The following is a 144,179-nucleotide window of genomic DNA, read 5'->3' as shown; positions in this document are numbered from 1 at the left end:
GAAAGTTTTTCCGGGTTCGGTTTTGGAAGAACCAAGGGATTAGTCTCTTGTCCGACTATCCATGGGCGAGACCCCGAGTGAGAGGCTCTACCCTGCGCCAAGAAGTGCTATTTTCACTGCTAGTATCCCTAAATTCATTGCGCGGAGGAGCAGGGATCTTTCAATTGGAATAAAAAGAAGACTCAAGCTAACATAATGATCAAAGCAAAAAACAAATGAAAGGACTTCCTATAAAGGAGGCATAAAGGCCCTCTATCCAATGGATTATCATATGTGGACTAAACCTCTTGTCTTGTCATTATGCTCTAGTTTTGTCTTTTCTATTATGTCAGGATGTTGATGCTAATTTATTTCTACACACCCTAATTCTCTCTAGGCATGAAATTCAACTTGCTCTAAAACATTCACAAGCATGTGTACATCAGTACTTATTTTGCATATAGCTACAAAAAGGAATATATTCTATAATCTAAACGTTTAATTTATATAATATATTCTATAATCTAAGCATGTAATTTATTACATGTAAGTACTATTCTAAGCATTAAATTTTATTGCAGATAACCTTAAACTTTATCAATGTTTTACAAAGTACCACATGAGATAGGAAGTAAGGCAAAAAGTGTATTGCGAAAGAGAGTTGTGGAATGACAATGGATTAGTAGTTATTCTGAGTATGGATACACATAAAATTGACTAGGATATCTGCCTCAATTGTGCCACCAAGGCCATTATTTATGTGTAGATTATTAAGAGCTCGTTTCATCGGACATGGGAGAAGAAAGGGTTAAGAAATGCGCATGCGAGCAAAGCCACAACTATTTTCCATCAAATAATGTGAATCTACTCGCAATTATGCACGATAGTAAATGGCCTTGAAAACCCCTCTATCTCCCTTGTAACTTGTGGGCACCAAAAAAAAAAGCACCTAGTATAGCTAGGAGCTATAATGCTGTATATACTCAAGACCAAGATAAAAAGTAACGAGATAAGTGATGGATACTTTCCTTTTGAGAAAAGTGCACCACAAATAGCCAAGAGCTATGGTGCTGTGAATATACATTATCTCAAAGCCAAGGCTGTGTTATAGCTTTGCCATTTCGATTTCAAGGCACGTTCTTCTTTCTAGCTCCTCTTGTGGGGGGAAGAGATGAGCCAAAGCAGGAGGAGGGACATGGGAACCACGCCGTAGGCGGCCGCGCGCAACGCCGACTCCGCCTCCTCAGACAGCACGCCGATGCGGGACCAGTCTCCGCTGTAGCTGCACAACACACACACGCACGCACGCACCCACCCAAACGCACCATGCCTGTCATGATCCACGAGAGCAAGGTGCCTGCCTATTCAACAGCAAAAACGCGCGAAGGACGACTCACCCCGCGTCTAGGAAGCCAAGAGTGAGGACAATGGTGAGGGCTTGTGCTCCAAGGCGAGTGGGGAAGAAGCCCGGCTGCTCGCTCTCCTCTCCTCCGCCAGGTCCTTTGGCGCTCGCTACTGTGATAATTCCGCCGTGCTTCGTTAGGGAGCCTCGCGAACACCGACAAGATCCAAGGCGCGGCTTCCAGAATGAGCCAGAGTAAGGAAAGGAGGACGTAGTGGCAGAAGATGTTGGCGATAGTGGCGGAGAACAGAAGGCCCCTCGGGCGAGGAGAGAGGACATCGCTCCCGATTCGCGGCAATCTAGATAATTCCCACATTTTATTTAACTACCAAATCGAGTCCCAATAAGTTTTCTTCTTTTTTTTTTTGTTACCTAGAGCAATTAGTGAAACAGCATGTGTGTGTTTGGGGTAAGGTCTTGTGATCGAGTCTTACTTCCAGTTCTCATCCGTAAGGACACTGTTTGGTACAAATTAAAAAAACTCGCATTACCAAAAAAATGTTACAAACTCTTAATATTTTTTATTGCCCTTATTTTAAGGAATCATTTGTTATATATTTTAGTTATAACAAATCGACACGGCATGTATATGTTTTGGGAAACCAAAATCGGATAGATTGAGGACTTTTCCTTATTTTGATTGGTTGAAAAATTTGTTTTTATCAAGCTCGGGGGAGTGGGTTTTTGGTTAGGTCAACCCTCCTTGTGGTCAATCATCAAATGATCTAATGGTGTAGGAATTTCCATGTTTTTCATTCAAGAATATTTTTAAGATTTGGTTTTAGTGGCAATCAATAATTTGTGTAAGTGTCCATCTCACTATTTGAATGTACCATCACAGGTGTCATTTTTTTACACGTTGACACAACCCTGTGTATATTTTCTCAATTATAAGCTACTATTTTTAAATATTAGAATCTATGCCACCATTATTGGTTATGCTTTCATAGCTAGGCTATAACGTCCCAATATCTATATCTTGTTAGGTTGCATCTGTGTATTTGCTACTATTGTTACCGTTTTATCTTGTAACATTTATATGGTAGTGATGTGTAAACATAGACTAATAATGGGTCGAGACACTTTTTCCCTCTTTAAGAGGTTTTTTTCCCAGAGTATATCTATGCACTCTTATGAGTGTGTAGTAACCTTATTTTGGAGCGATGAAGACATCATTGTGGTATCTGGTACTCAAACCCATGGGCTTTATAGGTTGAACAAGTATGAGAGATTGGCACAAAATGCTTGTTCAATTACTAACATGCGTGCTATGAGTGATGCAGAGCTACGGCATGCTCGCTTTGGTCCCTTGAATTTTGGTAGTTTGTTGCACCTTAAAAGGCAAGAGATGGTGTCGGAGTTGCCAAAGCTTAAGACCCCTATCAAACACATATGTGAGGGATGCATTTTGGCCAAGATGCAATGGACATCATTCCCGAAAGATGGATATGTGGTCCCATGAGGACGCCATCGATCGGGAGATATCTCTACCTTGTGACTTTTATTGATGGCTACTCCAAGCACACGTGGGTGTATCTGTCGAAGGAAAACTCAGAGGTTTTTACATGCATTAGACACTTTGTTTCTATGGCTGAAAATGTGTCTACATGTAAAGTTAGCATCTTTCGTACATATTAAGGGACGGGAGTATATGTCAAAGGAGTTTCATGTATATATGGTTGAAAGAGGCATAAAACATCAATGCATAGTGCCTTATAAACCTCAGCAAAATGGTGTGAATAAGAGAAAGAGCAAATCTCTTATAGAGATGACACGTTGTATGGTTAAAGGCCAAGATTTGCCTCATGTTTTTTGGTTGGAGGTAAATATATGTACCAGAGATGTGCTAAATAGATGCCCCACACTAAGGCCTTATAGGCAATTACCCCCGTTATGAATCTTGGAATGGCAGGAAGCCCTCTGTGGCTCATTTGCATGTTTTTGGTTCTCTTGCTTATGCTCTTGTGCCTAAGCAACAATGTAATAAGCAGGATGATAAGGCGATAAATTGTATTTTTGTGGGATATAGCTCAGAAATCAAAGGGTATAGACTCACAGGGAATTCACCCCTACCTTATAAGCTTATGCCTCATTTCAAAAAAAAACCCTCTTGTACACTTATGTGATATCATAAGTTTTTTAGGAGTGAATCCCCCGAGTATAGACTCTACCATCTGGCCACAAAGTGGATTTTGGTGAGCAGAGATGTTGTCTACCATCCAGCTGCTTAAAAAGCAAAGGGTATAGATGGGAAGCCCTCACGCCATAGAAAGAATGCAGGGATGAACCAATATCGTGGGGCTTTGCCCAACCACATTCGAGAGCACAACAACTCAACCAAGAAATGAAATTACTATGGCTTAGCACACAAATCCACGGTCAGGATGTGTCACTCACCTCGTGAAAGCTTGTTTTCTGGGATTCTTGTAGGAGATAATGTTGCTGTGCAGCCGCACCTGAAAGCTCCACTCTACCGCCGCCGTCACACTCTAAAGGAAGCTCAACCCTCCTCACAGCTTAATCTCTCACATGCAGGCAAGCAAGTACTATTAAGAGCTCAAACAAGCAAGTAAGCAATAGCATAAGATAGTAGATAGAGAAGAAGAGCACTCTATTGAATTAGCATAAAAGAATGAGTGGTGAGAGTTACAACACAACATGTCATCATTAGATAGCTATAACTCATATGTTGGGCCAGACTCAGTATCACTAAGCTCATTGTCCTCATGGTTTGATTCTAATATATATGCCTCCTCTGTTATATGAGGCAACGAGGCTAAGTGCATCCTCACTGTGATATGGCATGGTTACGATAGGCAAGTGAGCTGAGTAGCTACCGCTAGCTAGGATATCTAGAAAAAGGACCCACCATGCTCCAAAAGGGACAAGGAGTCGGTAACATTATTTCATAGAATGATGGTGCAAGTGCATAAGCTCTTGCCCTCCTCCCTTGCTCTATAAGCTCTTCCTGTACATTTCTTACTTGATAAGGTCCTCCCACTAGGTAAAGTACACTTACGTTATCATGTCATTGTAGTGTCTCTCCTACCATGGACTGCAAGAGTCCTATCCCATAGCACCTAAACTAAGTTGCACAATGCCAGCATAAGTAGGATGTTATGGACAACATGCGATGCTCACAACTAGACATGGTGCAAGGGGATGAAACTTTAGGTAGTAGAACAAGTCCACAAAGGTGACTCCACAACATCGCTCCCCTACTGGTGCATAAAAATAGTGTGAGTGTGTTTGGAAAGGAGAAATACGTAGCTGCCCTTAATACTACGAATCTAGACAATTTGTATCCAAGATAGGGTTACTCGTATCAATCCATGAAAAGTCCATCCATGCTTACGGCCTATAGTAGTAATAGCACAGTCGTACTTCATTCTCTTATTTTGATATGGGCTCTTTCTCATCATCTTTTTTTTTAATATGGTTAGTCAAATTTTTAGTATGTGTATAGGTGCTATATTGCTATACATGTTGGTACACGGTATATTGTCATGGGTTAGTGTTTTCCAATAGGACCCCTCTTGATATGGACATGAAATTTATTGGGGAGACAAATGTGGGGGGTAAAAGTAATGAGATTAGCATAAGTCCCCCCTTCTTGCTTTCTATCATACCTTGACCTCAGAAGGTATTATAGGTTTTTTGTAACCATCCCTTCCAATTGTGCTCCATCAGTGTTTTTTGGCTAGAAGCACCCTTTGTTACCTATTGTGGCATGTCAATTTCCATCTTTAATGGTGGTAAAGGGCTCTCATAAGACTAGATGGAGCTTATGTGTTCTCCCTTAGATGAGCAATGGAGTTGACACTTTGTGGGCGGCAAGGCAATTTGTACTTGCGTAATGGGGTCGCTCTAGGGTTGTAAGCATATTAACTTGCTCTAAAAATGTTGTTTGGGACATTGCTAACTAACAATGCTTGTTAGCTGTGTTTTACAATGTCCCACAGTCTCCTTTTGCAATTTCAAATGTATTTGCAAATGTTATTCCCTCCCTTTCCAAAGTTTGAAAATAATGTCATTATAATATTATTGTTCAATTACACACCATAATGTGGACACATGAACTAAGATCCATCTCTCTCTCTCTCTCTCTCTCTCTCTCTCTCTCTCTCTCTCACACACACACACACACACACACACATGCACACACACACTGTTATATGTACATTATGTGTGCTATGTTATGTACATTATGTGTGCTATGTTATATGCACATTATGTGAGCATATACTAGGAGGCTAACACATTAGGCTTGTGAGCATGAGAGCATGGGAACAAGCTCTAGTGGAGCATGGGTTAGGACTAACCTTAAGGGTTAAGGTTAGGGTCAGGCATCCAAGGGTCACACATGGGAAATGGAAAGTCAAGAGTCATTTGAGGGCCCTCCTATATAATAGGGGCATGGGGCTCACTCAAGGGAGGCTTGGGGGTTTGGAGGCTTATGCTTTTATGCATGTTTATGCATAGCAATTATCTAGAGAGATCTTAGGGTTTTAACACACACACACACACACACACACACACACACACACACATCCTCACACCCTGACACCCTCTCCCCCCACCCCGTGTCGCCCTCTCTCTCAGCATCCCGGTAGGCTCCAAGACTCCCTCCTTCCCTTCCTCCCACATCCTCTCCCTGTTCTCCTCTTCCCTTCTCTACAAAGATATGGAGAACCATATAGTGGCATCTAATCAAGCCAGTGTTTTTGCGATACAGAGAATGTCTTCAATGGAGGTAAAGAACTTTAACCACTATTTGTATGAAGGAATGCCTGATATCTTGGCAATTCTTTTGACTAAGTATCATTATGCATGTATGTTTGTGGTTAGGAAGAGAAACTTACAGAAGGGATCCATTACGGATGATGGATCCCAACTTACAGGACCCAGCTCTTATCGTCATTAGGAAGTATGCGAGAGAAAGGAAGAGGAAACAACAGGAGGAGCATAAATGCAAGAAGGGTGAGGATGGAGTACATGCTCTTGATGAAGAAGAAAAGGACAAAATATCTTCTGAGATAGTGAAAGTTTTCAAGTAGAGGACCGAAGGGTTTGTTACAGAATTGAGACGAGAAATCTGGAATCTAGTCATTCAGCATCCTGCCATGCAAGCAATCCAAGAACAGTCCGCACGAGAGGAGGTTGTTGTTCAAACCACAATCATTTCCAATGTGCGGAACACATTGACGCTTGTCAGCCATGTTGTAAAGAGGAGTTGTTTTTAAAGAATACAACATTGTCCATGATATATAACTCAAAGGAGAATATGCCTATTGCAAAATTCTCAAGGGTACAAGGCAAAATCATGGGTGAAACATGCTGATGGACTGTTTTCATTAGCTGCATATCATAAGCAACATCGCCATAGCCCAATCACAGATGAAATAAAAGAATTGGTGTACATATTTTGGAGAGATGAGACACATGTATCCCCTAACAAAAAGGATGTTTTTTGGAAGAGAATGGGAAGGAAAAGTTATATAAGGCACCCCATGCACCTGCTCGATGAGCCTCAGGTGATCAGTCTAACTCAAGTGAAATAAATCAAGTCTCTATTAATAGCACCAGTGATTTATGTTTTACTCTACTTTGAACTCTATGCTAATTAGTAGTAGTAACTCCTTTTGCTATAGTTAGTCCTTCATCTCATAATTAAAGTTTCCTATGATAAATAGTACTACAAAGTGTGCTATCTAGTGTCACATCTCAAAACCAACATGGTCTAATAAATAGATGATGCTAACTAGAATGGTCTAATAACAAGCATGGTCTGATAACTAGCATGTGATAATAACTAGATTGTGCTAATTAGCATGGTCTACTAACAAGCACGATCTGATAACTAGCATGTGATTCTAGCAAGTAGATGATGCTAACTAGCATGGTATGATAACTATCATGGCCTAATAACTAGATGATGCTAACTAGCATGTCTAATAACAAGCAAGTTCTAATAACTAGCATGTCCTAATAACTAGATTATGCTAATAACTAGCATGTCTAATAACTAGCATGTCTAATAACTAGCATGGTCTAATATAACAAGCATGTGATACTAGCAAGTAGATATGCTAACTAGCATGGTATGATAACTAGCATGGCCTAATAACTAGATGATGCTTACTAGCATGGTCTAATAACAAGCATGGTCTGATAAGTAACATGTGCTAATAACTAGATTATGCTAACTAGCATGGTCTGATGACAAGCATGGTCTCGCTAGCATGTGATGCTAGCAAGTAGATGATGCTAACTAGCATGGTTTAATAAGTAGCATGTGCTAATAACTAGATTATGCTAGCTAGCATGGTCTAACCAGCATGTAATGCTAGCAGATGATCTATGCTAACATGGTCTAATAACTAGCATGTGCTAATAACTAGATTATGCTAACTAACATGGTCTTATAACAAACATGTGATGCTAGAAAGTAGATTATGCTAACTAACATGGTCTTATAACAAACATGTGATGCTAGAAAGTAGATATGCTAACTAGCATGGTATGATAACTAGCATGGCCTAATAACTAGCATGATAACTAGCATGGCCTAATAACAAGCATGCTAATGACTAGATTATGCTAACTAGCATGGTCTAATAACAGCCATGCTAATGACTAGATTATGCTAACCAACATGGTATAATGACTAGATTATGCTAATGACTAGATTATGCTAACCAACATGGTATAATAATAAGCACGGTCTGATAACATTTACTATTAACTAACATGCAGATATGTTACTTAACATGTGATGCTATGAAAGGCAAAGTGCTAACTAGCACTCTCTGATATAACAAACAAGACAGTGCTAGTGCTAACTATCATCTGCTAGTTCTAGCACTTGCTGTTAACTTTTAAAGCCAAATCAAGTGATGAGTGCACATGTCCATCTAGACCTAAGATTAATGCATTATTGTTTGAGTTCTTCCACAAGTTCAAAGCAAAATATCCATATTACAGCATTGGGATGAGATCCTTTGAGATACTGAAGCCATTTTTCGTACATCGGTTGAAGGACATATACACATGCTATTGCGAATACCAGTGCAAATGTTCTTTCTAAAGGACACATTGAAACACATGCGGTCTCATACCTTCAGGATCCATGAAGCGAGATGCAATTGTACATGGGGCATTTGTGCCACAAGTGTTGGCACGAGCATTGGTTGCTCGACTTCACTTCACATTTTCAAACGTGTCACCCAAGGACGTGGCCATCCGCCGGGGTTCAGTGGGAGAGGACGCCCATGCGGAGTCATGGGCGGCCAGGCTAGTGTGGACGACAGGCCACACACTATATAGCCTGGGGGATGAGGGGCAATCCTCATTCTTCCTCTATGGCTGGGGTGGTGAGCCAGAGGCCGTCCCCTCCTGTGGTAACGCCCGTAGTGGTGTTACAGCGATCTAACATTGGTATCAGAGCGGTGACGATTTGCTTTGTTTTGCTTCTCGCGCAGGAATTTTCTCCGGAATCATAAGAGCTAAGTCTTTTGATTTCATTTTTTTTAACACATATTGTTTATCTTGTTTTTTGTGTGTAAGAAGCAAGAAGAAGGAGATAAGAGTGTGTGGAGTATTATCTATCTTTCTTGGATTCAATTTCTTGCATTAGAGGAAGATAATGTCATGTTAGCAAGATATGTATTGCTTGAGGCAATGAAGTTGGTGTGTATGCACCAAATACTTGGTCTTTTGGGCCAAGGAGTAGATAGTTTGTGTGTGTGTGCTACAGTCACACATGGAAGCCCTTTGGAAAGAAGACAACGTAGGTCATGGATTAGTGTGTGTGTGTGAGTGAGTGTGTGTGTGTGGAGCATACACACAACTCCTCTTCTAAGAAGAAGGCGTTGTGTGCGTCTGTATGGTGGCGCAGCCCACCAACTCGCACCAAAGGCCATAATTGCCTTAGCAGCGTTTTTGGGCAGCATGGAGGCTAGACCCATGACGAGCAGGTCAGTGCATAAATCGCACACACAAAGGCTAATCGGTCTCTCCCTTGGCCTCTCTGCCATAGTGATGCAGAGAGGGGAAGCTGCTGGAGATGCAGAGAATCCATGGTCAAATAGCACAAGAAGAAGAGGGGAAGCTATGCCCAGCACAAGTGCGCAACTGTGTGGGGTGGTGTGTTTGCAGCAGAGCATGGTAGACAAGCTTGGATAGCGTTGCTCTTAATGATTGTGGGCTGCAAAGCCTGTAGGGCAGTTGTGGTCTGCAAGAAGAACCCATTTCTCTCTCTCTCTCTCTCTCTCTCTCTCTCTCTCTCTCTCTCTCTCTCTCTCTCTCTCTCTTTTCTCAGCAAGGGCTGCGTGCAATAAACGTAGATGCACTAGCTGGTTTAGAAGAGAGAGCATTCGCTGCGAGGGCACCTTGGGTGCAGGCAAGCGAAAGTAGGGGAGAAGGGGCAATAGGCCTAGAGCTACATAGACGTTGGCCATAACATGGCAAACACTAGGGCTTGAGAGGCGACCTCCACCTGGGAGCTGGTGAAAACAAGCAAGCAGCTCACATGGCGGGCACGCAGGTATCGTGTTAAGTAGAGAATGGGCAAAGGGCACTCAGCCCGCATAGTTGTCACGCTGAAATGAGCATGGTATGGCTTGCCTTGAAGCTGCGCATCACTGCCAGCAGATGCGCAATAGCAGGAGCGAAGGTTTGTGGCTGTAGGCTGTTTGGAGCAGCGCCCTAGATGAGCTGAAGGACCCCCAAGCTATGGCCATGGAAGAGACTAGCAGAGCGGAGAGCCGTGCAGCAGTAGACCGCAGCAGTAGGTAGCAGGTCGGGAGCAACAGGAACACCACGCAGCTCGTGAGTAAAGGCAGTCGAGCAGGTCAACACATGTGCGGACATATTCGGGGCTGCAGGAAGTGTCCCACCTGTGCGGGCTGATGTAGATAAGGAGAGCTAACGCAGCTTGCCACCGTGTGGTCGTAGAAGACCCTCAAGGAGATAAAGCTGGCGTGGCGCAGCAAGAACATAGGGCCCATGAACCTTGGTTTAAAAAATAAATAAATAAAATCTTTTTATTTTTTTAAAAAAATTGTAAATCTTTTGTGAGGAGTTCCCATGGGTCAAAGATATAAAGAGAGGAAGATCATGTGCTGCAAGCTGCTGCCTAAGTCCGATCACAATGTGCCGTAGAGCACTTTTAACAACGTGGGTGTAGCCCATTTTTGCAACAACTATTCTTGGCGCCCGATTTTTTTTTTCTTCTCTCGTGTTGGTTTAGCTCTTTTAAGGGCAGTTCACGTAGTAGAGATGTGCCGTTGCGCACATAAACTAAGGGATCGGTAATGCACGGCTATGATGTGACACGAGACGTGGGTGTGATACGACTAGAAAGATGCTATGCTTTCTTAGTCTTCAATTTGCGATCTGTGTGCGTAGTCGAGCATTGATGCTCATGCAGTGTTGTAGCACACTCGGTTTGCTTCCATTGGATAGCCCACACCTATTCGATGTTCCATCCACAGTGTGTTTCGTCTATGACGGAGATAGGCCAAGCTGAACCATGCAAACCCATGCGCCATGTCGCATGCATCTCAGTGGTGCCATAGAGCACCCCCATTTGACGGTGGTGCCATAGTGCCCTTCCGTTTACAAATTAGTTTGTGCCATAACACATTCAGCTGTGCAACTCTGCCATAGAGCATATTTACCTATCTGCTTGTATTTGTGTCGTAGCGCACTCGTGGCCATGCCGCCATAGCGTACGCATGCCTGTGTACGTGTATAGGGGTCAAGGGAATATACACAATCTTATTTGAATGCAAACAGTTCAAATCTGTATGGCACTATAGATGGCCGTAGAGTCACAGTTTTTATTGATGATGGAGCTAGCCACAACTTCTTGAACTACTCATTAGTCAAGAAGTTGAGGTTAACTGAGACCCGGAGTGATCATGTTGCATACTTAGGATTCATTGGGTAGTAGGGACGTTGCTGGACTGGTTTAACAGTGCTACTCATTGGAATTGTGTGTTGCACCACAGAGGGTGGAACACCCTTCATATCATGGTATGTCCAAGTAAATATGTCCTTGAATTCTTTAAGAAGCATCTTAAGTGTAGCTTCTTCTGTCTTGGTGAGGTCTTGAGCAATAAAAGCTGGTTTAGACTCCTCACCTGGATCTGCTAGTTCTATCTCCTTAACTACCACCGGGCCATCGTAGACACCGTGCTACTCCCATTGATAGGCGTTCATTGGGCTTTTGTGTAGACGACTTTACGTTCCCCCATGGTAAAAGATTTGAAATGCTCGGGTGCGGGGTGTAAGTCTACCGGTTCTTGTTGTGCCATGCTTTTTTCTTTAAATTCCGCTTCCTTTTGTTGCTGAGCTAACTCTCGGTTTTGACGCCTTCTCGCAGTACGACTTAGTTTCGGCTTCTCTTCGATTTCTAATTGGGCAATGTCATGAGGTTGCGGACTACACCACATGACACTTTGGAGGTATTCTCCCCAATTATCCACTAACTTCCGATGAGCGTCATATGCTCCTACATAACTAAGCCATTTTGCAGTGGATCTCTCTTTGTTTATTCTAGCTCGTACATTAGCTCGATAGCGTTGTTGCTTATGTCTCGTCTTCTTCTTACCTAGTTTCTCATTTTTGTTTATATCAGATTCAGACTCACTTGATCGATCTTCACTTGTGCCCCCCTCACTCTTGGATGAACTGCAAGAGGTTACTGTCCTAGGCATTGAGCACGTGGCTTCCACACTTGGGTGAATATTCAATTCATACCCCCTATTAGGCTACTCAGAGTCAATTTCTTCTTGAGATTCATACTCGGAGTCGCATTGGTTAGAGTCTTCGCTACTTTCAGTGTCAAGGGAGTTTGCTACTTTCTTGCCATATCAGAAGTCAAGTGCATAACACCTATCATGTTTACTGGCACTAATGGTGGCATATCTTGTGCCTCTATTTCCCCATGTGTCTGTGGTTGCTGCTAGGTGTACCCAATCTACGTTATCTGACTCAGTCATGCCCGACAGGACATCCATATAAGGAGAATCTTTCCCATCATCGGTCTCTTTTTTGCATGTATAGCAATACTTTAATGGGGCTAAGTGAATAGTGGTATCCGATCGATTATCAATGATAACCTTGCTTCCTAAAGGATGCGCGCAACCATTCTCAAGATCAACTCGAATGACAGAGTCCTGGAATTGTAAGTAGACATGGTTTTTCGACCAGTCATACACCATTTGTGCTTCCCTCATGAAAGGACGTCCTTAGATCATTTGATATGACATAGAATGCTTAGAGAAATCCATTAAAATGAAGGTATGCCTTACCTTGTATCCCAGAACCTTGATCTTAAGGTCCCTTAGCATTCCATAGGTTTAGTTATAGTTCCGTTTGCCATCTTAACCACCCACTATGTTTGTGACTTCTAGGTGAGGTCTTCCCATAGATTCCCATAGCAGTTTTTAGTCATAATGCTCACTCCAGCACCACCATCAAGGATTTCCTTTAGAGTCAATCCCTTGGTAGTAATGGGGAGGATTGCATTAGATTCGTCACCTTCAAAGTATTGTCCCAACTTGTTAACATGTATTTCAACGACCGAGTCTTCATCTAGGTTGGTGGGCTATAGATCCAAATGTTCCTTCTCATCTTGAAGCATGTCGGGTCTATCCATATTTGCAAATTGTGGTAACCCCGCCTTCAGTTCTCCATTGAGAAATACCCGAAGAGCTAAGAATAGCTCAGGATCTCCGTATAACTTGGATATGATCGTGGTTTTGATTTCAGAGGACATGAAATCCATTAGTTTGGACACATTCAACGGTACTTTTTGAGATATCGGCCCTTGACTAGGGACTGGTGAAGATGGAATCACTTCCTCTTCGATGGGGTCAGGCATTCCCTCACTAAACATTCTTTCAAGCAAGAAGGGTGTCTGCCCACTTCCTAATGTCCTATCCTCACTTTGTTCCCGAATGATTGTTCAATCTCCTCTACTGGGTTTGGGTAAGTCCCAATCTTTTTCTTGAGGGTTTTTGGCCCACGTGGCTTGTCTTTGAGAGTCTCAGTCAGTCTGGGTAGCCGAGAGGGCATTAGCTGACTTGGTTGTGGGGCAGGAGGAGTTTCCTTTTGTTTCCCTCGATTTATGTCTTTGCTTGATTCTCCTTCGTTGCGCTCTCGAGTGGGTTCCTCCCTTAAAGTAGTGGCTTTGGTCCCCATGGTTTCTATTGAATCAAAATCATCTTTAGGATCATTCATATACACAGGGTCGTCTCCTATCCCTATATTAGACTTTGAACTAGGTTTAGAGCTTGTGGCATTAAGCGATCTCTTCCATCGCATTTTCTTTTTCTTTGCTCGAGCAATTGATGTAGTATCCCTCTCTTCAAGAATGTAGTTTTGATTTTGAAGCATTGACCGTGTGACTACATTTGCGAGTACAACAGGTGTGGTTCCTAGTGCCTCATTGGTGACCTCAACCAAATTCAATGGCGTAATCTTGGGTGCACTTGGATTATGTGGACATTGAGCAATCAAATGATCTATGCCACAACGATTACATGTAAGTACCGGCATTTCCGACGTGCTCCCTTGATTTGGTTGCATTTGAGTAGTGATCTTCTATAGCCTATTAGGGCACTCTACTACACGATGTGGTCCACCACAATTGTAGCATTGAAGAGGTGGTCTCCTGGCAAAGGTATTAAGGTTTTGCCCTCTTGTGGGCGAGAGCAGCCGCTTGATATACAGGCTTGACTTGCCCGAAATAATCCTCCATGTAATACTGGTGGGGAGTCATTTCAAACGTATCAATCCCATATGGAACAGTGGGGTTTATATCCTCTTCATAATCCCCACACGCACTATGTGACTCACAACCTATCTGGTTTATAGGGGTAACCCTCGGCGGATGCGGAGGTTGTGGTCCTAGCAGCACTGGTGGTGGTAACGGCACAAACTGGACTAAATTTGGGTTCCTTGGAACTATGTGTTGCGACGGTTGCTCGACAGGTGGTGCAGGCATCAGTGCAGGTACTTGAGGTGTGTTTGACCAGGCTAGTGGTGCCTGATTTGCCAACATACGCTTAAGTACTAGTAGGCAATCCTTAGATTGATGGCCATACTTACCACATGTATTGCAAGTCCCATTGAATTTAACTCTGGATGTGGGACATTCACTCGTGCTATGTGGTCCTAAGCAAACTGAACACCATTGTTGCTCTCTTCTTAGGTACATATGGCTATTTTGAGGAGCTCAATTACCCCTAAAGTATTCTTGGAGAGCCTTAGTAAGGTCAGCTATAGACATTTTGGATATCTTGGGCTCCTTGGAAATAGGTTTTACAGTCATTGGCTCGTGCCCAGATACTTGCGAACTAACAGACTTTATCTCCGAAGACACCTTTTTACCTGTAATCATCAAGTTGTCTTCTAACTGGATTACATTGGGGCAGACTGCTTCCCACGTCGTAAGACCTCTAATAACTAGGCCATTGTATATGTCCTCGTGGCGCAATCCTCGGATGAATCTATCAAGAAATTGGTTGTTATTGAAGCGCTCATCGAGAATACAGCGAGAATTTAGATGCTTTAGTTGACTAATAAAGTCTCTCACTGACTCTCCTTCCTCGCATTCAGCTTTTTGGAGTTGAGATGCTACACCCCAAAGCACACCCTCACGTATGTATTCTTTCAAGAACAATCTCTTGAGAGTGGGATAGTGAGTATGCTCTTCAACCCTTAAAGCTCGATACCAATCTCCGGCTTTTCCACTCAAGGTTAAGCCTAAGGCTTTACACTTATATAGCTCATTGTGCTCTTCCAAGGAATCACACACGTGTTCAAAAACTTCAATGTGCTTCCTAACATCTTCGTTACCCCACTGAAGTTTTGAGTGAGCTTGGCAACTTGTACCGCCTTGCTTCTAGGCTCTCTCTCAGGTATGCCACGCATGTTTTCCACAATAGATCGTCCGATCGTTTGAGCAAACGCTGCTAGATCACCTAAGTGAGCAGGCATAGCTGGTGGAGGCACTTCTGGGATGGCCTGGTTGATAAGAGTTGGCATTGGTCTTGGTATGTATGTAGCTGACGTAGGATATGATATGTGACTATGCATAGCTCCTCTTGGATAAGGGTTCTGATAAGGCATTCGTGGAGCATACGCCATTGGCATAACAGGAGAGGCGTAGGAGCTACATGAGCATGAGTAGCGATAGGTACATATGGTCGATATGCATTGGTACGCACTGTTATAGGTACTGTACCACTAGGTAGCGGTGTTGTACTAACTACAGTGGTAACGGGTGCACTTTCCGTCATACTCATCATCAGAGTAGGCATTCTGGATTCCCTAATGGAAAGTTGAGCCAAAGTTGGAAAGCTAAAGTTACTGCTCGTAGGCTTAACCTGCATTGAGACTCCAGGCGAAACAATATACGAAGGATCTACGAGACTCACCGACGGAGTCTCCAATTGCGACAACAGGGTTGGTTGTTTAGCCTTGCCCGTATCCAAAAATCTCATAGGGCCAGTTGAAACTAGGTTCACTCCCCTATTCTGCCTCTCGAATTGGATAATTCTATGGATAACTTCACATATCATTTGTTGTTGTTCATCTAGATTGGTGGCACTAGATGTAGATCATATGACTTCTAACCAACCTACATGGTATGTGTAACCCGTGTATAGGTCAGTCAGAGTCTCTCTGTGTAGATCATATTCCCAATTTTCATTGAGAAATATCCCATCTAAACTTGGCGTGCCAAAAGGTTCTCTCGAAGTGGACACAATGTCACTTCTTGTGGTTTGACTTCTAGAGGCATCTACTTTAGGGGAAGAGCGTCAGAAGGTGGTAGCTTAGTAGGGCCTTCATTAAATGAAGTGGGTAGAATATCCACATGGACACTCTTTGGGAGGGCAGGGTCTACATGAGATATGAATGGTGAATCTACTTTCCCACCTCCTTCGTTTACTTCACTTGTCGCAGGTTCAGAGCGCGTAGCTCTACTAAAAGTCTCTATTAGACGACTAAACATGCTAGATCCGGGTTATGGGGCCCAAACTGGCATGTTTTGGCTTGCTTTCTCAGAGTTATGGGTAGGATGCCCTTCCATGACTTCAGAGTCAGAGGACGAGTCACTAGCTACTATTCGTGGATCTTAGGTTATACTTCCTTGGGTTCCAACTGAAGACCAAGATGCTAACGTGGAGGGATGGTGTGAGCCTACGTAAACTAAAACGCTTTCTAGTTGCTCAGACTCTAGCACCCGACCAGAGCGTAGATGCATGTGACATGGGTATCCTACGGGCGTTGGTAACTACCCTTGAAGCCCACACAAGTGGTTTCTCAGGTGTTTCGCACCCCGTTTTTACTTGTTTTTGTCTTATTTTCAACCCATTTTTACCCCCTTACTTATGGTCAAAACTGGACTAAGGTGTGTGATAGCTCAAAAAAACGAGTGTATCGTTCAAGGGATCCTAGCGTGCTTTACAGCACAGTGTTCGCCTATCCGGAGCTCCCATGGCCCTTAGAACACTCTATTTGTGCCTGTGGAGGGAAAGGTGAAGGCTTTGTCCCACATGCCCACTCCACTCCTTAGGGGGTAGACTACATATAGAGCTTCACTCCCCTTAAGCTTTCACTTGAGAGAAAGCTATGGAGGTTCACTCTCCTATATATATATATATATATCAACAAAAGACCAAGGCCGGGAGATCGATTGGGGGTTTTTTCTTTTTTAATTTTTTTTCAATGAAAAATTTCTTTCCACGCGGGTTGGGTTGATTTAATTTTTTAAATTTTAATTTTTATTATTTTTTTCCTTTTTTTCCAAAAAAAACTTAAAAAATGTTTTTAGAGAACAATAGCACTAACTAACTTACTAACTTATTGCTCTAATAGCTAACACACAGAACTAAAATGTGCAAAAAATGAAGAAAACATAACAGAAAAATGACTAAAGAACAGCAGCAAACACACAAACACGCCTCTCTTTGTCTTTCCTGCAGGATAAAATAGACTTCAAGCAGCAGCCCGAGCTGCATCTGGAGCTTGGTGCAAGGCGATTTTGTACCAAAAATGTGCACTTTTGTCGTACGTGTCGAAGCTAGGGACTTACCAAGCACCGTGTGCGAGCCACGAATGGCTGCAAGCACACAACCAGGAAACTAGCAAGCTCAAAACAGGGAGCAATGGTGTGTCACTCACCGCTCAGATCGCTGTCGTCGTGAAGGATTCTCGCGCCGCGATGAAGAAGGAGCCGCCGTCACCGCTCTGCTGCCTCGCCGCCGCAACCGTGCTGCCGTGCCGCCACGCAATGCTCGATTGCTACACTCTCTCTCTCTCTCTCTCTCTCTCTCTCTCTCTCTCACACACACACACACACACACACACACACACACGCTGGAGAAGGAGATGGAGAAGATGAAGCAAGAGCACTCCTTGTATTCAACACTTACAGAATGAGAGGTTTTAGGTTACATTTGACTTTTATATGTGACTTGGCCGTTCACACATGGGCGCCCACACATGGCTGGTCGATCCTAACCCTTATCCTGATGAAATTCGAGGTGCGCCTCTCATCGGCGATCACCCAATCCCCTTACCCTTTACATGTGGTGTCGACAAGCCCGGCCCATGACTCAGAATACGTAAAATAATTATATGACATAAAAAGTAATACGTCTCAATGTCTGCCACCATAGGTTAACAATAAAACTAACACCAAGGCACGAAAGATTCAGTCGAAGAATGAGCTTCATATTGTGGAGAAGAAAAACATGTATGTGAATGATTATGACTTGAAGATCAAGGGCATTGTGGAATCCCTTGCATCTATTGTGGTGTTTCTGTTAATGATGATGATAAGGTGGAAGTATGTCTATGTGGTCTTGGGTCACAATACAAGGCATTCAAGATGTCTATTCAGACTCGGGAGAGCATTCCTAACTTTACAAATTTGGTGTTAATGCTGATCATTGAAGAAAAGAGTTTGGGTGAAGACTAGTCTTCACAAAACAAAGGCAGTTCGGAGCAACATGCCTTCTACACAAGTGCAGGTAGAGGGAGAGGTAGAGGCCAAGGCCGAGGCCGTGGCCGTGGCCAAGGTGGTGGCCGAATAGGTAATCAAAATTATTATCATCAACAACAACATTCCCATGAATCACAATAACAACACACAGGTGGAAGAGGCCAATTTAGAGGCAGGGGGGAGTCAAAGAGGTCGTCGAAATTGGCAAAGGCAACAAAATCATGCACGAGGCTATTTTTATCGTGGCAAATCTGGGCATGTGCAGGCAGATTGTTATAAGAAGCAAAATGACATGAGAAGTGGAAAAGTGCAGCAAAATAATTGTGTCCTCCTCTAGCCGAAGTAATGAGGATAATGAAAGGTTATTTGTTATGCGACATGTGCTTAATGTTGTGTCGAAAAATGATGTATCCTCATGCAATGATGATGTATGGTATGTGGATTCAAGTGCTTCGAACCATATAACTAGTCATGGTGGCGAGTGGTTCAAGGATATCAAAAATCCTGAAAAGCTAGGTTTTGTTGAAACAAGAGATGATACTACTCATCCAATTGCCCATGTTGGAGATGTGGCATGCAAGATGATAAGGTGAAGTATCTTGCAGATGTACTTTATGTTTCGAACATTACAAAGAATCTGGTTTCTATTAGCCAGATGATTGAGTAGGGTTTGCACGTGCGATTTAACCCTAATGGTTGTTATGTAGAAGACTTTAAAGATAAGTGCAGGTTGGTTGCAAAAGGCAATAGAGTGGGAAAAATGTTTACATTGAATATAAATATACTTGAAGTGAGTGTTGCAATGTTATCAAATGGATCAGGAGTTATTACAGATACAGACATTTGGCATGAGAGAATTGGGCATGTAAATATGCAAAGAATGAAGTCTATGATGCAGACTATGATGCAGACTAAAGAAATTGTGACAAGGTGTTTAAAGTTGATAGTATGCAAAAAGTATGTGAAGCATGTCAATTTGTGAAGCAGACAAAGCATATGTTTCTACATGATAGAAATGTGAGCAGGAACGTACTAGATGTGGTGCACATTCGGATGTATGGGGTCCTACAAAAACTACGTCTATGGTGTATTTCATGAAAGAGAAGAGTGAAGTTTTCACTCATTTTCAGAATTTCAGAGTGATGGCTGAAAAGCAAATAGGAAAGCATGTGAAGTGCCTAAGGTCAAATGGAGGGGGGAGAATACTTCTCCAATGAGTTCTTTGATTTCTTGCGTAAAAATGGCATTCAGAGATAGTTTACATGTAGATACACTCTGTAGAAAAATGGAGTTGCTGAGTGGAAAAATAGGCACATTGTAGAGATAGGACAAGCATTGATGACAGAGAAGAATATTCTGCATAGCTATTGGACTGAAGCTATTTCTATAGCAGTTTATATCATGAACATGACTCCTACTGTAACCATACATGATGTGACGCCAAAAGATAAATTCAGTGGCAAGAAACCTGATTTGTCTCACTTGAAAGTTTTTGGATGTATTTCCTATGTGCATATGCTAGATGAGTTGCGTATGAAGCTAGATCCAAAGGTAGAAAAATGTGTGTTTATTGGTTATTACCTTGAGCAAAAGGGATATAGGTGTTATAATCGTGTTATATGTGAATTGAGGGTAAGCAGGGATATTGTATTTGATGAGATGAGTAATGCTGTTGAAAAAGATGTTATTGGGGATGATATAAATGAAAATGTGGTTGCACAGAATGCAAGTTAGCAATCACAGTCATTGAGTGGACCAGGAGAGTCTTCATGCAATAGTGTTGTTTGATAAACCATGGAGTGGCAGGCTGCGATATAATACCAGTCTTGGAAATGTAGTTAGTACACCACATAAAGGCAAAGAGAAAGTGTTTAAGCCCCTTGGTATGCCTGATATTTCTGCAAGGCATTCTTTTATTGATGGAGAGTCTAGTGGCTCGGAGATGAGCCTTGATGAGGAGCTTGAGATTCTAGCAATAAGGACACCTGGTGTAAAGAAGGCCTTGGAAGCCATGAATGCAAAGTTATAAAGATCTCAAAGAATCAAAAACCCTATGTAGAGGTTGAGTTATGATGGTTATGTGGCACATCACTATGCTTATATGGCTAAAGTTGGGTAAGATGTTGAACCCACATGCTTTGAAGAAGCTATTGGGAATTAAGATTGGGAGAAAACCATGGATGAAGAAATAGTTGCATTGAATGGGAATGAGACTTAGGATTTGGTGTCATTGCATGAAGGCAAGAAAGCTATTGGATGTAAGTGGGTGTATAGGGTGAAACATAACAGTGATGGTAGCATAAGCAGGTACAAGGCTAGATTGGTAGCTAAAGGATATGCACAGACACATGGGATTGATTATGAGGAGACGTTTGCCCCGGTTGCAAAGATGGCAACAATGAGAGATGTGATTGTGGTGGCTATAGCTAACGGCTAGGTTTTACATCATATGGATGTAACAAATGTGTTCTTGCATGGTAACTTTCAAGAAGAAGTGTATATGGATCAACAACCTGGTTTTGAGGATACAAGTTACCCAAAGTATGTATGTAAGCTTTATAAGGCCTTGTATGGGCTGAAGCAAGCTCGACGAGCATGGCATGACAAGATTGCTGAGTATCTTGTCACTATTGGTTTTCATATGGCAAATGCAGATCCCTCTTTGTATGTGCAAGAGTGATAAGGGTATTATGATCATCACCATCTATGTAGATGATATTATTATTATTGGGGGTGACAACTTGGAAGAGATTGATCATGTGAAAAGTCTTCTCAAAAGGAAGTTTGACATGAGGGATTTGGGAGATTTACGTTACTTTTTGGACATTGAGGTCATTCGCACACCTAATGATACTTGGCTGTTAGAGACAATATGTATTGGACATGTTGTCCAAGTATGGGATGGCTAGTTGTAAACCAATCTTGGTGCCATTAGATCAAAATGGTAAGCTCAGTGTGGATGCAGGTCATGTGTTGGAGGACCCCACTATGTACAGGAAGATGGTGCGGAGTTTAATCTATGTCATGATCAGCAAGCCAGATTTGAGTTACACTGTTGGCTTAGAGAATCACTTTATGCAGGTTCTACGCAAACCACATCTTTACAGTGTGTGACACACACTTTGGTATTTGAGGGCCACTATTGATTATGCATTGTTTTATGTAGCAGGTGTACCATTAGAGCTATATGGGTACATAGATGCAGATTAGGCAAGTAGCATCTTAGACAGGAGATCTACTAGTGGATTTATGTTTTCATTGGGAAGTGTTGTTATGACATGGAGCAGCAAGAAATAGTCCATAGTTGCCTTATTGAGTATAGAGGCAGAATACAGAGGAGCTGTCATGGCAGGGTGTGAGGTAGCACCGTGTGAGGTAGCTTGGTTACGCAAGCTACTGATTTGGGGTTGCATGTGGAGAGAAAGGTCGTCATATATTGTGACAATCTTAGCAACATACAGTTGGCCCCAGGAACCCAGCTTTCCATGCACACGGACGAAACACATTGAGGTACACTATCACTTTAGCAGGGAAAGAGCCTTGGTATAAGCAACATTGACTTGGCCTACACCAGTACACAGGATCAGGTCGCTAACATCTTCACGAAGGCCTTGGGAGCTGAGAAGCTCCACAAATTTCGAGATATGCTTGGAGTTCACGAGCTAGAGTTAAGCTTGAAGCTTGAGGGGGAGTGTTGAGATGTCAAACTCAACATGAGCTGACACTCACGATGCGTCTATGTGACCGTTCGACATTTACATCACTGGAGGGTTTGGTAGCTGGCACCGACATATCTTCGCTAGAGATTCTACAGCTATGGACTACACCAACTAGTCCTCACCTACCCACTCCACTTAGCATGTTCCCATTATGGACCGCATGTACATAAGTACTTTAGTACTTATGTTGTATTTTCCTTATCTTTTGTTAGAACCCTTTTTGTTGTGTTAAAGAAGAAGAAGAATTTTTAGCCTCTCATCTTGTGTGTTCTCTTCTAGGGTTTGTGAGAGTGTGTGTGTGCTTGCAAGATCTCAAGATCTCTTCCTCCCTACATCTTTTCATTTATGACGTCCTGAATGGCTATGGGTCATTATACGATCCATGAGCTCTAGCATGTGCAGTACAAACATGTCATGTCTCACACCTGTCATCCTAATAATTGGAATTCCCAACTCATCATCATCAAGACTCCCCACATCAGATGAGTCATATCATGTATTCCTAATGCCAATGCCTTCAAGCATGGCAGCCGCTCTGTTAACAAGGGATAATAACAATTACCATAAAGTGGTTACATAGGGATTTATAAAAGGGGCCTTGAACGCACGTGATATAGATATCTTACACTAAGTGACCCCCCCGAGAGTGCGCTCCAAATGAGAGCACAAAGAGTTTTTACACAAATTCCCTCCACATTTTCTAATCCTCACAACTCCATCAAATGATGTAATGTTACTAGTGAGCTCATCTATCTAGATATGCCCATCATATTTGCTCTCAATTCCTTCTCCTCTTTGATACATGCCTCTTTGAATGGAAGCTCAAATAAAATATTGCCATCATATGTTGAAGGAATATTTTCAACTTGTCTAACTTGTGAAACCATTTCAAAGGCAGACCTCCGTGAACTCCTTGGTGGCATTTTCTTAATTAAGGCACAACCACACTTTATGAATCCTTATAGCTCTTTGCCATATCTTGTATCTCATCTTTTAATAGTATATCACCTCTAACAAACGTAACTAATTGAAAATCAAAATAGAACACAATTTCATCCCCCTTGGTATAGCAAGAATCTCAAAAGATAAATCATCATACACTAGATCACCATATAGTTGATGCACCTAATAGAGAATTCCTTCATCAACTATATGGTAAGATTTACTAACCTCTCTGCCACCCCATTTATTGTTACTAATTGAGTAGTCACAGATCTATCCTCACTAAACAAGTATGCTTACTCCACTGTTGTAGAAAATTTTTTGAAGCAACCATGGTTATGAACCACATTTTTTGTAGGTAGTGCAATGGTAAATATTATATTCAAAAGAAATCTTACATTCATCAATGTCATTCTTGTCTTCTGCATTCACATGATAATATTTATCTCTGAATTTGTGAATGATCTATAATAAAGTCACCTAATAATAGTAATCTCTAATCATGAATTTATGAGGCATCACACATCATGTTCAAATATCAATCAATTGTATAGCTTCAAGATTTTGTGGCTAGGAAATGACCATTTCCTGTTATTATGATATTGGGAGATGAGAGAATCATAATCAAACACTTCTTATACCCTTTTTTGACAATGTGCTTTAGCCCAGATCTAGTGAAACACATGAAGAGCACGCCCAAAATTGCACACCACCCTCCAAAATTGGACCCTACATCTTAATCACCACCACATAGTAGCATCTTCTCTCTCTCTCTCTCTCTCTCTCTCTCTCTCTCTCTCTCTCTCTCTCTCTCTCTCTCTCTCTCTCTAACATAGCATATGGACTTTGGTTTATAGAGGACAATAGAAAGGACAATAAAAGATTCCCCCCATTCATTTTAAATATCCCTAGAATGAATAATAGCTTGAGACGGTTGCGAGACAGCTACGTGACATATGGGTGGCATTGGCAAGAGGAGAGTTAAGGCTTGGTGTTTGAAAGAATTTTGCTCGTTTAGGTGCTTTTGTGACCCTCCAAAGTCACAGATGTCCTGTTTTACGAAATTTTGTAGATAGCTAAGGTGCTATGATGCACACACAAGTCTGAAATGCTAAAGGTGCTATAGAACACAATCCGTGTTTGGAATGTTTCTAAAAATGAGGTGGTAATGACCCTATTACATCGTGGTAACCACCACCATAGCCAAAGAGGGCCAAGAGCTCTAGTCACCACCCAGCCACATAGAGGAGAATGTAGATAGCACCAAACTCTCAGGCACTTATAGGGGCCTACCCGGCCTCCCAACAAGTGCTTCGACTTGGGTGCCCTCACCCCCCAGATGCACCAACCATCCGCGATTTGGTATACGGACTTCGCATTTGGTTAAGCTCCCATGTGCTATTATACAAGCTACGTGACATTACCTCCTCCCCCCCACCCCTTCTAAAGAGTTTTTGTCCGAAAAAACAAATTGGGGAAAGTTGTTGGTAAGCATATATAGTTGTTCTCACTTGAGACCTTCTCTGACTTATCCTTCCACTTAACAATTTCTCATTGGTACATAGTATACCTTGTGTTCAGGTCTTTGAACCTAAGAATTCTCCTTGGTTCATGTGGAAGTGCGACAACTCTAAGGACTCAACTACAACTTTAAGATAAGCTACATTGTCTTGGTGATACATTGTTTTCACATGCCACTAACATTGAAAACTAGGTGTACTTGAGAGCTCTCCGCCAACTCAAGTTTGTAGACTACGCTACCATGCTATGCTACCAACTTGTTGACTCTTCTTCTTGCATAGCTCTACGGCCATAGAAGATCTAGACTAGAGTTCATTAAATAATGTAAATGGAGAAAATCTAGTCATGAACAACAAAAAATAGAGTCTAAAGTTAGAGGTACTCCTCTCGACACTAGATTATTCATCTATGCACAAGCATATGCTCTAGAACCTCGTTGGGTTTTTAGTTTGACCACCATCAGTCTACAGATGGTTAACCTCACTCTTACTTAGAGTGATATTCAACCTTTGAAGATTTTCCTTCAAAGATTACCATTGAACTTTCTATCTCTAACCAATACTATATTTGCGGGCAGGTCATATAGTTTGTAGAGATGTTTGATAAAGAGCCTTTCAAACTCAGATGTTTTCACTTCTTATTAGTTGGTTAAATTTTGTGCACATGGCTACGTGTGCTATGACTTGTATCAAATGGGGTGATAAATTTATCGGAAGAAAGGGATAGATTCATTTAATCGATATAGGTATTGACTTCCAACAAGCTCAAATTTTAATCGATATAGGAAGAAAGGGATAGATTCATTTAATCGATATAGGTATTGACTTCCAACAAGCTCAAATTTTATGGAAAGTCACAAACCTTAGGTGCTTGTTATTCTAGATAAAGCCCTAAACTTGTCAATTTGGTGTGCCCAAATTGCCAAGAGTGTCAGTATGTATTTTGGGTAGGCGTGGAAGTGTTTTCACGCTTTTCTCAGGCATGGCAGTTGGCCATGAGGTGGATCCACAAAATATTTATGGCAAGTTCATAAAGAACTTTGCTATTTGTATTCACATTGAAGCTGAGTTTAAGGCCTCTATCACTGCCTAGTGGGACTCATAGTTAGATATTGAACCATAGAGTTTAGAGATTGGCATAGTTGTAGATTAGATGTTGGATCAACAATAATTTGGTATCGGAATGCCCCATACTTTGTGCCGTAGTACCAAAGGTTTTGAGTCAATCTAGATGAGCACTTTGTAGTAAGTGGCTCGAGCTTCTTGTTAGAGACGGCTCAGTGGATATTCCAACTCAGGAAGAGTGTATCCACAAGTACGGAGTTGCTTGTAAAGAGTACAGAGTTACTTAGCCAAATTGAGAAAGAATTTGGTATTTAAGATAGACATGATAAGTGGCGGAGTCCATCTTTACCAAAAGTCATAAGAGGATTCAATTGTACAAATTTGTGTTTTGTAATATCTTTATGAAGTGCATACAGGACCCGTTATTTTTTGTCGTCATCGGTTACAGTTGGGTAGTATATTGCCACCTACAAGTAGGTAGTGCATTGCCACTGTAATGAGGAGGCAACAAAGATTTGTTATACGCCGAACTTCATATTGGTATTGAACACAAATTGAATGTTGTGTTATTTATGTCAAAGTAGTCTCAAAGTACAGAGATTAATTTTGTTTGTCTATCAGTGTAAGGTGTGTAGAAGGCATACCTAATCCACATATTGTTTCTCATAATTGAAATGGTTTACGATATTGTTCATATAGTAGAGGTGTCCAGTGAGACCACACTTATAGAGGTGTGTTTGGATGGTGCCATTAACTTTTGGATATGACCATAGATAGCCCATAAACATGTCCATAGAGACATGGTTGGCCATAGAGACATAGATATGTATTGCCAAGCAACCAAAGTGGTTGCCAAGCAACCAAAGTGGTTGCAAGAATAGACATGTGGATAGGGATGTATCTACTCGCGGGCTGGGAGTGGTACTCTCATTACATTCCCATGATGTAAAGCTTACAATACAGTTACATGGCTAACTAAGTTTGTGAAGATATTTATAACTGCTGCGCTGGAGGTTTATCTCTAAGGCCCCCTAGTTACAATGTACATTTCTAAGGTTATGAAGCATTTATGTGCATTAAATGATAAATTACCTCTTAGACACTATGAAGCTTGCACATGGCTAAGTTTGTGAAGAGACTTATACTTGTGTTGATTTTCGGCACAAGTTTGTGAAGATATTTGTAACTGTTGCGTTGGAGGTTCATCTCGAAGGGCCCCTAGTTGCAATGTACATTTCTAAGGTTATGAACCATTTGAATGCATTAAATGATAAAGTACCTCTTAGACACTATGCAGCTTGCACATGGCTAAGTTTGTGAAGAGACTTATACTTGTGTCGATTTTCGGCACAATTTTAGGAAATGCTTGGTCAAGTTTACACATGAGCATATGACAAATTCTCAACCAAGTAAGGCCGTGAGAAAGTGGAATTAAAAGGCACAAAAAAGGTCTGAACTTAAGCTACATGGGTTTGTCATGTAGCTTGTAAGCACGAGGGAGCTCGATCGGATGCGGAGTCCGTATGCCAAAGAGCAGACGACAGGTGCATCCGGGGTCTAGAGGTGAGGGCACCCAAGTCGGAGCACTTAGGCAGTCAAGCAGGCCCCTATACGTGCCTAGGAGTGTAGGGTTATCAACATTCTCCCCTATGGTTGGGTGGTAACTAGAGCTCTTGGCCCTCTTTGGCTATGGTGGTGGTTACCATGATGTAACATTGGTATCAGAGCATGGTTGGATCGACAACTCGCTTCTTCTCGCACGTGACCGAGCTTGGGAAGAGATAAGCCTTATCTTATCTTTGTTTTTTTCAATGGTCTATTTTTCTCTCTCTCGTTTTTCAAAGCATAGCTAGCCAGAGCCATAGCTAAAGGAGAGAAGCAAAGCGGCAGGGTGAAATCGATTATGTATGTGCACACATCAAAGGTGTGTGTAGTCCGTGACCAAAGAAATAGATGTTGTGGCGGCTTTGTGTACTGGGAACAGACATGCAACCTATAACGAGGCTTTACCCGTCACACATCTTGGTTCATACTACCACTCAACCTTCCCACAATGGCTCCCATGCCAACCCTACATCGGCCTTGGCCTCCCCTTCCAACATCAAAGAGTTTCTTGATGCTGGTGCTTTAACAATACCCCTGGAGATGGTGCTTTAACAACGCCCTGGAGATGGTGCTCAACCAACACCCCGACCTCACATAGAGCCCCTTAATGGCATCACAAACAGCGATTGCTTCATAAAATCTCTTCAATGAGTTCCTACTTTAAGTGAACTCTGTAACAAATGGCAATGAATTCCTTAATCCCTCAATTGATAAAGAACCTTTCAAACTTAGATGTTTTCACATCTTGTTAGTTGGTCAAATGTTGACCTTTTTACTTTTCCCTTCAAGAAGAGTTTTCGTCCACGAAAACGGTTCAAAAAATTGTAAACAAGTGTCTGTGTGTAGACCATATGGTCATCTACGCATGTAACTTTCCTAAGTATTATGACAAGGAAAGCAAGACACACAGCACATATTTTTCTTAAGTACTACGACCAAGGAAACATGTAACAATCGTGTTTCATTTGGAACACCAAACCATAGTTGCCACTTGCAACTATGAAAGATGTCAATAAAACACAAATTGCTGCTAAGGCATCGAATAACATCATATCTTTACTATATGCCCAAATCCTCAAGAACCTTATAATGAATGTGCTCCGACATTCAAGGAATTCCTTTGCATGTTATATGACATAAAAGATGTTTTCCTCTTGTTTGGTTAGAAACCACATGGACTTTAATTGAACAAATTTGTGCAACTATTACAAGTCTTTAGCAAATTGTTCCAAGGAAATCTACACTTTCCTCTCTCCAAAAGTTCTTGCGTTTTTCCAAGAATAGTTTACACATCTTGCAACAAAGATGATTTCCACATAGATAGCATCTACGTGATGTATAGTGTCTATGTACTACTAGAAAATCAAGAGTAATGGGAATGTAAGGAGCAGCTCAACATTTAATGCATATTTGAATGCATCATAGCCTAGTTAACTAGGTTGTCAAAATCTTTAAAAATGTATGTTGTAACTAGGAAACACCTCTAGAAGCCATTAAAAAGTTAACAAAGATTCCCTTGTTTGGATGGGCACGAGCAGTGCGCTGATAAAAAAATATATTTTTCAACCAATCAAAATAACGACAATTCTTAAATCTATCCTGTTTTCGTTTCCAAAATCTCTAATGTATGCCGGTTTTATAACTAAAATATATGAAAAACCATTCCTTAAAATAAGTGCTCAGTTTTTCTTCATTTTGGCTGGGCCGCATGAGCGATGTTGGCTGGTTCATCATCCTACTAGCGGCCATGCTCGCGGGGAAGGCCCTAGGCAGCAGACGAGACCATACGCACAATTTACACACGTAATCGGGGGTAGACGTCGACTTTATAACGCAACCACCGTGACAAGTGCATTATTGTGAAGGTGTATAAGGGGGAGGTCCGCGGGACCCATTTTTCACGAGGACGACGAAGAAAAGGTTTTTTTAGGTCCATTGGGGGGTCCACAAGAACAATTTATGGAGTTAAAAAAACAAACCATGATCCGTGCACAGGCGGAATCCTGTCCTTGGGAACAACTTTGTCGAGAACGAAGGCCATGACTGCTGTTGCATTTCTATCATCCATGAAGTCTGGCTTTGAAGTTTGGACAGGCATTCACAACCATAATAGCTTCTGCGCAGAGTGAAACCCTACTTTTACACCCATGCCTGCACAACCATTCATGCTTTGAAGTGGTTTCAAAACCCTAACATTCCATGCATTTCATCTGCAAAAGCTTGCAAGACTTGCAAACGTTCAATCCATCATCTCTGCAAAGCTTCCAAGGAAGAAAAAAGCCACCTGCTGGCAGTTTCCGGTTTGCAGAGTAAAAGTCTGCACTCTGTAAAGTGAAAAGTTTCACTTTAGGGCCTAACACAGACAAATGTTCCAACACCATGAAAAAGGAGCACTTTCACAGATAAAGCAAGAAAAGAAGGACCATGTTGGAATCTTTGCTGTGTCTCAATCACACACGAAAGGCTACACTCATTCCATGGCTGTAGTCTGAGAAGGATAATTTAGCTCTTCCATGGCTGTATTCTGAGAAGCAAACTCTTCCCTGTTTTCTGCCCCAAAGTGAGCAGAAGCATCAAGTAACTTCAAAGCTTACCATTGCTTTTACCTCCTGGGTGTTCTCTCTTGACAATCCATGGTGTCCTTCTGCCGTCCCGTCATCGGAGGTGTGTGGGAGACCAGACTCCAGAGCGGCTTCGGAGCTTTCACGCCATGCATAGTTGAAAGTGTCATCATCGGCATCTCACAATGTGTGCTGGTGTGCTTAGTTTGTTATAGGATTTGGCTTCTCCTTAGAGGCCACCATTTGAAGAGGTTCCACTTGAAGCAGTTATACATGCATTACTTCATGATCCTCTTGGCAGCAAGCCTAGCTCTATGGCCACTCATGCAGATTCTGCTTGGCATCTCGACGGTCAATCTCGATGCAGAGATGAGCTTAGCTCCCTTTGAGGTAGGCATATACGCAAAGAACACATGGATATGGGCACATAAACACACACTATGGCACTTAAAAGTACTGACAAGACGTTTAAACACCATTTCAATTGGTGTGGTACCAAAAACAGTTTTTTGAGGGCTGGATACAGAACATTCGATGGGCGGGGACAAGGTTTCCTGTCAAACCCACAAGTAGAATGGAGTTGAAACGGAAGGATGCATTCATAAATTATTTGCTATGTGCTCACCTAAAAGCATGCCTTGATTAATTTTCAGGTTCTGTCACTACTTCTTGGGAGCTTCACATGGCTTTCCATGTTGTGCATGCTTGTGATCGAAACAAAGGTTTATGTGAGGGATTTTAGATGGTACACACGGTTCGGAATAATCTATGTCTTGGTTGCGCAAGCAACTTTGTACAGATTTATCTTTGTCCTCAGGCCTTTGTACAGCAGGTAATATAGCTGTTTGGTTGCATGAAACTTTATTTCCTTTACAGATGACATGTTATTGAAATAAATTCAATGCTTGCAGGCTCGTGTTTGAGATATGCACAGCTTATTTTGTGTGTCAGGTACTCCACAACCTCAGAATATTTTCTTCCCTCTCATTATAAACATGGTTTTATTGTATCTAATGTTCCAGAGGGGTACTCAATAATGCCTAATCCACAGCATGAATGGAGTGCTTAGTGGCTGCCCATGCTATATATAGCCTTGATTTGGATGCTCATTTGCGTTTCTTGAGTGTTTTTACAAGCCATTTGGGCTTGTCTTCGTTGTTGTTTGCATGTGGTGACTGATATAATAGAGCGGAAACTACTAACCACCACACGTACACAAAGTCTAGCTGTATAAGATATAATTTATGGCTGGCACTGTTACAAGCTGCTGCTGACTGGTAGCCAAATGTGAATGCATGAAAAGCTTAAATAATGGGGGCCCTTTAAAAAATACCAAGGTCTGTATATGGATGCCAAGATCTGCCGGTATTATCTGCCACACTTGCTTACCTGCACCCGCTGTGTTCCACAAAATTAAGGCTGCCAGTGAAGGAAAATTTGTCAGGCTTACTGCCTGTCCGCAATAGCTCATAGTGTCGTTAAAAAGGGGAGGGGTTAGTGCTATAGCATGGAGGAGTCTATGAAAAATATACCAGATCGAAAGGAATGCCTGCTGGTGTTCTAGAGCAGCTCTTGATTCATCCTGGCACAGTTCCCAACATATCTAGAGGGTGTGAACGTGATCAGTCCAAATCGTTTGAACTTCTCATTATCTCCTTTGGTGAGGCGTGTGTGCCCTCAATAAACTCAGTTTACTTTGCATGCTAAATATGCCATGTAATAAGATTGATCAGCCCTAGCTGTGAGAAGGTGCAAGGATGGCAATGCAAGAAAAAGCAGCTTTTAACGTATAAATAAGTGGGCAAGCCTACTTTCAGCACATAGAAGGAAGCAACCTCTCTCTCTCTCTCTCTCTCTCTCTCTCTAAGCAACCTCTCTCTCTCTCTCTATGTTACATGCACTTAGTGTGAATGTGATCAGTCCAAATTGTTCGAACTTCTCATTATCTCCTTTGGTGAGGTGTGTGTACCCTCAATAAACTCAGTTTACTTTGCATGCTAAATGTGCCATGTAATAAGCCTAGCTGTGAGGAGGTGCTAGGATTGCGATGCAAGAAAAAGCAGCTTTTAACGTATAAATAAGTGGGCAAGCCTACTTTTAGCACATAGAAGGAAGCAACCTCTCTCTCTCTCTCTCTCTCTCTCTCTCTCTCTCTATGTTACATGCACTGAGGTTGATCGTGGTAATGCACAACAAGCCTTCTTTAAACCTTTACTTTGGTGAGATCTTTAGCATCCATTCTTTGAGTAGAGAGAGAGAAGAGAAAGTAGACATCCACCACATGACTCCATCGTAGAGGCTTGAGTTCCTCTCCCCATCATCGCGGAATCCACAGCCACTCATGGTGTCCTTCTTGCACTTGAGGCAGAGGTGAGAAAGAAAGAAAGAAAGAAAGCTATATTAACGTCTACTAGAGGCCGAACTCGACCTATGAGACAAATCAATGTACAACTGTCAATGTCTTCTGGATGTCCAGAAAAAAAAAGGACAAAATGAACATGAAATAAACTATGAAAGTACTGAGCTAGTGGCGGGGTGTGATGGATGGAGCACTACTACTAGAGGCTCAGTATGCAACCTATATGCGCAGGGTATACAAGAATGCAATGGAGATTTGTCTAGCTCCAACCAGTACCATAATGGGGGTGTAATATGTGATACATAGGCTATGGCGAGGCAAAAATACCTCAGAGCATGATCTCCGGGTGTGAGTGTAAGTGAGCTAGCCGCTCCTAGATATGGTGCTGATGTCAAGCCCGTGTGTGGTCTCCCTCTGATGTAGGCTGGGAGTCTTGTAGCCTGGTGCTCTCGGTCTCTGTTTGGCTCGGAGGTCCGCAGTGCGCTGAAGTGTAACCCCCTCCTGTGTCAGGATAAGCACTAAGATAGATCTTTGGAATAAATCAGTGAGTTGGAGCTGTCGCCCACCTCTCCCTGTGGTATGAGTCCGTAGCAGTGTCTCTGTGTGGTGCTATGTCTCTAGCAAGAACTGGCCAAATCTGCGCTGGTCTGCGGATTCCATGATCCGGCGGAGTGAGGGATGTCCACTGAAGATGGTGGCGTATATCTCTCTAATGACACTATATGCTGTGCATATGCATACATAATGTTCCTCACTCAACCTCCTCCTGGCATAGTCTGCATATCCTCTCTGCTCTGGGGATCCGTGCTGCCCTACCTGCCTCAATCTCAAGTTGGTGTGATGACACTCTGAGCTGGCCAATCATCACTTGGGCAGTGTGAGGCATGTACACATCCATGTATCCAGGTCTCTGTATGAATCCATCCGCTGAGATATGCATAAACTGATCTCTGTAGTATAGCATCTTCGGCGGTAGAGGCTGACTGGGTGTAATCCAAGTCTCTTGAGTGTATCGTTGCCATAAATCCTGCCGAAGGACTCTTTTCCTCTCACTGTGAGAGAGCTGGATGTGTGGTGCATGTATATCATACTGGAAAGCTGGCAGGTGATCTATGTCAAGACCATGCTGAGTGAGCCACTGTATCATCTGTGAATACCATGATCTCCTATCTCCACTCTCTTCGAGCTGCCTGGACGCCTCAAAAGCTCTATGTGAGAGTCGATCTGATGGCATCTCTCTGATCCTTTGTATGAAGCAGATCGTCTGGAAGAGGGCCTCTACTAGCATAGGAGGTGGAGCAAACTCCGTTCGGACAATGTCATGTGGGATGGAGGGTTTGCTGCGGATCATTCGTGAGAGCATGAGAATCTGAGGCCTCTCTATTTGAGACCATGTGGAGGTGGCGAGCCCAGGTGCCCATACTGTTGCAGCATACATCAAAGCAGGGGTGACTAGTGTGTCAAACAACCACCCCTTCGTGCGGGGCTCCTGGAAGTGTGCTTGGTGACACTGTCTCTCTAGCATGGCCAGAGCTGCATACCCTCGTGTGAGTCTATCCCTGGTTGCCTAAGCCATAGTAAATCTTCCTGGCGGAGTCGTAAATGTAATCCCCAGGTACACATATGAGTCTACCACCTCTACCTGTCCTCCTGCTAGTGTGAAGATGGCCTGTCGTCGAACCGGCCCTGAGGTGTGGAAAATCATGGCCTTGGTTTTCCCAAGGTTCACTGTAAGCCCCCTCTGTGTGCAGAAGTCATCGAGTGCATGGAGATGGTGCTATAGTCCCATCCGCGACTCAGAGACCAGAATAATATCATCTGCATATAGCATAATGTGGACTGTGGTACTTGAGATGTCTACCCCGTCCCCACCACCGTGACCAATGAAGTCAGCCACCTCATCGATGAATAGCCCAAATAGTGTAGGAGAGAGTGGGCATCCTTGCTTCACACCTATGGTGCTAGCCCAAATAGTGTAGGAGAGAGAGAGAGAGAGTGTAGAGAGTAGAGCCTTGTGTGAGAGGCTTGGAACTTGGAAGTTGGAAGAAGCTTGAGTAGAGAGAGTAGATACACTCATAGAGTGTGGCTTGCCGCTTGAAGCTTGAGGCTTGAGCAATGAGCAAAGTGCCAAAGACTCAAGACTCAAGAGACTAGAGAGAGAGAGAGTTGCTTGAAGGTGTGTGTGTGTACTTGTAGCCTTGTTCTTATATAGATAGGCAAGAGAGAGACGCAAGGGCCAAGCCTCAAAGGCCAAGGCAAGAGAGAGAGGCAAGGCCCAAGCCTCAAGGGCCAAGGGCCAAGGGCCAAGGCCCAAGCCTCAAAGGCCAAGGTCCAAGTGGCAAGAGGGGAAGGTGTCCCCAAACGGCCACCTAAACGGCCAGAAACGGCCAGAAAATGGCAAAAAAAAGGACCGTTGTAGGGTGCAACGGCTCCCTGTCGTCCCCCCCGCAGGTCCATCCCCCACAACGTCCCCTGCCAGCAGCCGTCCCCGTCCCCCGTCCCTTGTGAGGGACGCCTCCAGGGGGACATCCGACCATCCCCTTCTGTCCCCGTTTCTGACACGTCCCGAGACGGAGTCCCAACGTTCCAAGCTGCCGTCCTTACGTCCCCTGTGACTGTGTGTTCACCAATAGAAGCCATTTAGTGGGTAAGGAAATCTCATCAAAAGGCATATCAAAGTACAAACCCAACCAAACCGGCACATGATCAGAAAGGTTCAAAGAGTAATCATTCCACATACGACATGGAAAAGTGTTAACATGATCCGCATGCAAGAGGTACCAGCGATCCAATCTTGCACATAATCCGAGTGCGCATTAAGGTGAAAAGTAAAACCTCTTTTATTAGGAGAAGTGGCTGTCCATAAATCTTGCCATCCAAGATCAACCAAAACATTTCTCCAGGCCATTTTCTTAGAAGCAAGCATATGTGAAAATCCTCACAGATAAGCAACCAAGGATACCGACTCATAAATTGCCACAAATGAGGTCGACGGGCTGAAACTGTAGGGGCATATACAGAGCCAAACTCATAGAGCTCCCCACTGAGCATGCCCTGCACAATAATCAGTCTGCAATCAGGATCATTATAAGCCACTGCAAGCTGTAAAATTTGCTTAACCAACACACAAACACCAAAAAAAGAACTCAAGCCAGCATAATATATATAGTAACCACCAAAGAAACTTGTCTTGCCAACAAATTCATGTTGGTTATGTTCTTGAAAAAGCATGATATCAGGATACACAGTTTATAGGTGCATATTCCCAAACAAGTCTCCATTTGTCAGAGGAACACAAACCCTATACATTGTATGATACACATTTTATAGGTGCATTCATCATCATGAACATGAGAAAAGAGATGGTTAAGTAACCATCGTATCTATATCACCTTGCAAAGCCCGAATGCCACCTTTCACAACATTAGACCAGAGCATACCATCATCTATCTTTGTAGAGGTAGATGTAGTGCGAGAAGAAGAAGCACGAGTATGCGTAGAGGAAGGGTCAGACCAATGACGGGGTTGTAACCGACATGGCCGTATAATCTTTTTGGCATTAGGGGTTTGCTAGCCGTCCTTATCCAAAGTAGGTCTGCGCACATCTATAGCAGCTTTGTCCTTAGAAGACATGTTTTTTTGCACTGCTACTTGTTTTGTGTGTGTTGGGGTGCTAATTGTGGTTGCACAAGGACTTTTCCTCTAGTTTGTATACCAATCATGAGTCCTGTTTGACCTATCTTAGATGGAGGGGCATTATCATTAACCAACGCTACCGGGGGCAATGAATCAGCAGGCGGGTGTAATTTGAGGGTGGGGTAGTCATATGCAAAGTGTCCAATTTTATGACAACGAAAACAAGCTCCTGCAAATGCACCCCATTTGAGCTCAAAACATTTTTCACCCATATGCACCATCAACTTCCATACTTATCGATTTAGGGGTTGGTTTATCCGTTTCCCACAAAACATATAACTTATTACGATTACCCATGACATTGGGAGGGCAGATAACCGTGCCAAGACTTTGTGCTAGATATGGAAGAGCATCACAGAAAATCATAGGAAGCCAACAACTTCCACCCAAACCGACAACGATGCCGCACAAGCGCTTGATAGTTAGTAGTAGGGGTCCAAGGTAGCACATGGACCATCTGCTTTACCATAGAACAAAGGAGACTTTTGAAATAACTGCTGCTTGAGCACCACTTCATAAAAACCACGGGCTGCATAGCAAACACCTTCTACATGTACACCTGCAAGCACTGTGTTCAACCATTGTCCAACATCCTCCGCAGAGGGCACCCGGCCTGGAAAGAAGCGGATTACAGATTATTTAGAGAACTTTTTTACTCTGGGGAGAATTACATTCAAATAGAGGGTTAAGTATGTCCACATCTATGCATGTGACATCCCCTCCTGCCAAGCTTGATGACGGGAATCCAACTGATCTTGGATGATTGACATCATCCCTTTACTCCATATGGACTCCATCCTTGGCTTCTTTTGGAAGCCCCGCCCACATTAGCAACATGCATGCTTTTTCCTCCTAGGTGGCATGTTCTGTATGTGACCAGCCAACCACACATGCCCAGCTTTGAAGCACACACCTGCTGGTCATATGTGAACCCACCAAAAAAAAGAGGCTGCGTGTGTACGCTTTTTTCCTCCTCTGCGCACACCTCTCTGCTGCCTGCATGTGGCTGCCCATGTGTGCCATTTTCTGCCCCCTCTGTTGCACATCATCACAAGCTATGTGCTGTCCTGTATGAGGCCGGCAGCCATGCTTTAAAGTTTAAATGGGTCTCATCTCTCTATCGCCCACATATCAGGTCCCATATATACTGTGCACAGGCTGTACCACAGCCCTCTGGCCACAGTCACAGCCCATCTGGGAGCAAACCCAAGAGAAATCAGGGTTCTCTTGAGGGTTCTTTCTGCACACCTCTTACACTTGCGATTCTCACATCTTTCCCCCTCTCAGAGAATCTATGTAACCTACATGTAGGCAGAACCCTAAAAAGCATAAACTTTTTCCTGAGATGGGAACTTAGGCATGGTGTAGAGAGATACCTTCATTGAGAATGCATCAAGTCAACCTTAGTACAAAAGCATAGAGAATACTTGGATCTTGCGAATCCATGGAGAAAACGGAAATGCTAACTGAGACCTCCTTCCGTGCATCGCGATACCTTCCGCGTTTAGGTCGCTTTGATACCAAGTGTTACAACCCCATGGATCTCCTAAACACAAAACACAAGTGATTAGTACAAGACTAGCTAACCTCCCAACTGTAGGTTTTATGCTTCGAACCAGCCCTGAGCTAGGGGCTATGGTCTGATCCCGTAGATCCATGCTAGTTTGCCCCATAAAGGCCTTTGGCATGCCGATCTATGCTCTGCCACATGCGTGGCCAGAGTGTTGGTTGAACTGTGACCAATAGTGAGGTTATGACAATAATAACCCATGTTTCACTTATATAGTGCCACTGTTGCTATAAATAACCATCCTGTTATAAATAGCCAGTATACATGGACTTATTAATAATAACCTTAGCCGCACGTATTAGCTTGCTTTCTCCTAATCCCAGGGCTTCCCTAACCGTGCCGGATTAGGCCACGAATCCCAAGGATCAACAATAGGTACGTAACAGCGAGCAACATACTACACATGTTTTCCTTTTATTGGGATGCTATGAAACCCGCACTTTCCTCTTGTAAAAAGGAATACCAATCCCCTTTTGCCTTCATTAGAAAGTTACTCTAGCACCGGGAGGAACTTATGCACTAGAACCTTTCTTTAGACCGCTTCCCATGTCTATATCTTGGAAAAATGCAAATTTGTCTCGTTAGGAAAACACAAATCTGAAGTGCTGGTTACCTACCAAGACTTCAACTCTCTCTATAAGGCTTGTTCATGATCTGTCTTCTCTATTCTTGTATGTGCATGACTGGTCATTGATTGGGTCTCATAGGCTTCAGCCGTAGACAGGGATATGATCTATCCATTTATCTTCCATCACATTGATTGCTTTTTTTGCCAAGCTTCTGAGATCACTTGAACTAATTTGTATTTGGTACTTGTTTTGTTTTTCAGCGTCAGACATGAGTGGAAAAATGTGTTTTTCTATCTGTATATTGATCCTCAGTTTGTTCAAACTGATTACCGCAGAATGTGTTCAAATAAACACAATGTTCTTTTACTTTTTCTTGTAGTTGTGATTAATTCACTGTTTTTTTTATAGGTAATTTTTGGCGTACTTTCTGTGCTCCATCTTCCTGATCTGGTTCCTTATTCAAACTATAGTCCATTATCTGATGATGATGCTCAAAGCTCAATGGGCTATGAAGCTCTTCCTGGAAAGGAGCAAGTTTGCCCAGAACGCTCTGCCAATATATTTTCAAGTGAGTCCACATGATTAGGTTACTTCAATACAGTTGGTTGTTATACTACCATCATTATTAAGAGTTTCTTGCCATCACTTATTATGCCAGTTTTTCTTGTCCTTCCCAAAGGAGTTTATTTATATGAATGTAGGGTGCCCTGCTGGGGGAAATTGACCTTAGTCGTTGCTAGTGGATAGCAAACAATCACGTGTTACACATTAGGCATAGAAGCTTCAAGCAGACTCCATTCATTTCAAGCACATCTTTTAATTCAAATGTGCAGGGGCGGGTGTGAGAGGGCATGCATGTGCGTGTGTGGATTCTCGCCATCTTTAAATATCTCTGCTGTTACTGTTCACTTTCTTCTTGTCAGTTTTCAATAGTATCCTAATGGAACATATTCACAAGATATGCTTGCGGGACATTGACCAAAGTTTGATAGGTAAATATAGAGGAGAACACTCCTGCATCACGATTTACATGCATGAGCTTTTATTTTTAGATGTAGCAGTGTGTGTACGTACACACATACACACACGCATGTGTATGTGGGTGGGTGGTGATCTAATCTTGGCATGACAGTTATCAGCTACAATAGATTGATCAAGCTCAGTTTGATATGTTTTAGATGTATATCATAGTGAAGATTGTTCTTCACTATGTTTTAGATGTATATCATAGTGAAGATTCTTCTTCAGGGCTTCACTCTGTACATTAATATAGACAGTGTTTTTACAAAAAAATATGTGGGTGCGTGGCTGGGTACCGTGTGTGCGTGCATGTGTGTGTGTATGTACAAACATGTATGATATTCTACTCTTGAACCGTGAGACTCAAATGGCAAAGACACTTTTAAAGCTTTTTTTTGCCATGCCATTGTAGGGATGCTTTTCAGTTGGATTACACCACTAATGAAACAGGGATTCAAAAGGCCTATAGTGGAGGCAGATATCTGGCAACTTGATTCTTGGGATCAGACCGAAGAACTTTATAAAACGTATGCAAAATATGAAGCAAGTTTTCTATTTTTCAGAGAGATTGGGGGGATATTACATGCTGTCAAAGCATTGCAAAAATCTCTTGATGTGATTGCACATCCATCTAACATCTACCCATTGCACAGTTTTCAGAGGTGTTGGGAAGGGGAATGTGGCAGAGAAAAGCCCTCATTGTTGAGAGCCTTGAATAAAAGCCTTGGAGCAAGGTATCAAGTTTTTTTAAGATATCGGCCATGCTTTGATTTGTAGGTAACAAATTGTATGCTGATTCTGTTATTTTTCTTTGACTTAATTTGAAAGTTGACAGCATGCTCTTGAATGGGTTTCCTGGTACAGGTTCTGGTTGGGTGGTCTTTTTAAGGTATGCAAAAAACTTTGCTTACTTGTGTTAAGATATTCCAACTTTAAGGTATGCAAAAAACTTTACTTAATTGTGTTAAGATATTCAGGCTTTACTAAATTTTTGCATGCACATGGACAGCGCCATACCAGGAAAAGCTTAAATTTTACATATTGCTGATATGGGAGCCAATAAATATGCATGTGGGACAGCGTGATGGGACCAGAATCATCTTGTGGGTCATTCAAATTTTGTTTTAGATAGATGAGGATCTTTATTCATGACCATCATATGCTTGTAAAAAGTAAAATAAGCTTTTAGGAGGTTTTTTTTTCTAGGAAAGAGACTTCTATTAAGTATGAAAAAAGGCATACAACAATCATGGCTATAAGCTGGAATAGAATAGAATCACCCCAATATGTAAGGTGATTTCAACCACTAAGGAGCATCATGGTGCCATGAAAGACCTGTGGGACTAGAGGAAAAGAAAATGCCATGGTCCCACTCTGGCATAAATATAATGCACTTTGCTTGCGCGGAACGAGAGGACCCCTTAATACGAGCCCAAGTAGCCATGAGAGTATGGATGATATCATCCCATATAGTGCTAATGCACTGAGACTCAAAAATCTCGACACCCTCAATAGACTCCATGCATCTAGCTCTCCAAATTTGCCATTCTGTAATACTGGCAACAATCTCCCAACTAGTGTCAATCCTGTGTCTAGGGGGTGTATAATGGGAGTGAGGGAAATCGTGCAACAAACCATGCTCGGCAATACCTCTACGAATGAAAATAGCAGTGTCTATATTATTGCCCTCGTAGAAAAGCTGCGGACTAGACTGGGAAAGCCAAGCAACTGCCCCCCAAGTAGCATGCATGGCGTGGCTACTCAATTTCCCCATAAGTTGGGCTATAGAACCCCAAATACGCTGTGTAGTGTTGCATCCCCATAAACAATGTTATACAGTCTCAGAATTTGCCGCACATCTCGGGCAGGTAGGTGCTACACCGAAAACCGATCTTCATTGATTGGTGGGGAGACCACCATGTAAAAATAACAAAAAGAAATGAGAGATCTGGCTCCTTTTGTTTGAATGCCAAAGCCTATGTCAATATCTGCGCTGTATCATTGGAGAGATGTCATAACTCTCCCAACGAGGCTTGAGAGTAGGGATTCTATGCATCTGTCGAGTGATGAGAAGCCTGGCATTCCGGACTATGAAACTAAAAAAGGGAAGGCTTTTCAATGGATCGGAGGCATCAATCCACTCCCACTCACCTAGATCCCACTGAAGATATCTGATTGGACTGCCACCGTACAACCACAAACATCAAGAGCCATGAGTCACTATCTGAGGAGATAGATCAATGAACCAGTGCTTCCCCGAATGACCAACAATCCTCACTGGACTAAGCTTGGTATTTGATCCCCTCCATGCTACATCTCCTCAATCTCCCTCTAGGCATGATAGAATAGATGATGAAATCTGCAGCCTCCTGGCCTGGGAGAGCAATGACCTGCAGAGGTATGCCTATTCTCGAAAAAACTCCCAGCCATCTCGGATGATAATCTTCATGAAAGGTCCCAGAGAGCCATTGATGTGGTATAGCTGCATCAATTTGATCAATATGTATGCGAGAGCCCCTAAGATGCTAAATGGATGTAGCTCTCCGATCCACCGACCTTAACCCTAAGGCTCAAGATCTGGGGAGGGGTAGTGGTGGAAACTCAACCCCTCCCCAGCAGGATCACCAAAAATCTGCCCTACCTGTAGTAGATCTAAATGCCTGCAACTAGAATATGAAAATGGAGCAAATAAGCTGAAACGTATTGATTCCTTCAAGGTGGGGAAGTCCCCTTTTATGCAAAAATGCACCAAGGCCTTGCAATTACTTGGACTTTTGGGCCGTCTCTTCCTCACTTTGCCCATTCACACTCATGGGCAGCCTAGCCCTCTACAAGCAGCCACCATATAGCCATAGATGCTAGGAATCACATGCAATAGACTCAACAGGAGGGTCAATGTATTAGTGTCTCCTTAAGCGGCCTACTATCCTGACGAGGTTGAGAGAAGCTCCAAGGATTGGTTGTTGCTTAGCCTGCATTTTGGTCTCCATTGCAAGTGAACAGAAACTGAATGGAAGATGGATGACCCATCTTGGCCTTAAAGATTACTAACCACCTGAAGAGGTACTACAATTTGAGGAATAAAGCCCATCCTACAAGGGCAAGCATCATAGACAGTGATCCACTCAAGAAGAATGGCTGCATCAATTTGCTCAATATGTCTATGGCTCCCATGAGGTGTCACGTGCACGCTTGTGCCATGGCTTAATCTTCAGCATGAACATTCTTAATCCCTGATTAGCCAGTAGTTAAGTACCATCAAATACGCATCCTCATCATCATCAGTAGCATATGAAGCATCACCATTAGCAGTAGCGGCATCAGCATTATCTACAGCATCATTATCTTCATCATCATCAACATAGCATCATGGGAAGGTACAGGGAGCCTGTCGGCTGGCAGCAGACCCTGTACAGCAGGCAGCTGGAAGCTAGGCAACAAGCTGCAGGTGTGGGCAGGACCAGCAGTTAAGTGCAGCATTTATCTGTGAATATTCAGGGGTTTTGTCCATATAACATGCCGACAGAAGCATGCTGCTGGCCGACTGCATCCCAAGTGAATATATAAGCATAAGAAGCGTAAGTCATTCCATCAAGTTCATAAATCAGTTCACTCATCTAGAAGTCAGTATAAGTCATGTAGAAGGGCCAGGGTCACCCTCATGGGGCTGACCATAGGCCTAACCCATGTAAAAGCATTAATGCAACCTTTTTGTACCATATGAATAAAGAAAACCTTGACACCCAATCTCTCTCTTCTTCTTCTCTCCTTTGTGTTAATTATGTTTAAATCAGCATCTTGTTATTAATCAAGCTTAGGGCTGTGGATCAGTACAGCAAGGCTTCCACGCATGCAACATTGGCATCAGAGCAGTCAGGCTCAGCCCACTAAGCAATGTCCCAAGGAAGGTGCACAGTTTCAAGCAAGAATGTAGCAGGGTAGTAGATGGAGTGGTTTGCAAAAGCAGGTGAAGCTAGAGGAAACATTCTTTGAGGGTATGTACGCATAACCAGTACATCATTAAGCTCTCAGATCAGTCCAAAGGCCTAGCAACAGGCAGTGGATGTGGGTAGAAGTCCATGGAGGAAGGATGACAGACTGTCTACCCTGTCATCAAGTTTAGCAAAAGGGAATGTCACGTGCACTTTCTTTGGTTAATGGCACACAAGAGCTTGGTGGTTGGCACGTGGTTGGCCATTGGTGGTCGACCAGTAGCGTCCGAGGTGCGGCCACCCTCAGGAGTCACAGTGACACTGTCTTTGGGATTGCCCGAAGGCTCAGTAGTTTGGTAGCGGATTCTCCGCATTTTCACGATGGACAGGACCTCGACCCATATCATTTCTTGGGGCACTGTCGCTTGGGCCAGAGAGGTTGCGGTTGTCATGGCTTATGAGGAGGAAGGTGGGGGGCTAGCCCTTCAGGTCTCTCACCTTCGCATTTTGGCAGTACCAGTCCCAGTCCCAGTCCCATCTATTGATCACTGGAGTCTGGGCTCGTGCTAGAGATGGGAGATTTGCAGTAGCATTGCAGCCTGGCACATATGGAGAGCTAGATGCAGCGAAGCCATCGAGAGTACCCACACTCCGCTTGCGGAGTCCATCAGGAGCATTTGGGTCGACATCATTCATATACTCCACGGTCAGTGGGGGAAGTTGTAGGGTGGTTCTGACTGCATGCGGAAGCAGTGGGAAGCCTTCTTGAGGCTGTGGTGGCCTGGCCCTTTTCTCATAGATAGAGGTGGTGATCCCACTTGGCACTACAGATTACCTATGTGGTTCTCCCCTCCCCCTGTATGAGATGGTCTTCTCCTCATAGAGTGGCCAGCTGGAGGAGAAGTGCATCTTTCTCCACCTTTTGATTCTTTGATCCCCGCCCCGTACATGGAGGTGAGTTTTGTATCTAGCCCTTCGTGATTGTATTTAGCCCCTCGTGGCTGGTTTTTTGTTAACTAATAGAAGGATCTTTTTCTCGGGGAAAAAAAATCACATAAAATATTGTTTGAGATAGTGCACACATGCACATAAATTAGTGCTAGGGGCACATTAGATGTTCGGATTGAATAAATGGTACACCTAGATGCACACATGGCATGAGAGCATTTAGTTACTATATCTTTTGTATACAAGTGGCATATAGTTGCTATATGGGCCTCAGGCCATAACTTGTAATAAAAGGAGGCATAAACATTAATAGAAATCATGCTCATGACACCTGTGTAATTCCCCTAATGCCCTTGTATGCGTGATGATTATCTCTTGGCTAGTCTCTCCTGTCATCATTGTATGGGACCAACAAAACTTCTTCTGAATCAATGGTGTAATACCAAAGTGGTTTGAGGGTAGGAATCCTTTGAATCTATCCAAGTAGTAATAGTTTGGCATTTCTCAGAGTGTATCTGAAGAAACACAAACTCTTCAAGGGATTGGTTGCATCAATCCATTCCCACTCACCGGTTTCCTCTACAAATAGAGAAAAATCTCTAATTGCACAGAAGCCAAGGGTTTGCTTTTTTCAAGGTTCATGCTTTTCATGAGTGTTAAAAATAACACTTATAATTGTCCAAAGTCATGCTTTTTAAACATGGTTTCCGTAACATGCTTTCCAAAAAAACATCTACGTGCTTCAAGGCTATGCTTTAAAAAAAAAAACAGGAAAGAGAGAAGCTTTAATCTTAATGTCTGTTTTTATGTAAGTGTCTTAAGATAACACTTTCACATGCTTTTCTTAGGCGCTAGGCTATGTTTGGAAAAAAAAACACTTTTCCCTACATACATGCAAATTACCGCCTCCTGTACAACCAGATCTGCCATGTGTACTGCCTACCTGCTGTGTGTATCCTGCTGTCCAGATAGACCCAGGTCCCACACGTGGCAGTACGACCTGGTACTGTGCATGGACAGTAAGATCTGTATGCTTTCTGTACAGTGTGCTTGCTGCAGTACTGCCTGTTTAACCCACACACCCTACACGTCCGGTGCACGACCTACAGACAACTGTATGGGCTTTATTATTGCTGTGCACCAACAGGCTGTCCACTGTACATGACCTCAGAAAGCTGTATGGGCTTTATTGCCCCTATTGCCCACCTGTATGGCCAACTGTGACTTGCCCTCTCGCACATGTCATCAAAAGCACCTACATCCATATTCTCTTCTCCCTGTACCAACATGCACATGTCTAGCATGCATGGACACACAAGCATACACACATTGCCAAACTTCTGTTCTGCCTTGCTTTATGCTCATAAAGTCACTCTATGTCCAGGCGACTTCAAAAAGCAACAAGCGAGTACATAATACCTTCAACCAGATCTGCCATGTGTACCGCCTACCTGCTGTGTGTATCCTGCTGTCCAGATAGACCCAGGTCCCACACGTGGCAGTATGACCTGGTACTGTGCATGGACAGTAAGATCTGTATGCTTTCTGTACGGTGCGCTTGCTGCAGTACTGCCTGTTTAACCCACACACCCTACACGTCCCGTGCATGACCTACAGACAACTGTATGGGCTTTATTGCTGTGCACCAACAAGCTGTCCACTGTACATGACCTCAGAAAGCTGTATGGGCTTGATTGCCCCTATTGCCCACCTGTATGGCCAACTGCGACTTGCCCTCTCGCACATGTCATCAAAAGCACCTACATACATATTCTCTTCTCTCTGTACCAACATGCACATGTCTAGCATGCATGGACACACAAGCATACATACATCGCCAAACTTCTCTTCTGCCTTGCTCTATGCTCATAAACTCACTCTATGTCCAGGCGACTTCAAAAAGCAACAAGCGAGTACATAATACCTTCAAACGTGAATATGCATCAAACCCTAGCGATATCCTCATGGCATGTGACATATGTCAGAATAGGTACCCAGGCTTCTGAATGAAGCCATGAGTTGTGAGCCATAGGAAAACCTCTCTGTGGAGTTACATCTTTGGTCCCAAGATGCTCGGGTGCATGCCATATGATATGGGTTTCCAGTCGTGAGAGGTCAGCTCGTATGAGGCGGTTAATCTCGTGACGCGTGAGAGGCAAAAAGGGCGCATCCAAGCTATAGTTGAAGGGTGGAAGGCGGTCAATCTGGAAACCATGTATATGGAACCATCTTGACACCCTAGCATACCATGAAGTGGGCTGACCACCTGTTGTGAGTCTCCGTGATGACTCAAGTGCTAAGCGTGGGAGTCTATCATGGCTTAGGCTGTAGATCCGCTGTATGTATGTCACTGTTTGGAAGGGAGCCTCTACTACCAAGGGGAAAGCTCCAAACTCTGCTATGACAGCCTGGTGTGGTACTGATGGTTTGCTTCTGATCATCCTTGAGTACATCATGACCTGCAGCCTCTCCACCTTACTCCACTCCATCCGCCCAAGATCTGGTCCCCAGAATGCTGCTCCATACATAGCTGCCGGTGTCACCAGAGTATCAAAGAGCCACCTTTCGTACTGGGCTCCTGGAAATGGGCCTGAAAGCACTGTCTCTAGGTGGGCTACGGCTGCATATCCTCTTGTGAGGCGGGCCAAGGCAGCTGGTTTCATGTTGAAAATGGGTCCCGTGAATGTGACTCCAAGATAAACATATGAGTCCACAATCTCCACTGTCACCCCCATAAACAAAACTCCTGGCACTCCTCATGGCTTTCACTGCAGGCCTGGATGTGTTAAAAACCATAACCTTGGTCTTGCAGTGAGATCCCGTTGCTCACAAAAGGCCTGCAAAACCTCTAGATGGTGCTGCAATCCAGCCACCGAATCTGAAATCAGCACCATGTCATCGGCATATAAGACGAGAGGTATCACTGTATCATATAATGTGGCTCCCGGCCCCCCCTAATCTGTCTATAAAATCACTAAACTCATCAATGTACAATCCAAATAGAGTGGCTGAGAGAGGGCATCCCTGTTTCACTCCGATAGTGCTTGTCACCATGTCGGACAGCCCTCCTGGCACTCTCACTCTTCCTGTTATAGACTCATAAAGTGTCATGACTCCCCAAATCATCTGCCCTGGCAAGCGGAGCTCTTGGAGCCTGTGAAAGAGGCGGGCCCTTCGTATAATGTCGAAAGCCTTGCAGAAATCTACAAAGCAACAGTAAATCTTGTGCCCTCCTCCTTGGGCCTCCTCAATAATAGCCCTCAGAGTGAAGATGTGATCAAGTGTAGAGTATGCTCTCCGAAAAGCAGCCTGTCCCTTGGCTCCAGGCTTACTTCGTACGAAAGGTACGATACGGTACGGTACGATAAAATACGGTACTAATTGGTACCTTAAAATTTTTTGAGGTACGGTACGATATTAGTACGTTTTTTAAAAAAAAATACTTCCTAAACTTAAAAATTGTAGACAAGAAGTTCCAAAATAGTAGAACCATGAACATAATGTCATCATGCCATTAGGGTACAAAAGGATAGGCCAAAAACTCATGGCATGGGCGACCGCCAACATGCGTACATACATGATACCTACATACTACAGTACATTATCAATGGGCTAGAAGGAGATAGATGCCCAATGCCTAGAGAGCTATAACATATCAAAAGTCTACATCATCACCAACATCTGCATGATCATCAACATGATCACTACTAGAGTGTCCATCAAGAGAGTTCTCTGAAGAGGACTCTTCGAAGGTGAATGAGACACTCTGGGGATCATTCTCGCTAAGTAGGTTGCCATCATCAGCAAACAAGGGCTCTCTAGGCAGTGGGGTATCATCATGAGGGGGCAATGGAATATCATCATGAAGGCGGGGATTGGAGCTCGAGGATCCCCGCCTCACATATGTGCGAAGGCCACCCTCTGCCGATGTCGAAGGCGGAGGCCTATGAACTCCAACTGCTTGGTCCCGTCCATGCTGACTCTTGGTGCTGCGACGAGTATCTGCTGCCACAAGGGGCTCTCTTGGCAGTGGGATATCATCATGAGGGGGCAATGGAATATCATCATGAAGGCGGGGATTGGAGCTCGAGGATCCCCGCCTCACATATGTGCGAAGGCCACCCTCTGCCGATGTCGAAGGCGGAGGCCTATGAACTCCAACTGCTTGGTCCCGTCCATGCTGACTCCTGGTGCTGCAACGAGTATCTGCTGCCACAAGCTCACTATAGAGCTCCATGAAGATTGCCTCCTCCTCCTCATCAGGTTGTTGATTGACACTTGCAAAGTTTTCACTCGTCAACGTGAAAGTGTCAACATTGACCTACACATTAAGGCACAAAAGTTCTGTACACAAAACTTAAAAGTTATGAGTCATGACAAGTTAGAGTCTAGACTTGTCACTTACCGGCTTGGGACTACCCATACTAAGAATGCCCTGCATCATGCGCAAGTTAATGTGGCAGTAGACCAACCGCTCCAACTGTCGTGTGCTCAGTCGATTGCGTATCCTCGTGTGTATGAGAGAATAGGAACTCTAGTTCCTCTCACATGCACCCGTAGAACAATCCTGGGCTAGGACCCTTAAGGCTATGGGTTGGAGATGCTCTAGTCCATACCCAAAATTGTCCCACCAAAAAAGGGGCTTCACAAGTGACTCCCTCCTCCAGCAAGTGGGAGACGAAAAGGAGGTTTGTCCTCTCTGATCAACATAGCAGCCCAACTCCTCTAGAAAGGCATTGTGCTCATCAATTGGCACAGCTCGAAGCATATATGCATCCCGATCTTGTCGAAGCTCCCTATCGGTGCAAACTACTGGAGACTTGTAGGCTGGATGTACCAATGCTGCTTCTCTTCTGTGCAATCTCCATGATTTGTGCTCGCTCGTCAAATGTAATGTCTGTGCAAGCCTCCAACTCCACAAGGGCAGCTCTAAAGAAGTGGACAAGAAGGCCCATGGTGGACCCCTCGCAATCTGTCATCCGCAAGAGCCTATAGAATGGAGTCATAGCAATGACAATTGCTCGGACTCTAGTCCAAAATCTCTCCTCTAGGCAAAAGCGTTGCATGGCTTTGGCCTCTTCAGTGACGTGCTCATCCCATTCGTTCCACATGGTGGAAACAACTATCTGGCGAAGGGCGGGCCTCACATCGTATAGACGCTCCAAAATCAGCTACATGTAGGCAAAGCGGGTGGCCGATGGCTTCTTCAAGTCAAGCCTGCTATGCTCACGAAACATAGCAAGCACCTTCACCTTTAGCATGAAGAAGTTGACAATAGATGTAGCTTGTTGCACAATCCTCTTCACCCACCCAAGCTTCACCACATCCTCCATGAGTAAGTCAATGCAATGACTCACACATGGAGTCCACACAATGGTGGGGAATTCCGCCTCAAGCAAGCGGCCCATGCGTCGACAATTTGATGCATTGTCGGTGATGACTTGCACCGCGTTTTGAGCCCCAACCTACATGGTAGATAAATCATATGAGTTGAGGGCTTTGAACAAATGACAAAATCAGCCACACTTAAGTAAAATAATGCTTACCTCTATGATCGCTTGTCTAATATGGCGGTAGATGAAACTCCCGGTAGTCTTTCTCCCCCTTCTCCCAGTGTCAACCGCACGCAAGAAGTATGTGCCAAGCGGGCAAGACACAAGGATGTTGATAATGCCACGCTTCCTTTGATCACTCCATCCATCTGTGAGAATAGAACATCCATACTTCGTCCATGCGGCTTGAATCGGGTCAAGGGCTCGATCAATTCTCTCCTTCTCTTCATCAATCTTCCTCGTGCGCATAGCCGTGTAAGAGACTCCCGTCCACCCCTCACATGGGCCCACATTCGCAATCGCCGTCACCATCTTCTTCCATTGCTCCTTTTGGAGTACATTGAAGGCAAGATTGCATTCAATAATGGTGCGAGCAATCTCTATCTCTGCAAGGCGTTGCCGCTCCTTAAGGAATGCAACCGAATCTCTCACACTACCCGTGACTTGGTGGAGAGAGGGTTGCACCCCTTCACGCTCCACCACCCGTGACTTGGTGGAGAGAGGGTTGCACCCCTTCACGCTCCACCACCCTTTGCCTTTTGCCCGATGCGGAGGCGGACCGTGAATTCGTGGAAGTGGCAGTGGAGGATACACCAATGAAAGAGCCGGTGGCCACTTCATCATGTGCCGATGGTGGTGCTAGTGGTGGTGCTAGTGGTGGTGCCGGTGCATGTGTTGATGATGCTCCTCTACTTGAATTTGAGCCGCCGCTCATCTTCCACGAAATGTCATCGGCAATGCTTTGTGGAATCTCCTTGCATGGGGCAACTTGTCCCCCAATCTTTGAAAGGTGCTGGTGAAGCCTTGTTGCACCACTGGTGTATGACTTGCCGCAATATCGGCATGTCCAATGATGGGAGTTGGACTTCTTGGTGTATCCATGTATGCTGATCAGTTGAAGTGTTGCCCTCTCCTTAGATCAAGTATCTCCGCCATGGAGCTGCCTAGAATGGAGAGGTCGTAGAAGCGAGGTAGGCGCCTTCGATGCCGAGCAATAATGGCTCTGATCTGGCAATGGTGAGGATTCCGTGGTCGGGATCCTGGTGGGCGTGGCCGACGAGCACGACATAAGATAACTACTCTGTCAGTGGTGACTCCCTCGGAGCATGGTCGGACATGTGATGGGCGGGTGGATATGCTCGTGGAGTTCTCTCCAAGTCTCCTTGCAGTTAGGCCTAGGAAGAGACAATATAATTCATCCTCTTTCCGAGTGTAGAGATCTTGTTTCTTGCATTTGGTAGTGTGTCAGGAAATCCATTGCGCTAAGTGCCTCGAGATTCGCCCAACGCATTTAGACAGGAATAGGTGGCTCGGCATTTATCGTCATACCAACCATTCTAGGGCATGGTAGATCGCTTAAACCATGTTAACAATGACAAATAAAGTAGTCATGTCTAGCCATCTCGCTAAATCTGACCATAGATATATACTGTAATGTTTTTTCCACCTAGTCTAAGCAAAGCCTCACGATGTGGAAGGGTCCATCCAATGTGTGGTAAAAAGTGGTATCTAGCGCTGCTAACGTTAACACAAATTAACCAGGCAAAAGATTAAGAAATGCATCATCTATGTTGGGGATGATTTACTCAAATTTTTGAAAGAGAAGAGTTCGTATTTTGTACTGAGGGACAAAATAACGAAGACTTGAAAAGTTCAGTTGTGTGTAGTTTTCTGATCATGGATTGTTTGTTTCAGATTGGTAACGATGCTTCTCAATTTGTTGGACCAATTATGTTGAATTTTCTTCTACTGGTTGGTTAGACGTGCCACAGTTGTCACTTTTTATTACCTGTTTTTTCGGAATCATACACTAATGTTTTAATAGTTGTCAAAAAATATAATGTCATGACAAATACAATAAGCTATAGGTATTTTTTGAGAGGGTTCTTTTAGTTTTAGAAGTTCTAGAGACACAAGATAAATGTGACATGACGTTGCTGCATGCAATTTTTTCTCAAACTCATGGCTTTGCTTCTCAACTTTTGGCTTCTTGTGTTATGTTTCTTTTCCCAGTCAATGCAAAGAGGAGACCCTGCATATATTGGCTATATTTATGCAGCATCAATTTTTGTCGGTATTGTAAGGAAACTTTTCAAATACCCCTTTCTTCCTTCCTCTCTTTGAATTTATAACCATATGTTCAAATAGGCATGTAAGATTTTTGTTTAGATGAGAACGTTTTAATACATGGAGGATGCATTCCTGATGCTCAAGAATGGATTTTGATGGAGTAAGCACAGATGTTCTAATAAATATTACGCTTTTTGTCATGTAAATCAGTTCAAATGTGCATCTAGTAAATTTTTGGCTGTCTATCTATAGAAGCAGTCTTTATTATTAACAAGAACAAGGCATGCTTTTGGTGAGCGTTGGTGATTTTAATAAGACTCACGTAAGTTTAGTGGGGGGTTAGGGTCTTCTGCTCAATTAAACACAACATATCATCACATCACTGGTCTGGGACTGAAAGAAGTGGGATCCTCCCTTCTAATGCGATTCAATGCAGGGAAGGCTGCTTAAATGGGGACTGAGATATAGCCATACAGGTGGTTGTTGGTAGTGCTGGTTGACAAACAATTTTGATTTCCCAGATTGTGTGATTAAGGCATATAATTTCCAAGAAAAGAACCATCTATTAGTAGAAAACAAGACGTCCACTTGTGAGCTGACTACAACCTTCCAAGGAGGTCACATGTACAATGCAGAAAAGGAGGGGGGCTCCCTCTATGGCTGGCTGCTCTTGGAGGGAGACGACATTGGGGGAGTGGGGGGAGGCCACATTGGGGGGCCTAAAATGCCAAGTGATGCAACCGTCCCCTTGGGCAAGGAAGGAGTTTGGGGGAATGGCTGTGCCTGAGAGATCCACTTAAGTTGCAAAGGCTCTTAGGAAAGTTCACATGGCTAGGGGAAAAGGTTTTACCGGCCGTGCTCGAGACCCCCTGGTTCATGTGGCTTTTGGAGCAAGTTTGGACGGGGACAGGTTTGTAGGTTGGGCTTGATGCCGGGACCCTCTAGGGGGGGCGGATGGGATCTCTACTCTTGACGGGTGATCCTGAGATAAATGCTCCAAACGGTTCTCTCTGACACAACCGTTTCGGCTTGGGTCCGGTCGTGCTCTCTCGCCTAGCGGCGGTGTGCTGCTCCCTTCAGCCGTCTACCCCCATCCTCATCCTCAGGGGTAGGGTGCTGGAGCGCTCAGTCCGCCCTCTCCGCTCTATGGTGGGAAGGTGCTGGACGGGTGTGCGGAGCTCACCTAGACTGGCGATAAGGGCAAGCTCTGGTGAGGTGACCCATCTGTTAGCAAATGAAACACTGGCCAAGAAGGCCTGAGTACTCCACCCGCTGAAGGATGGGATCCCCCTGGAGGCATTGAAGAGAGATGACATGCGGTACTGTCTTTGGTGAGGAAAAGCTGATGGGAAGTGAAGAGATGCCAGCCACATGCGCCAACATTGAGGCTGCTGTGTCGCCAAAGATTTGGGCACTTGCCTTATTGTTCTCCCAATGACAGGGAGAAGCACAAGGAACTCTTTCCCAAGGCCTTGAAAATAGACTGTGATGGAAAGGGTTGGAGGTGGGATCAAAGCCGTGCTGCCAATGTGCGAAACACACCTCGGTGCTCAGCTGAAGCATGCGGCCCGAAGCTGCTGGGGGTGTTGAGCTCTGCTAGGTAGTAGCTACACCCGAGGATATGGATATGTATGATCTTGCCCGGCTCGCCAAGGAGGCTAGCTTGGAGCAAGTCATGAAGTTTGCTGCACGCTGGACGGCTACCCACAGTATTGCATCTTGCATACAAGTGTTGAGGCTTTGAGGGAGGCTATTGTTGATTCTAGGAGCTGGAGGTCCGCTTCAGAGAAAAGGCAGGGGGCGGCAGCCTTGGTTGGGGTTGACGGAGCAGCTGCCATGGAGTCCTCCTGAAGGGGTGAGGACCAAAGGAAGCCGACAGCTGCCGAAAGGAAAACAATCCAAGCACAAAACCCTGCTGAGAGGGAAGCGGAGGGGGGGGACGGCAAGAAAGGGGGCGACGGGAGGAGGAAGAAGGGGGGTGGAGAGCGAGAAATGGGGAAGGACTCCCAGCCAGCAAAAGGGGGGGCAGTGAGCCAGGGGCACAAGGAGGAAGAAAAGATCTACCAATTCTACTCATGCAATTGTTTGAGTAGCGATGTGTAGTCTTTGGAAATCCAAATTTCCCCAACGTGCATTGAATCTATGCTTAGTGGGAAAGGCCAATCGATGGTTCATCCATGTTGCAATGAAAACTCTAGAAAACCATGATCGCTTGAGGACGGCCTATCTCCCCGAACCCTGACCTGCATCCTGTTAGAAGTCATCTCCTGTCTAGATTTATACACCAGGGCCTTTGTTGTGGGTGTGCCCGCCCTTATCAGGTGTTTTATTATTTTTCCTCACTCCCCGCATTTTTCCCCTATTTTTTCCCATTTTTTGTGGCTTGGGAGGTAGCCCATTTGCTGGCCGACTGCTGAACTGGTCCACGACTTCATGCCAGAGCTGGCCGACTGCTGATGATCTGGCTGACTGGAGTTGATGCTGGTCGTGGAGTTCTCAGGGCCAGTCGGCTGCCTACAGCAGGCCGACTGCTGATGTGGGGGCATATAAATAGGCCCCCAGCCCCCATACCACACTTGTATCATATTCGGGATCTTCTTGTGTATATCAGTGCAGAGTTACACGCCTACATCTCTCTCTCTCTTGTGCTGTTTTTCTGCATGCGTTTTTTGCTCTTGTGTTCCCAGATCTGGTCATCATCTCCGCTGCGTATTCTGACATGGTATCAGAGCCCTAGGCTCTAGATAGGTCTTGGGATTTGTGTGAGCAAGAGGGGGACTGTTGTGTGGCTGATTGGTGGACTGTTTTGGGCTGATTGGAAGAGAAGGTGCAAGAGGAAGGCGGGCTGATTTGCTGGACAACCACTTGCAGGTATTAGTTCTTCTTTGTTCCCACCCACCCACCCTTTTCAGAGTACATCCCCGCAATGGCAGATCTGTTTGAGATGGCCGAGAGACATGTGAAGATCCTGACACTCCCCACGTTCCCAGTGGACCGTCAGTTGGACGGGAGCAACTACGGCATATGGAAGGTGATGATGGAATCTGTTCTGGAGTCTTACGACCTCGCCGATTTCGTCGTTGTTGGTGTTCCACGGCTGGAAGTAGAGGAAGGGGAGTTACCGTCAACCCAAAAGGACTGGGAGGCTCAGACACAGATGTGGGATCGTGTCAACGCTAGGGTCCGTTCGTTTATCTTTCTCAACTATACACCACAGGTAATCAATCATGTAAAACACATGACGCTGGCCAGAGGTATATGGCAGCATTTGGCCTCACTTTACAATAGGGTATCGCCCATGAAGAGGATTTCCTTGGAAGTACAGATGCGGGTTATGAGCTTTGCAAAGTCGTCGACGATGCGGGAGCATATTAACAAGCTGCAGGCTCTTCAGCAGGAAGTTCTTCAGGCTGGGAAGGAGATATCGTCAGAGGACATGGCCATCACGTTGCTGTCACATTTGCCCTCTTCGTACTCAGCATTTTACTCGTCTTTGATTACCAGTGGTGGCAGGCTCAGCACCATCACGTGGGAGGAGCTTGTGCCCATGGTCCTGGACCAGGAGGAACGATTCACGAACCCTCCTCAGGGTGGAGGTTCGGAGGCCTTAACTGGCCAACGGTCGAAAGGCCGTAACTCGGGCAAAGGGAAGGCTTCATCGGAGAAGTCTTCTGAGAAGAAGTCCGACGTTGATCGTGAGAAACTGAAGGCAGAGAGGACCTGTAATGATTGTGGCGAGAAAGGCCACTATTGGAGGCAGTGTCCCAAGCGGAAGACCGAGAAGGGTGAAGATTCCTCAGTAGCAATCATGAAGACTCCGGCTTTTGTGCACCTGGAGGTGGTGGACACCGCTGTTTCATTTTCTTTAGGCAGGGAGGAGATTGGAGGACTCTCCGCAGCGGATACTCGGGAGTGGATTCTCGATAGTGGTGCTTCCAGGCACATGACTCCTTCTCGTTCCGGATTACAGGATCTCTGCAGGCTTTCTGGTCATATTCTTACTGGGGATATGTCCACTATCCTAGTTCACAGTGAGGGCAGGATGGAGATAGTTCCCGATGGCAGAGGGGGGAAGCATTCCTCCCAGGTGTTGTATATTCCGGCACTTGGTTTTCATTTGTTGTCAGTGCATCAGGTTTGCAAGACTGGCGTACGGGTGGAGTTTGATGAGCATTTTGTTGCTCTTCGGGACAAAGCAACAGGCCAAGTGGTTTGGGAAGGTTGAGTGGAGAATGGAGTTTACAAGCTTTCAGCACTCTCTCTCCCAGGTCCTCAGGTTTGTGATGAGTGGCAGTCTGGTAATGGCCACTTAAGTGTGGGTACACTGCAGGTGCGGGCTTTCCGGGACCAGATGGTGGACAGCTTGCGAGTAGATGGCAGGAACTTTCCAGTACTGATGTTGGTAGTTCTTGTGTTCGTCAGTCAGAGGAAGCTGAACAAGTCACTTATGCTCTGATGTCTCGTAGTGTTCGGGACATAGAACTTCTAGTAGTTGAGGATGTTCTTTCCACCGGGACCTTTCGGAAAGCCAGGCAGGTGGTAGGTGCTTACTTGTAGAAGGAGGTGGTTTCTCCAGGCTTTGTGGTTCCGGATTCAGAGGGGGTGGTTGATAGGTTTCATCAGGTTTCCAGGACTTGTTTGTGCACCGTAACAGGTGTTGATCCTTGTGAGCAGTGTGATGCCTTTTTTTACTCAGCTGTATGGTTCATTGATCTGGTTGATGGACACCAGATTGGACGGGAGCTTCCTGATGAGGCAGTTGAGCTCATGGTTGCAGATGTCTCTTTGGGAGGCAGGATTGCGTTTCCTGTGGTTTCTGCGGCATGCGAAGGATCATGGACTCTTGTACATAGGAGGGGGATTGATTGATGGAGTTCGACTCCACGGTTGGAGTGACTCGGTTTGGGGAGGAGATTCGGACACGAGGAGATCTACTTCAGGCCCAGGAGCAGTTTTACGGAGCAGTAAGAGGCAGTCATCTTTTGCCTTGTCGCAGACAGAGGCAGAGTACCGGGCTGTTTGTGATGCTGTTTGTGAGGTGGTGAGGATGCAGAGGTTGCATTGCAGGTTTGGGCTTCCACTGGAGGAACCCATGGTCATCCAGAGGCACTTTGTTCGTGAACAGATTGTTGCTGATGACATCTTGCTAGAGTTCTGTTCGACGGAGGACAATACGGTGGACCTCTTCATGTAGTCGCTCTCTCAGGATTTGCTCAGGCGGCACCCCAGCTCCATGTGGTTGGTTTCACAGCCAGGAGCTGAGAGGGGGTGTTAGAAGCCATCTCATGTCTAGATTTATACACCAGGGCCTTTGTTGTGGGTGTGCCCGCCCTTATCAGGTGTTTTATCATTTTTCCTCACTCCTCGCATTTTTCCCCTATTTTTTCCCATTTTTTGTGGCTTGGGAGGCAGCCCATTTGCTAGCCGACTGCTGAACTGGACCACGACTTCATGCCAGAGCTGGCCGACTGCTGATGATCTGGCCGATTGGAGTTGATGCTGGTCGTGGAGTTCTCAGGGCCAGTCGGTTGCCTACAGCAGGCCAACTGATGATGTGGGGGCATATAAATAGGCCCCCAGCCCCCATACCACACTTGTATCATATTCGGGATCTTCTTGTGTATATCAGAGCAGAGTTACACGCCTACATCTCTCACATGGATGTATCTGATGAGTCCTATAGGTCAGATGTGGCCTCTAAAGGACGTTAATATAGTTTTCTTTCTTTCTTTCTTTCTCTCTCTTGTGCTGTTTTTCTGCATGCGTTTTTTGCTCTTGTGTTCCCAGATCTGGTCATCATCTCCGCTGCGTATTCTGACACATCCCTCCGCCTCTGTGGCTGCTTCGCCCCCTCCTTCCTCCGCCCCCCTTCCTTCCTCCATCGCTGCGCCCCTCCGCCTCTGTGCCTGCTTCGCCCCCATCCACACTCTGCCTCCCATCCTTCCTCCATTGCCATTCGCCCCTGCCTCTGCCTGCCCTTCTTAGCCTCATCCTTCTCCTCTGTTCGCCCCTGCCTCTACCCGCCCTTCTTTGCCCTCCAATTTGCGCTGTTTCGCCTCCCCTCCTTCATCCGCCTCTTCCCTCTGCGGAGCCTTGTTGTGCTGCCCTTCCCCCGCCCTTCTTCGCCTTTGCGTCTAGCCATCTTCAACACACAGGCCTTCCCATAGCAGGGATTCTGTGAGGTACTTGCAGGACTCATAGGGTGAGGTTCAGATTGAGCCTGATAAGGTGAGGGGTATTGCTTCAGAATTTTATCGGTCTTTGTTGACTGCAGAGGTGCCCTCTCCTCAGAGAGATGTGGCACAGCAGAAAGTTTGGGAGTGCATGCCCAGGCTCATTACAGATGCTATGTGTTCTCCCCTGGATGCCCCTTTCTCGAAGGATGAATTCCTTCACGCACTGCATGCTCTTTTCAGTGGTTCATGCCCAGGGGATGATCGTCTTTCTCCCGCCTTCTTTATTCTTTTTTGGGATCATATTGGAGATGCTATCATTGATGCCCTTCAGGAAATGTGGTTGTCGGGTATGATGCCTCCATACCTCACGGAGGGGCTGATTCACCTTATCCCCAAGAGTGGGGACTAACATCAAGCAATGGAGGCCCATCACCCTCCTTGGATCTACATATAAAATCTTAGCTAAAGCCTTGAGTATAAGGTTGCAGCCGATTCTCCAAAGGACTATCCATGATACCGAGAATGGTTTCCTCCAAGGAAGGAGTATATTTGATAACATTTTTTCTTTCTGGGAAGCTGTCGAGTGGGCAAAGTCTAGTCAGCAGCCTCTTGCCATTCTTTTGCTTGATTTTGAAAAAGCTTATGACAGAGTGGATTGGGATTCTTTGGAGGGCACTATGGCACACATGGGGTTTTCCCAAAATTGGATCAGGGGGGTGTCTTGCCTATACAGGGAGGCTCATAGCACTGTTTTAGCGTGTGGGGGGGGCGGTGAGCGTTTTCAGATTTCCCGTTCAGTGAGGCAGGGCTGTCCCCTCGCCCCTTTACTGTACCTCATTGTAGCTGAGGCTATGAGCAGGTTTCTTCGGGCTGCCCTTGGTGTTGTGGGTCTCAGGCTACCTTTATGCACGGAGGAAGAGTTTTTGGACTCTGAGTTAGCAGATGATACGGCGTTGTTTCTTGAGGCTTCACATGCTTGTTTATGTTCTTTCCGGACAGCCTTGGAGGCCTTTTGTTTGGCAACAGGAGCTACTATCAATTGGCATAAGTCAGTTGGTTTTTGGATCAGTGATTCTCCTCTTGCAGATTGGGGTACAGATGTTGGTTTTCTTGGATTGAGAGAGGATGCTTTGCCAGATACCTTGGTTGTCACGTGGGCGTTGAAATCTCCCTTGCACAACAGTTTGCTCCAGTGCTCTTAAGCACTAAAAGCAAACTTCATCACTGGAGTAGGAGGAAGCTCGACTTGGCCTCTAGAGCTTTGGTGGTTAACCAATTTTTGCTAGCCACGACTTGGTTTATCGCTTCATGCTGGATTTTTCATAAGGGCTGCATTGGCCAGCTTCGTCGCCTTATTCGGAACTTTCTTTGGTCAGGGCTTGATGGAAATGCACACACCAGGGCTAGAGTTGCTTGGGAAACCATTATCAGGCCTAAGCAGGAAGGGGGATTGAATATCATTGACCCTGAGGTGCAAGGTAAGGCTTTGCTTTGTAAGCTGGTTGTTAGGGGCTTTCGTCCAGGCACTGAGCCGTGGAAGGACTTTCTCATGCAGCAGATCACGAAGTGTGTCCGTGTTCGCGGAGTTGACTGGACTTTCAGCTCACGCTTTATTTTTTCGGATGTAGTTCACCGCTCCCCTTCATCCCCCCTAGTTAGGTCCCTCCTACGGGCCTGGGACTGCCTGAGGAGTTTTTTGGTACACAGCGTTCAGCGGAGGAAGTTAACCGGCAGCCCATTCTGTGGAATGATTTGATCTTAGATGTGCATGGTAGGTCTCTTGGGGCAGCTATGCATATTCTTTGGGCTGGCTGGGAGACCCTATGCCCCAGAGTGCTAGCTTGGAAGAGGTTTCAGAGCCTCACCGAGGTACAGAGATTGGATTTCACGCAGCATTTGAGAGGCGCTAGCCGGAGGATTGCACAGATTGATGTAGCCATTCCCAACCATTGGATTACTGGATCTTTCTTGGAAGGCCGTCATCATTCTTGGTTTGGGGTTTTTTCTGGGACAGGTGTTCCTCTTCAGGTTATGGGTCTCCCCTTGCCTAGGGAGGATGATGTACCGGTCTTTTTTTCTGTAGAGGATGGATGGCAGCTGGAGAGATGTGACGTGCAGGACCTTATTGAGGGCCCCCAAATTCGTCGAGTCAGAGTTGTTGGGAGGTTAGGGAAGCACGTCTTTGTTGACACACCCCCCTCCCCAGGGATGATCACAGAGACTGTTAGCCTTTGGTTGTATGGTGGCTGCCCTATCAGACATTTGCATTGGGACCCCGGTGAGTGGGAGTGGAAGGATGCTTGTAACCCTTTGAAAAGCATGCCTTTTTTCAATTATACGGTGCGGAATGCCAGACATCTTATCTTGGGACACATTCAGAGTGTCCCTACTCTTAGACCCCATTGGGAATCTTACGGCATCTCGACTGACATTCAGAGGGTTTTTTGGCAGAGATTGTGGCATTCTTATAGGAAGCCACAGATTTCCTCCTTTATCTGGGTTTCTCTTCATGGTGGTCTGGCCACCAATCAGTGGAGGTCTGTTACTGGTGCTTGCCCAACATGCCCTAGATGTGCAGGAGTTTCGAAGTCAGTTTACCATTGTTTATGGGAATGCAGGGAAGCATAGAGGGTTTGGTCTGCGATTGCACACCTCTTTGGTAGGATTAAGAGGGATGCTATCATTTCTTTTGGTTCTATCATTTGGTTGACACAGTCTGGGCCTCAGTTGAGATTCGAGGGGATTGACAGGAGCTTGGCCATTATGGTTAGGCATGGAGTTGCTCGGCAGTGTTGTCTTCAGGATTTGCCACTTTCACACTTTGTCCCTCCGGCATAGAGGTTAGACAGCTCTTGGGAGATTATTGCTAGCATCTCAGCCTGGAATATCTGGAAGGCTAGATGCACCGAGGCCATTGAGGGTACTCCCGTTCTTGTTTCTCAGTGTCTTTGCAGGATTTGGAGTGATATTTTTCACACCATCATGGCTACCTGGGCCAGAATCTAGGGATCTTCGAGGGCTGCGGAGAGGAAGCGAACATTGGTATCTTTTTCACGTCCTCTCATTCGGGACCCTATTGGCAGCACAGGGCTCCTGATTGGTTGAGATCTCCACCTTACTTGGTGTGAAATCTCCATTTTGCAAAATTTTTTCATACTTAATAGAAGTCTCCTTTCTAGAGAGAAAAAAAAAAACTCTAGAAACTAGAATAGATTACATCTTACACAAAAACATGAACTCGCAATGTGAGGACTGGTGCGCACTGGAGGAAGGGAGTAGGTGATGAAGAGGCGGGAGAGGGTGGAGAGGAAGGGCGGTAGGAGGGAAGCGAAGGAGGAGGCCAAGGCAACTTGATGGCGAGGGTGCACAAGAGGCAGATGGGCAGAAGGGCGGAAGGCAGGGGCGCACAGGCGGCAAGGTGCGGGCAGAATGACGGAGGGCTGCGCATAGGAGGAGGGAAAGGTGAGGCGGGCAGGTGCGCTGAGGCCGAGGGAGGCGGGGGCAGCACGAAGGAGGATGGGGAAGAGGGGAGAGGAGCGATGTCCCGCGGGGGGGGGGGGGGGGGGGGGGGGGGGGGGGGGGGGGGGGGCGGACATGGGATGCTCCACTTTTACAAATACAATAACTTATGATTCTAGTGGTTCTTCTCTTTTGAGTGTGAGGAGAAAATCTTCTAAAGAAGTTTTTAAGCATGTCAGCAAAAATCTTGACCAGCTAATTGAAACTCTCTACAATTTATTTGGGGTGACCAAAATGACAATGGAGAAAACAATGATGCTGGATGGATGTTTTGATTTTATTCCTTTTTTTCCCCTTCCTAAATAAGTCTTTATATGTCAAGCATGTGGTTTGAAAACACGAAATTGAGATTGTGTTATTTTCAGATGGGAGGTGTACTTTGTGAAGGACAATACTTTTCAAATGTCCTCCGTGTCGGCTTCCGGACTCGTGCAACCTTGGTAAGGGGCACTTTGCCTAACATAACAGTACACATTTTTAATCACTTCATCTACTGAAATTTTGACAACATGCATTGCTTATTATATTGCATAGGTTGCAGCCATCTTTCGTAAAACATTAAGGATGACTCAAGAAGGTCGTAAAGGGTTTACATCTGGAAAAATTCTGAATCTTATGACCACTGATGCAGAGTCACTTCAGGTAAGTGCCTCTCACTTTTGACATTGTGCATGATTGTCTTTTACTGGTTCATGGGCTACTTATTCTTAGAGGTGCAAAACGAGATTGGGATCTTGAAAAACTGCACGGCGGGCTTTGAGGCAGAGATCAGGAATCGTGGGAGCAATGTACCCCAAGGGAATGCCAAACCCTGAGCAGGTTTACGAACTACAAAGGGATGTACATGAAAAAGCGGTTAAGGGAGGGTTTTTTTGTAGCACGCAATCAGTATGCTCGTGTAACTCATAGCAAGGCCTTTTATACCTTAATGTTTAACGAGTGAGTTTAAGCAATTCTTTGAACAAGGAGATAGAGCTGTAGAGAGAGAAGATGGAGAGTCAACACCGGATTGGGTCCAACTACCCACTTAAGTGCCCTCTCCCACAAGCAAGAGTATTTGCGTTTATTATTTGGAGAACTTCTTTACAATGCAGACTTTACCATGTCACTTACTTGATGATGGCTGACTGTGGAATGCAAACGCAAGGATGAGGCAGACCAAACGTCAGCTGACCATCAATCGCTCTGTAGACAACTTAGAAATCACTTCAGGAGCCAATATACACACCTAGATCCGCTTAGGGGATGTGGGGCTGATGGCTGAATGCTGAAGAGGACTTCTGGCTCCCTTGGACTGTAGCACACTGAGGTGCTTTGCTGCAGAGACGTATGCACAAGTCAAAAGACTCAAGCACACATGATAACTGTGATGTTTCACTGCTGAATTATGCAAAGAATGAGATGATTTTATGAATGGACTGAGGGGTGCCATCTATATGACCATCTATTACAAGTCGGCTGCCCTACATGCTGTTGGCCTGTTTATAAATGCCCACGACTTACTGAAAATGTGATTCATGCAGCACTTTTCGCACACATGTGGCTTGTGGACTTATTATGCTGGTCGATTGGCCTTTCCTAAGCAGCTGGCCATGCCGGTCACTCTGCCAAGGGCTCATGGCTGGCCCCTTTTGTGGCTCTTGGGCATCCCATATGGGAGCCCACCTATGGCTGGCCATAAGGCTAGCCTAAAGCCTCTCATACCTACATGCTTGCTACATGCATCTACCCTAGGATGACCTACATGCTTTGTTCTCCAAGTGGGTCATGTGACACATACCGACACCTAAGGCATCAGATGTGACCTACGTAGCTCGTGCGTGACATATCCTTGGACTAGGGCTCACAACGGGGTCACAACATATGACAAATAAATCCTAAAAAGGTTCTACTGATGTACAAATGTAGCATTGATGATGAGCCAATGTGTTGCATATTCCATCTGTGGAGGAGGATTCGCTCGGGCTCAATTACTTATGCCTCGTTGACCACTTCAGGCTGCTGCTCATCCTCAACCTCTTGCCAAGATGGTCCAACATAAGGCTTCAACCATGGAAGACAACATGCATAGTACAACTTTCTGGTAACTTCAACTTCGTGGAGACATCACTAATCATCTTTACAGTGGGAAATGGGCAAAAGCTTCAAAAAGAGAGCTTGGGACGATGCTTGCGCACTTGCTTTAACCGTTGCTTCATGATGTGGAGAAACACCCAATCTCCCTCCTTGTAGTTGACATCTCTTCTAGACTTGTTGGCTTGCGTGGTGTAGGCTTCTTGTGCTCTGGATAGGCATTGCTTCACGAACTCGATAATCTCGAAAAATGTCTATGTAGCTTTTTTGGCCTCCAACGATGGTGACACTATCCTCATAAGAAGAGACGAGAAACGATGTCGAAATGCTACCTCATATGGAGTCCGACCAATATTGGATGAATGAGTATCGTTCAAGATAGTCTGCACCAATGGAAGATACTGTTCCCATTTCGACTGTTGGTTATGTCAATATGAATAAGGCAAGTTGATTATAAATCTGTATCTGACCATCTGCTGGTGGATGAAATGCATTGTAGTCCACACATAACCATGCGGTCTTAGCTACCTTCTAGATGAACCATTGTTCCAGCTTGCTCTCGAATGCCTTGGACATGTGATAAACTTACTAGGAGGTACTGTCCCTAGGACCGACATAATCCATTGGTCCTTAGGATGAATGGGTGGGAGGTCGTTCCTCAACCTGATGGCCTAAAGTTGCGGAAGGAGACCTACCATCCATTTCTCTAAAGGTTTTGTCATCTCAATAGTAGATTGGTGATTGTGGACATGGATCAATGCACCCTCAACTCCGTTGCTTGTTGCTCGTTGGACGTGCATATGAGAAATGAGTGGAATTCTAGGAATGCTCCTATCCCCATGAATCATGGCAGACTCATGGAAAAAACCATCAACAATAGTGAAGTTGTCCTATCTCCAATCAGGAATGGGGCAGACTCTCTAAACCATTGGATGCTGAGAAGCATGTTACACCCCAAGAGAGGTGAAACAATGAAGTCTCGCTGGAATGTGGCCTTTTGAACAACTTGGAACTGATTTTTTTTTTCCCCCCCGAAAAAAGATCCTTTCATTAGTTATATAAAAACGTCCGTAGGGCTACAAAAGATCCTCTCCTGCTCACAAGAAAAACAGAGTAGTGAACAAAGCAAGGCAGCCCGGGAGACTCTCCCTAGGTGCTGAAAAGTACAAGCATCAGTACAAAGAACTGAGGGGCTAAATCATACAATAGGAGGGGGGAAAAGCCAAACAAGTGGCTTGTAATGCCAACGGGGGGACCCCGCGTGTAGGGTATAGAAGGGGCCGTTGCGCCAGGTGGTGTGAAAGGCCTGGCGCCGCAAGATCGCCTCATCCGAGTCGCCCTGGATGCGGTCATACTGTCCTCGCAGGGTGTGGATCAACTCCTGCCAAATCCCCCGTACAGTCTCTGCTGGTGGCTCCAGTCTCCCCTCAAAGGCCCTGAAACACCGGGCCCTCCAGGTGAACCAGATGGTGAGGCTGTTGAGGAGCTCCCATCGTAAATCCCTCTCCTGTGTCCAGCTGGCGGACGAGAAATCCGGTGACGGAACAACGCGAGGCTGGCCCCTGATGAATCTGATGGCCTGACTGTCCTGCTCCGTCTCATAGCCCATAGCAGGCCCTGACGAAGTCGACCAAGCAGCGGCACCCCACGTAAACATTCCCTCTGGAGAGAGGGGGGCCAGAATACACAGCATCCGCAGCCAAATCTACTGCGCCTGAGGGCAATCCCATAGGCAATGTCTCTGTGTCTCCATAGGGTGGCCGCATCGGACGCAGGCCGCCGAAAAACCGCTGTAGACAAGCCAGGTGCCAACTGCTGAGCCCCTGTGGGCGACCAGCCACTGGAAAGTCGAGATCCTGCGGGCCTCTCGACTAGCCCAGAGCCGGGCCCAAAAATCCTCCAGGAACTCCTGTGAGAGTCCCTGTAGCCGCTAGTGCCCCGCTGCAGCTGGAGAGACCATCCTCCTCACCGTCAAAATATGCCGCCCCAGCCGAACAGTATACTGGAAAAAGGTGATCTCTGTGGCCTCAAGGGATGCATAAGGATCATGCCACTCGTACTCCCCAGGGTCCCACTGTAGCCGGGCCAAGGGGCGCGCTGCATATGCCCATATGCGCCAATCCGGGAGCACATCTGCAGGGTCTGGGTCAATATGCCACTTCCGAGAAGCGGCGGCCACTACCCGTATCCTCTGAAAGGTGCACTCTGCAACCAAAGGCAACTCCACCTCCACTCTCTGAAGTCTGCCCTCATCCTGAATCTCATAGTAGAGGCATCTGCCATCCTCAGTGCAAGCTTTGACAGCAATCAGGATCTCCAACTGTGTAAAGGCTCCCATCCACCGTGGGGCCCCTAGCTCGATAGGCGTGAACCACTCCTCTGTGAGTGCCTCCTGAATGTCATCCCTCATAATCAACCCTCCTCTGAAGTGACTCAGCCTCTCCACCTGGATCTCCTCTGGGAGACTGCAGAAGGCCTGCCAGTCTCCAAAGCTACGTGCTGGGCCTGCCCGCCAAAGGTCCCCAGGCTAGACGAGGCCGAGAACCCAGCATATGACCCTGCTCTGTGCGAACCGCTGGGCTCCAGATGAGCGGCTGTCTGGCCCGCTCCTCAACACAAGAAGGAGGTCGCTGAGAGAGCCTCAGCAGCTCCCAAGCTCTCAGGATGCTCAAAGCAAATCTGTCCTCCCATCCTCTACTGAGGCCTGTCCTCCTCATCTCTATGAAGATCCATCGAATCTCTGGTGCCCAAGTGCTCCCTGCTGGGGGAGCTCGAGCCTGTAGCCGCTGCAAGAGAAGCTCTTTCCAAGGCTCAGCGCCTGGAAGTAGCCCCCGAACAATAAGCTTCCCCAATAAGGCTCTACTCTGATCGACTGGATCTATAATGCCCAAGCCTCCCTGAGCCAGCGGAAGTGTAATAACTGCCCATGCAACCTTTGCCCGGGCTGGCTGACCGTCCCGCCCAGACCAAAGAAAGTTCCTGATCAACCTCTGTACCTGGCTGATGCAAGAGCTCGAGAAGATCCAGCAAGACGTAATGTACCACATGGTCGCCAACAGCACTTGATTTGCTACCACCACCCTCCCAGCCAAGGAGAGTCGAGCTGTACTCCAATACAAAAGCTTCTTCCGAATGCTCAGAAGAAGCGGGGCAATCTGCTGCTCAGGTGACAAATCTAGTCCAATCTGGCATCCCAAATACCGCACTGCTGTGCCAGGAGGAATCCATCTAAAACCGGGGTCCGGGCTTCATGCCGGAGTGGGAGTGCTACTGATCCAAAAGGCCACTGTCTTGCGCCAATTGATCAATGCTCCTGAAGTTGCACTTAAAACCTGGAGCGACTGCTCTGCCCGAAGAAGATTGGCCTCCTGGCCATGCAAAAATAAGCCCGTGTCATCAGCAAACTCAGCATCGAGCAGGTCCTCCCCCCGGACTGGGAGCTGAAGTCCTCTCAAACCAACCTCCTCTGCTGTCAAATACATGCTCATAGCCTCCGCAAAGAAGAGAAAAAGAAAAGGGGCGAGGGGACACCCCTGACGGACTGATCTGGTCAGCTCAAAACTCGGCCCCCGTCCTCCTGCAATCAACACCTGGGCGGTCCAGGCGCCCCAGGATGAGAGGCCCATCTCGACACCAGCGGAGACTACAACAGAGGATCAGGACCATACTAGCACGGCATGGGAGACGCCTAGTCAGAGTACTCACCATGGAGGACATTGAGGATATCCGCCATCAACCGATGAGAGACATCTTTGGATAGTGATGTATATGATGCTTACCTTTGTTGCTGGAGTTTTCCTCCCAGATGTTATCCATTAGGAGCTCCTAGTACCTTACTTTTCCTCATAGTTGTTTCAGTTTTAGTTAGTTGTTTAGTTGTTTTTAGCTTTTCTTACACAGACATTGTATCAGATCCACCAATTGTTGTAACCTTTTTGGTCTCATAGGTCATTTTGGCCTTCTGAAGACGTTAATATATCATTTCATTTTCTCTCTCTCTCTCTCTCTCTCTCTCTCTGTCTGTCTCACTCTCTCTCTCGTGAAAGAAGTACTTTCAGTCATTAAAGAGAAAGAAAGGACAGAGAGCTTCCAGAAACACATTAGAGTGGGAGCTCTCCCCCTTGGATGGGATAGAGAAGGCCTTGATACAGCTCACCAAACAGATTATATTCTGGAAACAGACATACTAAAAGAACAGCTGACCAAGGTTGTACCTTTTGTAGACCTGGGGGACCCAATGTTTATTGAAGTAAAAGGAAAGCAAGCAAAAATTAGCTATTTTGATATGAGAGAGAAGATTGATGTCATGAAACAAACAAAATCTCTAAAAGGGACAACAGTGTGGATAGTAGATGAGCTGACTCCACTTCAACTCAAGAACAGATCAGCAGAGTTAACTAAAGTCAGAGAAGCTAGGAAAGAGGGAAAGTGGGCAGTATACAGAGGAGGAAAGCAATAATCAGAGAGTTTCACACTACACCCCCCAAGGAATGAGTACATATATATGACACATTTAGTCTTTCTTATGTAATGGATCATCCCTATTGTAATCACAACTCTTATGAGTCTCATAGGTCACTTTGGCCTTTTGAAGACGTTAATATAGCATTTCATTTCATTTCTCTCTCTCTCTCTCTCTCTCTCTCTCTCTCTCTCTCAGTTTATTGTACTTTTTAGTCTCATTTAGTTGTTCTCTATGATGAGACACCAACTTTAGATGTACTCTCAGTTTTGGTGTCATAGGCCATTATGACCTGTTAGAGACGTTAACATATCATTTCATTTCTCAATCGGTCTTGGTGAAGATAGAGATTGAGGCAAGGATGATGGCTGCTTTGGTCACACGCATGCAAGCCTAAGGAGTACATAGCTTCTCTTTCTTCCAGTTAGAGGGTTGTTCGCGGGTTGTCTCGGTTCCTTGTGAGAGGAGGAATTTGCAACCCCAGAGGGCAGAAACATGAGCAACAATTGAATGTTTCAGCAAGGGTTCATGGACTGTTTCATGGCTGTGTTTTTGGCTACGTGCATGGGCAAATTGACCGTGTTTACAGGGCCTCATGGATGTACTATCTTGGCTGATTAGAGGTGAATAACAGTGGTGTTTTGGGGCACAAGGCTGTGTGAAACCTCTATGCTAAGAGGTCCAGAGGACTGGCAGTTTGGACATGCATATGTATAAGCCATGAATGGCCATGATGTATTCATTTAAACTCTTCCATTGAATTTGAATAAAGAAATACCAAAAGGGGCGCCAAGCTTTGGGGCCAACAGGTGTCACTGTTCATTTTGTGTAGGAGCACTCTAGCTTCCTTTATCTGTCTTATTTGCTGGATTACAACTGTGTTTGGGTGACTGCTAGTCTACCGCGCTTTGGTTTCTACTAGAGGCTGGTTTCAAGGTTCCGTTGCCGGGACCATCACCAACTTTCTTAAGGAGGTGAGCCCGTGGTTGTCTTGAGGAAAGTCATTGCTGAAAATTTCAGCAAGAAGTCGGACTATGACTATGATAATGAGGAAGAGTAGGAGACCACTCCTGAGAGGACTGAGTCTAAGGATGTACTTGTAGGAGAACAGGCTGCAAAAGATGCCCGTTATGAGGCTGTAACGGGCATCTTCTGGCTATAACGCAGCCAGAAGATATGCCAAGTAAAGAGGAAGATGATGCCCAATTCAAAGCCCATTTGGCAGGGGCAGTGGATGTGCTCATGCAGCTCACGCAAAGTGAGAAGTTTGTTGAATTTATGAGGGCCCCTTCTGAGCCTAAGAAGAAGAAGAAGAAGGTGCGTTCTAGGAACCCACCTCAAGGCAATAGTGGTGCCTTCCCACAGGATCCTGCTTTTGGATAGTTTTCCAACATGCAGAACACTTATGGTGCAAAACCACAGAGTTCCTTTTTAGGGCAGCCACCTATTCCGCAACAATCGAAACGTCCAAGCTATTTTGGCGGTGGTTCCGTGTTCCAATCTATGACTGGGGGTTGTCCTCAAGGGGGCATGGGAATGCAAGAGAATTTTGGAGCTAGTTTTCAGCTTGGCATGCAAGGCAACATGTATGGTGGTATGCAGCCCGGAATGAAAGGGAATACGTATGGGGGCATGCAGCCCGGAATGCAAGGAAACATGTATGGGGGCATGCAGCCCGGTATGCATAGTGGTATGTTTGGAAACATGGGAGGATCAGCAGGATTGCATGGTATGCAAGGTGTGGGAACTGGCAATGTTGACCCTAGTATGGGCATGAATGCAGTGGGTAGCAATCTTGTGAAGCTATAACAAGAAGTTTTGGGAAGCTCTACTCCCAGTTACTTCTTATTGTGCAGTGCCACTGTCTGAGCAAGTTGAGAAGTATTGTTGTGGGTTGCCCAAGGAAGTGCGTGACTATTGCATTAGGACTTGCGTAACAAATATGTCGCAGATGATAGAGAATGCCATGACGGGAAATGCCTTACTCACTCGGGTTTCAACTGGATTTAAGGGCAGCAAAAGCACTGGAAAGAAACCTGAGAAGTCAGGGCATGCATCTCGGGATGCAACAGTGCCTGCAGAGAAGCGGCGTAAGATGTTACCAAAGCCCAAGAGAACTCCCGAGGAGAAGCAGGTTTTGTTGGATGCCAAGAAATGCTTTTTTAGTACTGAAGAGGGACATGTCTTTTAATTGTCCCAAGCGTAAGTCCAACAAGGACTCTGACACTAAAGGGGAGCCCAAGTCTAAGAAAGCAAAGCCTTCTGCAGGATTAGTTCCTGATCTTGTTGGGGAACAGCCAGGTGGTGAGGAGACTAAGTTGTGGAGAGCATGGGGCAAAATTAGAGATCAGAATGCTTTGATTTTCTTTGACACAGGTGCTAGAGCCAACTTTATCTCACCAGATTTGGCTGGCAGATTGGTGATCCGTGCAGAGGAGATGGGGCTTTTGTATAAGGCTAATATGGCTTGTCCTGGGTATGCAGAACCCATTACCCCTATTATTGGGAAACTTAGGCTTCATGTGCAAGGTTATGTAGACAGTGAGGAATTCTATATCATGCCACTTGATGGGTGTGATGTTCTGTTGGGTATGCCATGGTGCCATAGAGTACATGCGGTGGTGGATACGTACAACAGGAAGATTAATTTGACTCAGAGGGGGAAAGAGCACATTTTGGATGTAAAGCTTAAAGGGGAATCTGTTCCTATTGTATTGACTTCGGCCATTTCATCTGTAATGAAAAAGCATCTTTCTGCGTACTCGGTTTTTGTTAAGGATGCAAAAGATGATGAATCTCAACCTAATTTGTCTATGTTAGATAAAGACAAGACTGATTTCCTACATGAGTACCAAGATTGCTTTTCCGAGTCATTGCCAGGAGAACTTCCTCCGGAAAGGCTAGATGATCATGCTATTGATCTTATTCCGGGGAGTACCCCACCAAATAGACTGCTGTACCGTGTTTGTGTAGCCCAACAAGAGGAAATTATGAGCCAGGTACAGGAGTTGTTGAAAAAGGGGTTGATTCAGCCAAGCTCATCACCCTTTTGCTCACCTGTGCTCTTAGTACAAAAGAAAGATGGTTCTTGGCGCATGTGTATAGATTACAGGGTGCTAAACAAGAACACCATCAAGAATCGATTCTCTATTCCGAGGATCGATGACATATTTAACTGCTTACAGGGCTCCACAGTCTTTAGTCGAATAGACTTGAAAAGCGGGTATCATCAGATACGCATTAGACTTGAGGATGTACACAAGACAGCATTTTGGACCACCTTTGGGCTATATGAGTTCTTGGTCATGCCCTTTGGCTTGACAAATGCTCCCGCCACCTTTAACACGATGATGGACAAGATTTTCCGGCCTCATAGAGCGTTTGTGGACACATTCTTTGATGACATGATTGTGCATTCACGCTCAGAGGAGCATAGGGAGCATTTGGCCACAGTGTTTGAAGAACTCCGGAAGCATAGGTTGGTCATAAATGCCAAGAAGAGTGAGTTCTTCTTGGAAGAAATACACTTCTTGGGGCGCATCGTGTCTAAAGATGGAGTCCGTATGTATCCTTCGAAAGTAGAAGCAATTCTCAATTGGCCAGACTTGAGGACTGTGCATGATGTACGCAGCTTTTTGGGTTTGTGTTCCTATTACAGGCAGTACATATGGTATTTTGCTGAGATTGCGTCGCCCCTTCATACTTTAACAAATAAGGGAACTCCGTTTTGATGGGTTGATCGGGAAATTGTAGCCTTTAAGAAGCTTAAAGAAAAGCTTACTCATCCATGAGGATCCTCTCATGGAACATCCAGGGTCTCGGTGGACATCGCTGCTACATTGGTCGGGGCAGACTTCGCCAGGAGATCCAGAGGGCTCTCGTTGGAGGACCCATAGATATCCTTTTCATCCAGGAGCACCACCTTTCTGCCGGGCGTACCCGCACCTGCGGGAAGATCTTGCCAGGCAGGAGTCACACTTTTTGGTCACCGGCATATGGCTCCCAGGGGAACCAGGGTGGAGTATGCATCTCAGTCAGCGAGCAGCTTCTATCCGAGGTTGTGGACTCTGGCATTCTGGTCCAGGGTCGTGCGCAGTGGATCATCCTTCGGGTTGGGGAAGACCGCATTGGCTTCCTCAACTTCTACGCCCCTAATGGGGCGACCGGGAGAGCCGAGTTCTGGAGCACCATTAGGCAGTCCCTCCCCTTGGCAGACCACTGGTGCCTAGGAGGGGATTGCAACATGCTGGAGGATGCAGAGGACAGGATGGGGGGCAGCCAGGAGACCATTCATGGGCCGGAGCTCGCTGCCTGGGAGGAACTAGTGCTACAGGTGAGAGGCCAGGATCCGTGGACTCTCCCGGAGTTTGGCAAGTTGCAGGGGAGTCTATCTTTCTCGCGCTCGGATAGACGGGCCACAGGAGTTAACCTTTCCCGCATCGACAGGTTTTACATTGATGAGTGGGCCTGTGATAGAGGTGGCACAGTGGGCATACTTGCAGGCTCCTCGTTTTCAGACCACTTTCCAGTGCTTCTCCAGATCGAGGACCCCACGAGAGGAGAGCAGGGCCAGAGCGTCCGGATTCTAGATTGTCTCATAGAGGAGCCCGAGATTGCGATCAGAGTTGAGCAGGTCTGGCAGGAGCTGCAGTTCAGGAGAGGATCGGCAGCCAGCGATCTTGCCAGTGGCTTGCAGGAGATCAGCCAGATGCTCAGACAGGCTGCCTTGGACCGGCTGGAGGCCTTCAGAGAGCAGGAGAGGAGCCTACGGAGGAGTCTAGCGTCCCTCCAGAGACTCCAGGAGAGGGATCCTACGAGCCCTTGGATCTCAGAGCAGATGGAGTCAGCTCGCACTGAGATCAGATCCATCGAGGAGAGGAGGGTGGAGTTCCGATTCCATGCTCGGGCTTCTTTTTGGACACAGGCTGGAGACAGAGTGACTCCAGATTTCTTTGAGGCGACAGGGCCTCGCTTCAGACGAGAGGGTCTCAGGCGTCTTCGGCAGGCTGATGGCCAGGTTGTGGTGGATCCCCCCAGGGTCTGGGCTATAGCCACAGATTTTTACAGGGATCTTCTCTCTGCTGAGCCAGCAGATGACAGGGTGAGAGAGGCTCGGGAGGCAGTCTGGAGCTTCACGAGACCGGTTGTGCCGGCCCATTTGCAGCACTCCCTTCTTTCCCCCTTCTCGGATACGGAACTGGAGGAGGCTCTTCAGGCATTACCTCGGGGCAAATGCCCAGGAGAGGACGGTCTCTCGGTGGCTTTCTTCCAGAGGTACTGGGGCCTCTTACATAGGGGCTTCAGATTGGCATTCCAGGAGATTATGGAGTCAGGAGTCATGCCGGACAGCATGGCAGAGGGGTTGATCCACTTGATCCCCAAAGAGGGAGGAGACAGACTGGAGATTAGACAGTGGAGACCGATCACCTTGCTAGGCACGGCCTACAAGGTCCTAGCTAAGGCGATCAGCAGGCGGCTTCAGCCTCACCTTCCGGACATCATCCACTCCACGCAGACAGGCTTCATCCAGGATAGGAGCATTCTGGATAACATTTTCTCTTTCTGGGAGGCTACGGCTCTGGCTAGATTTCGACAGGAGGATCTGGCAGTGCTCCTTCTCGACTTCGAGAAGGCATATGATCGGGTGGACTGGGCCTTCTTGGAAGGCACTATGGAGAGGATGGGCTTCCCCCCTCAGTGGATCCGTGGGGTCTCTGCACTCTACACATCAGCTCATAGCCAGGTGCTGATACAGGGCGTGCCCGGAGAGAGGTTCCAGCTCTCGCGCTCGGTGCGGCAGGGGTGCCCCTTGGCGCCCTTTCTTTTTCTTTTTGTGGCGGAGGCCATGAGCACTTTTTTGATGGCACAGGATACAGGTTTGCGGGGCCTCCAGCTTCCCATCCGCACCTCGGAGGAGCTCCTAGACTCGGAGTTTGCGGATGACACTGCTGTCTATCTTCAGGGAGGTGAGGAGAACCTCCGCCGCTTCGCCTTAGCCATGGACAGGTTTTGCAGAGCTTCGGGCGCTTTGATCAACTGGCACAAGTCGTGTGGGTTGTGGGTCAGCTCTATGCCCCCCCCCCCCCCCCGGACTTGGAGGCCAGTTGACGGTTTTCAGTGGCTGCCCCCTGGCACTACAGTGCGTTATTTGGGATGCTATGTGGGCATTGACATATCTCCGGAGCAGCAGATAGCCCCCCTTCTTCTGAGCATTCGGAAGAAGCTTCTGTATTGGAGTACCGCTCGTTTATCTTTGGCTGGCCGAGTAGTTGTGGCCAACCAGGTTCTGCTTGCTACTATGTGGTACATCACTTCTTGCTGGGCCTTCTCTCGGGCATGCATTGGCCAGGTGGAGAGGCTCATCAGGAACTTTCTTTGGTCCGGTGGCGACGGGCGGCCCGCCAGGGCCAAGGTGGCATGGGCGGTGATCACTCAGCCGAGGGAGAGAGGCGGCCTGGGCATTGTTGATCCTATTTGCCAAAGCCGAGCATTGCTTGGCAAGTTGGGGTAGTTCGTGGCCTCCTGCCAGGGACTGAGCCGTGGAAGGAGTTTCTTGTTTCCAGGATGCTCAGCCGCACCCCTTCTCTTAGCGGCCCCTGGACCCCCAGCATCAGGTGGATCTTTACAGAGCAGCGATCCAGAGGAGTGGGCCTTGGCTTCGAGGAGCGTTTTGCAGCTAGCCTTTTGAGGGCCTGGGCGCATCTGAGGCCGTCACTCTTCCAGACTCCCCCGGGCACCGATGAGGAGCGCCTGAGGCAGCCTTTGATCTGGAACCCCTTGATTCGTCTCCCCAGTGGCCATATGGTTGGATCGCGGTCTCACGTGTCGTGGGGCCCGCTGAGCTCTGGCCCAGCCCAGTCCCTAGACGACTGGATAGGTTTTCAGCAGCTGCCTCTAGAGGCTCAGGAGAGGAGACTCAGTGGGATGAGGGGCAGAGAGTTGATGAGACAGGACATTGAGGCGGCCATCCCCCCGGGAGTGGCGGACCCCAGTACACCCCGGGAGTGGTGGACCCCAGTACAGGACCCTCCACCTCCACAGTGGATGGGTGTCTTTACTCGGCATGAGATCCTTCTAGCGGTCTGCGGCACAGCGGAGAGAGTCGCCCCACTCACTTTCGAGGTGGGAGAGGGTGGCCAGCTTCAGAGGACACGACTAGATTTGGATGGGCTCCAGGGATGTATTCTTCAGAGGGTGCAGGTGGTCGGCTTTCATCAGAGACAGTGGCATGTAGACCCCTCACCGGCCTCGATAGGGGAGGACTGTTCTTGGAGATTATGGGCTTGGGACAGCAGGCCTCTTATTCGCCTTCAGTGGGATCCAGGTGAGTGGTTTTGGCGAGATCCCTACTTGGCCCCTACCAGCCCAGGCATCCCCTTTTTTCAGTACACAGCGAGGCTGGGGCGGCGGATTCAGAGACACAGGATAGCGAGCACCCCGGTGGCGGCCGAGCATTGGCGGCGACAGGGGCTCTCCCCTGCCTTTCTTAGGGACTTCTGGCAGCGCCTTTGGGCCAGCTTCCGGCCCCGGAAGGTGACGCTGTTTCTCTGGCTCACAGCGCATAGAGGACTGGCTGTGGGGGCTTGGCTAGCTTTCGGCAGTCACCCAGCGTCCTGCCCTCGGTGCGGCCATGCACAGGAGTCGCAGCGGCACTGCTTATGGGATTGCCCACAGGCACAGCAGGTCTGGCAGCGCGCTCTCAGGATGGTTTTTGCAGGCTCACCAGGTGAGATGCTGGTGACGTGGGGTGCGGTGGCTTGGGCCACGGACAGCGGCCCGGCCCTTGGATATGAGGACGTCCCTGGCAGTGCGACCATCCAGGTCTCTGACAGGGCGATGGCGGTGGTTCCGACGCCAGACTTCTCTTCGGCAGCCCCTCAGGAGGGGGTCGGGCACAGATGGGAGATGATCAGCAGCATGACGGCTTGGCACATTTGGAGAGCCCGATGCAGGGAGGCCATTGACCGCCAGGCGACTCCACCGGCGGAGGTCATACAGGCCCTCTGGGTGGACATCATTCACACCTTGAGAGGACACTGGGGGAAACTCCAGGGCGACTCGGATCGCATGAGAGGGCGCCGCAAGGCTTTCCTCCGCACTTGGCAGCCTGGCCCTTTCCTCACCGCGAGGGGCGAGGATGTCACTTGGCACTACAGGCCTCCAGTTTGGCTTTTCTCACCTCCCACATGTACTACTAGGTAGCCCCCCCCCCAGAGAGCGGCCAGCCGGGGGTGGAGCTCAGGTGTTCACTGTGTTTTTTATCCCTCCTTGCGAGGTGAGCTTTGTAGCCTTATGGCGTTTTCTCATTAACTAATAGAAGGATCGTTTTTCCGGAAAAAAAAATAAAAAATAAAAAAAAATAAAATAAAGAAAAGCTTACTTCGGATCCCGTATTGGTAATACCGGATCTCTGAAAGGCTTTTGTTGTCCAGTGTGATGCATGTGGGAACAGCATCGGGGCAGTTCTCATGGAGGAAGGAGATGTGAGAGCCTATGAGAGTCGTATATTACAGAATGCCGAGAAGCATTCACAGGTCTATGAGAAAGAGATGTTGGCTGTAATTCATGCTTTTTCTACATGGAAACACTATTTGCTTGGGGCTGATTTCACTGTGCAGACAAACCTTGCGTTATTTCCTCATGCAAACTAAACTTTCTGAGAAGCATATGAGATGAGTCAACTTTTTGTCTATGTTCCACTTTCAGATTGTACATTTGGAAGGCAAAAAGAATGTTGCGGCAGATGCTTTGTCACGCAAGCCACAGGTCTCAACAGTTTCACTTGCTTATCATCATGAGCTTGATGCGATGAAAGAGTAGTATGCGCAAGATGAGAATTTTGGCAAGGTATATGATCAGATGTCTGAAGGTCAGCGGCACGATCATTATACTCTCAGGGATGGCTTCTTGTTGATGCATGGTCGACTGTGTGTTACCAGGCAGTTACGGCTCAAGGTTATGATTAAAAGTCATGCTCCACAGTATGTAGGTCATAGGGGCATTGAGGCCACGGTAAAGGCAGTTGAGGCTTTCTTTTATTGGCCGACCTTGAGACGGGATGTCGATGCTTTTGTTAGGCAATGCATCGTATGTCAGAAGGTGAAGTTTTGACCGTGAAAAGACACCAGGGTTACTTCAGTCTTTACCTATTCTAGATAGACCATGGGAGAGCATTGCCATGGATTTTATATTTGATCTTTCGAGGACACAAAGTGGGAATGATGGCATTTGGACTATCATATGGAGGTTTAGTAAGCAGTCTCATTTCATTCCCGTGCATAAGAAGATCAAAGTTGATCACATGGTGAAGTTGTTCATGGTGAACATCTTCAAGTATCATGGCATGTCTTCGTCTATCATTAGGGACCGTGATCCACGGATGACGATTTTATTTTGGAGAGGGTTGTTTGACAACATGGGTACAACTCTCAAGTTTTCATCATCGTTTCATCCACATATAGATGGGCAGTTGGAAGAGGCTAATTCCATAGTGAATATGTCCATGTGGCATCCAAGTGCAGGATGCATGTGACAATTTTAGACCTCACAATAGGGTCCATTGTATTTTGTTTTCATCTATGGAGGGTTGTAGTTTGGATTATACGGATGTTTTCTTTTGACTAATGAAGGTTTTTTTCCTGGGACAAAAAGTCTTCTCAAGTGCTATGTATCAGAGTACAACCAACAATGGGAAAAGTATCTTCCTTTGGTAGAGTTCGCTTATAACATCACCATCCATACCTCGACGGGCAAGGCGCCTTTTGAGATTGTGGAAGGAGGGAAGAAGGTACCACCCATTTTGCACACAAAGGATAAGATCTTTTTGGCTGACCAGTATGTGGACAACATGGATGAAGCTTATGTTAAGTTGGCACTCCAAAACACTCAACAAAAGCAAAAGGAGGCAGCAGGCCGTCACAGGTGTGCATTAGAGTTTGCATTGGGTGACTGGGTTCTTTTGCGATTTGAGAAAGCTAGCCTCAAGAAGATGAAGGGTAAAGAGCGCTTATTCCCTAAGTTGAGCATGCGCTACTATGGACCTTTTCAGGTATTGGAAAGGATCGGTGAGGTGGCCTATCATTTGAAGCTACCAGATCACTGGAGGATTCAGAATGCATTTCATGTGAGTCTACTTAGACCTTTCCGTGGGGATGTGCCTGAGGATGTATCAGATGAGGCTCAGGTGGAAGTGGAGGAACTTGATGAGGTTCTTATTCCCAGTACTGACAGCTGACACTACATCTGCTTATGGGACTTCTATCACATTGGTATACAACGACTATTACTACACCATTGGCTTGCAGTGAATGTTGCTACATATGCATGGCTCAGAGAGGTTGGGACGTTGATCTTGCCATATTGTACTTTTCACTTTTAGCTAGATCACATGGCTGATATCTTACTGTATTGGGCAGCCTTCGTTATCAGTGTGGTTCCGCTTTGGATGTCTCGCTGTATCACCAAAATGCAATCGAGGATGCTTGCCATTTTTCAAGAGGGGGGTATGTCATGACTGTGTGAATTTGTGCAGCGTAAGTGTGAGCATGGTGGTGGGTCACTTGGGACAAGAGGACAGGTTTTGAAAATTAATAAAACCCCATGTGTGGAGGGGACAAGGGAACAAAGGTTTTAAAAACCTTTTAACCAAAGGAATATCTCCTTTGGAGAATCGTGGCCCTTTTTAGGGGAATCCCATGTTATTTTTGGACTCTCTCTCTTTTTGAAAATTAATAAAACCCCATGTGTGGAGGGGACAAGGGGACAAAGGTTTTAAAAACCTTTTAACCAAAGGAATATCTCCTTTGGAGAATCGTGGCCCTTTTTAGGGGAATCCCATGTTATTTTTGGACTCTCTCTCTTTTTGGACTCGTGGGTTGGAAGGAAGCGTGGAGCTGAACAGCACGTAGGTTCTCTCTCTCTCTCTCTCTCTCTCTCTCTCTCTCTCTCTCTCTCGCGAAGAGTCTACTGCAGCATACACACGCATGTGCTTTTGTCTTGGAAAGGGTGGGCGGCTGGTGGACTGCAGCTACACGCAAGAGATTTGGTGCTTGGGAAATCTGCGGACTGGCTGGGCGGCACGCTGAGGACACACAGGACAGAAACAATCTTCTCTCTCTCTCTCTCTTTAGCGACGGCTGGACTACATGTGGACTGGGCTGTGGCGAACCGGCAGGTCTGAACTGCACATGGGCAGGCAGTCTGTAGGTGAACAGCTCTCCCCTTTGTGAGTAGGCCGGCGGCCAGGACTGCAGGACAGCAGGTCTCTCTTTCTTCCATCTTCCCTCTCTCTTTTCGTGAGTTGTTGGACTGCAAGGGCAACACTCGAAGCTACATTCAGGTTGCAGGTGGAGGTGTGGGCTGAAGCCTTTCGTCTCTCTCTCTCTCTCTCTCTCTCTCTCTCTCTCTCTCTCTCTCTCACTCTCACGGCCATCAAAGAAGAGATCTCCAAGGAGATCACAAAGGACATGGAAGGAAAGCTCGAAGCCAAGCAATCAGGATGGGTCGAGGTGGTGAAGAAGAACATCCGTAAAGAAGTGAGAGAGGAAACTCAAAGGGAAGAAAACCAAATCATTCACACCACCATTGAGGAGGAGAAGATGAGGCATGCCCGTCGCCTCAACATTCGAGTCACAGGTATAGCCGAGACACCCGACTCCACTCCCGAGAAAGATGCACAGCTTCTATGCATGAAGCTCGGCTACAAGGAAGAGCACCCTCTCCCCTTCACCAAAGCATGGAGAGCCGGGAAAGACTTAACACGCAAGCGAGCCCTCATCCTACAGTTTGCAGGAGAGACGGAGAGGGTCACCTTCATGAGGAAGAGGGTTATACTACGGGGTTTAGAGGGAGCTCCTATTTTCTTGGATGATGATCTCACGAGGATGCAGCTTGAGCATAGGAGAACTTGCATGCCACGAGTCTTACACGCGAGGAGAGAAGGCAAGAAGGCCTTCTATCGAGATGGTCGGGTCATCATTGATGGCCGGCCCATGGATTAGCGGTTTGGGGCCTATGGGACACAGACCAGGCCACTGACAGAGATACACATAGCAGTATGGAACTGTAATGGTTCACTATGGGTGCAGCCTGGACGACTGGAGCATGTTATGGTGGGGAGAGACATCATACTTCTGACAGAGACACATCAGAGCCCAGAGAGAGGGCTACCTCGAGTAGAGGGATTCCAGTGGGAGTCAGCATACAGGAGGACCACACGCCAGGGTACCTCGAGAGGGTCGGGGGGAGTAGCAGTCCTATTCAGACGAGAGCTACAGGGGAGACTGAGAGTGGTAGCACAGGATCCAGAGGCCAGATACATGTGGATCAGCTTACAGCTCTCACAGGACAGGGTTATATACATAGCTCTATGTTACTTTTCTCCATCAGGATCCTCCTATGTCATTACAGAGGACATGCCACAGGAGGAGGAGATAGGAGCCTCGCCATACACTTGTCTGTCAGAGGAGATTATGCATTATTCTACACTAGGGGAAGTATTTCTTACGGGCGACTTCAATGCCCACACACAGAGCAGACAGTGTGAGGTGTATGACTATGATGACATGGAGATCCTCCACCCTGTGGATCCAGAGGAGATAGGGGCTAGTCGGGCATCAGAGGACACTGGACCAGACAGAGGACATTATGGAGACCACTTACTAGAGTTGGGAGCCAGGCATCGTCTCGTTATTTATAACGGGATGCTACAGTGGCCGGGATCAGGAGGACTGACATGCTTCCCACATGGGGGTCATACACAGACCGGAGGCACGGTGGTAGACTACATTATGGGGTCTTTGGAGGCATCACAGCTTGTCACCTCATTCTCCATTCCACCTCGTCCTATTGGGGCAGATCATACATACTTGGCATTTTCACTAGCCGGATCACCAGTATCACCAGCCCCCCACATAACTTCACACATGACATGGCAGACATATACACTGGCAGAGTAGAGGATGGGCTCCTACTCATGGATCCCCTGGCATCTATGGATACCATTACAGCCCAGCTCGCATCACTCCTACACACGGCTGCATTACAGAGCTTCCCACATCGTGTACACTCAGGAGAGCCTGCGAGACCTGGGACTATGCCCCAGAACAGATGGTATGATGACGAGTGCAGAGCCCTATACTCACGACTCCGCATACAGAGAGCCTTGGGAGCCATCACAGAGCAGGAGTCGAGGAGAGAGATGAGGAGACTTACTCGCCGCAAAAGGCGGGCCTTCGCAGAGATGCAGGAGCTAGAGATCTTTCATTTCTTCATGAGTAGAGATAGCCCTGTCTCATGGCGGCACTTCAGAGAGCCCCGGACCCCGACACCTATTGCAGACCCACAGACATGGCACACATATGCAGAGGGTCTATACCATGCCACAGGAGCCTCGACCCACCACAGCTAGCTTCTTTACCCACTCGATGGTACAGGAAGCTATCCGCCGCCTACAGCATGGACGGGCCGCCGACCATATGGGCCTGCAGGGTGAGCATCTCATATATGCAGTAGATTCTTTAGCTCCTTTTCTTGCACACCTGTTTAACAGGGCACTAGCAGAGGGTTTGCCTGCGGAGTGGACGATGCACACCATTGTGCCGATTCACAAAACAGGGGATATGCTCGATCCGAGCAACTACAGGACGGTTATGGTTGGCCACGTGCTGGCCAAACTCTATGGTGCAGTGCTGGAGCAGGAGCTTAGCTTATATGCTGAGCGAGCAGGTTTACGCTCTTCAGGGCAGGCAGGCTTCAGGAGAGCTTTCTCTACCACTGACCATGTATTCACTTTGAGATGTATGATTGATCAGGCCAGAGTGAGGAAGAGAAAGCTCTATTGCTGCTTTGTGGATTTCCGCAAGGCATTTGACACAGTACCACGAGAGAGGCTCTTTCAGCGCCTGCAGTCTCTTGGCATACCAGCAGATATGATATGGGGCATCTATGCATTATATGAGCAGGTTTTTGGGCGAGTCAGATGTCCAGGAGGTATGTCCGAGACTATTGCTAGCACCATTGGTGTGAAGCAAGGATGCCCACTTTCCCCCACGCTATTTGGGTTATACATTGATGAGGTGGCTGACTTCATTACACAGGGAGGCGGAGATGGAGTTGATTTAGCAGGTACCTCAGTACATATTATGCTCTATGCTGATGATATTGTATTAGTGTCTGAGTCCCCAGGGGGTCTACAGCAGCATCTACATGCACTCCATGATTTCTGCACACAGAGGGGTCTTACTGTGAACCTTGGGAAAACCAAGGTTATGGTCTTTCATACATCGAGACAGGGCAGGAGTCATCTGACATTCACTCTCGCAGGATGCCAGGTGGAGGTGGTGACATCATACGTGTACCTAGGGGTTACCTTCTCTGCAGCAGCCACACGCTTTACCATGGGTTCAGCAGCCAGAGCTAGATTGACACGGGGATATGCAGCATTGGCTATGCTAGAGAGACAGTGCCACCAGGCGCATTTTCAGGAGCCCCGGACGAAGGGGTGGCTATTTGACACATTAGTCACACCGGCATTGATGTATGGAGCAGCAGTATGGGCGCCAGGCCTTGCTACCCATTGGTGGACACAGATAGAGAGACCACAGGCCCTCATGATGGCACGCATGATACGCAGCAAACCGTCAGTACCTCATGACATTATCCGAGCAGAGTTTGCTGCGCCTCCTATGATGGTAGAGGCCATATTTCAGACTATATGCCTGCTAGACAGATTCAGAGAGATGCCACAAGACAGATTATCATACAGAGCTTTTCAGGCATCTAGACAGTTGGCTGAGGCAGGAGACAGAGGATCATGGTATGCACAGGTCACACATTGGTTCTCACAGCATGGCCTAGACATGGATCATCTACCACCATTCCAGTATGACAGGGATGCACCACATATCCGTCTCTCTCATAGTGAGAGGAACAGAGTATTGAGACAGGATCTATGGCAGCTCTATACACGAGAGACATGGATTTCGCCTACACAGCCTCTTCCACCGAAGATGCTATACTACAGAGATCACTTCATGAGTATCACTGATGATGGATTTATAGAGAGGCCTAGATACATGGAGGGCTTTTTACCACACGGCTCCCGAGTGGCTATTGGTCAGCTCAGAGTTTCATCACACCGATTGGAGATTGAGACTGGCAGAGCAGCACGGATCCCCCGAGAGGAGAGGGTATGCAGATTGTGCAGAGAGGAGGTGGAGAGTGAGGAGCATTATGTATGCAGATGCAGAGCATATACAGCCATCAGAGAGAGATATCCCATTTTATTCAGAGAGCCACATTCCCTACGCCAGATCTTTGAGGCAGCAGACCAGCGCATACTGGGGAGATACATTCTAGACATACAGCGCCACAGAGAGACATTATTACAGGCTCAGACAGCTCCAGAGGGGGGGCGACAGACACAGATTACTACATTTTTTCAGAGATCCATACCCCTCCCAGCCCCTACACGGCAGGGAATTACTCTCCAGAGAGCAGAGACACTTAGAGCCCGCAGGAGACAGAGGACACCTGGCTTTCGGACACCACGCCTATACCAGAGAGAGATGACAGAGATCAGAGCTCAGTTTCACAGAGAGGGTGCGGAGCGACTGGCTCGCTTCAGAGCACACCCAGGCATGTTCTTCAGGGAGCTGTGGACACCCCCTTCACTGATGTATACCATTTTATACCCCCAGTATGGTACAGGATGGAGCTAGCTAGGTTGCATATCATGATTGTATACTCCATGCATATAGCTTTGCATTCTCCTAGTAATAGAGCTCCATCCCCTGCACACCCAGATTCAGCTTTTTTATTCAGTACTTTTTCATTTTGTTGGGATGACAGAGGATACCCCATACATGTACTCCGATTTGTCTCATAGGCCGAGTTCGGTCTTTTGGAAGACGTTAATAAAATCTTTCTTTCTTTCTTTCTCTCGCGCTAGACGGAGGTTACAGCGGCAGATTCGGATTATTCTTGCGAGACATGCGGGACACCCAGTCAGGGTGCTGACCATAGAGGATATTGAGGAGATCCGCCAGCGTCCGATGCGGCACATATTATGAGATGGAGGCACCTCCATAGTGTACCCCCCCGTCCCACATGATATTGTATCCCCTCACTGTACTCCACTCACCTCCATAGCGTACCCCCCCCCCCCCCCCCCGCCCCCTTCACTATATTCACACCCTATAAGGGTTTCTGTTTACCTTCCAGTTCCAGTTTCATTTTCTAGGTGCCAGTAGTATCATCTTTATTTTTCATTTTCTGGTTTTTTATCCAGACATTGTATCAGATCCACCATGATGTAACTTTTTGGTCTCATAGGTCATTATGGCCTTTTGAAGACGTTAATATAACATTTCATTTCATTTCATCTCTCTCTCTCTCTCTCTCTCTCTCACCTTCAGTGGGCCATCACAGCGCAGGCGGGTGGAGAGGTATGGAGAGGCCTTTGGTATCTATGATTGCTAGGCTTATTAGAGCCAAGGCTGTGGTACCTCATGAGATTATTCGAGCAGAGCTGGCGGCTGCCCCTCTGGTGATTGAGGCTCTTACGAGATCAGTCTCCTACATACATGGCTTGTGGGATCTCCCCCGAGACAGATATGCACGCCTCGCCCTGGAGTCCTCCCGACAGTTAGCTTTACAGGGAGACACGGCTTGTTGGTATGGACAGATGACATCTTGGTTCCAGGCACATGGTTTTAGCATGGATAGATTGCCTCCCTTCCAGTATTCTCTGGAGGCACCCTCTCTCACTCTTACACGGACAGAGATTACCAGACTCATCCGTCAGGATTTAGTTCAGCTGGACATTAGGAGGACATGGATACAGCCGACTGAGGAGCTGGGCACGAAGATGGCTTTCTACAGAGAACATTTTCTTCAGCTCACAGCAGATGGTTTTGTGATCAGACCCAGTTACATGGATGTACACTTGTCTCATGCAGTACGATGTGCTATTGGTCAGATTCGCACATCCTCACACCAGCTTGAGATTGAGATTGGCCGATATAGAGGTATACCAGCTGAGGCCAGGATATGCCGAGTATGCCATGGGGAGCCAGAGACAGAGCTGCATTATATATGCCATTGTACTGCATACTATGAGATACGTGGTCGTTTCCACTGTTTATTCAGAGAGGGTTTTGGACCACTTTCCAGAGTCATGGGGTACCAGGACCAGAGGTGTTTGGGATTGTTCTTGCTTGAGCTGCGGAGACATAGAGATAGCCTGCTTAGGCGCACAGAGAGCCAGACTCAGAGGCACATTACAGACTTCTTTAGTCCGGCCATCACTGCGCCAGATGGACCACAGCAGCAGCAGGACATGGATACCGCCCACACCAGGGGTACACTGATTGATCGTGCGATTGAGCTTGGGTGGTCCAGACGCCCACGACCACGGAGGAGGGCATCCCAGCATAGACGGATGTTGCAGCGGCAGATTCGGATTATTCTTGCGAGGCATGCGAGACACCCAGTCAGGGTGCTGACCACACAGGATATTGAGGAGATCCGCCAGTGTCCGATGCGGCACATATTATGAGATGGAGGTACCTCCATAGTGTACCTTCCAGTTCCAGTTTCATTTTTTAGGTGCCAGTAGTATCATCTTTATTTTTTCATTTTCTGGGTTTTTTTATCCAGACATTGTATCAGATCCACCATGATGTAACTTTTGGTCTCATAGGTCATTATGGCCTTTTGAAGACGTTAATATAACATTTCATTTCATTTCATTTCATTTCTCTCTCTCTCTCTCTCTCTCTCTCTCGGTCTTGGTGAAGATAGAGATTGAGGCAAGGATGATGGCTGCTCTGGTCACACTGTTCGGGGGTTCTTCTCTCGGTTCCTTGTCAAAGGAGGAATTTGCAGCCCAAGAGGGCAGAAACATGAGCAACAATTGAATGTTTCAGGAAGGATTTTTGGACTGTTTCATGGCTGTGTTTTTGGCTACGTGCATGGGCAAATTTACCGTGTTTACAGCGCCTTATGGATATACTATCTTGGCTGATTAGGGGTGAATAATAGTGTGGTGTTTTGGGGCACAGGGCTATGTGAAACCTCTATGCTAAGAGGTCCAGAGGACTGGCAGTTTGGACATGCATATGTATAAGCCATTAATGGCCATGATGTATTCAATTAAACTCTTTCATTGAATTTGAATAAAGAAATACGGAAAGGGGCGCCAAGCTTTGAGGCCAACAGGTGTCGCTATTCTTTTTGTGTAGGAGCACTCTAGCTCTCTTTATCTGTCTTATTTGCTGGATTACAACTGTGTTTGGGTGACCGCTAGTCTACTGCACTTTGGTTTCTACTAGAGGCAAGTTTCACATGATGCATGAAACTCATAATCTCTTGTTGAAGGTCCATGTGGAAATCCCCAAGTGATGATAACCAATCACACGGTACACCCCAAAACCACATCAATAGGACCCATCTCCAGCACTACCAAGTCACCCTTCCAAGTATATGAAGGAGATAAAATCATTTCAATAGGACATGCCAAGCTAGTCTTCTCATTTTCTCCATTGGCTACCTGCACTTGAAAGATTATGGGTAGTTCCACCGGAGAAAGCTTGAAAGAAAGAAAGAAAGAAAGATATATTAACGTCTACAAGAGGCCAAAGTGGCCTATGAGACAAAAGTACCAATACATCCAAAAGTCAAGGAAACTAAATGTCCCGAGTAGAAAATGAAAAGCATAAACTGAAAAGACAACTAGCTATAACATGTGGCCAAAGAGGAACTAGTGGCCTGATACAACTGATAAAAGTTTGGAACTGGAAAAATAGTAGACTGTGGGAAGCAGCTAAGATAGACTCATCCCATAATGTCTTGCATAGGTCGATCCAGCATGGACAGGCTGGAGCGCAAGGTCGTGCCGTATGACGTCGTGCCAATATCGCTTGTATCCTCTGATAATGTCTCGGCTGGGGCCGCGGCCCGCAGCGGGTCGTGGACGTCGTGCTCTACATAGCGCTCCAGCTCTGTCTAGGATTTGGAATCGATGAAGCCATGGGTACTTCCGGAATCCACTAATATATGCACAACTCTCCCATTGATGGATCCAACCAAACGTAGGGTGTTTGGGCTCTTGCAACCCACCGTTAGCTCTTGAGAAATAGAGCATACACCCGCTGAAATTTTTGCATTTGTGGATGCAACTTCATCCAACACATTCCCTTTGTCTCCTCCATCGGGATCAAAAGGAAATTTTCCATCTTTTATTCCTCAAGTGACTCATCATGTGCTTCTTTATTGTACTCCTCAATTTCTTCCCCATCATGAGAGTCCTTGGTATCTTTCTCCTCATCCATGAGGATCATAGTGGCCACAACCTTCTTTGACTTGCATTTGTGCCGAGGTGACCGCCTTTTTTTGCATTTAAAACATAGACCTTTGTTCCTCAACTCTTCAATCATAGTGGCCACAACCTTCTTTGACTTGCATTTGTGCCCGGGTGACCACCTTTTTTTGCATTTGAAACATAGATCTTTGCTCCTCAACTCTTCAATCTTAGGGTCATCTACTCTTTGAGTTTTATTGAAGGTTTGGGGAGGCTTCTTGTTAAAGTTATCCCCTTTCTTTGCATCATAATAGGCTCCGCTCTTGGGCTGTCCACCCCCAAATTGTAGGGAATCTTGGAATGGATGATTGGGTTGAAGGAAGGGAGCTTTTGCCAAAGTGGGAAGGAGTGATGGTTGGCTTAGAAGAGTCGTTTATGGTACCCATAGATTGGGATCTCCTATATTTTGGTTTATAAAGCTCTGCCAATCTCATGGCCTCATTGATAGTGCGTGGTCTTTGGGCTGAAACATCCGCCATGATGTTGGAATTCAAACCATGCACAAACTTTTTCATCTTCATGTCCCCATTCAATCCTTCCACAAACATTGAAAGCTTCATAAACTTCTTGATGTTCTCTCTCACCAACATCCCCTTTTGAGATAGCTTATGTAGGCATATGCTCACTTATAGTAGTGCTACGTGTGAACAAGGCTTAACCAAGGGTACTTTTTTCCATGTGGTTTTTCCCATTGGATATCAAGTGTGAAAGGACACTTTATCCATTTAACTTTTGTACTTGGATATTATATGGATGTGACTCACATGCAAGAGTTGACTTGCATTTGTGATCTACCACACACCTTCTTGCTCTCTCTTTGTCTTCCTGCAGCTAACCCTAATCTATAGGAAACCCTAATTCTGTGTGTGAGTCCAACAATTGGTATTAGAGCTTGTTCCTCATCAGTCCCCTTGTGGTGATCCCTGTCCGTCCGTCTTCTGTTCGAGTTGTTCGGTCTGCCCTCTGTGCGTGCGTGTTGTTCCACCCAGCGCGTCCTTCCACCACCCACTCACCGCTGCTCCGCCTGGTTCTCGCCTCAAAAGCCGGCGGCTCTAGTGCCCAGACAGTCGCCGCCGTGCCCAACCAAGCAGCGGCCTCGGCGAAAGAGGCTCAAAATCAGTAAATTGAGCCTCTTTCAGTTGACCTCAATTTACTGTTTTTGACCTCAATTTATTGATTTTGACCTCTCACCACGAAAAGAGGCTCAATTTTGGTTTATGTGTCATCGGATGGAATTTTGCATTTTTTGGGCTCCTTTCGTCCGGTAGTCGTGCAGTCCATCGCCGCTTTCGACCGTTTGCAGCTCGATGTCGCCATTGCTATCGCCGTCTGTTCGCATGCAGCTCGTCTGTTCGTCTGTCACCGTCGCCGTCTGCAGCTTGTTGCCCGTTTGCAGCTCGTCGCTTGTCCGCCACCACAACCCTTCCTTGGGCACGTCCAGTTTCAGTCCCTTTCCAACCCTTCCCATCGGCCTCCTCCCACGTCTTCCGTGGTCCTCTTGCCTCCATGTTCTGCGCGCCTCTCCACTGTGACCTCTACATTGCCCCCTCTGCTCCCATCAGCAAGTTCAGCTCCACCTCAAGTCGATTACAACTCTCCAGGTCACTGTGCAGGTAAAAATTTTTTGATTTTACAAATATCAATTTGCAGACACGTGTTGCAAGTGCAAGAATTTGAGGGTTTATGTGAGTTGCTCTTTGAAATTTGGGGGATTTCTCAATTTGATGCAAAATTGGGCAAAATTGAATATGTTGCTGTGCTTGGAATTTGGGGGTTTTTCAAATTGAGGTGAAAATCAGTAAATTGAGCCTCTTTTAGTTGCAAAAATATGAGGTTTTTGTGAAAATTGGGCAATTAATTGCACATTGAAGCAATTGCAGTGCATAAAAATTGGAGCTTTTCAGTTTGGAGCATGTAACAAGGGATTACATCAGTGTTTTGTCACATATGTATACACATTGAGTGTACTTGGAGAATGGTGCAGGTTTATACTTGCTTGAGGTTGCAGGCAAAAGTTTGCACAGGACATTTGGCTGCCTGGCAGTGTACATTGGTGCTTGGTTTGCTTGCAGGTGTATTTTGTCTACATGGCTCAAAATGCTATAGATGTAATTGTTGTGCTCACCCAAGAGGACAAGTTGGATGGATCAAACTACTTCCTGTGGAGTTTTATGATCCGTAACTTGCTGGTAGCCAAAGGGATTTTATAGTTGAGCCCATGCCCATGCCCTAACTAAGGTTCTTACTTTATTACACTATCCAATATAGAAGAAATCACCAAGTTTTTAGAGATTTTGACATTTCTGAGAGTGGCCAAAGAGACACCCTTTGATGACATGCTTTTAGTGTTAATAGAAGAAGACCGTCATCTTAAGGATCAAGGCAAAAAGGCATTTGATGTAGACAAAGGTATGCCAACCAAATGGAAAGGAACGAAAGGGGGCATGATAATCAAGTGCATTTACTGGTCACATAGAAGCAAAATGCACAATACATGGTGAGCTTTCATCCTTATGAGCTTGCATGTTTTTAATGCCTTCCCATTCTTTTCTCCATTTCTTATATTTGGTTCACACAGTTCTTGTATTTTGGGCATCCTTAGCTTCAGTCCTGTGCATTGGACTTGAGCTTCACATCTTCTACTTTCAATGCAAAAGGTCTTTCTCATTTTATTTCTAAGCTGCCTTTAAGTCTTGCATATCTTGCAAAATTTATCTCAATAGCTCATGTTTGTGCATTTGTTTACCTCGTAAAATTTGTTGGTTAAGGGTTTGGCCAATCATATTTTTGTAATCATAATCAGCCGAAATTTGAAGTTTCTTTGAGTGGAACTCCATCTGAGTGGCATTTCTATTATCGCATGGGTGTGAGGAAAAGATGCTTGTTCTGATTGGTATTGACACAGCAATGATAATGGTGCTAAGTGTTCTGAATTAAAATGAGAGTTGTCCCACGGACTTAGCTTTGCTATCCAGGTGACTCTTTTCTTTGGAAAGATGTCAATATTTTCAGGTCCCTAAGGCCAGAAACAGCATAGGGAAAAAAATACTAGAATTGCTTAGAGTTGTGCTGTACGATGCCTAGAACATATTGGGGGAGCGAATTTAGCAACAAAATGGATTGAATATGAAAGTGAGTATCATTTTTAAACACTAGTGAGATGAAGCCGCACGTTCCTGTGCTTAGACTGCAAACTCACTCCTTACCAAATTCATTTTGTCTGAGAATCTAATCATAAAAAAAAAAAACCTTCGATTGGTTCAGGCAAAGATTCCTGTTTCAGCCAATACAAGCAAACACAAGTAGAGCATATGATGTGGGAGATATGACTCTCTGTGACAAGAACATTCATGCATTGTTAGGCTGATGATAACTTAGCTCATATATGTCCCTTAGACCAGCCTTTCTGACAAGTCTTGTTAGTTATTTGGAATCATATATTGTTATGATGTGTTAAATTAGTGCTGTCTATTTCCATGGGCCAGTTCTGTTTTCTGGAGACATGTGCCTTGTTTCAAAAGCACTATGCAAAGACTGCCGTTCTCAATATGAAATATTTTGAAAATTTCTATAAGAGCTCACAAATTTTGCATGAAAGAGGCACGATTGAAGTGAATGTTGGTGTGAGCCGTTGGTCCATTCTTTACTCTATTGCAGCAAATATGCCAGCAACTGCATGCTCTCTGGTCTGCTCCTATACGCATAGTGGTTTGTGTATATTTATTATACAATCAGCTTGGATACTCTTCTTTTGCTGGTGCATCGGTGCTCTTATTGCTGTTTCCCTTGCAGGTATTCATTTATAATCTCAATTTGTGCTATTAATAATGAAAATAAACTTTGAAAACGTTTTTCCCATTCTTTTTGGAATGTCCATCCTATTTCCTCCAGCTTCTGAATGAGCAAGAGCCTTTTGCTGTCTAACCATTGTCCCATTTAATGCCCTAGGCCTTCATGATAAACAGAATGCGAAAATATACTAGAGAAGGTTTGGTACGCACTGATAGACGCATTGGACTCATGGCTGAGATCCTTGCAGCCATGGATATTGTGAAGTAAGAGTTCAATTTTATCATTGTTCAAACGCATGCACCATTATTTTGATAGCATTCAAGCCTCAAGGTGCACCTTATTCTTGATGTTTTTTAAATCAAAAATAGTATTTCTGAAATACCCAAGCTGGGACTAATTAGTTTTGTTGTGTTCGCTGCCTACAGATGTTATGCTTGGGAGAACAGCTTTAGGTCAAAGGTCCTAGACATTCGTAATGATGAGCTTGGTTGGTTTAGGAGTGCAATGACATTGGGATCTGTAAGTTTGATGTTTCTTTTTTTTCTCTCATTCAGCAGATGTTACAACATCCAAGGGCGTCATAAGTATGATGCGTTCAAGAGTCTATATATGAAGAAGATAGCGGTTCTAGTGTCACAGGAATTGAGCTGATTATTTAAGTCCTTTAGCTTTGTTTAAATACCTTGATGGAAGTGAGCCATGTCAACGATTTGAGTCTAGGCTTAATATATATGAGCCAACAGATTTCCACACAATGGAGAGATCATGGAAGCTGCACCTTTGGATTTGAATATATGAAGTTTTGGGCCTAATTTGGTAGGAGAGTTTAAACAGTTGCTCAAACTTGGGACAGAGAAGAGGGTAGAAGACTACCAAGGGATGCTCAGAGAGTGCTGCAAATTGATTCTGATGCTTTTCAGGAAATTTCAACCAACTTTTAACTATGCTACTTGCAAGAGAGCCTCCCACATTGATAGATCTACAGCATTCCACAGAATTTGGGAACATATTCCACAGCTTGTTTCGCTGAAGTTGAGGATGATACTGGTTGTCCCTTTTACCTGTTCAAAGGTTTAGATAGCACGTCACACCTTGCATGTGGCAAGCACAGGAATGATGATGGCATGATGTAAGCACACTTTAATGCTATATAGCCAGGATATTGCTATTTATTTTATGGTCAATATGGGACATGAATCCATTTTTGTTGATGGTTTCATTCACCGACTCCCTAAAGGGCTGTATGCGACCAAGGAGAGTGATCTGGCCTTGGCCACTTTATTCCCAAGCAGAGGTCCTTTTACAGGTTATCGATCCTTTTTGGAAACATGTGAGACACCTCTGATCTGGAACCCATTGGTCCGTTTGCGTAGTGGTCACATGCTGGGGGCTTGCCCGCACGTATCGTGGGGAGCTTCGAGCATGGGTGCCACTAGGTCGCTTGGAGATTGGCTTATGTTCAAATAGCTGCCCCCAGAGAGGAGCCTTCTTGGGTTCCGAGGCAGGGATAGACTTAGCCTTGGCATTGACTTTTCCATCCCTCCAAGAGTGGCTGGCCCCGATCTGGGACACGCCCCCTTTGCCTTACATTCTGTATTGGACCTCATGGCAGACTTGAGAGAGCAGACCCCCCTTTGGAGGATTTCAGGGGATGCACTTTGCAAAGGGTGAGTGTGATTGGTTTCCATGCGCATGAGTGGCACATAGACCCTCCCCACCAGCCACAGTGGCCAGAGAGGGATTCTAGTGTTTGTGGATTTGGGAGGGCCATCTTCTCAATTGCCTACAGTGGGACTTGGGGAAGTGGACTTGGCATGATCCAAATGATAGGGAGGAGACCATAGTCACAAGAAATGAGAAATGGGAATAGAAACGTTTGAGAAATGGAAACAGGGAAACGAGTTTTTAGGGGTGGAAACGGCTGTTTCCTGTGACAACATCACTTAGGAAACTGGAAACAGCCATGGAAACGGATGAGGTCCTGAAACGAAGAAACACGTTTCTAGGGACTGAAACTGCTGTTTCCTGTGACTATGGAGGAGACTCCCGGTACCCCCTTTTTTTTTTACCTACACCGCACAGTTTGGCCAGAGGATCCAGATGCTAGAGGTTGAGGGCATGCGAGCAGCAAAGACACTGGCAGGCCTCCCTCCTTAGCTTCTCTCAGATTTTTGGAAGAGGCTGTGGGATAGCATTCGGCTGCGAAAGATCACTCTCCTTCTATGGAAAATGGCACATCGAAGCTTGGTGGTTGGCACTTGGCTGGCCATTGGAGGTAGGCCAGCAGTCTGTTCGAGGTGTGGTCATCCCCATGAGTCCCATCGTCATTGTCTTTGGGATTGCTTGAAGGCTCAGTAGCTGGCCACCCAATCCCTCTTGCTTCCTTTTCACATCGACTGCCCGGCAGCTTGGCGCGGCTTGTTGACATGGCAAATGGGAGCATGGCACCGCTGCACACCTTCACACCAGCGCCCAAATTTCGGGCCACCTCTTGCTTATCGCCGTAGATATAGCCACTTGTCTCACCTGTCACCTCCATTTATGCACCATCCACAGCTTATCAGATGCTCTACTAACGTATCGCCACCCCACCAACATTCACATCTCCTTGCACTCATTTGCTCCTTCTCTCGTCATCCAATGCCTCACTTCAGCATTCTCGCCTCCACCCACTTGCACCTCCACTACCTTGCTCACCTTGTGCCCACGTCTTGCTCGCCCCCATCCAGCTGTTCTACGCTCAACTTGGGCTCACCTACGTCCAAAGATGTGCGGCAAGAAAAAGCAAGCGGGGAACCACCGGAGCAAGGGTGGTCTCCTCGCAGTGCATGCTCTGGCAGTTCAATGTAACAGTGCAAAGCAGTGGTGGCCCCTGGACAACGCGGTGTGAATACCCCTTGTGGTATCTCAAGTGCTAGCCGATGGGCTGATGGTGGGCTCTCCAACTTACACATCAACGGCCTCTCACTGGATTATCTAAAAGGATGACAGTCCCCGTATGTGGCTATTTATATGTTCACTTGGCACAAAAATTGCGTCATCAGCACTCATGTTGTGGACATCATCGGCACCCTCTTCTGGGCATAAACATGGTGCGTTAAGTCACATCTTGGGTGCATTTTCATGCAGACATGTAACTTCTCAATCATGTATATGGTTTTGTCGATTGTATGGTTGGGCATAATGCTAGAGTCAAACATTTGTGTATTGAGAAGTTTAGGAGCCGAGAGGGCAGGGGGTGGAACCTGCTCTTGGTGCATTAGACTAGGAGCCAAGGGGGCGGAGGGTTAGACCCGCCCTTGGTGCAGGAGGGAGAAGATGGCTTGGTAACACAATTACTCAAGCCTGACTCCACCTTTTCATGCTCATGTAATTGATGATGACCATCTTTTGTACTTGGCTATGTGGTAGTTTGATGGGTATACACATGAATGGAAGCTATGTACTTGTTTTTTATGCTTGTTCACCGGGACGGTGTACTCTTAGCACCCAGGGCGCTTGTAGAGGGGTATTCTGCCCATGGACAAGCGGAAGCAGAGTATAAAGTGTTGAGTTATCTCACATGCAAAGGGATTGTAACAAGGGCCTTGGAGGCATGAAAATGTATAAAAGAGGGCTTTCCCATTGAACGAGTAATGAATTCAATCTCTCTCTATCTGAAGCTGGACCTGTGAGTGCCCCCCTCGACTGTAGCTACTTTGCAATCTTTTCCTCCCCCCAGTTTGCCATCACCCCTCCCCTTCCCTCTCGCCGCAGCCCTCGCTGCCCCCCCCTTTGTTTGCCTTCACCATCCCCCTTCCCTTTCACTTCTGCCTTCGTTGCACCACCCTATGTACCCCCCACCCCCACCCCCCCCCCCACCCATCTTTCGCGCTGCCTTGCCTTCCTTGTCCCCCCCCCCCCCCCCCCCTCCCCACTCGCCCGTTTTCCCCCTCTGGCCTTTTCGCCCTCGGTGCCTTTGCTGGGCACCGCCCCCCCCTCCCCCTCTCCAACCCCTGCCCCCCTGTCCTTGAGCATTCTCCCTCGTGTCCCTGCCTCCCTCGCCTTGCCCCTTCGCCCTCTTCCGCCCCCCTCCCCCACCTCATTTGGCTTCGCCTATTCCTTTCTTGCCTCTTTCCCTCTGCTTTTTGCAAGCAGTCTTCTCAGTTCTTCGGCACCTTCATTGTTTGGCAAGCTTTGGCCTCTTTTGGTCTTCACCCCTCAAAAGGACTCCATGGCAGCCGCTCCGCCATCCCTGACTGAGGCTGCCGTCCCTTGCCTATCCTTCTAGTCTCCCTGGAGCGCCTGCAAAGATCACAAACATTTATCCTTTGGGGCGCGGCTACTACATGGTTGAGTTTGACTTGCCAACAGTGTTAGATAGAGTCATGTAGCTGAGCCTCATCGTATTGCGTACGGCCCAAGCCTTCTTTGCAAGGTGGCAACATGGCTTCGACCCCACATCCAACCCACTGGCTGGCGTTTCAGGCTTTCCCGTGACAGTCTGCTTCCCAGGCCTCAGGAAGGAATACCTTCCTCTTCTCCTGGTGATTGGTGGAGCAATTGGGAGAGTGATGGAATCCCCCCCCACTGTCGCTTCGTCCCTCGCACGGGCGACCAGGATTCCATCCCTTCGCATGTGTATTGCCTCGCCGGAGACAGTGCCTCATGTCATATCCCTTCCTTGCCTCCAGGGAGACCCCATCCTACAAAGAGTGGAGTACTTAGGCCTCCTAGGCCTCAGGAAGGAATGCCTTCCTCTTCTCCCGGTGATTGGTGGAGCCATTAGGAGAGTGATGGAATCCCCCACACTGTCGCTTTGTCCCTCGCATGGGCGACCGGGATTCCATCCCTTCACATGTGTATTGCCTTGCCGGAGACAATGCTTCACGTCATATCCCTTGTCTTCGGGGAGACCCCATCCTGCAAAGAGTGGAGTCTTAGGTCTCTCTGTCCAATGTTTCATTTGCAAGCAGATGGGACACCTCGCCAGAGCTTGCCCTCGGCGCTAGTCCAGGAGACTGCTTTCGATGGTCCCGCGCCCGGTCCCAGCTCAGATAATCATTAGGGGGTAGGGAGAGAGGAAGGCTCTCAAGCAATCGAGGCACCAAGACTCGACCACGGACGACTCTGTTGCCGGAGAGTGGCAGACCGTTGGCCCACGCTAGGGCTGCCAACTGACTTCAAGAGCTGAGTGGCACCACCGTGCGCGCTAGGCTGGCAGAGCACATGAGGATTCAGTTCTATCAGAAAACCATTTCAAGCATTTATAGTACGCGGGTCCCATCTCCGGCCCCTCCAATCTGGCGGCCGTTACCCCACTGAGACGACTTCTCTGGTTCTCAGATGCCAGTGAGGCCAGCTGGCCTCACTGAGCCCCTGATGAGCCCCTCCCTGCACCCTCCCTCTCCGGTGGATCATTCATAGCCGCTTCCATCTTCCCTCTTCCCTCTTCCCCGCGCCCCCGCGCCCCCCCCCCCGCCTCCTCCCCCCCTTCATCCTCTATCCTCGCCTCCTACCCCGTCCTCTTCTTCTGAGCCCACTATTTGATTTTCTCGGAGCCGGTTGAGATGACCATCGCTGCCACCCGAATGAGGGCTCTCCCACCAAAGACCCCAAGTGGCCCCCCCCCCCCCAGGATCCTGGGGCTGCCAATGGATTATAGTTTCTTCTTCTGATGGAAGAAACACTGGCTCCCATGCGGAACTATGTGGTGTTTCATCATTCCAAGCCATCCATGCCAGAGTAGCACGATGATCTTCTCCTTTTCCTTGTGTGCTGCCCCAGGGACGGAGTGGGATTGAATGTCAGCAGTTGCCACCATCCAGGGGCAGGCAGTAGAGCTCTCACACCATCTTCATGATCTGCGCATCATCAACGTTCTCAGTAATCCCTGACTCCTAGCTCGGATGGAGCTGGGAGGCTCATGCCGTAGAGATAAGGACGGGGAGGTGGTGTCCTCCAGCATGGAGGTGCCGCTCTTTGTGTTTCTTCATATCTCAGTTGCAGTTACCCTCCCCCTCTCTTACAGATACCTTCATTGTGATCTATGGAGTTCAGAGTATGCCTACTCTCCCGATCGGATAGAGTGGCGACACATGGAGGATAGGATCCGCGCCCACCTGGCGTCAAGGTAGTTTCAAACGTACGAAACGTCACGAGTTAAGTACGTGGTATAGAACGTTGCCGACTGATAAAGTACGTCAAAAACGTTACGTATTTTACAATGTTAAAATCATATATATGTATGTGTCTGTGTGTGAGAGAGTGGTCAAGAAAGCTTGAAGTCTATATCTAATATCCTTTGATAGACAAGGAGTGATGTGTCAACACATGTCACATTCTAGCATTTCAACCTATCTAAGAATTTCAAAATTAGCACTCACAACATAAACAATGTCTAGACACACCCAAATACACCATGATTGGAATTTGACAATTCAAGTAGATAGTAGAAACAAATGATAAATCAAAATCAAATGACAATGTCACATTTGTCTGATGTCATGAGCACAAACGGGCAATACAAAGCGATTGGTGAACATAATAAGTAGAAAAAAGGACACAGGAGAAGAAACCAAAACACAAATGTTTTTTAAGTTTGAAACGTTTGGAAGCGTTCAGAAGTCCAAAAAGTACTAAATAATAAAAAACGGGTTTTAAATGCAACCTTGCCTAGCGTGCCTTCGCCCCAGGACCGATTGTGATTACTCCCCATCAAAACCTACGCCCAAGACTCTTCGCGTGGAGGGCATGTTCGATAGCTGGACTGTGTGGGCTTCCTCAATGTTTATGCCCGGAACGTAGTTGTAGGTAGAGCCACCTTCTGGAGTACAGTCCGTCAGGCCCTTCCTCAAGCTGACTTTTGGTGCATGGATGGAGACTTTAACATGATCAAGTCAGCAGAGTACAGACTCAAGAGGAGGCACGGTTAGAGTCTTGGGAGGAGTTGATCTTGGCACTCAGGGGACAGGACCCTTGGCATCTGCCAGAGTTTGGGCGCAGTCTCGGGAGCTTGTGCTTCTCGTGGTCTGATAGTTGGAGCTTAAGCCCAAACCTCTCTTGACTTGACAGATTTCTATGTGGATGAGTGCTTGCGGTGGCGGGAGCATGATTGGCATCTTGGCAGGCATCACTTTCTCTGATCATGCTCTGATTATTGTGCCCTTGGAGGACATTTGGAGGCAGGATAGACATGTGAGCACTAGGATTTCGGACAGCCTCATAAACGAACTTGAGATCTACAGAGCAAGATAGAGCAGATATGGGTAGGACTAGATTTATGTCAGGTTTTGCCACGTGCACCTTGGATGTGGGCCTCGGTGAGATCAACAACTTTTTGCAAGAGGCAACATAGAGCAGATTGGAGGGATTTCGTGAGCAGGAGAGGAGCATTCGAAGGAGTCTTGCTTCTCTCTAGCTTCTTTAGGAGAGTTCCCCCGATAGCCCATGGATTGAGATTCAGCTTGCTACCACCCGTATAGAGATCAGATCCATCGAGGAGAGGATGGTGGAGTACGGGTACCATGCCATAGCCTCCTTCTAGACCCTGGCCGGAGATAGTCACGGGGGACTTCTTTGAGATTACAGGCCCTCGTAGGCGGAGAGATGGCATTCGCAGGTTGCGTGGCCAGGTGGAGCTATTGTTTTTGACCCCCCTCCCCCCATGTGAGAGCCATTGCCACCGATTTTTTTAGATCCCTCCTCACGGGTGCCCCATTACCCCCACAGGTGGTGGACGCACGAGAGAGGTGGCTCGCCCCCTCTCCGGACCACCGTATTGACTCCCTTCACAACACAGGGGCTAGCAGAGGCATTGATAGCTCTTCCTAGGGGCAAATGCCCGGGGCAGACGAGCTTCCAGTCTCCTTCTTTCTTTACCACTAGAATCTCATGGAAGGCGGCCTTCGCACAGTCTTCAATGAGATTATGACTACAGGTGTCATGTCAGAGAGGCTTTCAGAGGGTTTGATTCACTTGATTCCTAAGGAGGGTGGTGTGATAGATTCGAGATTTGGAAGTGGAGACCCATCACCCACCTTGGGACCGCCTACAAGATTTTGGCAAAGGCAATTAGCCTGAGACTTCAGCATTTCCTCCGTGACTTGATCCATGACACTCAAACAGGTTTTGTTCAGGATCGGAGCATTCATAACAACATCTTCACTTTGTGGGAGGCGACAGCTTCGGCCAGGATGCAGTAGCAGGACCTCATTGTGCTCCTCCTAGACTTTGAGAAGGCTTATGATAGAGTTGACTGGAGCTTTCTGGAGAGCACGATGTACTGGATGGGGTTCCCGAATCCCAATGGAGTGGATCCGTGGTGTTTCAAGCCTCTACTCAACCTCTCACAATTAGGTTCTCATTCAGGGTGCCTGAGGTGATAGATTCCCCCTTTCTCGCTCGGTCCGGCAGGGTTGTGTCCACTAGCACCTTACCTCTTCCTATTTGTCGCCGAGGCCATGAGCAGTTTTCTCTCAGTTTAGGAGACGGGGCTGCAGTGATTGCGTCTCCCCATCCGTACTCAGGAGGAGTTGCTGGACTGAGAGTTTGCAGATGACACAGCAAGATACCTATCCGGAGATGTGTGGAGTCTCCGGAGATTTGCATAGGCGATTGAGATCTTTTGTCGCGCATTAGGAGCGCATATCAACTGGCACAAGTCGTGTGGTTTTTGGGTAGGCTTTACACCCACCCTGACTTGGTGTCCAATTGAGTCTTTCCAATGGATCCCGAGGGGCACTCCAGTCCGCTATTTGGGATACCAGGTGGGCATCGATATCTCCCTGGAGCAGCAGCTCGCCCCTCTTCTTCTGAGCATTCGGAAGAAGCTTTTGTATTGGAATTCTGTGAGGCTCTCCTTAGCCGGCGGAGTGGTGGTGACGAACCAGGTCCTTCTTGCCACCATGTGGTACATTACTTCTTGTTGGGCCAGCTACAGTAGTTGATGCAGAACTTCTTGTGGGCCGGCAGTGATGGGAGGCCTGCCCGGGCCAAGGTGGCTTGGAGAGTGATCATTCAGTCGTGATGCAGAGGTTTCCTAGGCATCATTGACCCCGCCATTTAGAGCTGCACCGCCGTGTTGAGCAAGTTGATTGTTAGAGGACTTCTTCCAGGTGGTGAGCCTTGGAAGGACTTCCTCTTGGCTCGGATTTCAGACTTCAGTCCATGCTCCGAGACTTTGGGGGGTGGAGGAGGGGGGGGGGCCTGACCGCAAAGCACCAGATGGATCTTCAGAGAGATGCGGGCCCGCGGCTTTAGCCCCGCCTTTGAGGACATATTTGCAGCCAGCCTACTCCGAGCTTGGGATGACCTCAAGCCGTCCCTTCAACAGTTAGCTCCGTTAGCCTTGGAGGAGCGTCTTTGGCAACCCCTAATCCGTTTACCCAATGGCCACATGTTGGGGGCCTGACCTCATGTATCATGGGGATTGTTGAGCATAGATAGGACTTGCCAGGTCCCTTAGAGACTGGCTTGCATTCAAACAGCTTCCCTCGGAGGCTCAGGAGAGGTCTAGCTAGGATACGGGGTAGACACAGACTCAGCCTCGACATCGACTCTACTATTCCCTAGGAGTGGCTGACCCCTATTCCAGACCCAACCCCCCGGCAGTGGTTGGGCGTGTTTACTAGGCATGATATTCTCTTGGCAGTCCATGGCGTGGATGAGAGCTGTGCTTTGCTCACTTTTTCTATTAGACCCCATGGCAGATTAGAGAGATCAGAGCTCCCTCTGGATGTTTCAGTGTCTACACCCTACAGAGGGTGAGGGTGATCGGATTTCAGGCACATTGACCACCCATCGGTCAAGGTGGCCAGGGAGAGACTGACGGTTATGGATTTGGGAGAGTTGGCTCCTCATGCGGCTCCAGTGGGACCCAAGGGAGTAGACTTGGCATGATCCTGCTGAGTGGGAGGAGACACTGGGTACCCCCGTTCTTTGCATACACCGTGTGGCTAGGCCACAGGATTCAGATGCCTGAGGTTGAGGGCACCCCGGCAGCAGCAATACACTGGTAGTCATTCAGAGCGGTTTCTCTCATATTTTTGGAAGAGGCTCTGGAATAGTTTTCGGCCTGGCAAGATCACCCTCTTTTTTTGGCTGCTAGCACACAGGAGTGCGGCGGTTGGCCATGGGCGGTCAACAGCAGCTTGTCCGAGGTGTAGCCACCCTCAAGAGTCTAAGCAACATTGTCTTTGGGATTGGCCAAAGGCTCAACAGGTTTGGTAGCGGATTTTCTCCTTATTTTCATGATGGACAGGACCTCGACCTGTATCATTTCATGGGGCACCGTCTCTTGGGCCACTGAGGCTAAGGTTGTCATGGCTTATGAGTAGGAAGGTGGGGGGCTAGCCCTTCAAGTCTCTCACCTTCACATTTCAGCAATACCTACTGATCATTGGACTCTGGGCTTGTGCCAGAGATGAGAGATTTGTAGCAGCATTGTTACCTGGCACATCTGGAGAGCTCAATGTAGTGAAGTCATCGAGGGCGGGAAGCTTTCTTGAGGATCTGGTGGCCTGGCCCTTTTCTCCTAGGTAGAGGTGGTGATCCCACTTGGCATTACAGACCACCTGTGTGGTTATTCCCTCCCCCTCCCCCTGTATGAGATAGCCTTCTCCTCATAGAGCGGCCAGCTAGAGGAGAAGTGCATCTTTCTCCACCTTTTGATTCTTTGATTCTCGCCCCGTTCATGGAGGTGTGGTTGTATTTAGCCCTTCAAGGCTGGTTTTTTTGTTAACTAATAGAAGGATCTTTTTCCCAGAATTTTTTTTTAAAATCTCTCTCTTCTTTGTGTTCTCAGTGAGGGAAGTTGCAGGGTGGCTATGACCGCATGCAGAAGCGGCAGGAAGCTTTCTTGAGGATCTAGCGGCTTGGCCCTTTTCTCAGAGATAGAGCTGGTGATCCCACTTGGAATTACAGACCACCTGTGTCGTTATTCCCTCCCCCTCCCCCTTATGAGATAGCCTTCTCTTCATAGAGCGGCCAACCAGAGGAGAAGTGCATCTTTCTCCACCTTTTGATTCTTTGATTCTTGCCCCGTACATGGAGGTGTGGTTGTATTTAGCCCTTCGAGGCTGGTTTTTTGTTAACTAATAGAAGGATCCTTTCCCCGGAAAAAAAAATTTTTCAATCTCTCTCTTCTTTGTGTTCTTCATTGGCATTCAATTTAGCTACAGTCATGAGGAGCAGAAGGTAAGGGGAGGCTCAAATGAAGGAAAAGGTGTGGAGGAGGAGAGGCTTGTTGGAGGGACAAAGAGGCGAGGGAACAGAGGAGCAGGGGTGGAACGCAGGGAGAAAAACCCAAACAGGGGTGCAGGACGGGGCTGGAGAAAGGGCGGGTAGGAGGCGGAAAGGGACAGGGGGCTATATTCAAGAAGGCAAGCTCATGGAGAACAGGGTGTTGATGATGTACATTGTGGAGCCCATGTAGATGATAAATACCAAGCTGATTTTTTTTTAATGTTTTGCACATGAGAAACACTTGTTCCGTGGTAAATTCGTATATGCCTCTTCACTTCCTACCAATTTTCACAGGGCACCTAATCAAGTTTTAGACCCTACAAGGATGAAACTGGAGCGTTATATTGCTCGTGCAGATAAAGGTAATATTAGAGCCGAGACTAATAAGAGGATTCACGTCGTAGGAAGAGGACTAAAGAGTTCAAGGCATGACACAAATCAATGAAGTTTGAGAACTATCATGGAGAGTTTGACTCTGGTAAGCCTTATCTTTTATCTCCTAGTTTGAAATTACCTTTCATGAGGAAAATTCTCAAAGAGATCAAATCTCAGACATATTGGAATGTACATGAAAGGTATTGTTGCACATGGTGGTTGGCCGAGAAGCTTTCGAGCAACACCATCACCACGTGGGTTGAATTTAAAGACAAGTTTTCTGCCCACTTTTTTTGCCTCCCAATTTCATGAAAAACATCCACAAAAAGTGGGATTGGTTGGATGAGAAAAAGGGGGAACCAATCACACTGTGTATCAAAGTTTTGGAAGGTATTGTCCACGAAGCTTGTATCTCAAGAAATCCTTCATAAGACACATTACAAGGGGGTCAGCCCTTTCCAGTCCTATTGGGTGTGTCATTTGAATTTTAGCATTGCTATTTTGTTTGGTGTTGTGCCATTTCATATTGTTTATTGGTATTAGTGTGTGTCAAGATTATGATCAACCCCGTGTGAGCGAATTTCATTGATTGAGGACAAGAAGGGTCACTGCAAGAGAGGAAGGGAGTGACTGTGAGACGCAGAGAAATTGAACAAAGAGGGAGTAATTAGAAGTGGTGCATGAATGACTAATGGCTTTGCCAAGGAGGCTAGTAGCTACATTGTGGTGACTTAGCAGCAAAGGATGGTAGCATGTCCAGGCCGATCTTTGGAGTTGCACGAGTGATGGAGGTGGATGAGATGGGAAAAGGTGGTTGGTGGCGAAGGGTGGCGAGCTTGGGCTTTGCATTGGCGGCAATTGGCAATGGTTGAGCACGTAGCGATGAGTGGGGTCAGGGAGGCGATAAGTAGTAGTGGGGTGGGGGGGGATTGTGTGTAGAAGGGAGGGTGAAAGGGACTAGAATGGGGGATAGATGGTAGGAGGGGGTGATAGGGTGTAGAAGGGAGGGTGATAGGGGATAGAAGGGGCTATAGGTTGATAGGTGAAAAGAGGGGAAGAAGGGGTGGCCGGGGGGGGGGGGGGGGGGGGGGGGGGGGGGGGGGGGGGGGCGGTGTTTGGCAGTAGGTAGGGGATGATAGGGAAACGACAGAGCGATAGGTAAGAGTCGTTAGAGGGTGGTAGGGCTTAGTAGCAATGAAACACGGTTTATACCTGGCATTTCAAACAAGCGTTTGAAATGCATTTCATAAAGCCTCAGATGACGCGGTAAATGGCATATTTTGCATGTGTTTGAAGTCTTAAGTTTTAATTTTTCCTTTCTTTTTATCTATGCTCTTGTCAATGTGTTTAAAAACAGTCAATGCATTCTTTGTATGATAGAATGCATTTTTTTTACAATGAACCATAGTTGCCAAGTTTCTTTATGCATATAAGTAACATATTTGGCATTTTTGAAAGCATATCTATATGAAACGTTTTTGAAACATATGGGATCTTTCAGAAACATTTAGGAAACACGTTTCATGAAACACTCTACTTTGGTAGGGGCAATGGGTGATGGGCCTGGGTGGCACCAACAAGGTGATGAGTTGGGTGATGGGATATGGGTAATGGTATGAGCCTGGCCGGGTGAATAATGGCGATGGGATAGAGGGCGACCATGGGATGAACCGGGTGTGATTAATCTTGGTAGGTGGACACAGGTGGGAATGGACTCATCCCAAGCCCCCCCTAAGTTTGTCAGGAAGATATAAACTTTTGGCATGGTACAAGATCATTTCTTCAAAAAGATACGCATTGCATCTCTTCTACTTTATGAGTTCAACAATTTTAAAAATGTGGAACCTATGTGGGATCTTTTCTACCCTGTTTCTAGATCTAAATTGTTCCTTTTGAACTCTTCAGATAAACGGTTTCCTGTTGAACAGCGTCCCGGTCTTGGTGACAGTTATAGCATTTGGGATGTACACACTGTCTGGTGGTGATCTAACACCAGCAAAAGCATTCACCTCACTCTCACTATTTGCAGTGCTGAGGTTTCCTCTTTTCATGCTTCCAAGTTTGATAACCCAGGTGATTGGTTGTTTCAAGTGTTTATTGCATATTGGTCTGGAGTGTTTCTCCGCTCTGCATATGCTCAATAAAATCTATATTTTTTCTTTTAAAGATTGCAAATGCCAAGGTCTCTTTGCAAAGGTTGCAAGACTTTCTTCTTGCTGAAGACCGCGTCCTTCTACCAAACCCCCCACTCAGTGAACGCCATCCTGCAATCCACATTAGGAATGGAAACTTTGTATGGGATAAAAAGGTGCTGCTCTTCTCTTAAAGCATTGAATCAGGTGGCTAACCACTGCGAGAACAAGTAAAAGCTCTAGTTTAATACAGGTATCTCTGGTTTAACACACAATTTGACATCTATAATTTCTAGGCAGAGCAAAAGACTCTTTCAAATGTGAACATAGAGGTTCCGGTTGGACGCTTGGTTGCAATTGTTGGGGGGACAGGCGAAGGAAAAACATCACTTGTCTCAGCCATTCTAGGGGAGATATCTGCTGTAGGCAACAGTGAGGTTGTCCTTAGAGGGAGAGTTGCTTATGTTTCCCAAGTCTCTTGGATCTTCAACGGAACTGTGAGTGTTTGCAATGAAATGATCTAGCATAGATTTTTTAAAACTTATGTGGTAGTTCTGGGGCACAATCAGTCTATGCTATTTTTTATTGGCAGGTACGGAACAATATTCTGTTTGGTTCTCCCCATGATCCAGGGCGCTACAGGAAAGCTATTCATGTCAGTTCCTTAGATCGCGATCTCGAGCTGCTGCCAGTGAGTTGTTTACATGCAGCTGTTTTATTTTGAAAAATTCTGAGTGAGATATACATTCTAAAACAAGATTTTCATACTAGTCTGGGTTTATTCTGAAGATTTAGTGGACTCATGGTGAGTGATCTGTCTGCAAGGGTGGTGACCTTGCAGAAATAGGTGAACGAGGAGTCAATATAAGTGGTGGACAAAAGCAGCGGATTTCAATTGCACGTGCAGTTTATGCAGATGCAGATGTTTACATCTTTGATGATCCTCTGAGTGCACTTGATGCACATGTTGCTCGTCAGGTAAATCTATGCATGTTCTAGTGTAGTTTCTTTCCATTAAACCAAATTATTTGCAGGATGTTTAATCTTCCATACATGATGGTAAGGTGGGCCGTGCAAATGTTTTCTTTTTGTATGCCAAACGTGATGCTTGGATTTTCTTAAACTGTTTGTAGGTGTTTGAAAAGTGTATCCAAGAGGAGCTTTGCAACAAAACAAGAATATTGGTCACTAATCAGCTTCACTTCCTTTCAAGGGTGGACAATATTTTATTGGTCCATGGTGGCAAGGTAAAAGAGCAAGGCACGTATGAGGAGCTGATGACAACGGGTCCACTTTTCAAACAACTTATGGAGAATGCTGGGAAAATGGAAGAAATCTCCGAGACAAACAACCATGATGAAAATTCAGAATCAGCTGGTCCATTGAGTACAAAATCCAATGCAGAAGCTGGACAAGTGGACTTGGCTATGCCCTCAGGAGATAATATGAAGAAAAAGAAAGGGGGAAAGTCTACATTGATCAAACTGGAGGAACGTGAGACAGGCACCATCAGCTGGAGTGTCTTAGAAAGGTACATCCGAGAGGACTGTTTCTTTTTTAAGGAGCACTCTTATGGCATACAATTATAACCAATGCAGCCACTCTAGAGCAGTCCATGCTAATGTCAGACCATGATCCGTTTTCTCACGGAAAGTCTAGAGGTGTTTTTTTGATGTTCTAGAGCATGAGAGTGTTCATAGTTGCATTCTGTACTTGTATTCAACCTCGTGATCCATACAGGACTTTGAGTACCATATGTGTAGTGTATAGGGCGCTCTGTTCGCCACACAAAATGTGCAAAGCTTCTCATTCATTGTAGCCACCAAGGGTGCCCACATGGTGGACCATCCACAACGGACCACCGTCCACTTCAACGGACCATCCACCGCAACGTGATGTGGCAGTGACTGGCAATGAGTCAACGGAGGCCCCAGCATTGGATCGTCAAGTGGAGATGCACCACCACAACGGACACAAGGAGGTGCATTGAAGGCTCCAATGGCACCGACTGACGCTCCAATGGCGCTGACTGACGCTCCACTGCATCTCCAGAGATATGAGATTCCACCAGAGGCTACGCTGCCACCCAAGGCATCCACCAAGGATAGGAGATGCCACCGTCTCGACCTCAGGCATATATGGCCCTCGTCCCACCTTAGAGGATATCCTTATCCTGCAGCCTTCTCTCACTTGGAGGACATCCTCATCTTGCAGTCTTCATACCACCTCAATTTGTACCTCTTGTTCTATCATCAGCTTGTGCTGTGCCGTACTCTTCACTGTGAACTCTGTTGAGTGTGCAAATTACAGTGAAGGACATGTATCAGTGTTCTCTGAGTTGTGCAAGTGTTTTTGTGCTTTCCACAGTCTCGTTTCTTTCATCTCTTCTTGTGTTGTGTCCTGCTGCGTAGTGTCTTCTGTGTTGCGCCGTGAGCATCAAGGACTCCGGACATACTGTCCAGAGGAGAGCCACCACATAGTGTACCGGGCAACCAGCCCTGCTATAGGTGCACTAAAAGTTGGCACACGCAGCGGGACTCTCGAAACTGGGAGTCCTGATAGCTCACCTTTTCATTTGCGTTGCGTCCTCTTTCTGTGTTGCTTCCTCTCTCCATGCCCAATACACGTGCCCATGGTAGTCCGGTGAGCCCATCCAAAAGTCCTCTTTCAATACACTTCTACAGTCGGAAGAGGTTCAGCTACTTGCCACCTAGGGAACCTCCTCCACCCTTCCTATGGTGGCTAACCATAGTAACCCCACCCTTGGCAACGCGGGAGGCCAAGCCAACCCTCGTGGTCTAGCCAATCCTCCTGGCGTAGAACCCCTTTCCATGGTGTTGGGCCGAGTCAACGTCAAGCTTCCCACCTTCAAAGGATCATCTGCTGAGGATGTGGATGACCACATCCGACGGTTCATCTCTATTTGTAAGAGCCGAGGTCTTGAGCAGGAGGATGGCTTCTTGGTACTCTTTCCGTCCACTCTTTAAGGTTTTGCAGACAAGTGGTTCAGTGAGTTTCCGATCGACCACTTTACAGACTGGACCACTCTGAAGGACACATTCCTCCGAACCTTCCGTCTTGGTAACTATGAGGACCGCATTCTCCAAGAGCTAGGGAAGCTCCAACTGCTACCAGGGGAGAGAGTGTCAAAAGTCATGACACGGACCACAGTGTTGGTGGCCCGCTCACCGACTTACCCTGGCGACTTCATGGTGCATGAGTGGGCGACACAAGCCTTACCCAGATCCACCCAGTAGAAGATTCGGGAGAGTCGGCCCACACCAAAAACATTGTTGAAATTCCAGGAGCTAGCCTCCCAACTTGAATATGCACAACTCATCTTTGAGCGTGATGTCGGCTCTGCACATCCAACAGTAACACAGTTGGATGATCTGGTTGCTCCGCTGAAGCGGGAGCTGGAGGCACTCAAAGTGAGCCAAAAACCTCCTAGCGAGGAAAGTACCTTGCTCCAGCTCAAAAGGGAGATTGAAGACTTGAAGACCCAGCGTGAAGCGAAGAAGGGGCTGTGGTGTGCTATATGCCAGTCACTTGGACATACCGTCCAGGAATTCCCAAAAAGGAAGTACTGCTCCTCTTGTGAAAAAGGACGACATGAAGATAAAGAGTGCTACTATCTCAAGGGGTTCCGTCAACTCCATCATCAACAACCTCCTCACCCAACCTCTGCAGTCCCCAATATGCTACAGCTGTTGTTTCAATTCCACAACCCTTCCATTCTGCTACACCTCGTCCTTACCCACCCAATCCCCAGGTGACCTATCTTCCACCACTCATCCCTAACCCTCCTGCACCAACCACCATGGCAGCAGCCCCCATGAACCATCCTATTCGCCCTCCCCCTCCCCAACCTCGCAATCGTCCCGTTCTTTGCTATAGATGTTGGGAATACGGTCACTACCAGAGCCGCTGCCCTCTTCCTGAAGGTGCTCCGGCCTGCCGGCATTGTCCAGAATCCAAAGATCATTGTACCCGGGATTTCCCCAAGCAAAGGCATCCACATCCTCCGGCTCCCACCACCCACTTAGTATCTGTAGGCCATACTCCATCATTAGGACATCCTCCATCCACTTGCCAACCTCCCTCTCCCACTCTTGGGGTGTCTGTCACAACCCCCACACCTACCCATGAGGATCCACCATCCACCACAGTAGTCACCTGATCAAAAAGTAAGGCCATGCCTCAAGAGTACCAAGGGGATGAGTCCGATAATAAAGCTCTACCAGTTCCCTGCATAGTCATAGATCAGTCCTTCTTGCAGGCCTCCTTCAAGGACCTCCACAACCAACCTTCGGTGTCGGACAACTCATCTACCCCTTTCCTTCCACATTCCAAACCAGAGCTCATACCCTTCTCTGTGGAGAAATACCATGTCAGTGAACCTCTTTGACCTGCTGCGGATTAGCCCAAACGTCCAACAATGTCTCAGTACATTGTTCGAGCAACGCAATGGTACGTCCACCAATTCTAATGGTGGGTTTCCCCTTCCTTCCAGTGTTGCAGGTTGCATGGGTATCAGCCGTGCCACTCCTTCTCTTACATACTACTGGAGCCCCCGCTTCTATGCGGAGATTCATGGTACCCCACTTTTTGGGGCAATTGTCGACGGTGGCTTTGGTGTGAACCTCATGCCGGAATTCACACTCCATGCAGTAGGCCTCAAGGTGACGCCGCCAGCTAACTTCTGTGTTCGGATGGCCGACCAACGGGAGGTGACCCCTATCGGGCTAGTGGAAGGAGTCACTGTAGTCACCCAAGGGATTCCATTCTTACTTGACTTTGTGGTGATCCAGCTTCCTGAAGTCAGAGGGGCATACTCTTTACTGATTGGTCGACCATGGCTTAGGAATACATGTGTTCTACAACACTGGGGTTCCGACCGATTGTGGATTCCTCAAGAGCATGGCCCGCAAGAGCTCAAATTGGAGGAAGGTCTGGATCAAGGGATCCGTGGTGCCACAGGAGTCCCCATATCTTTTCCCAACTCTCCGACACCCACTTCTTGGCCGACGAAAGAAGAAGGCCTTATTCCCCATGGTGATGAGTCGGAACTCCTTGACTAGTTCCAGGTAGTAGAAAGCCTCACATCCTACGTGGTGGAAGTAAATGCGGAGAGCCCCCAAGAAGGCGGGCCAAACGAGGCCCCCGATCCTATATGATCCAAGCTCGCTGAAGCTCCCCCCCCCCCCCCCCCTCACGCTGCCGCCTGCTCGCACTCCCCCCTCCCCGCCCTCACGACTGCCCCCCCCCCCCCCCCCCCCCGCCTGGGTTCTCTCTCGCCCCTTCTCTTTCGCGCCCGCCGCCCCTTGCCCGCATGCCCCGCCTCCTTCGCGCCCCCCTTGCTCTCGCCCCTTCCTCCGCGACCCGCCGCCTCCACCTGCCTCCGCCCTCTCCCCTCCCCCCCCCTCCCCTTCCCCCCCTTTTCGCGTTTTTCCTCCGCCCCCCCTGCCTTTCGCCGCCTCTGCCTTACTTACGCCCCTCCCCCTCAACTTTTTTTCCGCCCCCCTCTGTTTTTTTTTTCCAGCCCTTCCCCTTTGTGTTCCGCCTCCCCCTCTGTCTTGCGCCTTTCCTCCTCCGCCCCTCCCCGCTCCACCTTTTGTGCGGCCCGGTTCTTGCAAGACACTCCGTTTTCGCTTTGCCTTCGACTAAGCTTCAGACACTGATGGAGGTTCCTCCCGCCCCACCATAGGGGGACTCTTCCGCAGCCCCCTGGCCCGCCCCTGAGGATACCCCCGTCAGGCTTTCTCTTTCGCTAGAAGAGGAAGCGAGCCTCGCCGCAGAGGTGGAACACCTCCAGGCACATTCCACCATCTGCCGTATAGTCGGCACTCGCCCCAGCAGAGGGGAGATCCGTGATCTTCTACAGGCCCGCCTTCTTGCAGATGTGGGCAAGATCCTGGACGTTCAGTTATTGGGCCGTGGATACTACCAGATTGAGTTCGAGACAGCCCAGACCATGGCCCAGGTCCTAGCCATGAGTCCCCTTGACATTAGGGGCGCTCGGGCCTTCTTCAGACCTTGGCAGCATGGCTTCGACCCAGCAGCGGCCGAGCAGGGAGAGCGCCTTTTCCATGTCACAGTTTGCTTCCCTGGACTCCGCCGCGAGTACCTTCCGCTCCTTTCTAGGATAGGAGCATTGGTGGGCTCGGTGCTTGAGATTGGCCCCACAGCAGCTTCAGTGGTGGCTAGAGCAGCTGGCCTGCCTTCGGTCAGAGTTCTGGTTCCTGACATCTCCTCCCTTCCGAAGGTCATTCAGCTACCTAGGATGGGGGGGGGGTGGATTGATCAGAGAGTGGAGTTTTCGGGGCTCCCGAACCAGTGTTTTATATGCAGGCAGGTCGGCCACCTGGCCAAGGCCTGCCCTCGTAGGGGACCCCGACCTTCACCGTAGCGTTCCAGTGAGGAACAGCTTTGCTGCCCTCCAGGAGGAGACCCCAGCGCAGACTGAGGATCAGGAGATGCCAGCACCCCCTCCTTCGCCCCCCCCCTCCCCTGTCCCCCCGTCCCCCCGTCCCCCGTCCCCCCCTCCCGCCTCGCTTCCACCTTCGCCTCCTCCCGTCCCCACTCCCGTTTTGTCAGCAGCTCCTTCCCCACCCCCTTCTCCCCCCCCTCCTCCCCCTCCGCTCGCCTCAGCTCCCCGGGAGGCCCTAGCAATACCCTGGCGCTCACCTGCAGTCCGGCGGGCACTGAGCACCGACCTTGCTCGAGCACCGCAGAGGAGACCTACCATGCCGATTCGGGCTTCACGGATATCCTCTATCCGCAGTCGGCTGAGTAGTCTTGACACTAGACAGCGCTTGGAGGCTTTTGACTACTCCTTCACACGGCTTTTTGGACGGAGGGCCCCCATGAGCCAGCACCCATCAGAATTCATGTGGTGATACCTCCGGCCCGAGGGGAGGAGGCACTTGATTCAGCGGTGGCCTTCTCCTTTGCTCTCTGTGGCACTAGCGACCGGGAGTGGACTCTGGATCTCGCTCTTAGCTTTTTGAAGACTCAGGCAGTTGAGTTTTCTCACCATGTGAGGGATCTGGAGGTGACAGACGTGATAGGCCGACTCTAGGAGTTGGCTCATTTCTTTGATACCGGGAGTGCGGATGCCTCTGGGATTCAACATTTGGTGGTTCGCATAGTGGCAGACCTAGCATGCGACCGTGGTTATGTATGCATACACGAGGTTGCTCTCTCTGAGCGGGAGGCAGTCGCCATGGGACACAGCCACTGGCGCCTGATCGGAGATTTTTGCTGCACACCGGGTGGGCAGATTCGTAGCCGCTCGGATGGGGAGTATTCTCCATCCAAGCCGCTTGCAAAGGCCCGCCGTATGGCTGAGACAGCCTCCACCTCAGCAGGTCATCCATGAGGATCATCTCATGGAATGTACAGGGCCTTGGCGGCGCACACTATGTACGTTCCGTGGCTGCTTGAGGCAGGAGCTTCAGAGATGCCTGGTTGGGGGCAGTATTGATATTCTGATGATGCAAGAGCACCATTTGAGTGAGAGCAGGATTCGGAGATATGGTTCGGTGATGCCTGGTAGATGGGACACATTTTGGTCTGCAGGGTTTGGCCCCTTGGGTGGGCAGGGAGGAGCATGTATGGTCATTGCGGATGTATGGCGCCAGGCCATTGTGGATCGCGGGGTCATTGTGCCTAGTACAGCACAGTATGTTATTCTCAGGATGCATGATGAGCTCTTTGGCGTGCTCAATGTCTATGCGCCCAACCATGCTAGTGCCAGAGCACATTTCTGGACCCTTGTTACAGATGCATTGCCCGAGGCCGCACATTGGTGTGTCGGGGGAGACTTCAACATGCTTGAGGACCCGGCCGATAGGGTGGGAGGCAGTCATGTTACAGTGCACAGCACGGAGCTTGTAGCTTGGGAGCGATTTTGCATGACACTGCAGATCACTGATGCATGGCAGCATGAGGCTTTCTCCCGCTCTCAGGACAGTCTTAGTTTTTCTCGGTCGGATCGCCGGCAGGAAGGGACTAATCTATCACGGATTGATCGCTTCTATGTGGGCGACAGGTTCGGGGAGCGTGGGGGCTCCGTTGGCATTCTCGCTAGCACCTCTTTTTCAGACCATGCGCCAGTTATTTTGACACTTGAGGAGAGGACACGGGAGACCAGCTTGCAGTTGAGGATCCCAGAGAGGATACTTTTAGATCCCAGTCTTTCTGAGAACATTGAGAGGATATAGCATGATAGCCAGAGCTCTGACCTGGATGCAGCAGGCCAGTGTGCCCAGGGACTCATCGAGCTCAACTCTTTTTTGCACGTTGTAGCCTTGACACGGCTGGGAGAGACACGAGAGCGGGAGCGTCGATTGAGACGTAGCCTTGCTTCGCTCCAGCGCCTTCAGGAGCAGCAGCCTACATGTGAGTGGGTGGCGTCCCAGCTGAGCCAGGCACGCCAGGAGGTTAGAGAGGCAGAGGAGCAGAGACATGAGTTCTACTATCATCGCCAGGCCTCTCAGTGGACGCAACTTGGTGATAGAGTGACTGGGGAGTTCTTTGAGATTACCGGACCCCACCATGCTCGAGCAGGACGCCAGCTCAGGAGGCAGGACGGATCGTTAGCCACTGAGTCCGGGGAGATAAGAGCCATTGCCACTGAGTTCTATAGAGACCTGCTTTCAGCGGAGCCAGCCACCGAGGCACGTGATGCTTGCAGACAGACTGTGTGGGCCCATGTGCAGAGGAGGGTCACAGATCATATGCGCACAGTTCTGGGTGAGCCTCTTTCAGAGGATGAGCTTGTTGAGGCTTTGAGGGTCCTTCTGCGCCATAGTTGCCCTGGGGAGGACGGATTGACGCCTGTCTTTTTTATGCGCTATTGGGACCTTTTGGGGCCAGGCCTCCGCAGGGGCTTTCAGTATGTTTTGGACACTGGGGTGATGCCACAGAGTTTTTCAGAGAGCTTGATCTTTCTTATCTCCAAGGGGGAGGGAGCGTCAAATGATATTCGGCATTGGAGACCTATTACGATCCTCAATGCTGTCTACAAGGTCCTGGCAAAGGCCTTGAGTTTGAGGATCCAGCCCTTCCTTGGGGAGCTGATTCATGCTACCCAAACAGGATTCATCAAGGGGCGCAGTATCCTTGACAACATTTTCACATTCTGGGAGGCGACGGTCCGAGCTAGATTTCTCGGTGAGGACCTGGTCGTGATGCTTCTCGATTTTGAGAAGGCATACGATAGAGTCGACTGGGGTTTCTTAGAGGGCACCATGCTTCGCCTGGGTTTTGAGCCAGTCTGGATTCGAGGAGTGGCGGCTCTACTCGACAGCTTGTAGCCAGGTGCTGATGGCAGGAGGACGGGGGCCGAGTTTTGAGTTGACCAAATCAGTCCGTCAGGGGTGCCCTCTCGCCCCGTTTCTTTTTCTCTTCTTTGCTGAGGCTATGAGCATGTATCTGACAGCAGAGGAGGTTGGTTTGAGAGGACTCCAGCTCCCAGTCCGGGGTGAGGACCTGCTCGATTTTGAGTTTGCTGATGACACGAGATTGTTTTTGCATGGCTAGCAGGCCAATCTTCAGAGGGCAGAGTAGTCGCTACGGGTTTTTGGTGCAGCTTCTGGAGCATTGATCAATTGGCGCAAGACAGTGGCCTTTTGGATCAGTAGCGCTCCCGCTCCGGCATGGAGCTGAGACCCGAGTTTTAGATGGATTCCTCCTGGCACAGCAGTGCGGTATTTGGGATGCCAGATTGGACTTGATTTGTCACCTGAGCAACAGATCGCCCCGCTTCTTCTAAGCATTCGGAAGAAGCTTTTGTATTGGAGTAGAACTCGGCTATCCTGGCTGGGAGGGTGGTGGTGACAAATCAGGTGCTTTTAGCGATTATGTGGTACATCACGTCTTGCTGGATCTTCTCCAGCTCTTGCATCAGCCAGGTACAGAGATTGATCATGAACTTTCTTTGGTCTGGGTGGGATGGTCAGCCGGCCCGGGCTAAGGTTATTGGCGCATATTGGTTGCCCACAGGAGCTCTGCAGTTGGCACCTGGCTTGTCTACAGTGGTCTTCTGGCGGCGTGTGCCCGATGCGGCCACCCATTGGAGACACAAAGACAGTGCCTATGGGACTGTCCATAGGCGCAACAGATTTGGCTGAGGATGCTGCGCATTTTGGCCCATAGCAGCTATAAAACGCGTTTTTTATATATTGAACGCGACGGGACGTTTTCTATAATAAAAAACGTCCAATTGATAAAAAACCTGGAAATTTTTTTTACATTTTTTCAAAAAAAAAAGAGTTTTTTTATCATTAATAAAAAACTTGCTGAATGTTTTTTTTTCTAATACATACATTAATAAAAACCTTTTTCAATGCTTTTCATGTATGTATGCATGTTAACACCTATATGTATATGTACATATATGAGTATATACACGTGTGTGTGTATATATATATATATATATATAACCTTTTTTGATGTTTTTCATGTATGTATGCATGTTAACACCTATGTCTATTTGTACATGTATTTGTATATGCACATGTGTGTGTGTGTGTACATATATGTATGTACACACGCGCACACACACACACACACACACACATGTATATATGTATATATGTATATATATATGTATATATGTATGTATGTATGTATATATGTACATATATGTATATGTATATGTATATGTATATATATATATATGTATATATATATGTATATATGTACATATATGTATATGTATATGTACATATATATATGTATATATATATGTATATATGTACATATATGTATATGTATATGTATATGTATATATATATATATATACATATATATATATATGTATGTATGTATGTATGTATACATATATACATACATACATACATATATATATATGTATGTATGTATATATGTATATGTATACATACATACATACATACATATATATATATATGTATATGTATGTACATACATACATACATACATACATACATATATATATATATATATATATATATATATATATATGTATGTATGTATGTATGTATGTATGTATGTATGTATGTATATGTATATATATATATATGTGTGTGTGTGTGTGTGTGTGTGTGTGTGTGTGTGTGTGTGTGTGTGTGTGTATTCTTTGGGCCGTTGGAAATCTCCCGGTTGGGATGGCCTTACTGTAGAATTTTTCTTGTCGTTTTGGCACTACGTGGATCAGCCACTATTGTTAATGATAAACCGGGCATGGGAACAACAGGTTTTGCCTTCATCTTCGAAAGAAGGCTTGCTCAAGTTGATTCCAAAGCAAGCACTTTGTGAAGAGTTCTCGCAATGGAGGCCGATTACGCTCATGCCTGTGGTTTATAAATTGCTGGCTAAAATGCTTGTCAATAGACTTAAAGGGTTTTTGCATGATGGTTTGCATCCATCTCAGTATGGCTTTATTCCACGAAGGCAAATTACTGATAATCTAGCAAATGTCATCATTGGCATGGAGTATGCCAAATACACTCGACAAGATGTATTGGTCATGCAGGTTGACATTGAAAAGGCATTTGACACTGTTCTTTGGGATTACATTGCAGATACCATGCTTCGGCTGGGATTTGGGCCTAAGCTATCCTCTGTGGTTTATTTCTTGTATGCTGACAGTACCTCTGCCGGTTTGTTGGATGGTTTTCTCACAGATCCTTGGCATTTGGGACGTTCGGTAAGGCAAGGTTGTCCTCTCAGTGCTTTGCTTTATGCGATTGCTACTCATCCCCTGCTTATGTATTTGGAATCTTTGACTTCGTCTGGAAGATTGCAGGGCTTGAAATTACCCTCTGGGAAACATTTTATTGCACAAGCTTATGCAGATGATTCTCTCTTTATGCCCCGCAATCACCAAGATGATGTGGAACAAATTATGCATACTCTTCATTTGTTTGGATTGGCAGCAGGCCTCAAAGTGAATTTTCGTAAATCCAAACTATTGGCTCTGACTGAGTATGATTGGCATAAGCTGCTTTGGCCAGGCGAACTTGTTCCTCCGAACATTATAGTTCGTCATTTGGGTTATCCGCTGGGTTGGACTGTATCGGCTACACGGAAATTGGATTGGGTAGCCGAGCGCTTGCACTCCAAGTTACATTATTGGAAGTTGTCCACATGGCCGCTTCATGTGCGTCTTAGAATTGTGCAATGCATTCTTGTAGCTTATGTGCAGTTTTATCTACCTTTGCTATATTGGTCTCAATCCCGCTTAAAGTCCCTTATGTCAAGTATATTGGCGCATTTCTGGCGCACTTCATCTCGTGGAAAGGGCCTCAGATTGTTATCCATGGACAAGTTATGCTCTCCTAAGCGCCTTGGAGGCCTAAATATTTTGGATTTGAGACGTCATGTTTTGGCTAGGAAAGCTATGCTTTTGCCGGTTTTGTTGGATCAGCAGCAACCCTGGACTCTCATGGTGTCCCATTTGTGTCGGCATATTGTCACGCCGTTCTATGGTCATTGGCAACCCACATACTGGGATCTTATATGTGGAAAACTTGAAGGACACATTCCGGGATGTCCTTTCACTTCTTCTCTCATTATTGATTGGAAGGAAGTTACTTCACATATGATATGGCATGGTTCCCGATCTTTGATGGGCAATTCCCTGCGGCTAGAGAGTTTGCATTGGAGTCGTGTATTTTCTTCCACTTTGGTTGACCGTTCACCTCGTCAGGCATATTTTCTATCTCAAAAAGGAATTTGTCAGATACATCAGGTGGTGGATGACACTGGTCAGGTTCTTTCCTTCTCTGTTGCGGCGGATCGTTTTCAATTGGGATCCCATTATTCTCATCTTTGGACAGAAATTCAGCGGATGATTGCTGATATTTCTCCTTTACCTCCCTTGAATGTGGATTCCCGTCTATCTGATTGGAATCTTGGAACCACTGCTATGAAATGTATTTCAGCTGGGACAGTTTATGCCCTCTTGCAATCGGATGCATGGATAGTCAGACATGGTAATCAGCTATGGTCTCTCTCCAAATCTTCAATGTGGTGGAAACGTACATTGTTTCGCATTTGGAAAAGTCATCTGCCTCTTAAAGAACGCCTGTTCTTGTGGCGCTGTTTGGTTGGTGCTCTTCCTGTTGGTAGCTTGTTACATGCACGTCATATTGCGCCTTCACGTTGTGTCCGATGTAAAGCTACTGAGGAGACTGTCCCACATTTACTATGGGGTTGCGTATGCTCCAGATCGTTCATTCGCCGGGTCTCGACTGCTCTTCGCCTTCGTTTCCCTTCGGGCATTTTTCACAGATGCTTTTGGCTTTTTGGGGTATTACAAGCATCACAGTCTCAGTTTGCTGTATTTTTCAGCTGGGTCCGATTCTGGGTCTTTTGGACCATATGGCATGTTCGGAACAACCTCATGTTCCAAGCCAATGACATTGTTCCCTTCCATTACTTCAAGTTCTCGCTTGGTCACGCGCTTCATTTTGCTTATGATGCTGGGGACATCACTCTTGATGCTTATAGGATTTACTTTGATTGCTTCTAGGTAGTGAAGCCTATAGTTACTCTTCTTTTTCTGGGTTTTCCTCGCTTAGAGGTTTTCCACTTGTAAATAAAAAGTGTGGTCTTTTTGGTGGGTTTTCCTCGTTTTGAGGTTTCCCACCTGTAATTAATGACATGAAGCTTTACAAAAAAAAAAAAAAAGTGTGTGTGTGTATTCAAGATTGGCATCTTCAGTCTTCAAGTTCAAGATTATCCTCTCAGCCTTTGCATTTATTGACTTCTATACAGGCTTATCGATTGATATTACCTCCTCCATGGATTGCTCATCATGCTAATTCTCTTTGGCATCTGGATAAGTCTTTAGCTTGGTGGAAAGGAAAACTGACATTGATATGGAAGTTGAAAATGCCATTGAAGCAGAGACTCTTTCTTTGGAGATGCATTGTCGGTATTTTTCTAATGGGAGTGAAATTGGCTCAAAGAAGGATTGCCTCTCCTCTTTGTCCAAGATGTCGTCATACTACTGAGAGTATTCCGCATTTATTGTGGTCTTGTTTATATTCCAGAGACCTTCTGGACAAGATCTCCTATTTTTTATCTCTCAGATTTCCTGCACATAGGTTCTACAGGTTTTTCTGGATGTTTGGCACGTTATCAGCTTCTTTGTCACAGTATTCTCTTTTCTTCCATTGGATCAGATACTGGGCCTTATGGACCCTCTGGCTACAGCGAAATCATGCATATCTGAATTCACCCCTTCAGCACCCTTATGAGTTCTTCCGAGCCTCTTTACGACGACAGTCCTTATATGATGCCGTACATGAGGAAGATTTGGATGTTTCTTGTGTTCAGCTTTTCTTTTACTGTTTCTGATGGATAGGGCATAGGCTCTTTTCTTGAGCACTGCCCTGTTCTTGCATAGAACTTTTTTACTACTTTTTTTAAGTTCTGGGGTTTAGACATCCTCTTGATGTCAAACCCATTTGTACATTTATGATATAATGCAATTTCAACTGGTTTTACAAAAAAAAAAAAAGTGTGTGTGTGTGTGTACATATATTTTATATATATATATATATATATATATATACACGTTTTTTATTATTAAAAAAAATGGCGTTTTTAATTTTGGCTTGATAAAAACGACGTATTATACACGTATTATACTTTGCCGTATTATACGTCCCATCTCGTACCCGGCTGCTATGTTTTGGCCCCCCTCTCTCCAGAGGGCATGTATACGTGGGGTGCCGCTGCTTGGTCGACTTCGTCAAGGCCTACTCTGGGATACGAGACGGAGCATGACAGCCAGGCCATCAGATTCATTAGGGGCCAGCCTCGCCTTGTTCCTTCACCGGATTTTTCGGCCGCCAGCTGGACACAGGAGAGGGATCTACGATGGGAGCTCCTCAGCAACCTCACCATATGGTTCACCTGGAGAGCCCGGTGTTTCAGGGCCTTTGAGGGGAGACTGGAGCCACCAGGAGAGACTGTTCGGGGGATTTGGCAAGAGTTGATCCACACCCTGTGAGGACAGTATGACCGCATCCGGGGCGACTCGGATGCGGCGATCTTGCGGTGCCAGGTCTTTCACACCACTTGGCGCAGTGGCCCCTTCTATACCCTACACGCGGGTACCCCCCGCTGGCATTACAGGCCACCTGTTTGGATTTCCCTCCCTCCTATTGTATGATATAGCCTCTCAGTTATTTGTACTGATATTTGTACTTTTTTGTACCTAGGGAGAGTCTCCCTAGCTGCCTTGATTGGATCTCTGCTCTGCCTTCTTATGAGCAGGAGAGTTTTTGTAGCCCAGCGGGCGTTTTTATAACTAATGAAAGGATCTTTTCTTGGAAAAAAAAAAAAAAGGTGGGCCAAACGAGCTTACCCAGGTCCCCACCTTGGGAGGACCCCCCTCAAATCGAGCCAAGCATGACTATAGGAGGAAGCAATTTTCTCTGGCGTCCACACCTCCTCCCAACTCCCAATTGCCAACGGTTCCACCACCTTTCGCACCCTCACTTCCTCGGAGACATCAACGTCCCTACTGGCACCCTTCCCTTGTCCCGTCTACTTTAGATAAGCAGGCCTAGTTAACCTTATGCTCCACACCATCTATTCCATCATCACCTTATTTCATCTTGGTCATCCTCCTCTTCTACCCACACCACAAGGGCCACCTGTGAATCTCCCTCCCCTTCTGCACACGCCATCACGGACGCCCTTGATCCTTGCCACTCACACTTACCCATCTCTTGGCTATCTTCCCCACCATCTTACACCCTCTAGCACCATTGGTCACTTTGGTAGGCAAGTGCCACCTCCTATCTCTAACGGCCACGCCTATAACCCTCGTCCCATTCTAGTACCACAAGGCCACCACAAGCCGAGAACTCTTGTAACCCTACCATGTGGGAGTCTTTCCTTTCACTCTAAGCCACCATTCTGCACCCGATCACTAGCTCTAAGAGTCGGGCATGCCATTGTTTTTGGAACCAGCAACAAGATCAACTCCCGCAGAAACCCACCGCAAGCCCCACCCACCTTGGCAAGCAAGCTTCCCTCTTAGCCTCGCAAAAAAAAAAACCCTAAATAAATAAATCTCCAACTATTCCCTCAAACATCCCTTGGTTCATCCTCCAACCCCCCTTGTTTCCTCCCATGCCATCCGCCTAACCCCCCTTTGGTTAGACGTACTCTCATCCTCTCACCCCCCTTTGGCGGATATCCTCAACCTCGGACCGTCCTCACCCTCGGGCCATCCTCAATTTGGGACGTCCTCAACTTCAGACCATCCTCAACTCGGGACGTCCTCAACCTCGAACCGTCCTCACCCTTGAGCCATCCTCAACTTGGGACGTCCTTGGCCATCCTCAACTTCGGACGTCCCCAACTTCGGGCCATCCTCTACTTGGGACATCTTCATCTTCGAGCCATCCTCAACTTCAAACGTCCCCAACATCGGGCCATCCTCAATTGGGACATCCTCACCTTCGCGCCTTCCTTAACTTGGGATGTCCTCACCTTCGGGACATCCTCAACTTGGGATGTCCTCAACTTCGGACATTCTTAACTTGGGACGTTCCCACCTTCGGGACATCCTCAACTTGGGCTTGGGATGTTCTCAACTTCGAACATCCTCAACTTAGGACGTCCCCACCTTCGGGACATCCTCAACTTGGGATGTCCTCAACTTTGGGCATCCTTAACTTGGGACATCCTCAACTAGGGACGTCCCCACCTTCAGGACATCCTCAACTTGGGATGTCCTCAACTTCGGACATCCTTAATTGGGGCGCCCCCTCACCTTCGGGACATCCTCAACTTGGGATGTCCTCAACTTTGGACATCCTCAACTTGGGACGTCCTCAACTTCAAACCTTCCTTAACTGGGGACATCCCCACCTAAGGGACATCCTCAACTTGGGATGTCCTCAACTTCGGACATCCTCAACTTGGGAATCCTCAACTTGGGACATCCTCAACTTGGGATGTCCTCAACTTCGGGCCTTCCTCCCCTAGGGACGTCCTCCCCCGGACCATCCTCAACTACGAACTCCCTCAATACCGGGACATCGTACCATGGGACGTCCTAGCCAAGGGGACTTCCTTGCTTCCAAACGTCCTCCAAGCCCTCACTGGGAGATGTTCTCTCACCATCAAGGAGTCCTGTCATAACTCTCTCTTGCCCATCATAGGGGCCCTCTCCCTCTCTTCGTAGCGGCGAGCGGCCCCCCCACCTTCTCTCCCTAACGTTGCTCGCACGCAGCCCTCTTTTCCCTCAACCCCCTTTTTTCCCGCCAACCTCTCCATTTCTCAACCTCCCCCTCTCTTCGTAGCAGCCAGGCCCCCCGCTCCCCCCCCCCCCCCCCCCCCCTTCCTTCCTCGCTAGCAGCTCCCTTTAAAAAGAAAACAAAAAAATAAAATAAAATCCCAAGCCTTCTTCATTCCTACTTGTTCTCCCTTCTTTTCTCTGCAGCAATGGCTGACGATTTACCTCGCCACCCGGTACCTTACCAACACTTCATCGTTGACTTCAGTTGTATATACCACCTTTTATGAGGTTATTTTTGTTTGCCCTCTTTTCATCATAATGTAATCAGTGCTTTGCACTCTTTCATCCTTGTCATTCGCATAATGTAATCATTGCATACCTACATCTGTGCATCATGTAATACCCACCCCATGCATACTTTCCATATTTAACCCTGACCAAGGACGGTGAGCACTCTAGTGGTGGGTGACCCGTAGCCACCAAGGGTTTCACATGGTGGACCATCCACCGCAATGGACCATCCACCACAACGGACCGTCCACTTCAACGTGATGTGGCAGTGACTGTGGCACAACGGACACAAGGAGGTGCATTGAAGGCTCCAATGGCACTAACTAACACTCCACGGCATCTCCAGAGATAGGAGATTCCACCAGAGGCTATGCTGCCACCCAAGGCATACATGGCCCTTGTCCCACCCTAGAGGGTATCCTTATCCTGCAGCCATCTCTCACTTGGAGGACATCTTCATCTTGCACTCCTCATACCACCTCACTTTGTACCGCTTGCTCTATCATTAGCTTGTGCTGTGTCGTCCTCTTTGCAAGTTTGCTGTGACCTCTGCTGAGTGTGCATGGTACAGTGAAGGACATGTATTAGTGTTCTCTGAGTTGCGCAAGTGTTTTTGTGCTTTCCACAGTCTCGTCTCTTCCGTCTCTTCTTGTGTTGTGTCCCGCTGCGTAGTGTCTTTTGTGTTGCGCCATGAGCATCGAGGACTCTGGACATACTGTCTAGAGGAGAGCCACCACAGTGTGTACGGGGCAACCAGCCCTGCTCAGTGCTACATTCATGCATCCCAAATGCTTTTCCATTCAGCCTACATGTATTATGTATATGCAATTGTTTTTTAAAAACATCATATTTTATACTTACACTATTTAAATTTTAAAAATAGTGGCATACTTAATGTACCTTATCTTATCAGTACTTTCTGCACTCCTATCAGACATTGTATGTGTAATTGCCCCCAATGGGTTTTGCCGCACACTTCAAAACTATAATACTATTAAAACAAGATGAAATGGCACAAAACCAAACAAGATAGCAATGCTGAAATTTAAATGGCACTTGCAATAGGGCCGGAAACGGCTGACCCTCGTAATATGATTGTATTACCATGGATTTCGCAAGATACAAGCTTCATGGACATCACATGCCAGATTTCCAATGACATGCATGCCATGAAAACACTTTGCAAATTTGATTTCTCGAGTCGAAGTTGATTCTATAGCTTTCATCACGAAGAACCTCACTTCCACGGGGATGTAGAGTAGGTTACAAGAACTAGGAGAAGCTCTAACTAGTGAATTTGCTGAAGTTTGTAAGTAAAAATCAGGCTTTAGGTTGCATTGACGGTGACATAAATGCTCAAAAGCATTTTCAGCAGGTATATATCCAAGCAATAGCAGCTGAAAAGGACATCTAGGAGCTGGACAAAAGTGAGGTAATCATTTTCCGGCTGAACCAAAGGTTGGAGAAGCAAGAGAGCATGCTGCATGTGTACGGACTGGTTTTGCTGAAAATTGTTTTCTTCCACCTCCTCTAAAATGCACCAATTTTCCATGAGAGAGTGAGAGAAAGAGAGAGAGAGAGAGCCTTTCAATACATGGAGAGGGTGGCCCAATGGCCACCTCACCTGAGGCCACACCTCTCCCATAACTGGAGAGGGTGCCCACTGTGTTGTTCACACCCTTTTAATGAAAAAGGTGCCTATTTTGTGAGTGTCTGGCTGGCCGCCATCCATTAAGTGCCCAACTTACTTATAACTAACTTAAGTGCCCAACTTACTTATAACGGAGCGGAATTTCCCTCGAATCTCATAATATACGGTGCACTTGCATATAAATTGCTCCTCTGGAAAAGCTTACTCAACTCGACCTCAGTGGATGCTCCAAGTGGGAGACTGAACGTGAGCGCTCCCTGAGAGCCCCCTCGTCGCCTGTGTTTCTTGCGCCTCCCCGTCGCGAGCGCCGCCTGCCCCTCTTTAGCTCCCGTTTGCCGTCCTCCCCCGCGCTTCTTTTCTTGGCTTCACCCCTCTGACTCTGCCCGCCCTCCATCCTCCCTGTGCGCAGTGCCCCCTCCGCCCGCCTCTACCTTCGCTCCCCCCTCGCCTGTCCCACCGGTCTGCCCCCACCTGCTCTCCCCCCCCCCCTCCCTCCTCTCTCCCGCCTTCAGCCCCCAGCTGTCTCCCTCTCCTCGCAGGCTTCCTTCATTGCTTCGGGGCTACTCTGTTTTCAGCAAGTTTCAGCTTTTTTCTGGTCTATTCCCTCAGGAGGACTCCATGGCAGCTGCTCCGTCATCCCCGACTAAAGCCGTCGCTGCTTGCATTTCTTTCTCCAAAGCGGATTTTCAGGTTCTCGCCATGACAGTTGCCTCTCTTGAGGCCTCCTTTTTGGTCTGCAAAATCGTCAGTAGCCGCCCTGCGCGCGGACAGCTTAGGGATCTCTTTCAGGCCAGCATCATTGGCGAACCTGCGAAGATCACCGATATCCACCCTTTGGGGTGCAGATACCACCAAGTGGAATTCGTCTCGTCAGCGGCATCAGACTAGGTCATGCAACTAAGTCCCCTTGCACTGCGTACGGCGCAGGCCTTCTTTGCACGGTGGCAGCATGGCTTCAATCCAACGTTTGACCCACTGGCTGGGGTCTCGGGTTTCCCGATGGAAGTGACAGTTTGTTTTCCAGGCCTTAGGAAGGAGTAGCTTCCTCTTCTCCCGGTGATTGGTGGTGCCATCGGGAGAGTGATGGAGTCCCCTCCCCATTGTTGCCTCGGTCCTCGCGCGGGCAGCTGGGATTCCATCTCTCCGCATTGTGTTGCCTCACCGGAGACTGTACTGCATTGTATATCTCTTCCTACCCTACGAGGCGACCCATACAACAACGGCGCGTGGAGTATTCAAGCCTCCCAAGCCAATGTTTCATTTGCAGGCAGATGGGCCATCTAGCCAGAGCTTGCCCTCGACGCCAAGCCAGGAGGCCGCCCCCAGTTGTTCCAGCCCCCGTTTCTCGTGTTGATCCTCATCAGGGGGCAAGGAGAGAGGTTGGCCCTCAAGCAGCAGAGCCCCAAGCCCCTACTCCAGATGACCCAGCCACCGGAGAGTGGCAGACGACTGGCCCACGCTCGGGCCACCAGACGACCACCCGAGGTGAGCGTTGCCACTAGGCGCGCCAGACTAGCAGATCTCAGAAGGATTCCGTTTTGTCAGAGAACTGTTATGAGCATTTATCTAAGGATTTTCCCGTTGGTGATGTGCCCTTGCCAGTCTCGGAGAGGGCCCCTCTGGCCCCACAAGTATGGCGACCAATCCCTCGACGAGATCCCCCCCCCCCCCCCGCTCCCCAGTGGTCTGAGAGGCCGACCGGCCTCTCTGAGCCCCCGGTGAGCCCATCCCCGCCGCTGCCGTCCTCTCCGATGGATCTCTCCCAACAGCACCCCTCCCCCGACTCTCTGCCCCCCCTCACCTCCTCCCCCCCCTCCTCTCCTTGCTTTGTCACCCTCTTTACCCGTTGCAGTTCCGCCCACCCCGTCGCCGTCTCCCGAGCCCTCCTTCCGCCCCCCTTCTGCCTCTCCAAAGCACTCTCATCGCCCCCGAGCAGCTCCCGATCCGGAGCGGAGGCAGCCGACTGGATCCATCCGTCGCTTGATTCACTAGTTGTCATGGCCCTGTGAAAATGGAGCAGTACAAGTGTGGGCATGGTGGTAGCAGAGTCAGAATATTTTATGATTCACATGGGGGGTGCCCGGACAGAGTTTAAGATGTGTGGACATCCCTAGGTGTGAAGGGGGGAACTAGAAACATTAAACTTTAATGTTTATTAAAGTTTGCCCCTAGGCCTTAGTGGCCCTAGGGAACTTATTAAAGTTTGGGGCCCTAGGGATTATTTTGGGGAGGAGTGTTTCTCTCTCCTCTCTCTCTCTCTTTCCTTTTGGGGAGTCGTGGAGCAAAAAGGATTTCATGCGTGGAAAAGCACAAGGAAGTTGCAGGCGGCTGCTGTACATGTGTTCATGCTGCTGCTTTTCTGTGAACTGAGTGTTGAAGAAGGCTGTACAACAGCCGTTCACCTCTGTACGACTGTTGTACTGTTACTGCAGGCGGCGTCGAACTGAGGAACAGAAGCTGCCACAACAGGCGACTGGTCAACAGAGGACAGCAGGTTCAGGTACAGGCCGTACAGCCCTGTACGACAGCCGTACAGTGTACGGACAGGGCTGACCCAAGCTTTTCTGAGTTCAGTTGCTGCAAGCGGCGCTTGTCAGGTGGCTGGACAGACCTGATTACACTGATTCAGGTTGGTTCAGGAGTGGACAGCAGGCTGCTTGTGCAAGTACAACTCCTGGCACGTATCCCGAGGTGGTACAGACGAGTACAGTGCTGATTTTCAGATCTGTATTTTCAAGGACAGCATAAGAGTGAACATCAGGAGGAGGATACAGGCAAGTACAAGCACATGTGTGAAGCAGGGTTGTGAATACAAGTGCCTGCAAAGTACAAATTGGTGCTGTTGCTTCTTCCAGTGCTGTTTCACGAGCCGAACTTGGTAAGCCTTGTTTCTGTTCATCTATCTCTCTTTCTACTGCTTGATGTCTGTTGCAGATATGTGTTATCTGGCCCCTTGTGAGAGGAGGGGTATGGCAGATTGACAAGGGTTGAGACAGAGTTTGGACAGCACATGTATGTTTGAGCTGAGATGATGTATCATGCACTTGAGTTATGCCAGATGTATGCCCATGGCTGGCCTGCTTAGTGATCTTGGTTGATCAGAGGGAGGCACAGTGTGTTATTTGGAGACACAGATCTGTGTGCATAGATCCTCTGTGCTGAGAAGGACTTGTGGGCCGTCAGATTGGATATACAGGTGTAAACTCTTGGCTGATCTTTGTGTTGTACTCAGCCATTCATTTTATTATAATTGAATAAAGAAATACCGCAAGGGGCGCCAAGCTTTGGGGCCAACAGGTGTCGCTGTGTTTTCAGATTTGGGCACTCTAGCTCCAATCTGCTTTGTTTCACATCTAGACTACAAGTGGACGGGTGATTGCTAATCTACCGCACTCTGGTTTTCTATCAGAGGCCGGTTTCAAGGTTCCGTCCCCGGGACCAATCATCAACTTTCTGAAGGGGGTGAGCTCGTGGTTGCTTTGAAGAAAGCCATCGCTGAAAATTCAGCAATCATGTCTGATATAGAGGATGAGTACTTCTATCATGAAGAAGAAGAGCAAGAGACTTCTCCTGAAAGAGATGTATCTGAGGATATTTTTGCAGGAGAACAGGCTGCAGATGTTGAGCCTTATGAGGATGTAACACAGCCAGAAGATGTGCATGGTAAAGAGGATGATGATGCTCGGTTCAAAGATCGCTTGGCTAGTGTTATGGATACTTTTATGCAGCTCACACAGAGTGAGAGATTTGCTCAATTTATGAGATCTCGCATAGAGCCCCGCACAGAGCCCCAGAAAAAGAAGAAGAAGGTTCGTTCAAAGAATCTTCCTCAGGGTCATAGTGGTGCCATCCCACAGGAACCATCTTTTGGCCAGTTTCCGAATATGCAGCATGCTTATGGTGCAAACTCTCAGAGTTCCTTCTATGGACAGCCACCTATTCCTCAACAGAATATGCATCCAGGTTATTTTGGTGGTGGCTCGGTGTTCCAATCCATGACTGGGGGTTATCCTCAGGGAGGCATGGGTATGTATGGGCCTTTTGGAGCCAATTTTCAGCCTGGCATGCAAGGGAATATGTATGGTGGTATGCAGTCCGGTATGACTGGAAATATGTTTGCAGGCATGCAACCTGGGATGCAAGGCAATATGTTTGGTGGCATGCAGCCAGGTATGCATAATGGAATGTATGGAAACATGGCTGGAATGTATGGTATGCCTGGCGTGGGAATGGGAAATGTTGACCCAATGATGGGTATGAATGTTGGGGGCAGCAATCTTGCGAAGCCACTTCCATATGACAATCTAACGCCTATGGAAAAGGCGAAGGATTACAAGGAAGGGGGAGCTGCAGTGAAGTTTGACACTTTCAGTGGGGCCAAGGATAAATTGAAGGCACTTACCTTTTTACAGCAGTTTGATGCTGCTTTTTCTGGTGGGAATTACACAGAGTCCTCTAAGGTGAGGAAAGCTGCCACTTTTCTCAAGGGCAATGCTTTGCAGTGGTGGTCTACTCTTCTTTTGCAGGGCATAGCACCCACCACATGGGTCCAATTCAAACAGGTTTTCTCTTCCGTATGGCTCACATCTACATTTGAGGTGGATGTTATGACCGCATGGCACAAGCTGGATGCTTCAAAGTGTGATAGTTTGGAGGATTATAACAAGAAGTTTTGGGAAGCTTTACTCCCAGTGACTTCTTATCGTGCCGTGCCATTATCTGAGCAGGTAGAGAAGTATTGTTGTGGGCTGCCCAAGGAGGTACGAGATTATTGTATAAAGACAAGAGTAATGAACATGTCACAGATGATTGAAAATGCTATGACAGCTAATGCGTTACTCACAGGTGGTTCATCTGGGTTTAAAGGCAGTAAGAAATTGAGCAAGAAAGCTGAAAAATTTGGGCATGCTCCTCATGATACTAAAGGGTCTTCAGAGACAAAGTATAAGAAGTTGCCAATGCCCAAGAGGACTTCTGAGGAAAGACAGGCTTTGAGAGATGCTCAAAAGTGTTTTTACTGTACTGAAGAGGGGCATATGTCATTCAATTGTCCCAAAAGAACGTCCAAAAAGGACCCTGACAATAAAGGAGAGCCCAAGCCAAAGAAACCAAAAGCCTTCTGCAGGCTTAGTTCCTGATCTTGTGGGGGAGCAGCTAGGTGGTGAAGCTACAGAGTTGTGCAGGGCATGGGGCAAAGTGAGAGATCAGAATGCTTTGATCTTCTTTGACACAGGTGCTAGAGCCAACTTCATTTCACCAGATTTGGCTGGCCGATTGGGGATTCGCGCAGAGGAGATGGGGCCGTTACATGAGGCAAATATGGCTTGTCCAGGGTATGCAGAACCCGTTACTCCTATTATTGGGAAGCTTCGGCTTCATTTGCAGGGTTATGTGGACAGCGAGGAGTTCTTCATCATGCCTTTGGATGGCTGTGATGTTTTGTTGGGGATGCCATGGTACCACAGGGTACATGCGGTGGTGGATACTTACAATAGGAAAATTACTCTGACTCATAGAGGGAAAGAGCATGTATTGGATGTAAAACTCAAAGGGGAATCTGTTCCTATTGTATCCGCTTCGGCGATTTCATCAGTAATGAAAAAGCATCTTTCCGCGTACTTGATTTATGTAAAGGATGCACAGGATGATGAGTCTAAGTCTAATTTGTCAATGTTAGATAAGGACAGGGCTGATTTCTTAAGTGGGTTTCAAGACTGTTTTTCCGAGTCATTGCCAGGAGAATTACCTCCTGAGAGGCCAGAAGATCATGCCATAGATCTGATTCCTGGTAGTACTCCACCGAATAGACCGCCGTATCGTGTTAGTGCAGCCCAACAGGAAGAGATTATGAGTCAGGTGTGCAGGAGCTTCTAAATAAGGGGTTGATTCAGCCTAGCTCATCACCCTTTTGCTCACCTGTGCTCTTAGTGCAGAAGAAGGATGGTTCTTGGCGCATGTGTATAGATTACAGGGCGCTGAATAAGAATACCATCAAGAATCGATTCCCCATACCGAGGATCGATGACATCTTGGACCGCTTACAGGGCTCCACAGTTTTTAGTCGTATTGACTTGAAAAGCGGGTATCATCAGATACACATTAGACCCGAGGATGTGCATAAGACAGCATTCCGAACCACATTTGGGTTGTATGAGTTCTTGGTTATGCCCTTTGGTTTGACGAATGCGCCTGCCACATTTAATAGAATGATGGACAGGATTTTCAGGCCTCATAGAGAGTTTGTGGGCACATTCTTTGATGATATGATTGTGCATTCACGAACTGAGGAAGAGCATAGAAGGCATTTGGCCATTGTGTTTGCAGAACTCAGAAACCATAGATTGGTGGTTAATGGCAAGAAGAGTTAGTTTTTCTTGCAGGAGATACATTTCTTGGGGCATATTGTGTCTGGTCATGGAGTCCGTATGGATCCAGCAAAGGTGGAAGCAATACTTAATTGGCCAGCTTTGAGGACCGTGCATGATGTACGCAGCTTTTTAGGATTGTGTTCCTATTACAGGCGTTACATAAGGCACTTTGCTGAAATTGCTTCGCCTCTTCATGCTTTGACGAAGAAAGCAACTCCGTTTAGATGGGCTGATCGGGAAATTACAGCATTCAAAAAGCTCAAAGAAAAGCTTACTTCGGACCCAGTATTGGTGTTACCGGACCTCCGAAAGGCTTTTGTTGTCCAGTGTGATGCATGTGGAAGTAGCATTGGTGCAGTTCTCATGCAAGAGGGACATGTGATAGCCTATGAGAGTAGAGTTTTGCAAGATACTGAGAAGCATTTACAGGTGTATGAGAAAGAGATGTTGGCTGTAATTCAGGCTCTTTCTACATGGAAACACTACTTGCTTGGGACTGATTTTACTGTACAGACAGATCATCAGACCTTGCGATATTTCCTCACGCAGACGAAGCATATGCGTTGGGCAAACTTTTTGTCAATGTTTCACTTCCAGATTGTGCATGTGGAAGGCAAAAAGAATGTAGTGGCAGATACTTTGTCACGCAAGCCACAGGTCTCTGCAGTTTCACTTGCTTATCATCATGAGCTTGATGAAATGAAAGAGCAGTATGCCCATGATGAGGACTTTGAAAGGTTGTATGATCAGATGTCTGAGGGTCAGCGGCATGAGCATTATACTCTCAGAGATGGGTTTTTATTGATGCATGGCAGACTGTGTGTTACCAGGCCATTGCGACTCAAGGTTATGATTGAAAGTCATGCTCCACCGTATGCAGGTCATAGAGGTATTGACGCCACGGTCAAAGCAGTGGAGACTTTCTTTTATTGGCCAACCTTGAGAAGAGATGTTGATGCCTTTGTGAGGCAATGCATCGTATGTCAGAAGGTAAAGTTTGACCGTCAGAAGACACCAGGGTTATTACAACCTTTACCTATTCCGGATAGACCTTGGGAGAGCATTGCCATGGATTTTGTATTTGATCTTCCACGGACGCAAACGGGAAATGATGGCATCTGGACTATCATATGCAGGTTCAGTAAGCAGGCACATTTCATTCCCGTGCGGAAGACAATTAAAGTGGATCATATGGTGAAGTTGTTCACGGCGAACATCTTCAAGTATCATGGCTTGCCTACGTCTATCATTAGTGACCGTGATCCACGGATGACGAGTTTGTTTTGGAGAGGGTTGTTTGACAACATGGGTACAACTCTCAAGTTTTCATCGTCATTTCATCCACAGACAGATGGTCGGTCAGAAGAGACTAACTCTACAGTGTTGGATCTTCTCAAGTGTTATGTGTCAGAGCACAAGCAACAATGGGAAAAGTATCTTCCTTTGGTGGAGTTTGCATATAACAACACTGTACATAGCTCGACAGGCAAGGCGCCTTTTGAGATTGTAGAAGGAGGGAAGAAAGTACCACCCATTTTGCATACAAAGGATAAGATCTTTGAGGCTGATCAGTATGTGGAGAGCTTGGATGAAGCTTATCGGAGAGTTAAGTTGGCCCTCCAGAAAACTCAGCAGAAGCAAAAGAAAGCCGCAGACCGTCACAGACGTGATTTACAGTTTGCATTGGGTGATTGGGTTCTTTTGCGCTTTGAAAAGGCTAGACTCAAGAAGATGAAGGGTAAAGAGCGCTTATTCCCTAAGTTGAGTATGCGATATTATGGGCCTTTTCAGGTTTTGGAAAAGATTGGTGAGGTAACCTATCGTTTGAAGTTACCAGATCACTGGAGGATTCACAATGCTTTTCACGTGAGTCTTCTTAGACCTTTCCGTGGGGATGTGCCTGAGGATGTATCAGATGAGGCTCAGCCGGAAGTTGAGGAACTTGATGAGGTTCTGATTCCAGAGCAGATACTGGCACATAAAGAAAGGAAGGTACGAGGTAAAGTTTCCCGTCGCTATCTTGTGAAGTTCAAAAACTATTCACCGATGGATGCGAAGTGGATGGAGGAAGGTGACTTAACAGATTCACCTCAGGTTTTGCAGCTTTATCTCGATGCCTTTGAGTTAGAGCCGACTCTTATTGTGGCTCATTCAAGTTCAGTAGAGCATGGGTCTGGAGCATTACCTGATGCTCAAGAGGGGGGTAGCACCTCCACTCCCTTGATACAGACAGGCTCAGATGACATCTAGAGGTCGCTTGGTGCAGATTTTCTCTCACCAGAAGGTACTGAGGCTGACAGTACATCTGTTTATGGGACTTCTATGATATATGTGTACTAGTCACATGGAGATTGTTGTGGATATGTATGGTCCACAGTGGTATACAACTTGGACTATTACTATGCCATTGGTTTGCAGAATCCAAGTTCATCATTGTAAATATTCATGTTTTTGCAATATATATAGTAGATTAGGTCTATCTTGCCTTCTCTATGAGTGTGTGCAGTTTAAGTTATTAGTGTTAATCGGCGTTTAATCTAGCACACTTCTCCAACGGATGCTACACAAGTTCTTCTCACATGCCATGTATCCTTGTGTTGGAGTTCGGCTCTCTGACAAGATTAAGCTCTAGGAAACATAATCTTGACTATGGCTGAAATTCTACTTTTCCTTCTTCCCTTGGTCATTGTTGTGGCTTCATTATTTGAAAGGGACCACTGGTTCGTAGGATTAGGTTCAAGTTCTGGCAAGAGATGCATAAGTATTTTTCAAGGCCATTGATTGTAGGAGGCAGTTTAGACATCTGCGGACAAATTAGTTGGTAGAGAGGGTGGCATTTTTACTTCTGAGTGGGCTGCTTGGGAGGAATTTCTTTTTCTTAATTCCTGTTTCATGTAGCTTGAATGTTATATTAATGAGTGGGCTTTGGATTAGCTATTGTTTACTAGACACTTGGACTGCCACCTCTGACTGCCTTCTAGTTGTAATTGCTATGCTTCCCCTAAAATGACATGCCTCCACCCCATTAGTACACATCTTGTCATAGGTGAGAGTTTCTCCTGAAGGATCATAATGATTTGGGTGAGTATGGCTCTCATCCTTCAGCTGAAGTAGGTAGATTAGCTAAAGGGAAGCTGTAGGTGAATTTGGCTCTGGGTAGGGCAGCAGGTAGATCAGGTGCTAGGCAGTTTTCTTCTGTGGCATGCAAAAAAAAAGGTTTGGCCTAGTATAGCTTTTGAGGCTCAAAAATAGCCCTAGCAGGTTTGATTTTGATTGGTATTGCTTTAATCCTTGTTTTTCTCCAGGTCAATGCTCTGATCAGTAATCTGGTTTGTTGGTGACCCATAAACACGTGCCAATTAAATCTAACTGTAAACATCACTCTGGTTAACTCTAATATATTCCAAGGATGTCAAAACATGCATTATACCTACACTCACGTGCAGCTACTGTCACTGAAACCAAACAAGACTTGACTTATGAAGAGTTGTTTGCAACTTTGTTGCAATACTTGCCAATGTATGGATGCAAACTGTCTCTAATCCTTTTATTTGATAGTTTTCAAAGCTGTACTCTCAACCATGGATTTCCAGGTACCAAAATGCATTAGGTGGCTGCTGGGTGGTCTTTGTGTTTTTCTTTTGTTACATTACGATAGAAGCAACACGGGCTTCAAGCAGTACATGGCTGTCTGTTTGGACAGATCGTACGTCTATCAAGAACCATGGACCTTTATTCTATACGGGTATTTATGCACTTTTTTCTTCTCTCCAGGTTTGTATACTTTCTTTCTATGGCATTCAATTTTTAGTCATTAATTGTAACTGTTCTAATTATCAAATTCTGAAGCGTTGGCACTGCATTCTGGACCCTCCTGTGGTGACCTTTGTCTTCTGCACTACAGATTCTTACTACATTATCCAATTCTCTCTGGGTCATAACCTGCAGTCTCTCAGCTGCTCAACGCTTGCACAATAACATGCTTGCTGCAATTCTTCGAGCTCCTATGTCATTCTTTAACTCCACTCCACTTGGCCGAATCATCAACCGCTTTGCAAGGGACACCGGAGATATTGATCGTAGCATCGCTAGCTCAGCAAATATGTTTCTTGGTTCCGTGTTTCAGCTGTCTTCAACCTTTGTGATGATCGGAGTTGTCAATACAGCCTCTCTGTGGGCAATCTTGCCACTCCTCATTGTGTTCCATGCCATCTATCTTTACTATCAGGTAACTCTCCATATCTTGCACCGATTTCCTGTCTTTGACAAGGATCATAGTGTATAGCCTGAACGTAGCTTCTCTGAACTTGTCTCATACCAGAGCACTGCTCGTGAGGTGAAGCGGCTTGATTCAATCACTCGTTCTCCAGTGTATGCCCAGTTTGGGGAAGCTTTGAATGGTCTGGCAACCATTCGAGCATACAAAGCATATGATAGGATGGCAAAGGTCAATGGAAACACAATGGATAATAACCTTAGATTTACACTGGTAAATATAAGCTCAAACAGGTGGCTTGGGATTCGGCTTGAGTGTTTGGGAGGTCTAATGATATGGATGACTGCAACCTTTGCTGTTGTGGCTAATCAGCGTGCTAATCAGGCCTCTTTCGCTGCTCAGATGGGCCTCCTTTTAACGTATGCCTTGAATATAACCAATCTTATGACAGGCACATTGCGTCAAGCAAGTGTGGGAGAGAATAGCTTCAATGCAGTTGAAAGGGTTGGGACATACACTGACTTGACACCAGAAGCTCCTCTTGTTGTAGAAACCAACAGGCCCCCCCCTGGTTGGCCTTCAAAAGGTGCCATTGAATTTAAGAATGTTGTGATGCGTTACCGCCCTGATCTTCCCCCAGTTCTTCTTGGCCTTTCTGCAAGGATCCAACCGAGTGAAAAGGTTGGTGTAGTGGGGCGTACTGGTGCCGGAAAGTCGAGCATGTTCAACACTCTCTTCCGCATAGTGGAGCCAGAAAGCGGACAGATCCTCATAGATGGATGTGATATCTGCAAATTTGGATTGAATGACCTGAGAAAATCCCTCAGTATTATTCCACAAATGCCAGTGCTTTTCTCAGGTAAGTTACTAGCATGGAGTGGGTTTTTGTCCTTGCTCTCAAGTGACCTCTCAATACTAACAACTTCAAGTATGGTTCATGCATTAACTACGTGCATTCTAACAGGCACAGTCCGATTTAACCTGGATCCTTTTCAAGAGCACAAGGATGCTGAGCTCTGGGAGGCACTAGACAGAGCCCATCTGAAAGATGTTATCAGAAGAAACTCACTGGGACTTGATACCGAGGTTTGCACTAGCTAAACTGACTTCTTATAATTACTTGTTAGTTCTTCCTTGGTCACTCTCCCTGACTGAGGTTGACAATTGAAGGTTGCAGAGAATGGGGAGAACTTCAGTGTTGGTCAAAGACAGCTTCTCAGCCTTGCTCGTGCCCTTGTGAGGAGGTCTAGGGTCTTAGTGCTGGATGAGGCAACAGCAGCTGTAGATGTTGGGACAGATGCTCTTATCCAGAAAACAATACGAGAAGAGTTCAAGTCATGCACAATGCTGATCATTGCCCACAGACTGAATACTATCATTGACTGTGATCGGATCCTCGTCTTGGATGCTGGCCAGGTATGTTAAGTCATTAGAGGCCACACTCTTGTTGACAAAATTGCAAGCCCACAATTTTTTCAGATTTGTGCTCTTTGCAGGGCAAGGAGATGGACACGCCAAAGAAGCTTTTATTGAACGAACGCAGCATGTTCTCTGGAATGGTTCAGAGCACAGGAGCTGCAAATGCGCAATATTTGAGGGTACGAAACTATGATCTCCCCCCCTCCCCAATTCCCTTTTCTGTGTCTCCTAGAAAGGGTCTGAAACGTTTAAAACTACTATGTACTTGTGCAGAGCATCGTCATGGGTGAGGTAGACATCAAGATGGACATCGACAAACAAGCAGATAAAAAGAGAAGAAACTGGGCAGCTTCTGCAAAGTGGGCAACTGCTGCCCAATGGGCCTTAGCCATGACACTTGCATCTTCACATCAAGACCTTCAAGCATTTTCCGAGAGAGAGATTGGCAATGGCATTCTAGGAAGGACCAGTGATGCTGCCAGGACTTTGCAAGATGTTTTGCAAGGTCGCTATGATGATGAGATCGCAGTTGAGCTGTCAAGACAAGAGCTACCAACAGATAGCTGGTGGTCTGCTTTGTTAAGAGTGATCCAAGGTCTCTCTCTCTCTCTCTCATGTGTGCCTGCATGCACAGAAATGCATGGCATCCCAAATGTTTCTCACATCTTTGTTTGATGGAATTGGATTATTGAAATCCCTGACTGTCAACCTGATCTATCAGCCATGCTATGCCATTCATGCAGGTGTTTCATTGATGGGTCGTCATGTTGGAAGCAGAATCCTATCAAGCAATCCATTAGATGATAGAGATTTTGATTGGGTTGAACTGCCATTGACAAACGAGATGTAAGATCACTGCCATCAAGTCAATTCCAATGAAGGCGGCTAACAAATCACATCTGCCAATCAGGAAGGAACCATTGTCCAACCTTTAGAAAAGGTTGACGCTAGTTAGTTTCAGTTCCATGTGGTCATGAACGAGTCAAGCTCATGTATGCGCATTATCCACTTGACTACTACTTCATTAGAACTTTGCATCATAGTAGGAAATACAAATTTATCCACAGTGAACATGGTGATGTAGATAGCTATTTTTCAATAGTTTTTGTAATATGAAAATGCCTTTGACAAAAGCAATAAAGGTTATCACACTTCCTAAAAGAAACTAACAAGAAACTAAAGGTGAAAAGCATTTTGTAGATGCAAACATCTTTTTGTCTTTGGCATGTTCAAGTTATCAAAAAGAGGGCGTGCTTGCATACTCTCTCTCTCTCTCTCTCTCTCTCTCTCTCACACACACACACACACACACATCTATCACTTAGCTCTATCATTGTACCTAGCTGTTACTCGTTTACATTCAGATTATTTCATTTTTATACTATATCTAGGATGAGATTTATCATGGAAACATTGTAACACTTTGGGTCATAGGCCGATTTGGCCTTTTGTGGATGTTTAATATAGCTCTCTCTCTCTCTCTCTCTCTCTCATATGCCCACACATAATCGCATACTCTATTATAGCATATCTAATGTCACTAAAATAGAATATTGTATTTGACTTAACAAATTCTTATGCACCATGCACTTGTTATAAACTACAAACATGGGTAAGGTGTAGCGTACAACATGGTTATGATGCCACGAGTATTTTATTTTAAAGATGGAAGATATGTATAGTATGTTGAATGGCAATGATAGGTATCTTGGGAATTTATATTACTTTCTTTTATAAAATTTGCTTTCATATAATTATATACTTGATATTCAAGAATCTAGAGCTAGGATAAAGGTAGTATGGATGTATACTAAGTGCAGTGTGCATATGACTAGTGAGTAGACTAATGATGATTGCATTTAAGAGTGAATGTCATTGTACAGCCAGATCTATAATAAATGATATTCTGTAGATAATTTTAACATTCTTATTCAAGATAGAGAATGGTATGGTGGTGATTGACATTTATGTGGATGACTTAATAGAGTCATAAATGATTATGGGAATGACGTTGTCGATGTGCAGGTATCATTGAGTAGCCAATTTGACATAAAAGATTTGGAAGAGGTGAGATTTTTTCTTGGCATTGAGGTTATCAAGACATCACATGATACATGTAATATGGTTGGTGCAAAGGCAATATACCTTGGATATGTTGGCAAAGTATGGCATGACTGGATGCAAGCTTAGGGAAACACTATTGGAACATAACATAAGCTAAGGAATGATCTTGGTGATGAGTCGGATGATGTTACTATGTATAGAAAGATGGTCGGCAGCTTGATTTATTAGCTCACTATATTGGATCTATGTCATGTAGTGGGACTAGTTAGTCAGTTTATGCAAAGTCCCATAAAGCCACATCTGGATGTTGTCCTGAGATATGTGAAGAACATTGTCCATTATGGTTTATTTTATGAGCATAGAAAGGATGTGATAGTGTATGGTTACACGAATGCAGATTGGGTAGGAAGTGCTTAAGATAGGAGGTCTACTACTAGTATGCATTTAGCTTAGAAAGTGATGCAGTGAGTTAGAGTAGCAAGAAGTAGCCTATTATTATATTATCTAGCACGAAGGTAGAGTATAGAGGAGCAGCTATGGTTGCGTGTGAAGTGGTCTGACAGCTAAGAAAACTACTTGATGATTTGGGACAACATCATGGTGGAGGAGTTGTCATACATTGTGACAACATGAGTAATATTTAATTTGCTAGTAAACTGGTTTATCATGCGAGGACTAAACACAGAGGTCTATTATCATTTTATTAGGGAGGAGATATTGGATGAACAGGTTGAGTTGACATATGTGAAGACAAAAGAACAGGTTGTAGACATCTTCACTATGTCTCTTGTAGTGAAGAATCTAAATTTACCACATAAAATCATTGCTAATGAGATGTCTCCTAATCCTATCACTCCATGCACATGGTGTCCAATTGATAAAATGTACTTTTTTATTAGGTATATGAAGACATTTACGTTTTGTCGAAATATGAAAAGACAACATATGTTATAAACTAATGTAACTTTAGAGCTAGTTTTTCTTATTATTTATTTTGGGCTTGATATAGATATATATAATGATAGCTTATTCGTAACAATCTAAGTTACCATATGATTTAAAGAGTTATGAAAATTATTATTAGTAGTTCATTTACGATCAAATTTTAAATTATAATGTGTAGTGTTTATTTTAATTGTTAATTGAAAACTACATTGATTCATTGTTTTAATGACTTTATATATTGCTTATTGAAAATTTGACAATTGCATTCTTTAATCGAATGAGCGAATATTTTTTTCTTTAAAAAAACTCACTATGGTTATTAGATTCATTTTACTAAGGTTTTTCAATATTTGTAAGGTTCTCTTCTCTTGCTAATTAATCAATGAGGCAGAAATCATGAGGAAACATATTATTAACGATTCTTATTTTGTATCCTTGGAGAAATGTGTTTTTGGTTAGTCATTCGATAATGCATTTAGTATACTTATAAGTTCTTACATGTTTGATGATAGTTGACAAAATGCAATGTGCGTAAGTGTGTTATTTGTGCAAAGTATCCAAATTATTAATATTTGACGAAGTAAGTTCTTTCTTAAAGATTATTGCTCTACCATGTGATTGATATATACATATGAAATAGATTATATATAAATCAGTTAATTCCATTAGGTTTTGTTCAAGGCAAGAGCTTATCTTAGTCTTATTGAAGCATGTGTTGTTGGGTCTTGCCTTCGAGCCGCAAATTGCAACTTCTCTATATAGATGCATCCATCGCATTCTGACTTCGTTGTCACACCGAAATGCTCCTTTACCAATGGCAATAAAGCTAAAAAAGTTTTAAAAAGGGCCACATTTTAATCACTTGTACCAAATTTGGATTAAGCTTTGGACCAATAGAAACACAACATTCAACCATAAATATAACATTGGGTGTCATCTATTAACTTCACTAATTTTGGCTATTTTAGGAAGATTATCACTACTTAATGTAATTTACCGTGGGCTACTTCTAGGGGTTTCAACTTCAAAACTTGCTCCCACGTACCAAATGTCAGTACTTAAGAAAAAATTAGGTTTCTCCCAAAATAAGTCGTATATTTGAGTAAATGCATTTCAAATTCCCTAGTCTATCGTGGTTGCGCCTCTTTCTCATCGTCATTCTGCATCATCCTCTCCTCTTATCATCATCAAATAATGTCGGGACAACAATCCAACCCGAGGCGCACTCATAATGTCATTTCATCATGCATTCTTCATAATATTAAAGATAATCAGGGTGTGGGGTGGAAAGGCATAAGCTTCAAGATAAATGATTAGGTGACTATGCAACCATAATGCAAAGGTCCCGATAGGACAAAAAGGCAAAGAAGAGGCTTACTAAAATACCATTGGAAGGGGCATAGCTTGGAATTCAAAATAGCAAAAGATGGATGGAAGGCAAAGGTGCAACATGTATACGCGACAAGTGGCATGCACATGCATCCTTCTACTCCAACATCTCCATTGCAATCTCATTGTAGGATGTTTTTTGTAATTTAAAATATGTTCTTTATGATTCTATGTTTATTAACCTATGACGGACATTGAGACGTACTATGTTTTACCTCATTAATTTAAATATTCTGAGTCATGGGCCGGGCTTGTCGGCACCATATGTTAAGGATGAAGGGATTGGGTGATCGCCGATGAGAGGCGCACCTTGAATATCAGTAGGATAAGGGTTAGGATCGGCCGGCCATTATGGGCGCCCAAGTGTGAACGACCAAGTCACCTATAAGAGTCAAATGTAACCCTAAAATCCTCATTCTCATGTGTTGTGAATACAAGAGTGCTCTTGCCTTATCTCCTTGGTTTCCTTCTCCTGCGTGTGTGAGAGAGAGATAGAGAGAGTGAGAGAGCGATCGAGCACTGTGTAGCGGCACGGCGGCGGCGGAGAGGCGGTAGAGCGGCGACGGCGGCTCCTTCTTCACTGCGACGCGGGAATCCTTCAAGGCGGTGGTTGAGCAGTGAGTGACACACCCTTTGCATTTTGTTTGAGCTTCCTTCCTTGGTTGTATGCTTGCAGCCATTCGTGGCTCGCATACGGTGTTCGGCAAGTCCCCAGCTACGACTTGTGCGGCAAAAGCGCACATTTTTTACGCCGCTACCGGGGAGTTGCCCTGCACCAAGCTCCAGTTTGCAGCTCGGGCTGTTGCGTGAAGTTTAATTTATACTGCAGGAAAGCGACTGTGTGTTTGTTGTTGAGGTGTTTCCGTGTTTTGCAATCTGTTTCTGCAATTTGTCTTCTGCATTTCAGTTGCTTTTGTTATTTTTCCGCTCTACGCGTGGGCGTGCGTTCTGTTATCTAGTTTTCTGCGTGTGAGGGGGGATTGCCGAATCCCCAGACCTGTGCTGTGTGCGAACTGCACTGCGGCCAAGGCTGAACCCTAGAAAGAAACCCTAGAAAACTCATCTCAAAAAAAAAGAAGAAAAAAAAATATCAAAAAATTAAAAATTAAAAAATTAAATTTTATTTCTAAAGAAAAAAACCAAACGTGTGGAGAGGAAAGATTTTTTAATCGGAGAAAAGAAATTTGAAAAGAAAAGTCTTTTGATATATATATATAGGAGAGTGAGCCTCCATAGCTTTCTTTCAAGTGAGAGCTTATGGGAAGTTGTGCCCTATATGTAGCCCACTCCCCAAGGAGTAAAGTGAGCATGTGGGATAAAGCCCTCACCCTTTCCTCCACAAGCAAATAGGCTTTTGCCCCTTCCCCCATAGGGAAACGGACTGTTTTGAGGACCACGAGAGCTCCGGATAGGCAAACACGGTGCTGTAAAGCACGCTAGGACCCTTTGAACGATACGCTCGTTTCGAGCTATCACACGCCCTAGTCCAAGTTCGACCATAAGTAAGGGGGTCAAAAACGGGTTAAAAACAATCTAAAAACAAGTAAAAACGGGGTGCAAAATACCCAAGAAACCACTTGTGTGGGCTTCAAGGGTAGTTACCAACGCACGTAGGGTACCCACGTCACATGCATCTACGCTTTGGTCGGGTGCTAGAGTCTGAGCCACTAGAAAGCGTTTCAGTTTACGCAGGCTCACACCATCCCTCCACGTTAGCATCTTGGCCTTCCGATGGAACCCAGGGAAGTGCAACCCAAGATCCACGAATAGTGGATAGTGACTCGTCCTCTGACTCAGAAGCCATGGAAGGGAACCCTACCAAGAACCCTGAGGAGACAAGCCAAAACATGCCAGTTTGGGCCCCACAACCCGGATCTAGCATGTTTAGTCGTCTAATAGAGACCTTTAGTAGAGCTACACGCTCTGAGCATGCGACAAGCGAAGTAAATGAAGAAGGAGAGGTAGTGGATTCGCCATTCACATCTCATGTAGACCCCACCCTCCCAAAGAGTGTCCATGTGGATATTCTACCCACTTCGTTTAATGAGGGCCCTACTGAGCTACCACCTTCCTACACGCCTCCTAAAGTAGAGGTCCCTAGAAGCTAATCCATAAGAAGTGACATAGCGTCCACTTCAAGAGAACCGTTTGGCACACCAAGTCTAGATGGAATATTTCTCAGTGAAAATTGGGAATATGATCTACACACACAGACTCTAACTGACCTATACACGGGTTACACATACCATGTAGGTTGGTTAGAAGTCCTACGATCTACATCTAGTGCCACTAATCTAGAGGAGCAACAACACATGATATGTGAGGTTATTCATAGAATTATCCAAATTGAGAGGCAAAATAGGGGAGTGAACTTAGGTTCCACTGGCCCTATGAGGTTTTTGGATACGGGCAAGGCCAAACAACCAACCCTATCACAATTGGAGACTCCCTCGGTGAGTCCCATAGACCCTTCGTATGTTGTTTCGCCTGGAGTCTCAATGCAGGTTGAGCCCACGAGCAGTAACTTTAGCTTTCCAACCTTGGCTCAACTTTCCATTAAGGAATCCACAATGCCTACCCCACTGATGAGCATGACGAAAAGCGCACCTGTTACCACTGTAGTTAGTACGACACCGCTACCTAGTGAAACAGTACCTACAACAGTGCGTGCCAGTGCCTATCAACCCTATGTACCCATCGCTACTCATGCTCATGTAGCTCCTACGCCTCTTAGTATGCCAATGGCGTATGCTCCATGACCGCCTTATCACAACCCTTATCCAAGAGGAGCTAGGTCTAGCCACATATCATATCCTACGTCATTTGCCAACATACTCAGACCAACGCCAACTCCTATCAGCCAGGCTATCCCAGAAGTGCCTCCACCAACTATACCTGCTCACCTAGGTGATCTCGCAGTGTTTGCTCAGACGATCGGACGATCTATTGCGGAAAACATGCGGGGTATGCCTGAGAGAGAACCTAGAAGCAAGGCAGTACAAGGCGTTTGCTCAGACGATCGGACGATCTATTGCGGAAAACATGCGGGGTATGCCTGAGAGAGAACCTAGAAGCAAGGCAGCGTTTGGTCGGACGATCTATTGTGGAAAACATGTGGGGTATGCCTGAGAGAGAACCTAGAAGCAAGGCAGTACAAGTGGCTAAGCTCACTCAAAACTTCAGTGGTAACGAGGATGTTAGGAAGCACATTGAAGTCTTTGAACACATGTGTGATTCCTCGGAAGAGCACAATGAGCTGCATAAGTGTAAAGCTTTAGGCTTAACCTTGAGTGGGAAGGCCAGAGATTGGTATCGAACCTTAAGGGTCAAAGAGCGCACTCACTATCCCACTCTCAAGAGATTGTTCTTGAAAGAATACATACGTGAGGGTGTGCTTTGGGGAGTAGCATCTAAACTCCAAAAAGCTGAACGCGAGGAAGGGGAGTCAGTGAGAGACTTTATAAGTCGATTGAAGCATCTAAATTCTCGCTGCACTCCCGATGAGCGCTTCAATAATAACCAACTGCTCGATAGATTCATCCGGGGATTGCGCCATGAGGACATATACAATGGCCTAGTCATTAGAGGTCTTACAACGGGGAAGCAGTCATTGCCAATGCAATCCAGTTAGAAGACAACTTGATGATTTGCAGGTAAAAAGGTGTCTTTGGAGACAAAATCCGTTAGTTCGCAAGTATCTGGGCACGAGCCAATGACGGTAAAACCTATTGCCAAGGAGCCCAAGATATTTGAAATGTCTGTGACCGACCTTACTAAGGCTCTCCAAGAATACTTTAGGGGTAATCGAGCTCCTCAGAATAGCCATATGTACCCAAGGAGAGAGCAACAATGGTGTTCGGTGTGCTTAGGATCACATAGCACGAGTGAATGTCCCACATTCAGAGTCAAATTCAATGGGAATTGCAATGCATGTGGTA

The 144,179-nt window shown here is 46.5% G+C and overlaps 2 protein-coding genes across 3 annotated transcripts; one reads left to right on the top strand and one right to left on the bottom strand.

Moving 5' to 3' along the window:
• Nucleotides 1–986: 986 nt before the first annotated feature.
• LOC147630604 (DNA-directed RNA polymerase subunit beta) lies at nt 987–1,688 on the bottom strand. Its single transcript, XM_086810017.1, has 2 exons — nt 1,377–1,688; nt 987–1,261 (listed from the first exon to the last, which is right to left on the bottom strand). The coding sequence occupies exons 1-2, from the start codon at nt 1,658–1,660 to the stop codon at nt 1,126–1,128; spliced, it is 420 nt and encodes a 139-aa protein (XP_086666143.1). The 5' UTR covers nt 1,661–1,688; the 3' UTR covers nt 987–1,125.
• A 27,534-nt stretch (nt 1,689–29,222) lies between these two features.
• LOC147630603 (ABC transporter C family member 2-like) lies at nt 29,223–137,008 on the top strand. 2 transcript variants are annotated; one of them, XR_015267679.1, is made up of 28 exons: nt 29,223–30,206; nt 30,470–30,648; nt 30,728–30,767; nt 38,419–38,578; nt 39,443–39,557; nt 39,684–39,764; nt 39,895–39,919; nt 51,158–51,214; nt 51,476–51,541; nt 61,593–61,667; nt 61,762–61,869; nt 90,780–90,914; nt 91,071–91,177; nt 91,340–91,433; nt 104,418–104,585; nt 104,680–104,820; nt 104,941–105,141; nt 105,237–105,335; nt 105,470–105,622; nt 105,778–106,175; nt 133,802–133,982; nt 134,113–134,436; nt 134,530–135,283; nt 135,389–135,510; nt 135,602–135,840; nt 135,921–136,022; nt 136,117–136,438; nt 136,587–137,008. XR_015267679.1 is itself a non-coding variant. In XM_086810541.1 (28 exons), exons 1-28 carry the CDS (start codon nt 29,889–29,891, stop codon nt 136,691–136,693), a joined length of 4,878 nt encoding a protein of 1,625 aa, XP_086666667.1. In that variant the 5' UTR covers nt 29,223–29,888; the 3' UTR covers nt 136,694–137,008. The 2 variants fall into 2 exon arrangements, 1 of the variants encoding a protein (XP_086666667.1); XM_086810541.1 differs by having other exon boundaries at nt 135,595–135,840.
• The last annotated feature ends 7,171 nt before the right edge of the window (nt 137,009–144,179 follow it).

Source organism: Cibotium barometz, chromosome 16, assembly GCF_041138505.1.
Source record: "Cibotium barometz isolate CiBa-2024 chromosome 16, ASM4113850v1, whole genome shotgun sequence".
NCBI lineage: Eukaryota > Viridiplantae > Streptophyta > Polypodiopsida > Cyatheales > Cibotiaceae > Cibotium > Cibotium barometz.
The sequence above is the reverse complement of the archived record's forward strand: the minus strand, read 5'-3'. Positions and strand labels throughout refer to the sequence as shown.

Bases quoted from the DNA above. Each gene is read 5' to 3' on its own strand.
- LOC147630604 (XM_086810017.1), bottom strand. From the start codon at position 1,660: ATGTCCTCTCTCCTCGCCCGAGGGGCCTTCTGTTCTCCGCCACTATCG. The intron at 1,262-1,376 runs GTGAGTCGTCCT...TGTGTTGTGCAG, and splicing joins CTTGGCTTCCTAGACGCGGG to CTACAGCGGAGACTGGTCCC.
- LOC147630603 (XM_086810541.1), top strand. From the start codon at position 29,889: ATGGTGTCCTTCTGCCGTCCCGTCATCGGAGGTGTGTGGGAGACCAGA. The intron at 51,215-51,475 runs GTTGGTTAGACG...TTCTTTTCCCAG, and splicing joins TGTTGAATTTTCTTCTACTG to TCAATGCAAAGAGGAGACCC. The intron at 61,668-61,761 runs GTAAGGGGCACT...TATATTGCATAG, and splicing joins TCCGGACTCGTGCAACCTTG to GTTGCAGCCATCTTTCGTAA.